Consider the following 114,363-nt stretch of genomic DNA (forward strand, 5'->3'; position numbering starts at 1 on the left):
CTTCTGAGTTTTTCCCCCCCACCATTTAAGAATGTACAAATGATAGTTAGTCCACGGGCAGTACAAAAACAGAGGGTAGCTCATAGTTTGCTGACACCTGACTTAGAAAACATCTGGTAGACAACTAAAACAAACTTGGGGGGGGGATCATCCTCATTTAAATGTAGAAAAATCACCAATTTTTCCTTTTTCCTTGAGCTGTATAATTTCTGCTGTCAAAGTATAGTTGCATTGTATACATCTTCAACTATATGTGCCTCACAGAAATATACATAAAAACGAGAGAGAAATGAAGTGTGCGAACAATTCTGCTCAGGCTTCTCCACCCCCCAAATGAGTCCAGGAGCACATGCCTAGAGGAAGCGTGGGCTGGGAGAGAGGAGTCTTCCATCCTCTTGGCTGGCCTGTTTCCACATGCTTCTCACAGCATACATATCTTGCTTGATGGAGTGTGAGTTTACAGTTTGAACATGTATTTTTTGTAAAATATTGACCCTGAACACAAGGCAATACCTTCACCTGATAATCAACTGATTAAAGAGCAATCTTCTAATGCTGAAAGATAAGCTGACTGCTGGATTTACTAAATGACATGTGTTGGTGTTCAGTGGGTCACATATTATGTACACAGTGTTCATATAATGTACATTATGAAAAATTTATGGGATTTTTCCAGTGGTAATTTTAATTATATAAAATTATCCTATCACAAATGAATTTTAGAACCTATGTATGTACACATAAAGGATGAACCTGTTAATTTTTATTCCTTCAAACAAAAAAACCCCAAGGATTACAATATAAACTCAATATTCAACACTCAGAAGAAACAAAGGCAGGACAGAGGAGAAATGCAAATTTGGCAAGTCATGTTGCAAGCAGCAGGTATCAAAGCAGCTTCTGGTCAGTCGTCCACACAAACAAATAAGCCGGGATGTTTCTAAGAGTCCAGATAGTAATAAAATATTGGCAATATTATGTTTCTAGAAAGGAGCACTAAATTTCCATTATTGTTTGAAATAGCAATATCCATCTAGGAAGATGGTAATAAATATTTTCATTTTATGAGTGAGGAAACTGAGGCCCACCGAGACATAAGGTAACTTAAAGGCTCAGGGTATACCGAGGTGAGCTGGTGGGGGTACACAGATTAAACTCAGTGCTTCGTGCATTTTCCATACTGTCTACAATACAAAAAACAGCAGTGACTAGAGTATCAAGGAATATTCTCTCCTGTGAGACAGCCACAAAGAATACTTAGGGCAGAAACAGCTAGAAGGCTTCAATAGCATGAACAATACAGCAAGTGAAAATAGGAAAAAATGAATCCCAGATACACTTACCCTCAAACATAGATACAGATCTTTAATTTAAAACTGAGTAAGTTTATTCATGGGGAAAACAGTTACAGAATACCCTCAGGACTTTTTTAGTCCAACAATTAAAACTGCATTTAAAAGCCAACGGGAAGAGTTCACAGACCTGAAAGACATCTGGAGAAACTGTCCCTCTTTCCTTGGGTTTATATATGTATTTACCTTTTAGGCAAGAGAGATAGCTGTGATTGTCTTTTCTAGGAGATGTGATTTCCAGTTCCACTGTCTTAAGTGTATAGGATTTTTCTGTGAAGGCTAGAGAACATCAAAGAATTTGGTGTTGATTGGAAGAATTAAGAAGGTAAGACTAATGGTTGGTTCATGGAACCACAAATCATTAGATGGGGTGGTGGAAGGTGAATTATGTTTCCCATCAATAAAACCTGAGGTATTTAAAGATTCCACAGACATGGAAACTCACGTCTACCTCGCTTAGAGATAACGGCGAGGCTGAGAGGCTGTGTTGGGAGCTCTTACCTCCTTGGACTTCGCACATACGTTAGTGCCAAAACCTAACTGGGACTGGATCATGTCAAGCACTTCTCTGACCAAAGTGATTAATCAGTTTTCTCTTCAGGATGGGTTCCAAGGCAACAGTGTGATCAATGACGAGTTTTTCCCTGTCTCTGCTTTTGGCCTGTCTTTGTGCTCAAGTCTGCGGCAATACAAAACAGCATGGTCATTTACTGTAAGACCTGCCTGAGTAAAAGAATGGGGCTCTCCAAGTCTCAGCAGTCAGGGTTTAACCTAGCTCGTTTTACTTGGCTATTCTCATCATCCAGATGGCAGGAACCCTCTGTGGTAACGTCTCTTTTATTCTCCTCCATGAGTTCCAAAGGGAAGTCCTGACCTATGGCCAGCACCTGCCGGACAGTCATGTTAACACGAGCAGTTTTCAAGTAGCTGGCGCACACCTGCCAGTCCTCCACAGAACAGGGCTCCACCACTGAGTCTCTGGGGAGGTCAGCTGGGAGAGGCGTCTCTAGGCAGCAAGGCAAGCTTTCCCCTTCCGGACTGGGAAGGACCCTCGGGACTGCATGGTTCAACAGGCGGCTGAAACCTGACATTACCATGATGTCACCACTGTGCATAAACATGGGGGTGGGCGCTTCATCTCTTTTGAGGCCACCCAGGAGAAAGATGGCAGACTGTCCGAAGCTATAAAAAAAAAAAAAAAGTAAAACAATACACATAGTAAGTTTCTGTTACTATCCATGATTGGGAAAGTTACCGCCCACTGCTTTTTTTTTTTTTTTTGGTTGCACTGTGCAGCTTGTGGGATCTTAGTTCCCTGGCCAGGGATTGAACCTGGGTCCACAGCAGTGAAAGCATTAAGTCCTAACCACTGGACCACCAGGAAGTCCCAATCCTCCTTTTTAAACCATGCTAAGATCCTTCTTTTCTGGCTTGTGTCTGTGAGTGACCAGCCCGTGATCTGCTACTTAAACTTATTATAGCCCACAGAACTGCTGCAAAATAAAACCTGAAGCAATTACATAAGCAAATTAAAATTTATTTGGGTCCTTTACTATATATTTATCATTCCTGTTCACTTTAAAGATAAGGCAATTAATAAAATTCATGCACTTTCCTCATAAGATACAGGTGCAGTACTTTGCAAAAATATAAACTTACATTTAGGGAGACAAGGAGAGTAAACTTTTCGGGCTTCTGTGCTTTCTCTCCTCTATTCCAAAAAGGTTGCTCACTTTGCCTTATGGCCTCTACCACTTATCTATTCCACAGACACTGACAATACCTCTCATTATAAAAGATAGACTCCATGCATCTTGAACAGAAATATTCATTGTAATTTGGTCATTACTCTAAAAGGACTTGGCTAATTTTACTTATGATACATGGCTAAGATGCCCAGAAGTGAAAGATTATAGAGTCCAACCATTTAAAAAATCTAATGTTTTATTTATTTATTTAAGCTTAAAATTGCTTTGGAAAAAGGAATGAACTGATAATAAGTAATTCAAAATCCCTAGACCCAACTTACCTGAACGAAAGCAGGGGTTTGGAGTGATCTAGTTCAGATTTGTCTACGTGGATTCCTAGTGTGGAGTCTAATCGGTAGTAATTCAGGATACCTGCTTCGGCTCGGAAACCCTGAAATCCACAGGCAGCAGCTACTTGCTCTGAGAGGAAAGCCAGGTCAGAAGGGAAAGGTGTATAATGATCTGCTGAGTATTTCTTTGATAAAAGTAGGGAGAATAAGAAAAATAAACAATGATCTCAGGAAAATAGGAAACTGTGGCATAAGATTAATTACCACTTTAAAATCATCTAATTTACATGTAATATACTGATTGATTGATTTACAATGTTGTGTCAGTTTCTGCTGTACAGCAAAGTGATTCAGTTATACCTATGTATACATTCTTTTTTTTTTCTTTTTGAGGTATGCGGGCCTCTCACTGTTGTGGCCTCTCCCGTTGCGGAGCACAGGCTCCGGACGCGCAAGCTCAGCGGCCATGGCTCACAGGCCCAGCCGCTCCGCGGCATGTGGGATCTTCCCGGACCGGGGCACGAACCCATGGTCCCCTGCATCGGCAGGCGGACTCTCAACCACTGTGCCACCAGGGAAGCCCTACATTCTTTTTAATATTCTTTTCCACTATGGTTTATCACAGGATACTGAATATACTTCCCGGTGCTATACAGTAGGACCTTGTTGTTTATCCATTCTCTATATAATAGTCTGCATCTGCTGACCCTAAACTTCTAATCCCTCCCTCCCCCATGGCAACCACAAGTCTGTTCTCTATTACATGTAATATTAATACAGCATGGTTTACTCATCCCTTAAAATTTCTTTTATTGAGGTATAGCTGATTTACGATATTACATTAGTTTCAGGTATATTACATCATGATTCAAAGTTTTTAGAGATTATACTCTATTTATAGTTATTATAAAGTACTGGCTATGTTCCCTGTGCTGTACAATATATCCTTGTAGCTTATTTATTTTATACACAGTAGTTTGTACTACTTAGTAGCCATCCATTTTTGAGGCAACCAGTAATCTAATAATGGGTCAATTCAAAATACTGAGCACCTATTATATGGTAGGCACTGTGCTATGCAGTGATACATCAGACACAGTCACGCTGTATAGAGTCAACGTATGAAGCAGTTACACCTCTCTCTGGTATACTCTACTCCCAAACAGGATAGTTCTCTTAGGGTAAAAGGCAACTCAAAACTATCACTACCAAGAGGTGCCTAAGGAAACACGCTGACTAAATGTTATGTAACCTGGATGGGATTCTGGAACAGAAAGTACATCAGTTAAAAATTAAGGAAATATAGATGAAGTATGGACTTCACTATTATGATAATGTATTACTGGGACTTCCCTGGTAGTCCAGCGGTTTAGACTCCACGCTCCCACTGCAGGGGGCCTGGGTTTGATCCCTGGTCAGGGAACTAGATGCCACATGCTGCAACTAACAGCCTGCATGTTACAACTAAAAGATGCTACATGCAGCAACGAAGATCCTACGCGCCGCAACTAAGACCCAGCACAGCCAAATAAATAAATAAATAAATATCAATATTAAAAAAAAAGTATTACTATTGGTTCACTAATTGAGAAAAAGGTACCATACTAATATGACGTTAATAAAAGGGAAAACTGGGTGTGGGGTATTTGGGAACTCTGTACTACCTTTTCAACCTTTCTGTAAACCTAAAACTATACTAAAATACAAAGTTTATTTAAAAAAAAAAAAGGCAACTCAGGGCTTCCCTGGTGGCGCAGTGGTTGAGAGTCCGCCTGCTGATGCAGGGGACATGGGTTCGTGCCCCGGTCCGGGAAGATCCCACATGCCGCAGAGCGGCTAGGCCCGTGAGCCATGGCCGCTGAGCCTGCGCGTCCGGAGCCTGTGCTCTCCGCAATGGGAGAGGCCACAACAGTGAGAGGCCCACGTACCGCAAAAAAAAAAAAAAAAAAAAAAGGGCAACTCAAATACTATAGCTAGTTTGATTTTGGACCCCTCAGCCTGCAACGTAGTTTCATGTGATTTCACTAGTCAATCTGATGGGATGACATGCTCAAAACATCTGAATATAAACTGACACTGTGGTCAAGGCACAACCTTAAAATGGAAGTAATTTTCAGCACTTTACCCCGGAACTGCCTCTATTTTTTGTACCTAAGGATCATAAATATCCTTTTTCTTTTAAAAAACAAAAAACAAAGGCCAGAACACACTCTCTACAAACATATACAATTTCTGAGAATGACAAGGCAGCAGCCTCCTACGCAGAGGAGGCTGAGGGCTAGTCTGGCTATGTAAGCCAGCAGCATCCTGATACTCTTCCTTGGGCTGATGCTCCTCTCTCATTCCTCCCATTACTCAATCAACCTCAAATCTGATTAGAAAATCCACTTTTGTCTCACATCCCCACTAGTGTTGACTAGCTGAAGCAATGGTCATAGCTCTGGAGAGAACTGAGCTTTTTTTTTTTTTTTTTTTTTTGTCTTCAGTAAGTGATTATTACTGGGACAAAAGACAATTGGTACACACCTGCTCCAAAGCACAGAGGATTCAATACAGCAGAAACAGGAATCCATTAACAGGAATGCGAACAGTAACAACAACTAGAAACCTATCACACACACACTAATCTTTCATCCACATTTAAAAAATGGGCTTCAGTATATTTTTGTTATTTCAGTATGTTAACAACATACTTATTTCCTGTTTCTCTTCCTCATTTTTTTTATTAGTCATCAATTTTATACATATTAGTGTATACATGTCAATCCCAATCTCCCAATTCATCACACCCCCACCCCCACCCCCACCGCTTTCCCCCCTTGGTGTCTATACGTTTGTTCTCTACGGCTGTGTGTCAATTTCTGCCCTGTAAACCAATTCATCTGTACCATTTTTCTAGGTTCCACATATATGCGTTAATATACGATATTGGTTTTTCTCTTTCTCACTTACTTCACTCTGTATGACAGTCTACAGATCCATCCACATCTCAACAAATGACCCAATTTCGTTCCTTTTTATGCCTGAGTAATATTCCATTGTATATATGTACCACAACTTCTTTATCCATTCGTCTGTCGATGGGCATTTAGGTTGCTTCGATGACCTGGCTATTGTAAATAATGCTGCAATGAACACTGGGGTGCACTGAATTATGGTTTTCTCTGGGTATATGCCCAGTAGTGGGATTGCTGGGACACATGGTAATTCTGTTTTTAGTTTTTGAAGGAACCTCCTACTGTTCTCTGTAGTGGCTGTATCAATTTACATTCCCACCAACAGTGCAAGAGAGCTCCCTTTTCTCCACACCCTCTCCAGCATTTGTTGTTTGTAGATTTTCTGATGATGCCCATTCTAAATGGTGTGAGGTGATACCTCATTGTAGTTTTGATTTGCATTTCTCTAAAAATTAGTGATGTTGAGCAGCTTTTCATGTGCTTCTTGGCCATCTGTCTTCTTTGGAGAATGTCTATTTAGGTCTTCTGCCCATTTTTGGATTGGGTTGTTTGTTTTTTTAATATTGAGCTGCATGAGCTGTTTATATATTTTGGAGATTAATCCTTTTTCTGTTGATTCGTTTGCAAATATTTTCTCCCATTCTGAGGGTTGTCTTTTCGTCTTGTTTATGGTTTCCTTTGCTGTGCAAAAGCTTTGAAATTTCATTAGGTCCCATTTGTTTATTTTTGTTTTTATTTCCATTACTCTAGGAGGTGGATCAAAAAAGACCTTGCTGTGATTTATGTCAAGGAGTGTTCTTCCTATGTTTTACTATAAGAGTTTTACAGTGTCCGGTCTTACATTTAGGTCTCTAATCCATTTTGAGTTTATTTTTCTGCATGGTGTTAGGGAGTGTTCTAATTTCATTCTTTTACATGTAGCTGTCCAGTTTCCCAGCACCATTTATTGAAGAGACTGTCTTTTCTTCATTGTATATCCTTGCTTCCTTTGTCATAGACTAGTTGAACATAGGTGCATGGGTTTATCTCTGCGCTTTCTATCTTGTTCCATTGATCTATGCTTCTGTTTCTGTGCCAGTACCATATTTTCTTGATTACTGAAGCTTTGTAGTATAGTCTGAAGTTGGGGAGTCTGATTCCTCCAGCTCTGTTTTTTCCCTCAACACTGCTTTGGCTATTCGGGGTCTTTTGTGTCACTATACAAATTTTAAGATTTTTTGTTCTAGTTCTGTAAAAATGCCATCGGTAATTTGATAGGGATTACATTGAATCTGGAGATTGCTTTGGGTAGTACAGTCATTTTCACAATATTGTTTCTTCCAATCCAAGAACATGGTATATCTCTCCATCTGTTGTTATCATCTTTAATTTCTTTCATCAGTGTCTTATAGTTTTCTGCATATAGGTCTTTTGTCTCACTAGTTAGGTTTATTCCTAGGTATTTAATTCTTTTTGTTGAAATGGTAAATGGGAGTGTTTCCTTAATTTCTCTTTCAGATTTTTCATCATTAGCATATAGGAATGCAAGAGATTTCTGTGCATTAATTCTGTATCCTGCAACTTTACCAAATTCATTGATTATCTGTAGTAGTTTTCTGGTGGCATCTTTAGGATTCTCCATGTATAGTACGATGTCGTCTGCAAACAGTGACAGTTTTACTTCTTCTTTTCCAATTTGTATTCCTTTAATTGCTTTTTCTTCTGATTGCCGTGGCTAGGACTTCCAAAACTAGGTTGAATGATAGTGGTGAGAGTGGACATCCTTGTCTTGTTCCTGATCTTAGAGGAAATGCTTTCAGTTTTTCACCACCAAGAATGATGTTTGCTGTGGGTTTGTCATATATGGCCTTTATTATGTTGAGGTAGGTTCCCTCTATGCCCACTTTCTGGAGAGTTTTTATCATAAATGGGTGAATTTTGTCAAAAGCTTTTTTTGCATCTCCTGAGATTATCATATGGTTTTTTTTCTTCAATTTGTTAATATGGTGTACCACACTGATTGATTTGCATATATTGAAGAATCCTTGCATTCCTGGGATAAATCCCACTTGATCATGGTGTATGATCCTTTTAACGTGTTGCTGGATTCCATTTGCTAGTACTTTGTTCAGGAGTTTCACATCTATATTCATCAGTGATATTGGTCTGTAATTTTCTTTTTTTGTAGTGTCTTTGTCTGGTTTTGGTATCAGGGTGACGGTGGCCCCATAGAATGAGTTTGGGAGTATTCCTTCCTCCACCATTTTTTGGAAGAGTTTGAGAAGGATGGGTGTTAGCTCTTCTCTGTATGTTTGACAGAATTCACCTGTGAAGCCATCTGGTCCTGGACCTTTGTTTGTTGAAAGATTTTTAATCACAGTTTCAATTTCATTACTTGTGACTGGTCTGTTCATATTTTCTATTCCTTTTTCCTGGTTCAGTCCTGGAAGATTATACCTTTTTAAAAATTTGTCCATTTCTTCCAGGTTGTCCATTTTATTGGCATAGAGTTGCTTGTAGTAGTCTCTTAGGATGCTTTGTACTTCTGTGATGTCTGTTGTAACTTCTCCTTTTTCATTTCTAATTTTATTGATTTGAGTCCTCTCCCTGTTTTTCGTGATGAGTCTGGCTAATGGTTTATCAATTTTGTTTATCTTCTCAAAGAACCAGCTTTTCGTTTTATTGATCTTTGCTATTGTTTTCTTTGTTTCTATTTCATTTATTTCTGCTCTGATCTTTATGATTTCGTTCCTTCTACTAACTTTGGGTTTTTTCTTCTTTCTCTAGTTCCTTTAGGTGTAAGGTTAGATTGTTTGAGATTCTTCTTGTTTCTTGAGGTAGGTTTGTATAGCTATAAACTTCCCTCTTAGAACTGCTTTTGCTGCATCCCATAGGTTTTGGATCGTCGTGTTTTCATTGTCATGTGTCTCTAGGTATTTTCTGATTTCCTCTTTGATTACTTCAGTGATCTCTTGGTTATTCAGTAACATATTGTTTAGCCTCCATGTGTTTGTGTTTTTTACGTTTTTTCCCTGTAATGGATTTCTAATCTCATAGCGTTGTGATCAGAAAAGATGCTTGATATGATTTCAATTTTCTTAAATTTACTGAGGCTGGATTTGTGACCCAAGATGTGATCTATACTGGAGAATGTTGTGTGTGCACTTGAGAAGAAAGTGTAATCTGTTGTTTTTGGATGGAATGTCCTATAAATATAAGTTAAATCTATCTGGTCTATTGTCTCATTTAAAGCTTCTGTTTCCTTATTTATTTTCATTTTGGATGATCTGTCCACTGGTGTGAGGTGTTAAAGTCCCCCACTATTACTGTGTTACTGTCAGTTTCCTCTTTTGTAGCTGTTAGCAGCTGCGTTATGTATTGAGGTGCTCCTATGTTGGGTGCATATACAATTATAATTGTTATATCTTCTTCTTGGATTGATCCCTTGATCATTATGCAGCTTCATTCCTTGTCTCTTTTAACATTCTTTATTTTAAAGTCTATTTTATCTGATATGAGTATTGCTACTCCAGCTTTCTTTTGATTTCCATTTGCATGGAGTATCTTTTTCCATCCCCTCACTTTCAGTCTGTATGTGTCCCTAGGTCTCTTGTAGACAGCATATAGATAGGTCTTGTTTTTGTATCCATTCAGTGAGCCTCTGTCTTTTGGTTGGAGCATTTAATTCATTCACGTTTAAGGTAATTATTGACATGTATGTTCCTATGACCATCTTCTTAATTGTTTTGGGTTTGTTTTTGTATGTCCTTTTCTTCTTTTGTGTTTCCCACTTAGAGAAGTTCCTTTAGCATTTGTTGTAGAGCTGGTTTGGTGGTGCTGAATTCTCTTAGCTTTTGCTTGTCTGTAAAGCTTTTGATTTCTCCATCGAATCTGAATGAGATCCTTGCTGGGTAGAGTAATCTTGGTTGTAGGTTCTTCCCTTTCATCACTTTAATTATATCATGCCATACCCCTCTGGCTTGTAGAGTTTCTGCTGAGAAATCAGCTGTTAACCTTATGGGAGTTCCCTTGTATGTTATTTGTCATTTTACCCTTGCTGCTTTCAATAATTTTTCTTTATCTTTAATTTTTGCCAATTTGATTATTATGTGTCTCGATGTGTTTCTCCTTGGGTTTCTCCTGTATGGGACACTTTATGCTTCCTGGACTTGGGTGGCTATTTCCTTTCCCATGTTAGGGAAGTTTTTGACTCTGATCTCTTTAAAAATTTTCTCAGGTCCTTCCTCTCTCTCTTTTCCTTTTGGGACCCCTATAATGCGAATGTTGTTGTGTTTAATGTTGTCCCAGAGGTCTCCTAGGCTGTCTTCATTTCTTTTCATTTTTTTTTTCTTTATTCTGTTCTGCAGCAGTGAATTCCACCATTCTGTCTTCCAGGTCACTTATCCGTTCTTCTGCCTCAGTTATTCTGCTATTGATTCCTTCTAGTGTAGTTTGCATTTCAGTTATTGTATTGTTCATCTCTGTTTGTTTGCTCTTCAATTCTTCCAGGTCTCCGTTAAACATTTCTTGCATCTTCTCGATCTTTGTCTCCATTCTTTTTCCGAGGTCCTGGATCATCTTCACTATCATTATTCTGAATTCTTTTTCTGGAAGGTTGCCTATCTCCACTTCATTTAGTTGTTTTTCTGGGCTTTTATCTTGTTCCTTCATCTGGTACATAGCCCTCTGCCTTTTCATCTTATCTATCTTTCTGTGAATGTGGTTTTTGTTCCACAGGCTACAGGACTGTAGTTCTTCTTGCTTCTGGTGTCTGCCCTCTGGTGGATGAGGCTATCTAAGAGGCTTGTGCAAGTTTCCTGATGGGAGGGACTGGTGGCGGGTAGAGCTGTTGCTCTGGTGGGCAGAGCTCATTAAAACTTTAATCCACTTGACTGCTGGTGGGTGGAGCTGGGTTCCCCGCCCCCCACCCCGTTGGTTGTCTGGCCTGAGACAACCGAACACTGGAGACTACCTGGGTTCTTTGTTGGGGCTAATGGCGGACTCTGGGAGGGCTCACACCAAGGAGTACTTCCCAGAACTTCTGCTGGCAGTGTGCTTGTCCCCACGGTGAGCCACAGCCACCGCCCGCCTCTGCAGGAGACCCTCCAACAGTAGCAGGTACGTCTGGTTCAGTCTCCCCTGGGGTCACTGATCCTTCCCCTGGGTCCCGATGCGCACACTACTTTGTGTATGCCCTGCAAAAGTGCAGTCTCTGTTTCCCGCAGTCCTGTCAAAGTCCTGCAATCAAATCCCACTAGCCTTCAAAGTCTGATTCTCTAGGAATTCCTCCTCCCGTTGCCGGACCCCCAGGTTGGGAAGCCTGACGGGGGGCTCAGAACCTTCACTCCAGTGGGTGGACTTCTGTGGTATAAGTGTTCTCCAGTCTGTGAGTCACCCACCCAGCAGTTATGGGATTTGATTTTACTGTGAGTACACCCCTCCTACCATCTCATTGTGGCTTCTCCTTTGTCTTTGGATGTGGGGTATCTTTTTTTGGTGAGTTCCAGTGTCTTCCTGTTGATGTTTGTCCAGCAGCTAGCTGTGATTCTGGTGTTCTCACAAGAGGGAGTGAGAGCACGTCCTGCTACTCCGCCATCTTGGTTCGGGGCTGAGAAGTGAGCTTTAATTTCACGTTAAGAAAGACTTTTCTGAAAAGTCTTTGATGGATGGCCAAGCCTCTTCAGTTGGAATCTGTTTTACTTTTTTCTTCTTTTCCTGAATTGCAAGTAAGAGCTCCTATTTAATTTCTCAAAACTAAGGGTGTAGTTAGAGAACTTTAAGGTTTCTTCTACCATGTTGTTTTAGTCCTTCAGAAGACCAGCCACTTAGAGCTCCTATTCTAGCACTAGACTGCCTCTGCTATAATGAAAGAATTACCTTTTTGGGCTTTCATCCCTATCCAAACTATCTATGTACTACTCTTTCTTTCTTAATTCTCTTTCTCTTTTTCTGATTACCCTTTCAGTGTTTTTGATAATTTTCACTCCATGTTTTTCTTAGTAAATGGGGCTAACTTATTCCTTGGAGAATAACAATATCTACAGTAAAATTAATATCATAAAAAACAATAAGTTAACATTTATGGTGTTAATACATTTAACTGCTTAGAATAGCCAGGCACTGTTGTTATTACTACAAAGGCATTAATCATTTAATCCTCACAACCACCTTATGAGGGAGGCACTATCCATACTGAAGGCAAGATTCAAATCCAGGCTGTCTAACCCAAAGAAAACCACACGGCCATTTCCGCAAATACAGATGTCTAGTTTTCCATTAAATCTATATCACTGAAAATAAGAATTTTATCATGAATAGTTCTGAGCAACATTTACCATTATTTTGAGTAGTTAACATATTTATTAATGAGCTGGGTTGACTGAAACTATGGAGCTCTTAAAACGTAACTGATTAGTAGGAAGATGGTCTATACCAATTTGCTTTATTCAGTTTACTCTCAGAATTAGTCTTTCCACTTGGTGGCAAACATCTCATTGTGAAAAGAGGCACTGAGATGCCAGCGATAAAGGCGCCATTTTCTGAATCATAGGGTCAGGAAAGAAGAAATTGTACCTCAAGAAAACATGGAACTTTGTTAACTGTAGGACATTCTTTCCCATCTCTCCTGCTCAGACCTTATATAGCAGTCAAAGGTGTCTAGATCTTGAAAGTTCTTTTGTGAGTTGATAGAAGAGAATACCAGAAGTACACGGAGCTTCTTTTACTCCAGGCACATATTATGTAGAAAATAAATGATCAACAAACACTAAATAATAACGGAAATAAAGATTGTAATTGAGAACTGCTCTTTAATACAGTAAAGAAAAATCTGTATCCCTGAAACCTCCCCAGAAGAAGCACCAATGACTTCTGATAAAATAATATAACCTGAGAGCATATGAAAAAGTAATTTTCTCTTGATAAATTATTCATTCCTCTTGAGATACCATATCAAGAGGATTTTAGGAGGGAATAAATGAAAGAAATCCTTCCACATATGTATAATCTGGTACTTTAAGCTTGGCCAGGAAAAAGTCAAACTATGCGGGCCCAAAAAGAATAAAAATGGAAAAACAATGGAATTAGCAAGAAAATTTTAATACCTTATTGTCCCAGTTATAATGGTAGCCTAGGGTCACCCAGCGCAGTTTCTCTAGTAAACTTCGGGGTCTCCGTTTATTCACTTCTTTATACCTGCAAAGATTGGAGACAAAAGATGATTTATTCACTTCAAATGGCAGCAATAACCTGCTGTATGGATCCTGGAGTCTAAATTTGGTATTCTATATAAGCTATTAGCCAAGACCTCCACAGGGGAAATTAGAACAGAAATGAGTTGACCAAGAATACAATACTACTGGGGCTTTCCTGGTGGCACAGTGGTTGAGAATCTGCCTGCCAATGCAGGGGACACGGGTTCGAGCCCTGGTCTGGGAGGATCCCACATGCCACGGAGCAACTGGGCCCGTGAGCCACAACTACTGAGCCTGTGCGTCTGGAGTCTGTGCTCCGCAACAAGAGAGGCCGCGACAGTGAGAGGCCCGCGCACTGCGATGAAGAGTGGTCCCTGCTCACCGCAACTAGAGAAAGGCCTCGCACAGAAACGAAGACCCAACAGAGCCAAAAATAAATAAATAAATAAATAAAAAAGAATACAATACTACTAAAACACGTTAGCATCTCTAATTTCTAATTGTTGGTTCTAAATCCTCTGCTGAATGGGATCAATCTTAAATGTCGAGTCTCCAGCATCTCAATAATAATTAAACAAAATGACAACAGAAATGCCTTTACCCATCCATGGGAAATGGGACAAAGAGCCCTACAGATAACTGAAAATTTGGTTAACAGAACATGTTCAATTTGGTTTGCTAAAAGCAGGACGCAATTAATTACAGCTATCAACTATGTCTAGAATAATGGCGGCTTCCCAGAATTTCAGTTTCGGGGAAAAAAACATTTGGCAAAATACAGTATACAATCAAAAATTACTGGTTTAACATGACTTCTTTAACCCCATATAACAACTTAAGATAACTGAGGCCCAGCTAACAATTAAGGGCCACTGTAATTGATTTGGTTTCTGACATTCCCTTATTCAAACCACAGGAGGTTTCTGTAAAATGGAGGTATCCTTTCTGTAATTATATCTTGTTTAATCAAATCTATGGGATTAACTACTCTTTTTCTTTTTTCTTTTTTGGCTGCGCTGCGTGGCTTGCGGGATCTTAGTTCCCCGACCGGGGACTGAACCCAGGGCATTTGTCAGTGAAAGCACAGAGTCCTAACCACTGGACCATCAGGGAATTCCCTAACTACTCTCCTTCTGAAGAGGAAGCTTGTTTGTTTGATTTACCTCTAAATATCTAAAAATACAAGAATGCTAGGTCTAATCATTTTATTTAGTTTGTTTTTTCTATGTAATTTACATCATTAATCAATCAAAAAAATTTTGGGGGGTCTAAGAACCACTGCTCTTTAAAACAGAAAAGATCAGGCTGCTTTAAGGAGTTTTTTATTTTGACAGGAGACGACAGATAAGTATAAGAAATGAGGGGAAAATTTAAGGCAGTATAAAATCTAGCACTAAACTGAGTAGCACAAGAGTTGGTGGGCCACTAGAGTTAAGAAAAAGGAGAGCTCAAAGTCAAGTGTCTAATCAGTTAAGGCTTCATGGCAGAGTTGGGGAGTTGAGTATGGCACTGAAGAATGGCCAGCATTTAAACAAGGAGTGATGCAACAGGCAATATAGGCACAAAGCATGAACAGAAGCAAAGGATTTATTATAGGCTCACACTGTAAGTGGCACTCATCTTGAGGTCTGACAAAGTTTACAGAATAGATGCTATCTGTCCTCAAAGAGTTTACATTCTAAGGAAATTGCCACACAGACATACATCAAGACCAGTAACTCAATAAAAAGAATGGATCAAACACTGATATATTTAGGACAGCTGTGAAGAAAAGAAGCATAGCAGGTCCGACTGCTATCCTTTGAAAGCACTGCATATTAGGTTGGCCCTTGGCAAGCATCTGGAACTTGGATTCTGGGGAGGTTCACACCATTGCCAGAACTTACTGTGCCTACATTGTCTGTATAAACAATACAGTTTATGCTGAACACCTGCCTTCCTTCTGGGAGTCTGAATTCTGGTACCTGTCAGGCAGAGACTGCCTATGTGCCATCCCCTAGTAAAAATCTGGGCACTGAGCTTCTTTAAATCATGCTGATGCTGCTGGTCCAGGAACCACACTTTGAGAAACACTATTCTAGCCAAAATTAAAAAACAAAACACCTTCTATCTCTTTCTAGCTCAATAAAAGATCGTATTATTCTTGATAAAGAACCCAAAATCAGATTGATCTGTACAAATAAAGATAACAAGGCAGCCCTGAAAACTTGATGGCATTTTAGACATTTGATATGGCACCAATAAGCTGCTTTTCATCAAAAGACTGGGTCTAATGTTCTTTAAGAACAGGGTATACATTATTATAATTAACACAGGTTTATGGTGTTAATAAAATTATCAAAATTATAGTAACAACCAAACATGAACATATAGCCTATAACATACCCTTTAAAATTTAGTTTCTTTTTTAGGAAACCAAAAGAACATGTCTTTTCTACCTTAACTGTATCACTATAAAAAACGCTTTGGGTTTTGCCTTCTATTATAGAGGGGGATAGGTCCAGGATGCAAAAGAAGTCAGAGAAGAGCCATACTTTCACAAGCATTAAGCCCAGTCCTCATAACAAAAAGGAAAAAAAAAAGCTTAAAGACGCTTAGTGAAAGAAGAGTTGTGATCACCAAGTGTGCCATTTTGAGGTGAAAGTGTGTGTGTGTTTGAGGTGAAAGTGTGTGTGTGTTTGAGGTGAAAGAGTGTGTGTGTGTGTGTGTGTGTGTGCGTGTGCGCGCACACTGTGTTAGACCCAGGTAGGTATGAGATTCTATCCCTTATTTCATATCCTCTTCTGAGAACTTGACTGCCATTCTTGCCTTTGTATACAATTTCTGGAAGGAAAAGTAGCAACAATTGTTGTAACACTTGCCTTCAAGATGTGAGAGAAGGACTGGCCAGTGCTAGACATTTCTTGTCCTAGTACCACTTAGGGACCTTTCTGGTCCCCACAGGCCTCGTGGGTAACAAAGATTCCAAAAAATTCACCTGAACATTGTGAATAGTGTAAGGCCCAAACCAAGTTTCACATGCTCCCAGATCTTTTTCAAACAGAAAATACTGAGGGATTAATGAAAGGATGGGTGGGCTGTTCTTTTTTTGTACCTGATTTGTCCAAAAAAAGAAGCCAAGAAGGCTCAGTGCCAGTGGAGCCACTTATCCACCCTAACGAATGCAGGGAATATGTTGGCACCTAACCTAACTTTAAATCTTTACCCAATTATCCAAAAGAATGTTTTCAAGCAGGTGTGACTATTGGTTCTCACTGCAAACAGAAACATGCTGCCCCTCCAGGCACTAGCTGGAGGATGATGGATGGGTGGGCTGGCACCTTCTCCCCCTGGTGAATGTGCCCACCCAGCACTTTGCTCATTTTCTGTCAGGGGTAAAATCTTAATGTAAGCGTTGGCATTTCTTTCAGCAATCTCATCCTATAGCACTGCTTTCAACTGAACTCTAACTGGGTGGAAACGAACTCCTGTCCTGCTTGTCCACTCTCTATGCAGTGGGTAAGCATTGGTATTTTCTTTTCTTTCTTGCCTCAAGGGACAGTAGTGAACCATTGTGAAAGCAAAACTACTCACTCAGGACAGAAGTCTGAAGGTTGTTTATGACAGAAAACCTTCAAAATCCTATTGCAGGTATTGCTTTTTCAATCATTTTTCAAGATTTAGGGATTGAGTCTTTCACAACTCTGAATATTTCCCTCCATGACTACAGCTTTCTGTCCTTCTTCCTTTCCTAGTCTCTCATTTCCATTAAACCTAAAGTTCCATCTCCTGTCCCTAGAACTCCATTTTTTCAGTCTTTGAGTGCTTCCAGTTTTGTTTCCCTTCTCAACCTGAATCTCTCGGTCAGTCAGCGCAAATGGACATCCAACTCTACCTTAACACTCTTTTGCTATCTTGCAAATGTTAGCCTTATCTAATCTTCTACCTTCTGTTCTAAACTTTCACCATTTACCCAAAGTCCTCAGTCCTGCTCTTACTCCCTTCCAGGACAAGGAGACTACAGAGGCCTGATCAAGTGATCCAGTTACTGATTTCAACTTTCCTCCCCTACACCTCTAAACTTTTTGAAATCCTTACTCTGTCCTTCCTTCCTGGTTTCAGCAGTGGTCTTACTTCTTTTCATTAAGGCCAATTCTCCACCTATACTATCTCCCATTTCCCTGATGTGGCCTCTGAGGCCCTTCTCCATTATCATCTTTCTTCTCATATTTTCAACTCTTCCTGTGTACTTGTTTCTTCCTCTTCATCTACAAAAATGTTCAACATTTCCACATACTTGAGAAAACATCTTTTCAACTTGACCTCTTACTCGGGTACCCTATATGTCCTGCCTCCCTCTGCTCCACATCACTTCTTCTCTTCACAATTAAACGTTCCTAAAAGGACTCAATATTTGCCGCCCCCCTCCCTCCTCTGAGATCTGACTTTTGCTTACACCGCTCCACCAAAACTAGTTTAGTTTCAATTATACCATTTAATTGTCAAATCCCAGGCCTACAGACATGGTTGGTCCTTCTCTTATTTTGGAAACACTTCCCTGCCTTGGCTTCTAATAGTACTTTTTTTCCCACCCAGAGCTGATGCTTCCTAGGGCCAATCGCCTTCTTTTCTCTGTATGTTTTCCATAAACAAACAAAAAAACACATTATTCCCACTGTTTGCTTCACTATGGCCTTCATGTGTAACTCCCACATCTATCTATCTATTTCTCTCCCTCTCTATCATTATGCTCCTAAGTTCAGTTCCATATTTCCAAAGGCATACTAGACATTTCCATGTGGATACTCCACAGGCATTTAAAAAACAATAAGCCCCAAACTACACTAAGGATCACCTCTGCTCATTCTCCTCTTCCTCCAAACCTTATTTCCATTAAATCTTAGTATATAATGTTCCACTGAGGAACACGGAGGTGTAGGTATGTTTTTGAGATAATGATTTTGTTTTCTTTGGATATAGACTAAGAAGTGGAATTGCTGGATCATATGGTTGTTCTATTTTTAATTTTCTGAGAAACTTCCATACTGTTTTGCATAAATAAATAATTACAGCATTATTTACAACAGCCAAGACATGGAAACAACCTAAGTATCCAACGACAGATGAAAAAAGGAAATGTGATACACACACAGTAGAATATTATTCAGCCATAAAAAAGGGAAATCCTGCCATTTGTGACAACTTGGATGAAACTTGATGGCATTATGCTAAATGGAATAAATCAGAGAAAGACAAATGATCACACTTTTATGTGAACTCTAAAAAATCTGAAATAGAACAGACTCGTGGTTGCCAGAGGCGGGGGTGGTGTGTTTGTGTGTGTGTGTGAGAGAGAAAGTGAGAGAGAGAGAGAAATGGGTAAAGGTGGTCAAAAGATAAAAACTTGTCATTGTAAGAGAAGTAAGTTTTGGGGGTGTAAAGTACAGCATGGTGACTATAGTTAACACTGTATACTAGAAAGTTGCTAAGAGAGTAGATCTTAAAAGTTCTTATCACAAGAAAAATAATTTGTAATGATGTGAGGTGACTGACGTGAATGAAATTTATTGTGATAACCATCTGGAATATATACACGTATGAAATCATGCCGTACACCCTGGACTAACACACTGTTATGTGTCAATTACCTCAATAAACCTGGGGGAACCCCCACAACTGAAGTGTAAACCTGCCTGTCACTTAGAAATCTGTGCATAATCCTTAACTACTTCTCTGTCACTTTTCATAATCTCTTGGTTCCCAAGCCCTATACACAATGTCTTTTCCAGGCCTTTTATCATCTTTTGCGTGGGTTATTAAGCTAAATTCTTTCTTTTTTTGGCCGCACGGCGCAGCATGCAGGATCTTAGCTCTCCGACCAGGGACTGAACCCGCACCCCCTGCAGTGGAAGCGCGGAGTCTTAACCACTGGACCGCCAGGGAAGTCCCTTAAGCTAAATTCTTTTTTTTTTTTTTTTTTTTGCGGTACGCGGGCCTCTCACTGCTGTGGCCTCTCCTGTTGCGGAGCACAGGCTCCAGACGCGCAGGCTCAGTGGCCATGGCTCACGGACCCAGCCGCTCCGTGGCATGTGGGATCTTCCCGGACCAGGGCACAAACCCGTGTCCCCCGCATTGGCAGGCGGACCCTCAACCACTGCGCCACCAGGGAAGCCCAAGCTAAATTCTTAATTGTGCTTTTTGCAATGACTAAATTTTCAATCCATTTTCCTCACTGCCACAAGAATTATCTCTCTAAAGTGAAAAATCTATTACTAATCTTGATGAATTCTTCCTGTTTATAAGGACAAAGTCCACATTTTCCTATTGTGAAATAAAATTTGTTTTATGGCAAGACGAGATAAATTCATTCATTCATTCATTCATTCACTGCACTGCGCTTTTTGTGAGATCTTAGTTCCTTGACCAGGGGCTGAACCCGGGCCCTTGGCAGTGACAGTATGGAGTCTTAACCATTGGCCTGCCAGGGAACTCCCAAGACAAGAAAAATTTAAACATAAAAAAATCTTCTCTGCCCTTTGGCTCCCTCTCTTCCCCTTACTGTGCATTGTGTATCTGCATTATGCATCGAGCAAACCTCCCCCCATTGGCAGAAATACCTGCTCATGTAAGAGCAACATTCTCTTAGCAACAAGACAACTACTTAAAAGATAATGTTCCTTCTTGATCTTGTAAAGGGATGCTTAGATCTGGATTGTGTAAACTGTCAATAATCCATCACTTAATATACAACTCTCTGTGTCAAAAAAATTATATAACTGTGCCTTGACTTCTAATGGCTGAACAGTTCTTGGAGCTTTCTGACATGCTGTTCCCAGGTAATAATCCTCAATTTGGCTCAAATAAAATTTTTCCATTTCTTTCTTAGATCGATTAATTAATTTTTTGTCCACACTATATGGCATGCAAACCCCCTTATAATCCGGCACGAACCTTTCTACTTTCATCTTCAAAGATTTCCTACAAGGTATCCTACCCTCCTTCTTTCATGGCTGTGTTTTCAACCATACAATTTTCTACTGAAATGCTCTCTCCTCTCCTACTCTACTCTCTGCATAGCAGATTTTTCTAACTTGCTTTTCCACACAGTTTAAACTTAAGGGAAATCTTTATCCTCGACTCAGTCTCTCCCTCTACTGTGCCCATACAGCACCTTGCAACTTCCTCTATTAAAGAATACAGCTTTAGTGCTGTAAATACCTTATGAAAGCACCTGAATTCCTCCTTTAATAGTCCCTTCCTCAAAGACATGTAATGAGTTTTATATCATGTTAGCACCAAATATTTCCTAAAGCACAAATGTACATTATTTAATTAATGAAAATAAGATGGAAAGGTATTGTACTGTACAGTTTTTAATTGATGATTCTCAAGTTCAGCATTATGCTTTTATTGGGCTAATAGAGAAGATATCAATTTAGTTAAAATTAGTATTTACTGAACACCTTCTAATATATACTAGGAATTGTGGTTGGCGCCAAGGCTACAAGAATTTCAAGGTCTGGGGGCACGGATGGGGCAGGGCAGGTAGTAGGAAGGAGAAGCGGGCAGATGACAGGATTCACTACAATAAATGCTATAACAGCATCATAAACAAAGTCTTAAAGAAACAGAAAGGGGAAGGAATTAATTCTGCTTCCACATTGAAAATATCAATGGAAAAAAGCATACATACAAAAATGGATACAAAGCACTTCATAAGCTAACTTATGGAATAAACAAAGCTAAGTTGCTTTATTTAAATGTATATTTTCCCTTGCCTTATTCTTTAAAGTTATTTTTGAATAGATAATACATTCACACAATTCAAAAGGAATAAAAAGTATCCATTAACTAAGTAATTCTACAAATATTTATTTAGTAACTACCATGCACTGAAGAATAAAAACACAGGGCGAAGGGATAAAGAGGACGGGAAACAGGGGCTATTTTTAAATGAATAAAGGAATCAGCTCATAAAATGACATCAGAACAGCTTGTACAAAGAATCTGAGCATGCCTGATGTGTTTAAGGAACAGAATGGAAGCCAGTACTGCAGGAGAATAAATGAAAAGGAACAGGAGATGAGGTGGGAGAGCCAGATCATCTAGGCCTCATGGCCTTGATAAAGACGTTTGATTTTATTCTAAGTGTGATGGGGCTGTAAACAAAGAATCTGACTGGCCTTTGTCCTTGGTTCTTCACAGCAAGGTTTTAAACCCTTGGAACTTCTGGGAGGGATAGGAGTATCTGTTATTCACTGTGGACCCTAAGACCACACCTGAGTTTATGCTAAAAAGATGACTCAGGATGTGGGTTTGTTAAGCTAGAAAGACCAATGTCAACTTACAGGGTTTAGGCTTTAAGTGATATTAGCATGACCTACTGGATAGGGGGAGGGCTAGAGACTGAGTTCAAGCATGCAGCCAATGAGTCAATCAGTCATGTTCAAGTAGTGAAATCCCGATAAAGCTGTGAACACTAGGCCTTGGGAGAGCTTCCTGGGAGGGCTACATGCCCTGATTCCATGGGAAGAGGACATGGAAGCTCTGTATTCAGGACCCTCCTAGACATCACCCTACAGATCTCTTCATTGGATGGCCCTGATCTGTATCCTTTATAGTGAAATTATAATCATAAGTATAATGCTTTCTTGAGTTTTATGAGTTGTTCTAGTGAGTTAATGAACCTGAGGAGGTCATGGGAATTCCCCTGAATTTGTAACCAGTTGTTAAGAAGTGTGTACAGCCTGGGGCCCTCCCAAACTTGTAGGTGGTGTCTGAAGTGAGGGTAATTTGGTTAAGGACCACGCCCCTAACTTGTGATGTCTGTGCTGACTCTGGATGGTTTGCATTAGAATTGAACTGCAGTATTGCACATTAGAAACTATAAAAGAAATGACACAATTTCTATACTCTGTATAAAACAGACTGAAGAGGCACAAGAGCAGACACAGGGGGACTCGTTAGGAGGCTACTGCAGTAAAAGATGGTGGCTTAGACTACAGTGGTTGTGATGGAGATGCTGAGGAATGATTTTGTTTATTACAACTGTAGACCCTACTGTATTTGCTGGAGGGTTGGAGTTAGGATTTTTTTAATGGCTGTATAGTGGCTGCATTCTACTGCTGGGGTCTGTCATGCTTGATTTATCTGATCTTCTTCTGACAGACACCTGTTTCTCATTTTCCCCCCATTACAAACAATGCTGCAATAAAGATGCTTACACCTAACTATAGTACGCTTGTGCGAGAATCTCTAGCTATACTATTCACTGACAATAGACTTTGAACAAAACATAGAATTGAGGTGCCCTAATATTGTGAACAAACTATTTTTGCTAATATGTTCCAAATATTCCTGCATTTCCTACTTAAAAGTTTCTTCCTCCCTGACCACAGAAACCTAGAAAGTTAAAATTGAAAGGATTCTTAGAGGTCCTCTAGTTCAGTGGTTCTCAATGTGGATGTCATGGTAGATAATCAGAATCTCTAGGGAAATCTTTTGAACCACAGACCCTCTCCCTTTCTGATATGCTCTGGGACAGTGGGAGAACGGGCATGTACTGTCTAGGTGACTCTGACCGTGATTCAGCCACCTTGAATGGCTTATGCAGCCCCATCCCTTTGTTTCCCAGATGAGGAAACTGAAACACACATTCTATACAGTGACAGAAGGAGAACTAGTCCTTCATCGATTTTCAGTGCTGCCAGCAATGTCTGAGCATATCAATTTCTTCCAACCCTTGACAACAGAAGGTATGACCAAAGCATTTTTCATTTTTGCTAATTTATTAGACCAAAAAAAAGGTATCTCACCATTGTTTACAGGATGATTTATTAAAGAGATTCATCTGAGCTATTATAGAAGATGACAACTGGGATTTCTACAGAGTCATTGTCAGAAACAAAAAAATCAATTACTTGAAAACACAGGCTGGCTTAGTAACAAACTCTAACCTCTCTGACTAATTTCACTCAGCCATGATCTTCCTTTACTTTGCTCTCAATTCTACAGAAGACATACTTGAGAACAGGATTTTCCTTACTGCTCTTGTCTATAACATAACCTACAGACCAAGAGGGTTTTAAAGAAAAACCAATGCATTTAATTTTCATTTTCCTTTCAACTTAAGAAAATCGTCTATTTCCCTGCTAGAATTAACATGACATAGTTTCTGAAAACTATACCATTAGAGCCACTTAAGTTCAAACAGACCACACAAAGCTGGTATAATGGTTTTAGCAGGATGTTCTAAGGATTTCTCACATATTATCTTGTTTAATCCTCACACTATTAAATGAGGAAAAGACTACTCTGAGGTACAGAAAGGTTAAGAAACTGCTTAAGTTAACAAAGCTAGTAAGTGGCAGAGCTGGGATTTGAACCCAGGCAATCTGACTCTAGAACTAGTACCTTACATCACTGAACTCTTTACAGTCTGGCCCTAACCTACCTTTCCGGTGTCATCTCTTGCCAATTCTATTCATGACTTCCAGGAAGCATCTCCCATCATCTATCTTCAATCTAGCCACTTAAGTGACCACACTCATAACCTTATAAACGCTATCCCTGTACCTGCCAAATTGTATTTAATTATGTTTACATGTCTCTGTTCTCGACTAACCTACAAACTGCTTGAAGGCAGGAAGTGTGTCTTTTTGGTCTTGAATCTCTAACACACAAGCACAGTTATCTGACACAGCAGAAACTCAACAGATGTTTGTTGACTGAACACATGAATGTACGTATTCTGTGCTCCTAACTCACAGAACAAGTTACTCTGTCTTGGGCTTCCCTGGTGGAGTAGTGGTTGAGTCCGCCTGCTGATGCAGGGGACACGGGTTCGTGCCCCGGTCCGGGAAGATCCCACATGCCATGGAGGGGCTAGGCCCGTGAGCCATGGCCGCTGAGCCTGCACATCTGGAGCCTGTGCTCCACAATGGGAGAGGCCACAACAGTGAGAGGCCCGCGTACCGCAAAAAAAAAAAAAAAAAAAAAAAAAAAGTTACTCTGTCTTTGCTCAGGCTGCTTTCTCTACCGACAACAGCCTTCTTGCTTTTCTGACTGGCAAACTCCTAATCATTTTTGAAGACTCATTTCAAATGGACAGAGAAAAAAAAGGATAATGGGCCCAATTAAAAAATCATTTTTCCTTGACACCTCCTTCTTGCCTGGAAGAATTATTTCTTCCTCTGGCCCCCACTGCATTTTCCTAAACACCTATCATAGCAGTTTCTGAGCTCTATTATTTTACTCCTTTTGATACTGAGTTCCTGCTGTAGACTATGCACTCCTGAGTGCATGGACAGTGCCCTGTTTATCTTTTTATCTCCAGTGCTTAGCATCACACCTGGTACATAACTGACCCTCAAAAAATATTTGTAGGGGCTTCCCTGGTGGCACGGTGGTTAAGAATCTGCCTGCCAATGCAAGGGACACAGGTTCGAGCCCTGGTCCGAGAAGATCCCACAGGCCACAGAGCAACTAAGCCTGTGCACCACAACTACTGAGCCTGTGCTCTAGAGCCTGCAAGCCACAACTACTGAGCCCATATGCCACAACTACTGAAGCCTGTGCGCCTGGAGCCCGTGCTCTGCAACAAGAGAAGTCACTGCAATGAGAAGCCCGCGCGCCGCAACGAAGAGAAGCCCCTGCTCGCGACAACTGGAGAAAGCCTGTGCGCAGCAATGAAGACCCAACGAAGACAAAAAATAACTAAATAAACACAAACAATAGTAAAATAAAAATAAATAAATAAAATATATCTGTAGAATGAATGCAATGCTGAAACAACATTAAGGTACAAGGACTAGTTTCCATGAACAACAGCTGACCTACCGTAAAACAGGGAGTAACACTGACTTCATCTAGGAGAGTAGTGCTTTCAGCGTTACTTTCTTCAGGATACCGTAAGTCTTCAAAAAAGACTTTTGAAGTCTTTTCTACTTTAGGTAGAAAAAAGGGCTGAAGCCCAATGAAAATGGATCATCTGGGCTTCCCTGGTGGCACAGTGGTTGAGAGTCCGCCTGCCAATGCAGGGGACACGGGTTCGTGCCCCGGTCTGGGAAGATCCCACATGCCGCGGAGCGGCTGGGCCCGTGAGCCATGGCCGCTGAGCCTGCGCGTCCGGAGCCTGTGCTCCGCAATGGGAGAGGCCACAGCAGTGAGAGACCCGCATACCGCAAAAAAAAAAAAAAAAAAAGAAAATGGATCATCCGATGATTAATGAGAATGAACTTGATATCTAAGATATGATAAGCAAATCTTTAAAGTGGACCTCAATTTAATGTAACTGTGAAGGTGTCTGTCCAAATGTTCCTGGGGGAAAGAATATAACTGTGCTGTATTTGAGTGGAAATGAGGAAAAATAAATATGTTAGTAACTTTCACTGAACTATTATAGAGTAGTTCCTTTAAAGATCTGTGATGACGTGAGCTGAATACGAATGCTTTATTGTGACTGCTAAGACTTACCTTAGAAACTCTTTGCTCTGTTCCCACAAATCTTGGGTCTCTTCTTTAGTCATATGTTTGTCCAGGTTACATACATTAGGTTTCTGAGAATATAACTTAAGGCACTGCTTCACCCAGTGCCACTGGTAACCTGGGAGGAAGGGGTTTGGGATAAAAATAAATCCTATACAAAAGATGGATGAGAAAAAAAGAAGAGGAGGAAATCCTCCATCAGTTAATCAGATCATGTATTTTTGTTGACATCCTTATACCCATTACATTATTATTTGTTCCGTGTCTCCTTTTGCTAATGCTTCCAGTGGCTTCCACACATAAGCGTATATTCTCATTCCTATTCTCTAATTTCAGAGGAAGAGGAGTTCCTTCAAGTTAATAAAAAGCTGTTTTGATGATGAATGTTAGACATCTACCACTATGCAATTATCTCTAGTTTTTTTGGTTATCCTCAAGAGAAACAAATATTACACAATTATCAACTGTGTTATTCCAAAGCAAACTTCAGAACTGAAACTGACAAGTCACCTCTCAAATTTCACCAGGTATCATTTAGAGGTGGAAACTGCTTCCTGCAGTTACTACTTTTGTGATATCTCAGTGTTGCCTTTTTTGTTTTCTAATATCTGGCTAATGATTTTTTTATATAAGATCATTTGTTAAAATAATTGGTGTGATTTCTGCTTCCTTTGAACTTTGACTACTATAACAGGGAAGAAAGGTGGTATAGACTTCTGCTCAGTATGCAAATACCTAACCATTTCTCCTCTGTAAAAGACAAATAACAATACTTAACTGGAATCCTATGCATGGTTAAGGATTCAGTCATCAAACATTCAACAAACAGGGCCTCCCTGGTGGCTCAGTGGTTGAGAGTCCGCCTGCCGATGCAGGGGACACGGGTTCGTGCCCCGGTCCAGGAAGACCCCACATGTCGCGGAGCGGCTGGGCCCGTGAGCCATGGCCACTGACCCTGTGCGTCCGGAGCGTGTGCTCCGCAACAGGAGAGACCACAACAGTGAGAGGCCCATGTACCACATAAAAAAAAAAAAAAAAAAAAAAATCAACAAACATACACTATATCTGCTTTCTTAAGAATTAGAGATAAAGAGATGAAAAACTTTGTCCTAAGTACCTGGAGATAGAACAGTAGAGATGGTTATACAGATAATGCCTTTAGAAGTCTGGCTGTGAAAGGAAACAAAGGCTGAGGAGTCGTCACAGAAGAATAAGGGGGGGAGTATCGTTTTTAGGGTTTGGAAAGACCTAAGCATGCTTACATGAGCAAAGAGCCAGCAGAAAGGAACTGGTTGAAAACAGAAGAGAAAAAAGGAACACAGCAAGGTCTTGAAAGCTGGAAGGGGTAAAAGAAGGTGGGATTAAAGGGTGAAGGGAGTGGTTTTGAACAGAAGCAATCCCTTTTCCTCTAAAATTGGAGGACAGGAATGGACATTCACTTATAAGTGTGGAGGCCACTTCTGCATGTCATGTATTAGTCAAATTCTCCAAGTCATTTTAGGAGTAACAGGACTGTCAATATTTTTAAAGAAAAAAAATATGAAAAAAATTTCCAATAACCTACTGTCTGCTATCACCACTTTTTCACAAAATAAGAGTATTGTAATACCCACAAAGATATCACATCAGAGGAAGAATACTTCTGATCTAATTCAAGTTTGAACAGTGGCAGGAAACTGAATACTTTTATAGGCAGTCCATTCCAGACAACTGTTGTCTTCCTTTTATGGAGTTAAAATTTGCCTCTTTTTAATTTTTCATGCATTGGTCTCAGGTCCTGACCCATACAGCAACCCCAAATCAGTTGTCAATTCTTCTTGATAAATGCCTCTAACTCTGTAGCTAACATTTACTGAGCATTTACTATGTGCAAGGCACTGACCTAAGTACTTTCCATGTACACTCACATTTAATCCTAACCTTATGAAGTGGGTACTATCTTTAGACACATTTTACATACGTGGAAACTGAGGCCAAGAGAGATTAAGAAACTTGCCCAAGATCATACAGTCGGAAGTGACAGAAGCAGGACATGAAGCCACGTAGTCTGGTGTCAGACCTTAATCACTAGTATGCACTGCTTCCCACCCCTTCTCGTGTACAACAAAGTTTCAAATGTTTGGTGCTGTCATATTCCCACTCAAGTCTGCTCTTCCCCAGGCTCAGCTTCTGGTCCTCAGACCCATCACCTTCCTGCTCACTCTTGTAAGGACAGCTTGTGGTATACTCAGGTTCCTTCAGAATAAGCAGGGTCCGGCAGTAAACAGAATCCTTCTGACCAGGTCAGAGTAAGAGGAGACTCCTTTCCCATGTTCTGGACATTGTACTTCAATTAAATGCAGCTTACAATGGCAGGACACATAACATAATGAGGTACCAACTCAAATGACGTGGCTTAAGTGTGAAGTCCTAGGAAACCTCAAATAGCAAGTACAATCATACCTCAGAGATACTGCGACTTCGGCTCTAGACCACGGCAATAAAGCAAATATTGCAAGTCACATGAATTTTCTGTTTCCCAGTGCATATAAAACTTATACTTATGCTCTACTGTACTCTATTAACTGTGCAATAGCATTATGTCCAAAAAAACAATGAACACACTTTAATTTAAAAATTTAACTTATTTATTTTAATTATATAAAATAATGCTGAAAATGCTAACCGTCAGCTGAGCCTTTACTGAGTTGTAACTTTTTTGCTGGTGGAGGGTTTGAAATATTACGAGAATTATCAAAATGTGACAGAGACACAAAGTGAGCAAATGCTATTGGAAAAATGGCACTGACAGACTTGCTTAATGCAGCGTTGCCAAAAACCTTCAGTTTGTAAAAAAGAAAAACAAACAAAAAACAGTATCTGTGAAGCACAATAAAATGAGGTATACTCCAATCTGGACAACAGAAAACTCAAGTGGGATTGATAACTTTGTAGTCTGAACAATCTGTTAAGGGAGGAAGGCACAGCAACAGAAACATGGCCATGAAAACAGGAGCAAGGCCTGAAAGGTAAAGGGCAGCATTCAAGAACAAAAAGTGCACAAAACACTACTGGTGATGTATGCTCCTCATTTACTCAAACTCGTGAAGAGCAATGCTTTCATATATAGAAGTCACCATTCAACTGTTTTCTTTGTGACTTCAGACACAAAACTGGTCTTCAGTTCTTTAATATAGAACTAAAGTGCACAAGGCCTTTTATAAAAGTTTTAAAGCTGTTACCCCTTCCAATGTTATCAACATATACTTCAGTGCTGATAATGTACTCATAACTGTAACACAGACCCGGCCCTTGGTACAACGAAAATTAATTTTTTTAAAGGAATTTTTCTTGGTTTTGACCCATATTTGAAATCACAAGTGCAGTGTTAACTTTATGTCTTCTAGAAACAGGATGCAAATATAAAATCGTTTGGCCAAATAAGGCATTTATAAATTTTCTAAATCATTCATGATAATCTATCAACACAATGGTCCCATGAGCCTAGAAAAAAGGTTAATAGCATCACCCACTCTTCATCATTAATTTCTCTATTTGTAAAATGAACTACCTGATATCACTAAAATTCAAAATTCTAGATTATTTAGTCTTTTAGGACTTTTGATCTCATTAACTTTAATTCTCTTTTCAAAAATTCAGCCTTGGGCTTCCCTGGTGGCGCAGTGGTTGAGAGTCCGCCTGCCGATGCAGGGGACACGGGTTCGTGCCCCGGTCTGGGAAGATCCCACATGCCGCAGAGCGGCTGGGCCCGTGAGCCATGGCCGCTGAGCCTGCGCATCCGGAGCCTGTGCTCTGCAAGGGGAGAGGCCACAACAGTGAGAGGCCCGCCTACCGCAAAAAAAAAAAAAAAAAAAAAAAAAAAAAAAAAAAAAATTCAGCCTTGATGATAGCAACAATTTTTAAGTTGTTATGCCATTCGTGAATGCAGGGATTTTGTGACTTGAATGAACATTATGAGTTACTCTATCAATTCAAAGTGCTTCTTTTGCCAGGGTAGATGTTCAGAGCTGCAGCAGGGAGCCCAGAGTCAGTGTCCTATTTTTGATTCGTACCTGGTTTGTCACTTTCTGCACTATAAGGCAGGCATTACTAACTCCTGTTCTATCCTTTGGGAATGCCAAATAAATGGAAATCTTAGGCATGGCAGAATTCAGGAGGAGTTTGGGAGTGGAACATTTGTGTGTTTAGTTTTCTTCTTTGTCTATTTACTCGATTATAACTCCTCCTCCAAAATTAGACAAATGATTGATTTTGCCTTCTGAGCTCAAGTGCACTCACCAGGATAGCCTTGGAGACCGTAGGCTCTCCACTTGCTTACAGGCTGAAGTCCAGCTCTGTGTGCATCATGGTCACTGACTGAGGACACATTTAGGTGAGATTTGACCACCTGGCAGGAAGGAAACAGAAGTCAGTGGGTTAAAGCTATTTTACACATTAACTGTGAGAATCTCAAACCTCTAAAGGCATTTCTGATATGGGGCAGTTAGGAGTCATAAGTTTGGGGTACTAAACTTAGCTCTCTCACTTACTTAATGCATGACTTAGATAAGTCACTTAACTTCTTAGAACCTCAGTTTCCTCAGCTATGTACTAATAAACACAACAGAGCTATACAAAACTGAAGTAGTGATGAGAAGCAGACTGACTTTGGCCTTTAAGACTATCTTTTCCTATGATACCACACCTTTGTGATTTCTTATAGGACTCTGAATTATGAAAGGTGTTTGGTATATGGAATACCCTAAGTCACAATGCTATTTACTTCGGTTAGGGCTAACAATAATGCTCCTGAGGAACTTGTACACAGATGGTGTTTAAACAGAGCTATGAGGAACACCAGGCTGGGGAGGCTGAGTGCTCAAACCACTCAGAAAAAATGGTTCAGCAAAACATGGGGAATCCTGTTTGCTAGAAGTACAATATTTGCTCTCTTAGATGGAACTTCAACATGAAACTTTTAACTTTTTGTCTTTGTTAGTTATTTAAAAATTAAGCTTTTAAGGGGCCTATGAAGGCTTCTTTGCATTTAAGAGTATCTTATGGATGGCTCATTAAATTAGTTGAGAAATCCAATATTCAGTCGCTAAAGTAACTAAGGATATTTAAAAAAACAAACAAACTATCCTTACATTAATAATAAACTTAGGGTCTGGCTTGCCTTAGAATACCTCCAATGTTCTCTCCCCCCAAAATATGATCTATTAACTTTGCCAAGAGTGTAGATTTCCAGACAAACTACCAACAAGTGGCTGCTGTATATCCAGTCGCTATAATGAAATGGCTATCTGAAACTCTGAGAGTCCTGACCACCTAACTCTTTCAAGTACCCAGAGAACAGAATGTTTTTATTTCAAACATTTCATAATGATTTCTTAAATAGATCATATTTAACACTGCACTGTAATTCAGCAACACCCTCAAAAAGTGGAAAGAAGTTTGTGGACCTAATCTATCATATTCTAAGCTGAATCAAACCTCTCAGCCTTTTAAAGTTTGTCTGCTTCCTCCCTTGTCAGACTGTTAGCCATCACTTTCTCCTCCGCTCTCATCTGATGTCTTATTAATAGCAACTTTCTTCTTCTCTAATTTGCTACTTACAATCTGTTTTGAGCTGGAGAATGAAATACTACCCATGTTTTTATGTACTCAATAGATAGTGCATTTACTGTGTACTTACTGTTTTAGGTACTGTGCCAGATACAATGTCCCCTTCTCAGGTGGCTTACATTTTAAAATTATGTAAGTATTACGGTAAAATATGGGCAAAAGGAGTTGAATGAAAGTCTGAGGGGTTCTCCCATGAGCCAATATTCCTGGACTTTCTGTATGTTATTTTGACAACTCTAAGACCATCTCTGCTAACAAATGAAGTTTCTAAGAAGCTGAGTTCTAGACAAATATGATGTTACTATAGCATTCCAATTTTATTGAGATTTATTACTAAGCTTGAAAAGAATGCCTCATCCAGCCATCTGTGGACAACACCAATGGCAAATTAGGGATCTTCAGTGTTAAAGCGATTGAAAAGAAACATACGTTATAGTTGTGATTCTCCCTGCGTCCCCTCCCCCTCCCCCCGTGTTTTCTTCAATTTCCACGAGGAATAATGCAGAAATAAGGTAGAAATAATGTATAGTGCTTGGATTCAGTTGCCCTTTACTTTCAACCTGGAGGGATTATCTCAGAATCTTTCAATGCCCTCTTTCTAAAAGTCCCAGAGAAGACAGGGCCTTTTATGGACAACGGCTTCTGGGAACACTAGGGTAACTGGTTTAAAGCTGTAGAACGCTACCGTAACGTCTGCGAACCCGGTTTACGGGTTTTCACACAAATGTAGGTGCAAATTCAAACGGACAGTTAATGGAAGGAATAAACACCAATTCCCAGGCATTTTTTTGACCGAGGCCGCAGCCAGGAATAGCTGCGTGGAGAAACGGTCAACAGAGCCCTTCATCGCCAAAGTGTGATACTTTCTGGGCAGTTCAACTGTGCGCCCATGGAAGGCGGGGGTCGCTCAATAACCATCAGTCTGGAAGCGAAAAGAAGTTAAGAGAACACTGAAACGTTTCCAAGAAGCGAGGCGTGGCGACGGGGAGGTGCGCGCCGCTCCTCTCTCCGTACCTTGTGGGCACCAGGCCCTGTGCCGCGGGCTGCGTGGGCTACCGAGAAATCGATGACCCCTCCCAGGTCTACGGTCCCGGGGCGGCTCTGCCGGTAGAAGCGGAAAAGCTTCCGAAAGGCGTCCTCCCCAGGCTCCGCCGCCAGCGTTGCCACAGACCCCGCGGCCGCCGCCATCTTCCCCATCTCCCCCATCTCGCTGCCCGGCCTCCTTTGACCCGGAAGCTGATTTCCGTGCTCCGGATCTGGCAGGCTCTTCCGGGGTCGTGACCCCAGGTCACTGGAGGTCTCTCATTCTGAAGATGGCGGCTTCGGCAGCGAGAACAGCAATGGCAGTGCGTACGAATATCCGCCGGCCGGTTGCGTTTGTCAGAAAAATTCCGTGGACCGCGGCCTCGAGTGAGTTGGAGATGTAGTAAGGGCGGAAGTTTTAGGTCCGAGCAATCCTGAAAAACCTTGCTTTCTGCGGAGCACTTAAATCAGCGTGGTTGTTGGATTAAGGCGGCTGTGTATGCTCCTGAGCAAGCCACTGAGTAGAAAGAAATTTTGTTTGCAATCAGCCGTTTAGGGATGCCCCTTGAGCTTTTGGGGCACGTATTCACAGTCTCTAGCCTTTCGGAGTTTAAAGGTTTAACTACTTGGAAATTTAAGACTAACGATTTAGAAGGGGTTATTTTGACTGCAGGGTGGATTCAAAGTGCCAAAAGTAGTTTCAGTGATTTAGTTCAAAAGTGAGGATTTCAGGGTAGTGATAGAAGGAAGAGTCAGATTCACGTATGTTAACCAAGCAAAATCGACAGATGGCTTGAATGGGGGAAGAGTACGGATGGGGGAAAGGGTGGAATGACTTCCAGGTTTTTAGCGTTGGTGAATTTCGTGATTAGAATGTAGGAGAAGCAGATCGAAAGAAGATAAGGAGTAAAGTTTAAATGTGTTTAGTTTGAAAAAACCTGTGAGGTCTCCGTTAGTTGGACAGAGGACGGTGTGTATCGATGGAGAAATGCACTCTGAAGCCGTACTCCTTGCGTTAGAATTCCAGCTTGGCCATTTGGTAGTTGTGTAACCTGACTAACGGAAGTAACTGGGGAAAAGGGCTCACTACCGTGCCTCAGTTTCATCATCTACAAAATGGAGTCAATAATAACTCCCTCCTAGGATTGTTGATTGGATTAAATGAATTTATATGTAGACTGCGTAGACTTGTGCTCAATACAGAGTAAGTACTCAATAAATGATAGTTGTTTTCATGATTACAAAAATTGAAGCTTATGGGAGAGGCCTAGGCTGGAGATAGAGGGCTGGGAGTCATCAGTACTGAAATCTCTCACCAACACTGATTTTTGTCAGCTGCAGTTTTGAGTTAAGGTTTTTACATATGCTTACAAAAATTTAAAAATCCATGGTCACTTTTGCAGATATTCATGTATCAGGTCAGCTCCCTTAAACAAGGAGTGGAATGAGTGTGGGTAGTAGAATGGGAAATAGATCAGTTTGTGCCCCACCTTCTCAGACCACACCCAGCAGAATGTCTTGCTTTAGGCCCTGTGAAACTGGAAAGGCCGAGGGGTTTCTGCAAGCATCTTGCAGATGCGTTTCCAGACCATAATGGACTTGCTCAAGATTCTTAAAGAGTGTATAAAATACGACTTTGACTACAGTCTCTCTCTCAGTTCATTCATTCAGCAGATGTTTAAGGAGTATCTGTTATGTGGTAGGCATTGTTCTTGGTGCTTGCAGCTGTTTTTCCATAAGAGTTGTAGGTAATTTGGGAAAAGGGTTACTTTCTAGAGCTAGTTTGTTTTGGAAGTGAATGTTTTCCAGAACTTTTAATACCTGGTTTAAAACTATTTTGTTTATCCTCCAGTAATATATTCTGTGTGAGAGCCTGATCTTGCCAACTGGTTTGATCAACTATTAGAGCACTTCAGAAATTTAGCCCCTGTGGCTGGTTGAAGGATTACTGGACATTTATTTATTCATTCAGCAAATATTGCCCTGTTGTGTATCAGTCACTGTGGACATAGTGGACTCAACACTTGGCAAGCTTATGGTATGGTGGTGGGGGTGAGGAGACTTACAAACAACAAATATAGGCAGTTTTTGAACCAGTGAGGTTTAGATGAACTAGGGTGGTGAAACAGGTAACATGAAATGTAAATCAGTGAAAGTACAAGCACTGTAGTACAGAAGAGAAAGCGATCATGTAGGTTTTTTTTTTTTTTTCAAATTTCATGTGTGATTTTTAATAGATTCTGTGTTGAAGGGGGAAATTTTAAAAACACATTTAGGAAACAATTTGGAAGTTTAAAATATATACTGGTGTTACCAAGTCCAAGCTTGTGCTGCTCAGTGCACGACAGCCCAGTAAATTGAGAGATGAGTTGTTGGGTGGGGCAAAGAATAGCAGCTTTGTTCGGAAAGCCAGCAGACCAAGAAGATGGTGGACTAGTGTTCCAAAGAAACACCTTCCCTGAGTTAAAATTCAGGCTCCTTTTATGCTGAAAGGGAAGCGGGTAAACCCCTGGTTCCAGCCAGACTCCGGAGGGGTGGGCCTGGTCCGGACATTTCCTATGAGCTAAACAAAGGTATTTTAGCCTAACACTCATTACCAGGGAGGCAGGGTTCCCAGAGATGGGCCATTATGTATATATATATATATTTTTAAAGAAGATGTTAGGGGTAGGAGTTTATTAATTAATTAATTAATTAATTATTATTATTATTTTTGCTGTGTTGGGTCTTTGTTTCTGTGCGAGGGCTATCTCTAGTTGTGGCAAGCGGGGGCCACTCTTCATAGCGGTGCGTGGGCCTCTCACGATCGCAGCCTCTCTTGTTGCGGAGCACAGGCTCCAGACGCACAGGCTCAGTAGTTGTGGCTCACGGGCCTAGTTGCTCCGCAGCTTGTGGGATCCTCCCAGACCAGGGCTCGAACCCGTGTCCACTGCATTAGCAGGCAGATTCTCAACCACTGGGCCACCAGGGAAGCCCCATTATGTATAATTTAAGCTTTATAGGCAGCATCCCTTTAGTGATTAACTTGTAATAGAATACAAAAGTTCTTCCCTATTACACTGGGAGTTAGATGAAATTAGGAAATGATCATTGACTTGTAAGTGTGATAATGATATTGTGGCTATAAATTATGTCTTTATTCCTAGGACAGGAGTGCTGAAGTATTGAGAGACGTAATGGCACTGATGTGTGTATCTTACTTAAAAATGTTTTTGAATAACTACATATATATGCATGCATATAGATATGTGTATATGACAAAATGTTAAGAATGACTGAATTTAGGTGGTGGGTGGATTTGTACATCTCTGCTTGCAGCCAATATGTGTAGATGTCACTACCTAATTCAGGAAGCAATTTTTTGAAGACTCCTCACTGTTTAACTGTTACACCTCAGGGAAGAGGATCTATGTGCATTTTGTGTGGTCTCTCCTCTGGCCATGCCCAATGATCACATCAATCTCCAGAGAACGGTTCAGCTTCCTATCTATGCTTCCCAGAGCTGTTAATCTGTTCTTGGTAGAGATGGACAAATTAATGTATTGTTTCTTCTTTTACTTCCTGTTCTTAGAGAATGAATTTAAATAAGTGACTTTTTGTCCTATATTGAGGTTAACATCCAGTTTCTCTATGGATCCACTGGTGTGTTGTAACATAGTATTGTGGGTCATCACCTTTACTACTCCCAACTTTAGCACAACTACTCACACTCTACACACTCACATCCCTGAAGGTCTGTGTGTGCCTCAGTTTGACTCCACTAGGTGAATGATGCTTATTTTGAACTCTTCTGCCTGCTAGCTAAAAGGTCTGCAGTATTTTCAGTGTTTCAGTATTTTAAGGTTAGGCTGCTGATGTGCGTCGACAACAGAGAACAGTAGTTAGGAGAAGCAGCAGCTGATGGGCTCAGCCAGAGTCGCAGGCCAGTAAAGGCTGTTTCACAGGGGCCAGGGAAGGGTCTCTTCACAGCACAGGTGGTCAGTCAGGCTGATGCAGTGAGGCTGCTCAGGAACTTACTGGGAAACCAGCGGTGGTGGGCACACACTTGAAGGCTGCAGGCACTTTGGGCAGAGTGAGGAGCAGCGTAAACGTTCAGCTTCAGGGCCCAAAGGAAACCGAGGATCCTGCCGCCATCTGTGCAGCCATCCAGTCAGGGACACTCAGTACCCACTTATCCAAGTCTGGGTGGGGAGCCACGTGGCGGGGAGGAGGCCAGCGGTGGCCAGGTGGGATCTGGTAAGGATTCAGCAGAAGCTCTGGGGAAGGAGGGCTCCAGAGGTGTGCAGCAAGCCCCGAAGCTGCCGGCGCCCTCCGTGTCCCCCTCAGCGAGATACACCTGGGCAAGGTGTATCCAGAGCGCTGGAGACATTGGGGAAGCTGTGAGGCCTCAGCTGCACGCATATGGCCAAGTTTGTTGGACACCTTCGAGTCCCCAGGCCTGGTGAACTACACACTGGGAGTGAACCACTGCTGCACGGTTAAATTTGAGCCTGGGCCCCTGCAAACCTGTGAGTTCTGGTTTGCAGCTGCAGGCTGTGCAGGAAAAAGTAGCACCCACACTTCCTCGTCCCAGTCTCGCGCTACACGCTCTTCCTGGGCACCGAGAGTATCATGACGTACGGATCCCACACCCACCTGGCCCTGCACAGCTTCTGCAGTAGGTGCGGGGTGCAGAGTTTCCACACGTTAGTCTCTCACCCCAGCGTTTACAGCGTCACCCCGCACTTCCTGGACACAGGCATGCCGATCGTGTAGTTTTTGATCTTTAAAATAATCTACTATTCATCTTTGAGGCCTCACGGGGCTAGTATGTTGTCTTGTTTTGCAGTAGGAGCCCAATAAAATCTGTGAATGTTTTTGGCCTGGGTCTTGGAGGATAGATACAATTTAGGCAAAAGGAGATTGGATTACTGACATGTTAAAGGGAAAGAACAGTAGGCAGAGACAGGAATCCACAGGACAGATACACAGAGTTTCATTTGTTGTACTAGAAAGTAACTATGGGCATGCAGTGGGAAGTAAGGCAGGAAGGATAGGTAGGGTCGACTCAACAAACTATTAAGAGTAACAACGATTTAACCTAATGTAAGCTGTAAATCATGAAAGGCAAGTACGTTGAGATTTTATTTGGAAATCTCTAATATAGCTAACAACATGCTGTACTGTAATTGTTTTTCTGTCTTCTGTGTAATCTTCTCAGGGATTATAATCCACGCATTTAGCACAGTACCTGGTATGGTGAAGACACTCAGTATTTGCTGGGGATGAAGATTACAGTCAACTCAGCAATTTATTTGTCCATGTTCCCACCTCATCACCTTCCCAAATCTAGTACATTACAATTTTATAATCAATACCATAGCTATTTCCTAGATCTTAAGGCTTCAAGGGAATACAAAGTAACTCCTGTTCACAAGAAGTTTGGGAGCTTTAGGAGCCCTTTTGGTTTCTGTATCAATCTAGGATGGAGGATACAAAATTAACAACTCTTAATAGTTTTCTCTTCTTATACAGGTGAACTGAGAGAACACTTTTCACAATTTGGCCATGTACGAAAGTGTACTGTTCCTTTTGTGAGTATTATCTTTAAAAAAAAAGTAATAATGTTATCCTCTAATTCTTGATTTTTTTGTGTGAAAGCATTATCAATTTATAGAATTTGTAATGAAGTGAAGCTGTTCAGTCTTTGTTGATTAAATTATGGGTGATACTGCTTTAAAAAAATAAACCGTATCCTAGGTATTTGAGGTATTTGTGTCTTTTATTGTTGCATAAAATGATCACAAACTTAATGGCTCAAAACAACACACATACATTATCTCACAGTTTGTACAGATCAGCAGTCCAGGCATAGCTTTGCTGGGTCCTCTATTCAGAGTTTCACGTAGCTGCAATCCAGGTGTCAGCTGGAGCTGCAGTCTCATCAGAGGCTCAACTGGGAAAGATTGATTTCCAAGCTCCCTTAGGTTGTTGGTAGAATTAGTCTTTCAGCTCTAGGACTGGGGTGTCTGCTGTCTTGCTGGCTTTCAGCTGGAGGCTGCTCTCAGCTCCTAGGAACTGCCTGCAGTTCCTTGTTACCCGGCTTCTCTCCCATGTGGCAGCTTGCTTCAAAGTCAGCAAGGGAGTTTCTCCGGTCTGGTAAAACAGTTTTATAATGTAGTCTTTGGAGTGACACCCCATCATCCTTGCTGTATAACCTGATCAAGGGAGCAATATCCCATCACTTTTGCTATATTCTTATGGTTAGAAGCGTGTCTCAGGCCTTGCCCGCATTCAAGGGGAGAGATTATACAGGGTCAACATGGTGGGACACATGGAGATCTTGGGGCTGTTTTGGAATTTTGTCTATTACAGTGTTGTAATAAGGACTTCAGAGAGTAGAGGATAATTTTATCATAAAACTAACTGGTGGAGAATATTTTAACCTTTATCCTCATTGAGTTGAGTGCTTTTTGTGTGTGTTTATATTTGTTACATTTTCTTTGCCTCCTCATGAGGGTTTAGAAATCAATCTATAGGGAATTCCCTGGCGGTCCAGTGGTAAGAACTCTGCTCTCACTGTGGAGGGCGTGGGTTCAATCCCTGGTGGGGGTACTAAGATCCAACAAGCCTCGGGGTATGGCATAAATAAGTAAATAAGTTTAAAAAAGTGTAATGGAGTCCTTTAATTCCAAAAAAAAGTCTTAAAAAATCAATCTACAGATTTGTTCTACTTTATCCTGGGCTATATTTTTCTGTGGACTCTCTAGATTACTGTTTTTTGGGGTGTGTGACGTGAGTACACAGAGTTTACACATGCTTCACTAAAACTTTTTTCCTCATGGCACTGAAAGGCTGTGGTAAAGTATCAACTTAAAGCAACTTAAATTCTTAACGCTTGGTTAAACAGTTACTTGCCTTACAAAGATCTAACAGATTATGCATATCCAGTGCTAGTAAAGGTATAGGGAAACTGCTACTGTAATTGTTGAGAAGTTAACTGATACCTTCACTGAAGGGTAATTTGGCAAAATCTATTAACAGTAAGAATTTGCCTTTGCTTTGATCTAGCAGTTCCATTTCTAGGAATTTATTCTACAGAAATGTGAGATCAAGAATGTTCAAAACAGCATTAATATCATAATTGGAAAGAACCTAAGTGTTCATCAGTGGGGTTGGTTAAATAGATACTAATTCATTGATACAATGGGATTTATAGTTGCTTAAAAAAATGAGGCATGTGTATTACAGACATGAAAATCTATAAGCATAAAAAATAGTTTTAAAAATGTATGAAATTGGGCTTCCATGGTGGCGCAGTGGTTGAGAGTCCGCTTGCCGATGCAAGGGACACGGGTTCGTGCCCCGGTCCGGGAAGATCGCACATGCCGCAGAGCGGCTAGGCCCGTGAGCCATGGCCGCTGAGCCTGCGCGTCCGGAGCCTGTGCTCCGCAACGGGAGAGGCCACAACCGTGAGAGGCCCGCGTACCGCAAAAAAAAAAAAAAGTGTATGAAATTTGTATTTTTTGAAGAGCACTTAAAAAAATGTTTCTCGGGAATTCCCTGGCCATCCAGTGGTTAGGACTCCGTGTTTCTACTGCAGGGGGCAAGGGTTCCATCCCTAGTTGGGGAACCAAGATCCCGCATGCCACGCAGCCAATAAATAAATAAATAAAAATATTAAAAAATAAAAAAAGTTTCTCCAAAAGGTAACATTTTTCTTGGTTGCCATTTCCCTCTTAAAAGAATTTAGGACCCAGAGTTAACAGATTTTAGATTTAAACATGAGGTTTTGATTCTTGGGAAAATTAAGTAATGTGTAACAGGAAGAAAATTAGTTTCTTGTAACAAGTTCATTGTACTCAAGTTAGAAATGCAGGTTCCAATTTTAGATACATAGTATCTAAATTTTAGCACAAAAATGTTAATGCCTTTACAAATGGAAATGGCCACCTGGAGTAGAGTGCCTTAGAAATCGACCTATCTATCTGAGGTAAGGAGTGAATCACTGGGACATTAACAGGAACTTTTCCTGTGTTCTAGGTTAATACTTATAAACTTACCTTCCCGGTATATGGGGGCAATTCCCAAGAATGTGTTTTTGGGGGCAGAGCACAACATTACTTTGTAACAAGACTGATGATGTACATTGAGTGAATAGACATCTTGGCATTTTTTACATAGAAGGGCTGGAGGGCTGGGCAGGGTACGTCGAAGCACACTAGAATCTCTCTGATGTATAAGACATATACATCAGAATCTGATGTATAGGTTGAATGATAAGCACTCTGTCTTTTGCACAAAGTAGCAGAACTGCTTAAATTAACCAGAAGTCTAGAACTAGGTAAATAAGGGTAACTTTTTTTTCCTTTTTCATTAGGAGCATGTGATGATAATGGTGGTAGTTGTGATGAGGGTGGTTAGTCTCAGAAATTACTAGAAACGCACCTAGGTTTTAAGGGTTAATTTTCTAGTTTCTAGAAGTTTAGAAGTTAGAAACAGGAAGAGTACTTCTTTATGTGATCAAAATTTTGCTTGACTATTGCTGTTAATGGTTTATTTTTTTTATTTTTTTTTTTATTTTTTGCGTTATGCGGGCCTCTCACTGTTGTGGCCTCTCCCCTTGCGGAGCGCAGGCTCCGGACGCACAGGCTCAGCGGCCATGGCTCACGGGCCTAGCCGCTCCGCGGCATGTGGGATCTTCCCGGACCGGGGCACGAACCCGTGTCCCCTGCATCGGCAGGCGGACTCCCAACCACTGCGCCACCAGGGAAGCCCCTGTTAATGGTTTATATCTAGAATGACACAGAAAGCTCTTTACTCATATTTTATTTCTCCAGTGGAAGTAGAAAAGCAGAGAGAGTGTTATGATTAACAGAGATTAAGCTTCGGGTGAATAGGAGAGTATTTGTATTAAAGCAGGGTTTTTGATATTTATTAAAATGCCTTTTACTCCATTTTGGCAGATGAAAATGTTGGTAGTTTGATTTGGAACTCCTGGAAACTTTCTCAAGTTCATGATTATTCATCTCTTCCTAAATTTTGAATTTTTAGGACAGAGAGACTGGCTTTCACAGAGGTATGGGTTGGATTCAATTTTCTTCAGAAGAAGAACTTCACAATGCACTACAACAGGAAAATCATGTTATTGATGGAGTAAAGGTAAATATTTTTCTATATCATGTCATGAGCTTTCTGTATATCAGTTAAATAGGTCAGAAGTGTGAAATGACAGGGACTTTGGAAGATGCGTAACTTAATGTTTGTTAAAGAATGGTGGTGGTGGGAGAGTGCCCAGTTCTAAAAGGTCTGGAAAGGGAAGTACAAGAAGACACTTTAATGGTTAGCAAGGTATAGCAACACAGAACAGTAGAAATAGCAGGGAGACCCTGGCTGAAATCCTGGCTTTTCCACTTACTTTGTGACCTTGGGCCAGACTGATGATTTACAATTTTTAACTGAAGTTCAGAGAGTCTTAAGTACAAGGAACAAATAACATCCTTTGACTTCCTGCTGCTGACTCCCTAGTAAAACAACAGTTTTCAGTTTTAATGTTTTTGCAGACATTGCCTTTCCTTACAGTGCTTATGTGATTTCTTTTTTTTCCCAGCTCCATGTTCAAGCTCAAAAACCCAAAGCTTTGCAAGGGGACCAAACATCTGATGAAGACAAAGATTTTTGAGAACATCACTGCCTATTAAATAAACAAAACTGGAAATTTTGTCTAAATGTTTTTATTGGAAACAGATAGTTGCACCAAGCAAGAGTTTACTTTCCCCACTCCAAATTAAAACAGCACAACAGGGGCAAACATCATTTGGCAGGACAGTTCCAATACGTGAACATCCTTCTTTCTACGCACTGTGGTTGGGGTAACTTTATTTGTAAGCAGTCATTCTTAGACAAAATATTAACCCCAAAGTACTAATGTCACTCGTGTGGGGCAGTATGTTCTGTAAATGCCAAAAGGTGGGAGAAGCACAAACACAACCCACTCTTTAAAAAAACTAAATAATTCAAAGTAGAATTTTTCCATCCCCCCCTTTCTCCTATAATAAAAAGTAGTGCTGGGCTCTGACACCCAGATGTAATTTTTATCCTGGCCATTTACAAAGTGTTCCCCCATATGACTTGCATCATTAGGGTTATGAATAATAGTTCATTCACTCTGAAGAAAGTATCTACTCCTTTCTCCTCTTCTTGCCTTCATGCTCATGTTCCTTGGGGCGGCTGCTATCTGAGGGTCTTTTAGAGCCACCGTGCTGTTTGGCTTCTTCCAAAAATTTGTCCAAACCAAAAGGATCCTCCTCAAACTGAACTGGTCCTTCTCGGCCTCTTTGTCTACGGTCTGAACCAGAAAACTCCTTATCGGGAACAAATCTAGGGAAAAAGAAATGACCATGAACTACTTTGTTTTCACTGGTGCAGACACAAACTAAACTGTCTGCCTTGGTACCTGTTAGTCTTTATTCTGGCTTCTAGGTCATCACCATACATGTCCTTGTCCAGATTTTTACTGGGCCTGTAAATATTCTGGGCCATATCTTTACCACCTCTCCAGGCTTGATCATAAACATTGTAAATTTCATCTTCTCCACCTGCGAAACCACTGTCCATACCCTGTGGAAAAATAGAGGATGTTAAAAATGTACATATTATTTATTAAAAGTTGAATCTGATTACATTCTTGTGAAGAGTAAAAACCCTTGCTCATTTATAGCTCACATTTTCAATAATCTGAACTGCAAATACAAAGGTCATTAAAGAACAGTCACAAAGTCCATTAACTTTTGTTCATACCACCTTTGGGTTCTTAGATTAAATATGGTACTCATTAACAGCTGACTGCTTTAGCATAGTGGTCTTTAAAATTGGAGGATACTAGTATGTTAATTTCCCTGAGGATTGGTATTCATATCAACACTTAATATATGCTATTTCTAGACTCTTTGTACCTTGGATTGGTTGAAGAGCCTTTGGTCATACTGAACTTCATTGGAAGCCCGAGGATTGGGCACACCCAGAGCAATGACTTCACTGATATCTCGATTTTCATTTCTCTGCAGTTTCGACCTGTTTTGAAACACCATGTCACAAACTGAAAATTCTTCACAAACAAGTTGAATTTCCACTTAAATACAACCGATATCAGAAGCAGAGTAAATATGTACATTCACATCTTGTGAATATATATATTCCTTGATAATGCATAATCAGGATGGCAGCTCTTAAAGCATTTCAGATACATGATTATAAGAGATAGGGTTTTACAGTTAAGCCTTCCTGATAGCAGAAAAGAACTGCTAAGAGACTCTTTTCTTTCCTTGAGATAAAATTGGTATATAACATTATATAAATTTCTGGACTACAACATAATTCGGCATCTGTGTACCCCACACAAAGTGATCACCGAAAGTCTAGTTACTGTCCATCACCATACAACTGACCTTCAGCCATTTCACCAATCCCTCAACCCCCTTCCCCTCTGGTAACCACCAATCTGTTTTCTGTATCTATGAGTTTGTTTTTGTTTTGTTTGTTCATTTTGTTCTGTTTTTGTAGACTTCACATGAGTGAAATCACACAGTATTTTCTTTCTCTGACTTGTTTCACTTGGCATAATACCCTCAAGGTTCATCCATGTCATGAATGGCAGGATTTCATTTTTATGCCTGAGTTGTATTCTAGTGTACACCACATGCCCCAGATCATCTTTATCCATTCATCTGTTGATGGGCACTTAGGTTGCTTCCATATCTTGGCTATTGTAAATAATGCTGCAGTGAACACAGGGATGCATATACTTTTTTGAATTCGTGTTTTTGTATTCTTCAGAAAAATGCCCAGAAGTGGAATAGCTGGATCATATGGTAGTTCTATTCTTAATTTTTTAAGGAATCTCCATAGTGTTTTCCATACTGACTGCACCAATTTATATTCCCACAAACAGTGCATGAGGGTTCTCTTTTCTCCACATCCTCTCCAATGCTTGCTATTTCTTGTCTTTCTGATAAGAGCCATTCTAACAGGTGTGTGGTTTTAATTTGCATTTCCCTAATAATTAGTGATGTTGATTATCTTTTCATGTGCCTGTTGACCATCTGCATGTCTTCTTTGCAAAAATGTCTATCCAGATCCTCTGCCCATTTAATTGGGTTTTTTTGTTGTTGAGTTGTATGAGTTCTTTATATATTTTGGATATTAATCCCTTGTTGGATATATGATTTGCAAGTATCTTCTCCCATTCAGTAGGTTGCCTTTTCGTTTTGATGATGGTTTCCTTCACCGTGCAGAAGTTTTTAGTTTAATATAGTCCCATTTATTTATTTTTCCTTTTGTTTCCTTTGCCTTTGGGGTCAGATTCACAAAAAACATTGTTAAGACCGATGTCAAAGCTTATTACTACTTGTGTTTTCTTCTAGGAATTTTATGGTTTAAGGTCTTACATTCAAATCCTTAATTCATTTTGAGTTAATTTTTGTGCATGGTATAAGAGAGTGGTCTAGTTTCATTCTTTTGCCTGTAGCTGTCCAGTTTTTCCAATATCATTTATTGAAGAGACTGTCCTTTCTCAAAAGAATCATTCTTGATATGGAAGTCTTTAATACAAGCAATCACCTTGTAATGCATGCTGAGATATGAAACTGCTATGGTCTATATCTGCTATTATAAAGGGTTAGGGGGAGTAGATGCAAATTAGATGGATCACACGAATCCTTTTCAATAAGCTAGAATCGGTTCTTTTACCGAACCACACTTAGTAAGTTTATTCTAGTAGAATTCTGAGGTAAACATGTCAATGACTGGATTACTCAGTAAAATTTTTGACATTCATATTAACTTAATTCCCCTGCTGTTTCAGTATATATGCAATCTACATTGCGGTGATACCATGGTACCATCATCATTTATTTTACTAGAGGCTCAGGTCTTAAAATGATTTCTATAGACAATCTAATTTTCATACAATCACAAGTTTAAAGCTTTTCTATGTTATCAATTCTCATAGTCATGTTACTGGTTTTAAGGGCTCAATTTATCCACAGAGCCATTTTGATTTTTGCAGCTTAGGAATTTCAGACTAAGAGTGTCATTAACTGTGCACTTGCATACTTCGTTCCTCTCTCCTACACTGTACATTTAAACACAACTCTAAATTCAGATTTTCTGCTTCTCCATGACTTCACTCATTCAGGGAGATGAAATATGCCATTAAACAACAAAGACCACCACCAGCAGGAATCTGTTTAAGATATGACTTGAAAAAATAGATTGTATCAGCTCAGAGGAGGATGAGAGCATGGAAAACTGCTTATTTGGAAAGAAAATGTTTTACATTTGCATTTAACCCTTACTCGGAATTCCACCTCTGTATTACAGCATGTCTTCAACTTTTCAGCAATTTCAGACCTCGGCCTTTGGTGAACCACAAACTTCACTAATCCCTACTTTATTCCCAGTCTCCATACATGTATTTCCTTTGTTTTGTACAAGTCTGTACTTACCAAGAGCGCTCTGTCAATTTTCCTAAGTAATTTCAAATGACATCTCTGTCTTTCTGAATTTTAAGTGAAACTGCTCATGAAAAGAGGCTGACGTTCACTTCTTACAAAACCTGCTCTGCTTCCCCACTGTACTTGGTACAGTGCTCTGCACGTAAAAGGATCTCAATAAAGGTACAGAAGCTTATTTCCTGTCTAGAGGAATAGGCACATGATAAATTTGTCTCACCATTTGAAACAGGAAAAGAACAGACCAGACCAGGCATATCCACGACTTTCTATTCACAAACATGATCTCAATTCCCTTTTCTATATCCCCATCATTCTCAATTCTAGCTGACTCTACAAGGTAATGGAAGAAAAGATAACTTCCATGGATAGTTAGTTCTTCTGCTAAGACAGAGTAAGCAGTTAAGTGCAAGAAAATAAGTGATTTATTAAGTTATCAACCTGAAGAGGAAAGAGAGAGAAGCAAACTGGTCTTAGTACACTAAACCTCCTCTCGAAAAGGTTCACAGAGGCCACTCTTCATAATTCGTATTTATCTCAAATAGTACCTACCTCTTATCTGGAGCTGCCCTAGAAAGATTCCGGTCATGCTGTCTCTCTTTTCGCCTGTCATGCCGGATTTCATCCCTCTCACGTGCCTCCCCATCCTCTGTGGACACAGTTGAAAATTACTTTATCACTATATTACCCATTAATATTTTGAACAAGAGAATATTCTTTAACCTTAGACTGAAAAATCCAAGAATTTCTTTGTGCTCACATTCAGCCCTTTTAAACTTACCTGCAAGTAATTTAAATCCAACAGTATTGGTTTAATTTTTGAATGTGAATTCCAGAATCATGCATGCAGCTAAAGTGTTTAGGCATAAAGTGTACTGATATCTTTATGAAACACATCAAAGTAGTATGGTGAATTGACAGACGGAGAGAGAGCTGGGTAGGTATGTGATAAAGCAAATTTAGCAATGCTAACTGTTTTTAAATAAATGATAACTGTAGAATCTAGGTGGTGGAGATATGGGTGTTCATTGTACAATTCTTTCAACTTTTCTGTTTTAAAATTTTCATAATAAAATGTCAGGAAAAAATAATTATGCAGAGTTTATCCTTATATTTTCAAAGACTGACTTTGAATAAAGAACTGTTTGCTCATGGTACATTGGGGCTGGCTGCACCTTGATCTGTATCTATTGTGTTTATGTCTATCTTCATTTCTCTGCTCTCTCCAGGCTGAAGGGATATAATGTAGATATAGAAGGAATACAGTGTAGAGCATGAGCTTTGGAGCCAGACTGTCTGGATTCAAATCCTGTTTCTACAACAGATTAGCAAATGCGAAATTGTGCCGATGACTTAACCCCTGTGAGCCTTCGTCTCCTCTGTAAAACAGTGATAATAACAGAACCACTGCATAGGGTTGCTGTAGGGATTATATAAGGTAATATATGTAAAGTGCTCAGAGTGGTGCCTGCCATAATAAATACTCAATAAGCATTAGCTTTTATTAATATTTGGCAAGATATTTTTTAAAGTTGTAACTAATTTCTCAAGAACCATTCTGTTTTTTTTTTTTTTTTTAAATCAGTTTAGAGAACTTGGATTCAGGGAAGTTTTACTGTGAATTACCTTCAGAGGCTAGGTTACAACAGGTAGCTTTTTATATCTTGCCTCATTAAGACATTTATATATGATTCAAAGAAGTGGATTACTACTTATAACCTTAGTTCCCTATAGTTGAACTCGAGACTCCTATAACCAATTGCCTGCTTGACCCCTCCATTTTAAACTTAACATGTCCACAACTAAACTCTCTCTCTTTTTTTTTTTTTTTTTTTTGCGGTACCCGGGCCTCTCACTGTTGTGGCCTCTCCCGCTGCGGACCACAGGCTCCGGACTCGCAGGCTCAGCGGCCATGACTCACGGGCCTAGCCGCTCCGTGGCATGTGGAATCTTCCCGGACCAGGGCATGAACCCGTGATCCCTGCATCGGCAGGCGGACTCTCAACCACTGCGCCACCAGGGAAGTCCCACGACTAAACTCTTAATATTTCCCTCGCAGTCTTCTCAATATTAGTAAATGGCAACTCAATCCTTCTCAAATATTTAGATCAAAAGTTCTAGAGTCATCCTTGACTCCCTGTCATTCCTCTACAAAATCCATAAGCAAATTTTGTCAGCTCTACTTCCAAAATATTTCCAGTAACTGACCATGTTTTCACTACCTCTCATTATTATCTCTCATCTGGATTATTGCAATAGCTTTCCAAATGGTTTCCCTGCTTCTCCAAATGACCATTCCATAGCCTTCTAACATATGCAAAATCATGTCACTCTGCTCAAAACTCTTCAAATTGCTTCCCTTGTTACTTGAAGTAAAAGCTATGTTCTTACAACGACTAAAAGGTATACATGACCTGGCCACTTTGCCCTAACTACTCGGACACCTCATCTCCTACTGCTTAGCTTTCTCAGTCTAATCCACCCATTACTGGCCTCCTGCTTTTCCTTGAACACACCAGTTATACTCCCAACTCAGGGCCTTTGCACTTGCTGTTCCTTCTATCTGGGATGCTCTTCCCTCAGATATCTACATGCCTCACTTCCTTACTTCCTTCAAGTGTTTGTGCTAATGTTACTATCTCAGAAGTGAGGCCTATTCCAACCACTCTCTCCTTCTGGCACTTTTATACTCCTTCTCTGTTTTATTTTTCTCCATAGCTACTATCACCTTCTAATATACTATATGACTAACTTTTTTTGGTCTGCCTACATTCACTAAAATGCTCACTGCTATACCCCCTACCTGTCTAGTAGAAAACTCTGTGTCTAGAAGAGAGCCTTGCACACAGTAGGTGCTCAATATGAACTGAATGAATAATTACACTAGTCTAGGATTTATTAATGAAAGAAAAACCACCCTCATAATTTTCTTGAATTACAATTAGTCTTCTCACTCTACCTGACTTAATATACCAACGTAGACCACTAGATAAAGCCAGAGAGAAAATACTGGCAGATTTAATGATCAAAGGCCTACAAGATAGAAAAACTCTGGATTAATTTACCATGTGGGGGACATGAATTATTCAGTTGGAGATCAGATTTCTCTAAGTTTCAAGAAAATTAAAATAAGAGAAAATTAAGCCTAGCATGTGAGTAATATGTGATTTTTAAAAGTATACTGCTCAGAACTTTAAAAACTTCTAGTGTTCTTGCATATTAGAGGCCCACATTTAAATACACATTCTTTATTTTCTACTGCTTCAGCTTAATAAGGCAGAAATTACTGTTTCACTTCTAAATTATTTCTGAAATATCTATATTTTCTTTATATGTATGTACTGCTTCTGTATGCAATAAAAAACAATAGAGATTTTCTAAAATGAGATAGATATTATTAACAATGCAAATTCAGTTTAGTAATGAGTATGTCATACCTTTTTCCACATGGGTTTTGATCCCAGCTCTTCTCTCCCTGGCTTTCTGGGCCATTTCTCTAAGTTTCTCTTCATGTTTCTCCTTTTCTTTTTGAGCCATCTTTCTCTCTACTTGAGCACGCATTTCCACAGCTTCACGAGCCTGTTAGTAAAGTCAGATGTTAATAAATAAGACACTATCGGGGATAAAGAATTACAGCTGTAATGTAACTCCCTGACTAAACTCTGGCTTGAAAGAACAGTTATAAAGAATTCAAATTTGTTATTGCTGATTAAAACAAAGATTCTTGTCTACAAAAAGATAACTTGCCTAGACGACATTACAAATTTAGCTTTTTCACTCAGAGAAATGTTTTAGTGGTTGAAACTATAGTGACCCCAATCAATCTTGTAAGTCAGTGTTTCACTAATGTTTTCTCAGAAACAATCTAAAAAATAAAATTAAAGAAGATTCCAGTAAAGGAATTTTCAATACCAATACAGGAACTGGTTATATTCTCAAAATCAATCAGACCAACTCAAGATAAAGCCTTAGAGGGCAGAGAGCAGAAGCAAGAAGAATTACAATCCTGCAGCCTGTGGAACAAAAACCACATTCACAGAAAGATAGACAAGATGAAAATGCAGGGGGCTATGTACCAGATGAGGAACAAGATAAAACCCCAGAAAAACAACTACATGAAGTGGAGATAGGCAACCTTCCACAAAAAGAATTCAGAATAATGACAGTGAAGATGATCCAGGACCTCGGAAAAAAAATGGAGGCAAAGATCGAGAAGATGCAAGAAACGTTTAACAAAGACCTACAAGAATTAAAAAACAAACAAACAGAGATGAACAATACAATAACCAAAATGAAAACTACACTAGAAGGAATCAATAGCAGAATAACAGGAAAAAGAACGGATAAGTGACCTGGAAGACAGAATGGTGGAATTCACTGCTGCGGAACAGCATAAAGAAAAAAGAATGAAAAGAAATGAAGACAGCCTAAGAGACCTCTGGGACAACGTTAAATGCAACAACATTTGCATTATAGGGGTCCCAGAAGGAGAAGAGAGAGAGAAAGGACCCAAGAAAATATCTGAAGAGATTAGAGTCAAAAACTTCCCTAACGTGGGAAAGGAAATAGCCACCCAAGTCCAGGAAGTGCAAAGAGTCCCATACAGGATAAACACAAGGAGAAACATGCCGAGACACATAATAATCAAATTGGCAAAAATTAAAGACAAAGAAAAATTATTGAAAGCAGCAAGGGAAAAATGACAAATAACATATAAGGGAACTCCCATAAGGTTAACAGCTGATTTCTCAGCAGAAACTCTACAAGCCAGAAGGGAGGGGCATGATCATACTTAAAGTGATGAAAGGGAAGAACCTACAACCAAGATTACTCTACCCAGTAAGGATCTCATTCAGATTCGATGGAGAAATCAAAAGCTTTACAGACAAGCAAAAGCTAAGAGAATTAAGCACCACCAAACCAGCTCTACAACAAATGCTAAAGGAACTTCTCTAAGTGGGAAACATAAGAGAAGAAAAGGACCTACAAAAACAAACCCAAAACAATTAAGAAAATGGTCATAGGAACATACATATCGATAATTACCTTAAACGTGAATGGATTAAATGCTCCAACCAAAAGACACAGGCTTGCTGAATGGATACAAAAACAAGACCCATCTATATGCTGTCTACAAGAGACCCACTTCAGACTTAGGGACACATACAGACTGAAAGTGAGGGGATGGAAAAAGATATTCTATGCAAATGGAAATCAAAAGAAAGCTGGAGTAGCAATACTCATATCAGATAAAATAGACTTGAAAATAAAGACTGTTATAAGAGACAAGGAAGGACACTACGTAATGATCAAGGGATCAATCCAAGAAGAAGATATAACAATTATGAATATATATGCACCCAACATAGGAGCACCTCAATACATAAGGCAACTGCTAACAGCTATAAAAGAGGAAACCGACAGTAACACAAAAATAGTGGGGAACTTTAACACCTCACTTACACCAATGGACAGATCATCGAAACAGAAAACTAATAAGGAAACACAAGCTTTAAATGACACAGTAGACCAGATACATTTAATTGACATTTATAGGACATTGCATCCAAAAGCAGCAGATTGCACTTTCTTCTCAAGTGTACACAGAACATTCTCCAGGACAGACCACATCCTGGGTCACAAATAAAGCCTCAGTAAATTTAAGAAATCTGAAATCAGATCAAGCATCTTTTCTGACCACAATGCTGTGAGATTAGAAATCAATTACAGGGAAAAAAATGTAAAAAACAGAAACACATGGAGGCTAAACAATACATTACTAAATAACCAAGAGATCAGTGAAGGAAGCAGAGGAAATTAAAAAATAACTAGAGACAAATGACAAATGACAAATGACATTGTGTGAAAACACAATGATCCAAAACCTATGGGATGCAGCAAAAGCAGTTCTAAGAGGGAAATTTATAGCTATACAAGCCTACCTCGGGAAACAAGAAAAATCTTAAATAAACAATCTAACCTTACACCTAAAGGAACTAGAGAAAGAGGAACAAACAAAACCCAGAGTTAGCAGAAGGAAAGAAATCATAAAAATCAGAGCAGAAATAAATGAAATAGAAACAAAGAAAACAATAGCAAAGATCAATAAAACGAAAAGCTGGTTCTTTGAGAAGATAAACAAAATTGATAAACCATTAGCCAGACTCATCAAGAAAAAGAGGGAGAGGACTCAAATCAATAAAATTAGAAATGAAAAAGGAGAAGTTACAACAGACACCGCAGAAATACAAAGCATCCTAAGAGACTACTACAAGCAAATCTATGACAATAAAATGGACAACCTGGAAGAAATGGACAAATTCTTAGAAAGGTATAAGCTTCCAAGACAGAACCAGGAAGAAACAGAAAATATGAACAGACCAATCACAAGTAATGAAATTGAAACTGTGATTAGAAATCTTCCAACAAAGTCCAGGACCAGATGGCTTCACAGGTGAATTCTATCAAACATTTAGAGAAGAGCTAACACCCATCCTTCTCAAACTCTTCCAAAAAACTGCAGAGGAAGGAACATTCCCAAACTCATTCTATGAGGCCACCATCACCGTGATACCAAAACCAGAAACAGATACTACAAAAAAAGAAAATTACAGACCAATATCACTGATGAATATAGATGCAAAACTCCTCAACAAAATACTAGCAAACAGAATCCAACGACACATTAAAAGGATCATACACCATGATCAAGTGGGATTTATCCCAGAGATGCAAGGATACTTCAACATACACAAATCAATCAATGTGATACACTATATTAACAAATTGAAGAATAAAAACCTTTCGATCATCTCAATAGATGCAGAAAAAGCTTTTGACAAAATTCAGCACCCATTTATGAAAAAACTCTCCAGAAAGTGGGCATAGAGGGAACCTACGTCAACATAATAAAGGCCACATAGACAAACCCACAGCAAACGTCATTCTCAATGGTGAAAAACTAAAAGCATTTCCTCTAAGATCAGGAACAAGACAAGGATGTCCACTCTCACCACTATTATTCAACATGGTCTTGGAAGTCCTTGCCACGGCAATCAGAGAAGAAAAAGAAATAAAAGGAATACAAATTGGAAAAGAAGAGTAAAACTGTCACTGTTTGCAGATGACATGATACTATACATAGAGAATCTTAAAGATGCTACTAGAAAACTACTAGAGCTAATCAATGAATTTGGTAAAGTTGCAGGATACAAAATTAATGCACAGAAATCTCTTGCATTCCTATACACTAACGATGAAAAATCTGAAAGAGAAATTAAGGAAACACTCCCATTTACCACTGCAACAAAAAGAATAAAATACCTAGGAATAAACCTACCTAGGGAGACAAAAGACCTGCATGTAGAAAACTATAAGACACTGATGAAAGAAATTAAAGATGATACAAATAGATGGAGAGATATACCATGTTCTTGGATTGGAAGAATCAATATTGTGAAAATGACTGTACTACCCAAAGCAATCTACAGATTGAATGGAATCCCTATCAAATTACCAATGGCATTTTTTTACAGAACTAGAACAAAAAATCGTAAACTTTGTATGGAGACAAAAAAGACCCCGAATACCCAAAGCAGTCTTGAGGGAAAAAAACGGAGCTGGAGGAATCAGACTCCCTGACTTCAAACTATACTACAAAGCTACAGTAATCGAGACAATATGGTACTGGCACAAAAACAGAAACATAGATCAATGGTACAAGACAGAAAGCCCAGACATAAACCCACGCACCTATGGTCAACTAATCTATGACAAAGGAGGCAAGGATATACAATGGAGAAAAGACAGTGTCTTCAATAAGTGGTGCTGGGAAAACTGGACAGCTACATGTAAAAGAATGAAATTAGAACACTTCCTAATGCCATACACAAAAATAAACTCAAAATGGATTAGAGACCTAAATGTAAGACCGGACACTATAAAATCCTTAGAGGAGGGCTTCCCTGGTGGCGCAGTGGTTGAGAGTCCGCCTGCCGATGCAGGGGACACGGGTTTGTGCCCCGGTCCGGGAGGATCCCACATGCCACAGAGCGGCTGGGCCCGTGAGCCATGGCCGCTGAGCCTGCACGTCCAGAGCCTGTGCTCCGCAACGGGAGAGGCCACAACAGTGAGAGGCCCGCATACCGCAGGAAAAAAAAACCCTTAGAGGAAAACATAGGAAGAACACTCTTTGACATAAATCACAGTAAGATCTTTTTTGATCCACCTCCTAGAGTTATGGAAATAAAAACAAAAATAAACAAACGGGACCTAATGACACTTCAGAGCTTTTGCACAGCAAAGGAAACCATAAACAAGATGAAAAGACAACCCTCAGAATGGGAGAAAATATTTGCAAACGAATCAACGGACAAAGGATTAATCTCCAAAATATATAAACAGCTCATGCAGCTCAATATTAAAAAAAACAAACAACCCAGTCCAAAAATGGGCAGAAGACCTAAATAGATATTTCTCCAAAGAAGACATACAGATGGCCAAGAAGCACATGAAAAGCTACTCAACATCACTAACTATTAGAGAAATGCAAATCAAAACTACAATGAGGTATCACCTCACAGCAGTTAGAATAGGCATCATCAGAAAATCTACAAACAACAAATGCTGGACAGGGTGTGGAGAAAAGGGAACCCTCTTGCACTGTTGGTGGGAATGTAAATTGATACAGCCACTATGGAGAACAGTATGGACGTTCATTAAAAAACTAAAAATAGAACTACCACGTGATCCAGCAATCCCACTACTGGGCATATACCCAGAGAAAACCATAATTCAAAAATACACGTGCACCTCAATGTTCACTGCAGCACTGTTTACAATAGCCGGGTCATAGAAGCAACCTAAATGCCCATCGACAGAGGAATAGATAAAGAAGATGTGGTAAATATATACAACGAAATATTACTCAGCCATAAAAAGGAATGAAATTGGGTCATTTGTAGAGATGTGGATGGATCTAGAGACTGTCATACAGAGTGAAGTAAGTCAGAAAGAGAAAAAGAAATATTGTATATTAATGCATATATGTGGAACCTAGAAAAATGGTACAGATGATCTGGTTTGCAGGGCAGAAGTTGATACACATGCAGAGAAGAAATGTATGGACACCAAGGGGGGAAAGTGGCGGGGGGGCGGTGTGTGAATTGGGAGATTGCGATTGACATGTATACACTGATGTGGATAAAATGGATGACTAATAAGAACCTGCTGTATAAAAAGATAAATAAAATAAAATTCAAAAAAAAAAGAGATAAAGCCTTAGTGTAGATGTGCAAGAGATAATTTCCATAAGGGTGCTCACTATGATACAGAAGGTGTACTCTTCTATGTTCTATACACACACCATGATGTATGTAAAGTTCAAAGACACATATTAATACCATGATATTAATAGACAGCCAATATTATGAATGTCATTTTCTATAGCATTCAACACATCAGAATGTTTATTTGCCCTTCCCTGATACCTTTTGCGAGACATTTAAAAGAGAAAAAAATGATGAAACCTAAAAAGAGCAGCTGGCAATCTTCCCCAAATGAGATCAGCCTAGTGAACCATTATTCTGGAATGTTGTGAGGAAGCCGAATCACCAGTGGTGAGGAAGGTGTACAAGTCTATGAATGCTGAGACCAGGTACAGAGCTGCAACCAGCACCTGTCACATCTGGAACACATCCACAGGTGACAGCCTCTTCAGGTACTCAGCAATGTAGCTAAAATAACAGTATCTTAGGTAACTGAGAACGTATTTACAAATTATCAAGAGCATTAAACAACTTAATTATAACAGACCAACCTTCCGGTCAGCAATGTAGAGGGCTTCGGCCAGTTTTGCAAAATTTTCATTGATGTGAACTGTCTGCAGTCCTCTTCCATCAGCTGCCAGACGTTTATCTAATGGAATTGTATAACCCTAGCGTGAAGGCAGATAGAAAACACTGGTCACAAAGGAGCTACTGCAGAGTCTTTAAAACTAGATTTATATATGTCCGTTTTGACAACCATTTAAAGTTTTTTCCTTACATCTTTCTTCACAATTAAGCAACAACAGCAGCAGCTACCAATGAGTGCTTTGTGTGGAGGATTGTTTAAGCACTTTATATCCAGGGCCTCATTTAACCTTCACAACAATTCCGTAAGACTGGTAACATTATTATTTCCATTTCACAAATAAGGATACTGAGGTAACGTCCCCAAGGTCATACAGTTAATAAACAGACAAACTAGGATTTAAACTTGGGCAGTATGATTTCAGCAAGCTCTGGGAAAACAGATTCTCCTGTTAAGATTGTGGGTTATAATAAAAGGAAATCACTATCAAATAGTTAATAGTTGTTCATCAAGTAAATGTAACAGCCATACAAAGGTAGAACAAATCACTAAAATCACAGTGTCTATAGGTTGCTTAATCTGCTGTACTGTTCTTATGACTTGTCAGATTCCGGGAACCCTGCAAGTTTTAGTAAATGGAAAAAAGATAAAATTTGTTAGACAACTAAGATTCTGTGTTTTGAAATTTTGCATCCTATTTCAACAACTCAAGGAATACGTTTGAACATTCATGTAACTTTCAGGCTTAGCTTTATTCTTCCAGATTTCTGACTAGACTCCCAAATACTGACCTCTAGTCCATGGTCTTTATTCCTAATATAAGGAAGTGTTACAGAGTCAGCTCAAGATACCTCATAGTTACATACATATTAATCAATCCAAACCAGACCACCCAACAATCTTTTTGTTTCAGGATGAGTATATAACTTCTTCTTTTTTTTTTTTGGACACGCTGCACAGCTTGTGGGATCTTACTTCCCCGACCAGGGATTGAACCCGGGCCCTTGGCAGTGAAAGCGTGGAGTCTTATCCACTGGACCACCAGGGAATTCCCTAACTTCCTTTAAGGAATAATTTATATTTAAACCACGGGTTAAAGTGGCCTTCCTCACTCATCAACATCAGAATCATGAAATATTATTTGAGAGAAAAGAGGAAACAGTGATTAGGAAATTTATTCTGCATTATTTTACAGATTCTTCATGACTCCTGGTAGCTTTGGTGATTAGTACATATAGTTTATAGTTGCATTGTTATAAACAGAAACAAGTAATTTAAAAATTAAAGCACTGAATATATCCAAACATTTACTCTGTCTTGTCATATGATTATTTAAATTGGTTTAAATCCTTTCAGGAAGAATTTTAGATATAAATTTGAGTTTTCTAAAGAATACCATCTTTCATTGATATGTTACTTTATTCTACACTTTCCTTCTCTATATGCTTCCGGTAACTACAATTTACTAGGAGAGTCCACATGGTATTCATGTGCCTGGCATACTAACATTTCTATTACATTAAAATAAAAAGAGAAAAGTCACATAAGTTGAGTGTTCCTTCTCGAAAATCTTCAGCTAAATGAGATGCTGAGGTTTCAACTAAAGGTACCCTGGCTGAAGGTCCTTCTTGGGTGTTTTCCAGGAGGTTCTAAAACTGAGACAAGTTAATTACCTTTGCATTTTTCCAGTTTGAAATACAGGGAGGAATCTTCCACTCTTGTTGTTCCTTCACAGTCATCTGAATTGAGAAAAGAGAGGAGGAAGAGACATTTTTAGATTTATAGTCTAGCTAAAAACCTATGTGCAATCTTTCTCTTCAAAGACAGCTCAGTATACACTACGTATGGATGGATTTAGTCAAAGGTCCTAATTCCATTTGTTTGGTGGCACTATATACTATGTTCCCATATCATGGGTTCTAGTAATAACTTTAATATAAAAAATGGAAAATAATCTATAAATTATTTTTGACAGTTATAAATGCTGGTATTTTTACGTATTTAAACTGATGTGACTTCTTTCAGATGAGAACTTGTTTTTTTAGTCGGGTAACAAAATATATCTAAAAAAAGCCACTTGGACTATCAAGCACAGACCTAATGATCCCAGGTACTTACTTCCTATAACTATGATAACATTCTTCTTGTCAAATACCAGACCCTTTTCATTCCATTAAATGCAGGGGTTAGGTTAATAATAATAAAACTAATAGCTAACATTTTACATACATTCTCACATAGGCACTCTGGAACTGCATGTTATAGTCTTGAGTGGGTCCCTATTTGATCTTGGAAAACAAATTAAAGAAACAATAAGTGTGGTGAAATGTAACTACATAGGCATCTAGACTTTATTCGATGTGAGGTTATTTATAAAATTAGTAATTGTGAGTACAAAAAGAAATTTTAAACTAGAGCAAAGATTACCTTTCGGCTAGGAGAATGCATGACAGGTGCAGGAGGAGAAGGTGGTCCCCGGGGAATTTTCTTATTAATCCTGAAGGATAAACCAAAGCACAACCACAGAGTGATACAGATTTTTCCTTTCTAGTTAATATGTCATCTCCCCTCCTCATTTTTTATTATGTAAAGCGTCAAACAGATACAAAAACAGAGAGTGTATAAGTAACGTCCACCTATTATAGAGCAACGCGTTGAGAAGCTAGAGCTGGTGTATTCAATTAAGAATGTGCAGATTATGACCTGCTGAATGAGGGGCACAAGACACCCACCCAGGGTCCGCAGATAGCTCTCTCAGCATCCAAGCTCCCACTTTGGGGAAGTGAAACCCACTGGGTTGTTTCAATTAAAGGTGCAGTTTTAATACACCCACCTGAAGAAGTAGAGTCACAAGGTTTATTATTACTTTCAGATCCCAGAAGTGAGGAGTGAGGAGCGGGGAAAGAACTGGAGGAAGGATAATCTTCTGTCCTAGGCCACAAGGGAGCAGGAGATAGAGAGCAGCGTAGCAATACCTATTACTTATAAGGTAGTTGGGACAGAGAATACTAACTCTTCCTGGAGCTTAACTCTAAGTGGTTATAGTCACCCTTTGGTATCTGAGGAGGATTGGTTCCTGGACGCCTGAGGATACCAAAAGCCATGAATGCTCAAGTCCTTTATTAAAGTGGCGTAGTATCTGCATATAACCTATACACATCCTCCCATATACTTTACATCATTTCTAGATTACGTATAATAACTAATACAATGTAAATGTTATATAAATAGTTCTGGTAGGTGTGGCAAATTAAGTTTTGCTTTTGAGAACTTTCTGGACTTTTTTTTCCTGAATTTTTTTTTTTAAAACTATTCTTTTGGCCATGCCACGCGGCATGTGGGATCTTAGCTCCCCGATCAGGGACTGAACCCGTGCCCCCTGCAGTGGAAGCACAGAGTACTAACCACTTGACCACCAGGGAAAACCCTCCCAAATATTTTTCATCTGTGGTTGGTTGGAACCACGGGTGCAGAACCTGCAGATACAAAGGGCCAACTATATTTTAAAAGGTTCCCTGGGAAAGGCAAAGTGGGAACTTATGACTGGCATCCTAAACACAAGTTCTAATCTAAATGTCCAGTCTCTAGGTGTGAGCAGGGTTATCATACTGTAAAATGCCTAGGCAGCAACTCAGGAAAAAAAAAGTTGTTTTCCTCAAAAGTTGTTTTTCTCATCACAACCACTCAGCTTCAACAATTATTAAAACACAGCCAACTCTGTCATCATCATTACCCACTTCACCTCCACACTATTAACATCATTTCATCGAGCAATATATTTTTGCCTTCTTAAGAAACAGCTTTATTGAGGTACAACTGATGTACAATTAACTATACATGAAGTGTACAGTCTGATTAACTTCTGACACAAGTAAATACCTGTGAAACCATCATCACAATCAAAATAGTGAAGATACCCATCACCTCCAAAAGTTTCCACATGCCCCTTTGCCTATCCCTCTTTTTCCTCTCATCGCCTATCCATACTCCCTCCTTCCCAGCAGGCAACCACTGAGCTACTTCCTGTCATTGTAGACTAGTTTGCATTTTCTAGAGTTTTATATAAAAAGAATCATACAGTATGTACTTGTTTGTGTCTCACTTCTTTTACTCAGCATAATTATTTTGAGATTCACCCATTTCACTTTACTGCACGTATTAAAGTTTATTCCTTTTTATTGCTCAACAGTATTCCACATATAAATGTCTCACAATCTGTTTATCCATTTACATGTTGATATACATTTTCCTCCTTTGATATCTCTTTTTAAGAATAGTGGTTCCTTCTCATGAAGCCACCTACTTACTTGAACCTTGGAGGTTCCATCGGATCTTTCTGCATTTCCACCATTCGAATAACTCTCTGTTTAGCTCCAGAGTTGAAAGCCACTCCTTGTTGAGATGGTGTGTATCTAAAGAATGTAGATGAAACTAAAGGTATAACCAGTTCAAGTTTTCAATAGGCATTTTTCTTCTATTACAATCCTAAACTGGACTACATTGTCAATTTCTCTCACAAAGTATTAATTGAAAATTGCAACAATATTTAGGCAGAGCAGATAGCAATGGAAATAAGAGAACTAACAGCAATTCTGAATTATAAGCACAATGTAAACTATAGCTGTATTAATTTGCAAATAATCCATCACCGTCCATTTTGAACCATGGAAGCCACAGTGTTCAATTTCACAGATAAGAGGTCTAGAAAATAGCATCTATTTTGTAAGTCTGCACCTATTTGAGGAAAAAAATGCCTCATAATATCCTCAGCAAGCAACTTATGGTTGGTAGTTTTTGACTAAGCATAGGCTGTAAAACAGAAATAATGGCGGCAGTCCTACCAGCTCTAAATTTTCCATCAATATCTATATATGAATCATCTTTCCACATAAAGATTTAGTTGAGTGAAATCCCTCAAAATTTGGAAGTATTATAAGGATGCCTATTCTTATATAAATGATATTAATATATTATTCATATTTATAGTATACTATTATATTAAATAATTATAATAGTATTATACTATATAATATTTCCAATATACTAATGTTATATATTATATAAAAATGGAAAACTATAATCATTGTGGTTTGCATCATATACTCTATGTAATTGTTAATTTCTAAAAACAAAAAATATGTTTTTAAAATAGCATAATAGCTAATATCTTAAAAGTGGATAGCTTAAAAAATTCTGCTTTCAACTGAATGCACAAAGAGTCAATAGGCTTCAAGTCATTATTCAAAAAACTGCATTTACAATTGTGACTAAAGATGGTGGAAGAATACCAGGACCCCCAACTCCAATCATCACTTCCAACATGAAACTAAAACCTCCAGGCATGATTCATACCGGATATACTGAGCAGGAGCCAGTTTATCAGCTGCTCGGACTGGCATGGCTGCAGCAACCTTCTGCGATACGGATTTTTCTAAGGCTACCCTTGTCTTTTCTGTTATCTGAAATAAGAAACAACACATTGAGTGGTTTGAAAGTTAATAAAGATGTAAAAAGTCATCTAAAATAATTATATATATCAATTCCCAGATACCTCTTTAATGGCTTCTTCATCAGGTCTTTGCAGGTCTGGGTCATCTGCATTCATGACTTCTTTGGGAACCAGGTCAGTGTACTTGCTATAAATGACCTAAAATGTTCAAACACAAGCAGGCTTAAGAAAAGCAAAGAATGAAGAGAAGCAACCTCATTAAGTCATTTCAGAAGTCAAAATGTCCTCTCAGCACACTTATAAATTTAGGAAACAGATTTTGTCTTTTAGATTTTAAAACCAAGGAAGTTTAAAATATATATACACAAATTGCTGCCCTGGCTATAAAAGTTAATAATTTTCCTCTGACCTCATGCATTTAAATTATTTGAGATCTTCTAATCAAGTCAGTGTCCAAATAAATTGTGCCAACAATATCTTATGCATCAGTGATCCCTATTTTTGAGGCTCACTAGGACTTGAAATTAATGATGATATAAACTGCCTATAGCACCATTATCTTGGATTACAAGCTCACTGGAATTTAAGTCAGGTTACTGAATAATTTCCAAATTCAGGAGGCCAAAAAAATTTCATTGACCTCGCCCTACTTATAATGTTTGTCTTTTATGGCATCAACTCTATTCACAGACTAAGAAAATGAACATATGCCATGGTCAAAAAAACCCAGAACACTTTCTTCCATGAAAAAAAAATTCTATAGACATACCTTATTTTACACTCATTATCCAAGTTTAGGACTGTTATCTGATTGGGAGGCCTCTGCCGAATAGAATATTACTGACTTTCATGTCCATCTACCCTTTCGAATACTTCCATAATAACTTACATGGCAGATTTTATAGAAAAACAGTAGTACTGGAAATTTAACAAATAAGCAGCATTCTAGATTTTGCTGCTTGAGTTAGGAATTCTTTGACACATACAGATAAAGGACAACTTATAAATATGAAAGAAAACCAAATTCCTGGGCATTTGAGATCTTCAGAAATTTTCTGCAGAAGAAAATGTTTACTACTATAAGTCAAAGTCTTATATCAATAATTGCATTCTACCATGACATTCCTTAAAATAGCTTAAAGGAAATGCATGCTATTGCTAATTTCTCACTCCAAACAACAGAGCAAAAAAACTTAATGGCCTATACGAGCTGACCTGGCTTTGCCTACAGCTTCAATCTTCCCCTGTACCTCTCGCTCCCTCATTCATTATGCTTCAGTCACATGGACTCTTCTGTTTTTCTAACACAACCTGCTTTTCCCCAATTCTGGGCCTTTACAGAGTATTGCTCCCGGTTCTTCAATTGGGTTCTCAACCTGAGTCTTGGTTCAAAGGTCAGGTATGCAAGGGTGAGGCCTCCTATGACTACCCTCACTAAAGGAGCAACCCCTCCCTACCCAATCATTCAGTGTCACAGAACTCTGTTTACTCTCTTCAAAGCACTGCTTACAGTATGAAATTATTACCTATTTTAAATCTTTACCTGTCTTCCCCATTAAAGTAATAACGATTATAATAGGTAACATTTATTAAGCACTTATTTTATGCCACTGTTCTTTTGCTTGATATACATAAACTAACCTAACTTTCGCATCAACCCTATGAGGTGTGCACAATGATTATACCTATACTGTTGATGAGGAATCTCTTATTCATTAAAGTATCTCCAGTGCTTATAACAATGCCTGGTCCACAGGAGGCATTCAGTCAATAGTTTTTGTACAAATGATTGAATGTATGACTTTCAGAGATGCTCTATTCTATGCTAAAGGTACATATATTTTGGGCCTGCAGAATGTTCTATATAAGCTGTTGATTTCCTGGAAAAACTGTAACATGACTATAGACTGAAATCTCTAGCTTGTTTTTCTCAGGAATAAGAAAAGGGATCAGGTAAGAAATGTAGATAATTTACCACAAAACATGTCTATTGACATGGAAGCTACTAGTGTCACCATCCTCTCAGAGTGTTCATTTTGGAAGGGACCCTAAAGCTCACTCCAGTGAGAAAAGCAAGGCTCAGTGCGTTAAGATCACACAGCTTGTAGCTGACCTCAAAAGTCTTACTTCTTGGGCTTCCCTGGTGGCGCAGTGGTTTAGAATCCACCTGCCAATGCAGGGAACACAGGTTCGTGCTCTGGTCAGGGAAGATCCCACATGCCGCAGGGCAACTAAGCCCGTGCGCCACAACTACTGAGCCTGCGCTCTAGAGCATGCGAGCCACAACTACTGAGCCCGCGTGCTGCAACAACTGAAGCCCGCGTGCCTAGAGCCCGTGCTCCGCAACAAGAGGAGCCACTGCAGTGAGAAGCCCACACACTGCAATGAAGAGCAGCCCTGGCTCGCCGCAACTAGAGAAAGCCTGCATGCAGCAATAAAGACCCAACGCAGCCAACAAAAAAAAAGAAAGAAAAGAAAAAAAAAGTCTTTCTTCTTTTCAGTATGGAAAAAATCTATATCATAAGAATTAAAAGTTATATAACAGTCTCTAGAAAATAATACCAAGACTATGAAGAGTTAATTACTTTTACACAGTAATTGCTACAGGAAGGGATTCTACTCCCTGGTAGTCGTATATGCTCAACATAAAGTCTCAATACTAATTTAGCATACAAGAGACATTTGCTGCTTCTTATTTGGGTATTCCAAAGTTAATAACCCTTTAAATGAGCATCAATAAGATTCTAGCATTTCACAAAGCTGATGAAGGACATCTGAAGAGCAAGATTCCTCCATGGTATTAACTATAAAACCCCAAATTTTTATTGCCTGAGAACCAAATGTGCTGAAGAAACTCAGTATATCTCAGGGGGCAAAGGGACTGGGGAGGATTATCTGAAAAATTACAATATACTTTCCAAGGTATCAGGAGCACAAATGAGTTTTGTGAACAAGATAAAGTAATAACTCATCTATGAAACAGAAGTTTTTTATTTCTGAAAACTGGCAAAGGATTGGATTGAGTAAAAGGATAAGCTTGTCAGCATAGCTACCATTTCAGAGGTAGAAAGAAAACACTGTCTTTATAGACATAGTTTGTGAAATCCTATGAACAAGGTAATAACATACAATTTATCTTGGGGTTAAGGTTGTTTGGAGTTTTTTTTTGGGGGGGCTAAGGGGTTGAAGGCATTCTTTTAGGCAATATCATGTATGTAACATTTCCTATTTAACGATTTCAGAAGGAAAAATGTAAACACCAGGCTTTTTATTTCAAGATTTATGACTGAAGTCACAACTGGAAAAAAAAAAAAAAAAAAGGATTTAGTTCTATTGAGATTTACTTAAAATTTTTTTTCTCCTTCCCAATTTTGTATTACTATTAAGTCTTGTACACAGTATTTACTTTACATTTAGAGAGATCAATCGCCTTAGACTTGCCCTAGAATATTATCCCTTGGAAACTTGCCTTGTTCACCTCTTATACCTACAGCTAGCATTTTCCATTCTTGCTCTTTCACTATTAATATTTCAGTGAGAAGTTCCTGGTTTCTGAAGAATGCCAGATCCCTCTGATACAAATCAGAAACCACTGCAGTATAGCGCAAATTCAATAATCCAAAAAGCAATTTTCATCCTATGTCAAGGACCCTGCATATCAGCATTCTGAATGACAATGAATTTTTTAAAAATCTCATTTTGTGCATTTAGTAGCCAATTCCTACTTCTAAAACAGGAAAACCAGTGGTTTTAACACAGGGCAATGCTAACGCCTCCAACTCCCCTCCCAGGGGCTATGAAAATACGTGAGATGTTTCTGTTTAAGACAATGGTGGGGGTGCAGGAGGGGGCACTACTGGCATTTAATAGGTAGTGCCAGTTATGTTAAACATAATACAATGCTCAAGACAGTCCCAAATAATCAAGAGTGTCCCTCTCCTCCAAATGCCAATGCATAGTTAATGTTGAATCATTACATGCAGTCTAGAACTTCATGCATTAATACATCCACTTTTAAAAATAACATATTAATTAAATTTGTATAAAGAATTCAAATGTATATTCCAGGGTATAAAGTCCAGCAAGGAAATACATCCATCATAAACAATGTTAGAATACTCCAGGTAGTCACTCTCTTCAGTATCTTTCTTCTCAACTCATTGAGTGCCCTATTCTTTTTTTTTTAATCTTCATTGTGGTTATTTATTATGATTTTTTTTAAGCAGTCTTAGGAACAGTTTTCAGAGCAGTTTTCGGTTCACAGCAAAACTAACAGGATGTAGAGAGATTTCCTATATACCCCACACATGTACAGCCTCCCCATTACAGTCAGGGCTAGTATGAACCTGACAGTGGTACCCCTATAAACTACTAGTCTAGGGATCATTTCCAGTGGCTGATTTCTACACAAACATGTAAGGCTTTTACTGTGTAACAAACAATACTTTGGAGACCTTATTTGGCCAGAATACTGAAATCTAAAATTAAAACAGTTCAGTTTTAACATTTCTACTCTACTTTCAATACAAAAGAATCACCAATATACATGTAAAATGGGTTAAAACTGTATTTCATTCAAAATTACACATCCTGTCAATGTCAAATTATTGTCCTAAAATGCTGCTTTTTCCTAATAAATAAGAGGAGAGGGGCACCAAAACAAAGGTGAATGAAGGCCTTCATGGCCCAGGGTAAATTTCCAGTATATGCCCTGCATGTATAGGGACCTATTTTTCCTATTGCAGGAGTGGACCATGCTTCCTTAGTGGCTTCAGGAAAAGTGGCTTTCTGTTATTCAATAAATATTGCTATAATACCTCCAACAAACACTTCTGAATGCCTGTGTGTCAAGCCGTCAGGCACTAAGTTAGATGCCAAAGAGGAAAATGAAAAGATATCATCTCTGTACTCAAGGAGCTTTTAGTCAAATGACATAGAACATTATTAGTGAATGGATAACTACAACAAAAGGATAATTGCAACAAAATGGATAGTTACAACTGCTACTTTATAGTAAACACAGGGAATAGGGAGGAAGGACACCCAATCTAGCTAGGGAGGATCAGGGACAGTATCCTGGAATAGTGAAGAGCGAGTTGCGACTTGAAAGCAATAGAATTTAGCCAGAAAAAAGAATAGGGAGACGGCTTTCCCCAGCATCGGAGGGCACCCAGGGGAAGCTCCCAAGGTAAGAAAGAATGTGCCATAATAGGGGAGCTGCAAGAAGTTCCTCATAGCAGACATCCATAGCGAATGCCTGAAAGTTTCTTCTTCTTTAACAACTACCTGTTATGGTGATTATTTTGTATTGAAAATAAATAGAATGGCTAAAACTGGACTCTTTATTTTTGGATTTCAGTATTCTGGTCATGAAAGTTGATGCTAGGCTAGAAAGGTAAGCAAGGGGTCAAGTGTGCCATAAGGTGCTTGGCTGGTTCTTATCCTGAAGGCTATGGAAAGATTTTAAGTGTGCATGCTTGTATGTGTTTATGTGGGGGAGAGAGGGAGAGAAACAGAAAAACGTGAATGACTGTTTCTTCAGGCAGGCAAGACAAATGCCAAGGAGATGGGTTCAGACTCTGCTGCAGTAAATTAAGCAAGAAAAAATAAGGGTCTGAACTAAGTAGCAGAGAAGGGACAATACTAGAGAAATGTTAAGGAAATAAGATAAATCATGGTGACTAACAGATGGAGGGTCTGAGGGAAACACAAAAGAATGGAATGATTGTTAAGCAAAGGCTTTTTAGAGAACATACTGGCATTATGTGTCACATTTGAAATGGGAATATCCTTTGACCCAATGCATAAGACTACTAAGAATTTATTTTACACAAATACTCATGTGCAAAAAGATGTTTATATATGGATCTTGAATACAGCACTGTGTGCAAAACTAAAAAATTGGAAACCACTAATGCTTAGAATATCTATATAGATTTTTCTTAATGAAAATCTTCAAAACATCTAAGTAAAAAAAAAACAAACGTCTATGGGAGTCATGAGAATTAAAATCTCATTCATGTAAAAAAAGGATGTGTGGGCTTCCCTGGTGGCGCAGTGGTTGAGAGTCCACCTGTCGATGCAGGGGACATGGGTTCGTGCCCCGGTCTGGGAAGATCCCACATGCCGCAGAGCGGCTGGGCCCGTGAGCCATGGCCGCTGAGCCTGCGCGTCGGAGCCTGTGCTCCGCAACGGGAGAGGCCACAACAGTGAGAGGCCCGCCTACCGCAAAAAAAAAAAAAAAAAAAAAAAAAAAAGGATGTGTATGTTTGAGTGTGTATGTGTGTGTGTATATATGTAAAGTGGGAATACATGTAAAGTGAGGTTACAAGGGGAAGGGACGAGATCCAGGATACACTAGAATACACTTGGCAAGATTAGGTTTAGATAGAAGAGATTTGTTATAGAGACAAAAGGAATAGTCAAGACAAAAAGACACGTGCAGGATAAAGAAAGCCGACAATTTTCTTCCAATAGTCTTATCTGCAAACAGATGGGGAGTCGCCTGTTAAACTGAGAGGGGATGGAGAGGAGTAGGAGCTAAACTTGGAGGAACATCAAGACAGCTCTGCTGAAACCTGAGATACAAATTTGCATGACTGCGTAATTGTTTTCCTCCAAAACTAGCAGCCATGATGGAGGAGCAAAGGATGGTCTATCATTAGTGCTGTCTTACAGGGTAAAATGAAAATGTCTGGGAGAGAGAGAAGCAAAGGACAGGTAGTGAAGGTTCTCAAGTACTTTCCCCAATATCTTCAATTCTAAAGAGCCCTTTTACCTCTACTTGGAGTATTTATTTATTAAAAAAAAAACAAACTAGGTCTTAAAAACAGTTCCTTGGCTCTGAGTGTGGCTGCTCTGTGATGAGATTATTTAAAGTAAACTTCATTTTTGGTCTTTGGATTACTTTGTAAGCAGGGCCATCCTAATAGTAGCAAGTGTCAGTTTTGTACTTAATCAAGGGAGAAAGAAGTTTATGTGATTAATTCTATTCAAATAAACCATTAAAATAATTAAGTATCTATGTACTCTTTTTTTTTTTTTTTTTGCAGTACGCGGGCCTCTCACGGTTGTGGCCTCTCCCATTGTGGAGCACAGGCTCCGGACGCACAGGCTCAGCGGCCATGGCTCACGGGCCCAGCCGCTCTGTGGCATGTGGGATCCCCCCGGACCAGGGCACGAACCCGTGTCCCCTGCATCAGCAGGCGGACTCTCAACCACTGCGCCACCAGGGAAGCCCAGTATCTATGTACTCTTTAAGTACATGGAAGAGAAATAGAAGACTATAGACAAAACTAAATTTAATTTTTTTAGGGTGCTAGGATTGTAGATTTTAAAAAATTTGCTAGCCTTTAAAAAAGTTAGTACTATAAAAGAATTGTTTTTAATATACAGTGCTGTACGTCAACTATATCTCAATAAAACTAGAAGGGAAAAAAAAGAACTGTTTTTAAAATGTAAAACAAATACATAAAAACCCTTAAGTATACATAACCTATCATCAATTTGGGGAATTTCAAAGGAAAAAGTCATTGCTGTTATGAAGTCATGTTATATTGTTCATATTGTTATGAAGTCATCTTCAGTTAGCCTAAGTATACGTCACTGTTACTTTTAACATAAACTAAATGGCCAGATTTATCATTTTTCATACAATTAAAAAAACTCCTCACAAAATATTTATCAATGGGGAAAAAAATCAATGAGAAGGTTACCTTGTCTTTTGACTGTCCCTGTCGAGCAATTGCATCATACTTAATTTTTCCTTCAGCATCCACCTGAATGGCCAGTGCATTTGACATTTTTTTCTTTCGTCCCATATCCAGGGGATACTGGGCCACGTGGATCTCTGGAAAAGCACCTCCATCTCCAAAATCCTATATATTAAAAAGAAATAAAAAGAATATTTAATAGTAGTTTGAGATTTAGGATATATTCACTTATTCAACAAATAACCATTGAACCCTTATTATGCTAGATGCTACAGAAATGGCAGTAAACAAAACAGAGGTCTCTGACCTTGTGGAGTGTATACTTTAGTGGGCAAAGATATAAGAAGCATAATTTTTGGCTTGTGATAAATGCCTTGAAAGCAATAAAGGGACTGGGAAGAGGGGCTATTTTCTTTATTATTTTTAAAATTAATTAATTTATTAACTTATTTTAAGCTGCATTGGGTCTTTGTTGCTGCGTGCGGGCTTTCTCTAGTTGCAGTGAACAGGGGCTACTCTTCCTTGCGGTGCGCGGGCTTCTCATTGTGGTGGCTTCTCTTGCTGCTGAGCACAGGCTCTAGGTGCGCGGGCTTCAGTAGCTGTGGCTTGTGGGCTCTAGAGTGCAGGCTCAGTAGTTGTGGCACACAGGCTTAGTTGCTCTGTGGCATGTGGGATCTTCCCAGATCAGGGCTCGAACCCGTGTGCCCTACATTGGCAGGCGGATTCTTAACCATTGCGCCACCAGGGAAGTCCCAAGAGGGGCTATTTTTGATAGTGTGGTTGGGATAACCTTTGGGAAGAGGTAACATGAGCCAAAGCCTGAATGATGAGAAATCAGTCATGGGAAGATCTGAAGGAAGCATTTTCTAGGCAGATTATACAGCAAGTGTGAAGGCCCTGCTGCAAAAATGAGCTTGGCATGTTCTAGGAAATGAGTGTCCATTGGGGCTGTAGCTTATTGAGGGCAGAGGAGCAGACATATAGGTGATAAGTCTGCATGGGTGGACAAACACCAGATCACGAAAGGGCTTCTAGACCATGGCAACGATGTGGATTTTATGTACATGACAGGAAGAAATTAAACAAAATGTTTAGCATAAGGAAAAGATTTTTCATTTTAGCATACATAATTTTCTTAGTGAAGGACAGGTCATGCTATAGGTAGAGCAAAAATGTAAAGTATTAGGGAGTTCTCTGGTGGCCTAGTGGTTAGGATTCCGGGCTTTCACCACTGTGGCCCAGGTTCAATCCCTGGTCGGGGAACTGAAATCCCACAAGCTGAGCAGTACAGCCAAAAAAAAAAAAAAGGACAGAATTATATTTCTTCTTCAGATTTTAACAACATCCTATTTATTCAGTGTTCCATGAGAAGCAAATACATAGGAAGGACTCAGAAATGAGTTTACCACATTTCTAACGATGATTATACAATTACTTAGAAGAGAATTAAGACTTCTAAAGTAGAACAAGCTAAGTCTGTCAATGAAGTTTAATATTACAAAAACGTATATCATCAAATTAACATATGAATATTAAATATAATTTAAATAGTTTTGTTAAATTTAATAATACTTGCCCACACATATATATATTCTCATTTAATTCTTATAGTTCTTCAACACCTCATATTTTCATATGGAAAAAATTCAAGTTTAGAAAAGTTAAAAGTGATTTTTCCAAGGTCTCATGGATAGCTACGAGGACCTGAACCCAGATCTTTTGACCCCAAAAGTCTTTAAATTTTTTACTAAACTGAAATACCCTGGCTCCAAAAAAGGCAAATCATTTCACTAAGAAATGAGAGAAAAAATATATTAATATTAATCATTCAGAGGGGGTTTGATGGAAAAAAATTATGAAAATAGCCACTTTTATATGATCTCCTCCTTCAAGAAATATTCCATTAGATCCTGGATATATGATTTTCTAGGTACAACATGCTTACTTGCTAAAGAAAGGTTTGACATTTTTTAAAACAAACAATAAAGCTAAAGGAGATGTTTTCTTGTAAATTAGGCAGAAAATAGTTAAGGTATTCCCAAGAAAGGTCCTACCCGTAGCCAGGCCATCAATCTGACATGGGCTCAGATTTACTAGAGTTCTTCAACTGTAATAAGCACTTCAAGACTGTAGATGTGGCATTACATGGTCATAAAGCTTGCCAGAAAAATCATAGCTTTTACTTTACAAACTAGAACAAAATGCTTTCTTCCACAGAACTTTCACTCTCCTCAAGAAGCACTCACAGTATTTCTATTAGCTGGCCATTTTGGTTTGATTTTCAAATAAACTGTTCTGCTCCACCAGGAAATATGACACTTTTGACAGTCAAGTAAGATTTTAAAAGCTAATAGTACCTGAATGTCCTGATGCTGAAATGCAAGTAAGGATGAGATTTCTACTGTAGGTAAAATGATGCCTGCCACCCAACTCTAATCTATCAAGAGGCCAAAAGTAGAGCATCTGTAATCCCTAAAAAGAAACACTCAAGCCTTCTGTTAGATAATGACAAGTTCTTTCTTTTTTGCCACAGATAAGTCAGCATCACAGCTTCCTTGATATCTTTTACTTTGCTCTGCTTCTCACAAATTACATTATCGGTGAAAACAAAAGCAACAACAACAAAAATCCCATCATAAGTGTGGTAAGACTGGCTTTCACACACTAGAATTAATAAGGACCACAGGACAGCTGAACAAAAATCAACCAGAGAAACAAAAAAATCACCAGGGAATATGTTAGGAGAAGACATGATCTCTTTAATTGAGTGTTCCTCTTCTAGGCTGTACAAAGAGTTTGGTAGGGCAGGGGTAATGACAAACATGAGAGAGGCCGAGGACACAGTTGCCTTTTTATAGGTGCTAAGCAACGTATTTCAATCCACTGAATACTTAGTTCACTATGATCACCACTTGCAGGCATATGAAAAAAAGCTAAGGACACTGGGCCCTTCCCCTTTGTAAAGTAAAATTATAACCATATAAAGACAGAACATGACAAAGTGATAAAATGAAAATAACTGGGTACAAACATGAATAGGCACAGAGGTTTTCAATAGGGCAGGTATATCCCTTGCGAATTGGATGAGGAAAATTTGCAGGAGTCAGAATGAATATAGGGAGATGGAGAACAGGAAGCGGCTTGGAGGAGGAAAGTCTCAAATGTCTGCGTTTCTCCCTAGATTAAAAAAAAGGTGATCAAGCATGGGCAGTATGCCCTGGAATTAGGGAAAGGAATACGCATTGAAGTGATGCACAAGATCCTGAGTAATTAGGAGAATAGGTGCTGCCAAAAAAGTTTGTTCTTTGGGAACGAGCTAGAGATATAAAAAGATCATTTCAGATTCCTCCTTCTCCCTCACTGCCTCTGAATCAACCAACAAATTCTGTCTCTTATACCTTCCCCCAACTTTATCTAATCTGTATGTTAGGATATATTAACATTCTCAAGTTGAAGATAGGAAAACAGATGAAGAGAGCTTAGGATCTGTCCAGGGTCACACAAAGAGTAAGGAACAGGGCTTCCCTGGTGGCGCAGTGGTTGAGAGTCCGCCTGCCGACGCACGGGACACGGGTTCGTGACCCGGTCTGGGAAGATCCCACATGCCGCGGAGCGGCTGGGCCCGTGAGCCATGGCCGCTGAGCCTGTGTGTCCGGAGCCTGTGCTCCGCAACGGGAGAGGCCACAACAGTGAGAGGCCCGCGTACCGCAAAAAAAAAAAAAAAAAAAAAAAAAAAAAAAAAGAGAGAGAGAGAGTAAGGAACCCAGCTATAATGCAAAACAATTAATTAAAAAAAACTCGTCAGTGTTCTAGCCACTATACCAACAGGAAAAAAATCAGAAAAGGAAATGCTGCTGGAGTTTTCCCTGGAGAAAAGTTGTTTCTTCAGGGTGATGCGGCATTGTGCATGAAGGGGAGAGGGAGGGAAAGGCACCTGAACATGAAGCCATTCTTTCATCTTCTTCCTCTTACTTTCCCATTATTTTCCATATACTATAATCCCCCCCCAAACATAAAGGTTTTGTTAGTTTCTTCTGTACATGAGTAACAGTCTGACATAAGAATAGACATAAATTGTACACTTCTTCAGTGATCATAAAGCAGTGAGAATAAGCAAGAAGAAAAAGCTCAATCTTCTGAGGGAAGTACATGTCTTGAGAGCTCACAACCAGAATTTCTATCATACTGACTTTCATATGCAGAAGTTCTAGGGTTTACATTTATTTTACAAAGGTGCTATAATAATTTTCAGCACAATTATTTACCTCTAATAACCGAGGTATCCAGCCTTTCCGGTACCCGTACGGGGGAGGTTCTCTTCGGGAGGAGACCAGTGAGGTCTGCCGTGATCTCTGCGATCTTGCTTTTTCTTCAGCCTCAAGCTGGTCCTGAGATAGCTGAGTAGGTGCAGGTAAAAAGCTATAAGCAAAGATAATAAAAGTCAGAATTTTAAAAACTCTTATATTTGATTATTGCAATTTGGCCATGGCCGCTGAGCCTGCGCATTTGGAGCCTGTGCTCCGCAACGGGAGAGGCCACAACAGTGAGAGGCCCGTGTACCACAAAAAAAAAAAAAAAAGAATATGTGAATAAGCAGTAGAGCTTATTTATTCAAAAATATTTAGTGGTTGCTGGGGTGCAGGCACTGTGTTAGGTAGGCAATGAGATGATGAACAGAAAATGACAGCTGAGTCTTGCAGGGGAGAGAGACAATCAAAATCACACAAATCCACAGTAATCCACTTACTAAGTCATAAGAAAAAGTACAGAGTGTTATGACAGTGTATGTCAGAGGGCTCTAATTCAGTCTGGCGGGTCAGGTAATGTGATGGCTAAGAACTCAGAGTTCAAATCCTACCTATGCCACTCACTAACCTGGATTAGTTGTTTACCTCTCTGAACCTCAGTTTTCTCATCTGTAATGACAGACCATAAGATTACCTATCTCACAGAGCTGTAGTATTAAATGACAGTACCCATGAACCACTAGGCACGGTGTCTAAATACCATTCAATATGTGTTCCATAAATATTTGATTATTTGGAGCTGTTCGCCAATTCCCCCAGTTTGGGTTAGTTGCCCAAACTAATCACCCATGCTCTCACAAGACCCTCTATGTATCATTATTACAACATCTACCTTATTTATTGCTATCATCTATTTATTGACCTTTCTTTCTCTCATTAGACTGTAGGCAACTTGAGGGCAGGAATCACGCCTTCTGTTTCTTTTATTCCTAACTCTCCACGCATTGTCTAGCTAGCTCACAGCAGGGCCTACTTCAATGTTGGCAAAAGAAATATATTCACTCTTCCATTTGCACTCATTTTTATGTTACTTGTTCCTTTAAACAAGCCATCTCAGGATCTTTACATTTGCTTTCCCACTGCCATAAAGTATTCTATTTACTTATTAAGAATACTCTTCACCAGATTTTTTAGTGCTTGCTTCTTAGTATTCATGTCCCTGCTCAATTATACCTCCCAACAGCTGTTACATGATCACCTTGTCCAGAACAGCATTCCACCCCACACTTTGAGTTACTCTCCATCCCTTTATTTGTATTTTATTCTTAGTACTTACTACCTGAACTTGCATTACTGATTTCTTTACTCCTGCAGTCTGTCTTCCCTAGAATGTAAGTTCTGTGAGGATAAGAGGTTTGCCTGACTGATTCAATACTGTAAAACCAACCCTAGCCTGATACATGGTAGACTTTCAACACATGTGATTTACTAACTGGATGAATGGAGTCAAACATTTTGGGCTTATACCACAGTTGTTTTCAGTAAACCATGTATACCCAATACATAGGAGGGATACAAAGACAGTAACAAAGAAGCCAAAATATTTACTTATGTTTCATTTCTCTTGTCTTTACCTTCTGTTGGAAGAACCAATCAGTAAAATGATCAAAAGGCAGAGTTTGGACAAACCAGTAAACAGGAAATCTGGTCTGGATTATGATTAGAACACACCCTAGCCTTCCAGGGGGTCTTAATTTTGTTGTTCCCTGTAAAGGATGATATTCCCATGAGGTACACTCCTATGGTCGGGTGGGCTGCATAAGCCAGCAGAAAGTCTACCTCAGTGTTTCTCAACTGGGAGCAAAATATCTACAATGTAGACATTTGACAATGTCTGGAGACATCTTGATTGTTAGAACTTGGGAGGCAGGGGGTAGAAAGGGGTTTGGAGGTTCCACTGGTATCTAGTGGGTAGAGGCCAAAGATGCTGCTAAACATCTTAAAATGCGCAGGACAGTCCCATACAAGAATGAATTATCCAGTCCAAAACGTCAACAGTGCCACTGTGGAGACATCTTAGTCTATCCTTTCCCCTTTACTAAAGAAAGCATATTAAATGCAAGTGATATTATTAGATACATAACCTTAAATACACGAGTTTAGAAAGTTAAATCAGTATGACTTTAAATCTTTAGTTAGTAACACCAGAACTGTAACACATCAGCATGTCCAGTCCCTGCTGTTAAGAATCCCTGGTAGATTTCAGAGAAAACAGTTCACCTGGAAACTTGAGACCATAACTAGAAACCAAATCAGCTAAAACTCAACAAAATCAGAAAGCTATGTAAGTCAAGCTATTTAAAGATTGCACTCTGCCCCTGCAATTTTAAGGAAAAAAAAATAATTTTTTGGCCACGCCACGCAGTTCCCCCAACCAGGGATTGAACCGGCGTCCCCTGCATTGGAAGTGCTGAGTGTTAACCACTGGACCACCAGGGAAGTCCCTGCCACTGCACTTCTAAGCACACAATACCCACAATATCTCTGATATTTTTCCTTTGTGTCCTTTTCAAATTCCATCTTTTCCACAAAGCCTCTCCTCATAACTCGACTAGTCTTTGTCACACTTCTCCCAGCTGGAGAACACTCAATCAAATGTTTGCTGCCTGCAACATTTACTAAAGAACACGCTCCATTTCATTCAGCTCATTCCATCTAATTCTTTTTGCACTTAAGGTCAGTACTACACAATAAGCATTCTGTGTTGTTCTTTGTTTCATATCTGTATGCCTTGTACCCCATCTTCCCTGCAGCCAAAGACTGTCAGATTTCCTTCTGTATACACACAAGCCCTAGGATAGAGCAAGGCACCCAAAAGTAATTCCCAAAAGAATTTTCTGATTCTAATAGGTTTAGGATTCATAACTGTCATCAGCCAGGAAAAACGTATGTGAGGAGAATGGTGTTTAGGGAACTCAAGAGTACGTACTAACGTGATTACTTTCTTTACCCTCTGTGACACTCAACTTTTCCTGTTGCGTTCGTTCGCATGGAAAGTTTTTCTATTTAGATGGGGCAGCAAGGTCGACAACTAATAGGAGTTACGTAACTCCTTGGAATCGCCCCCTTAAGCATCTTTCTCTTAAAGGCGGGGACCACTTTACTTGCGGTTGCCAAGGCAACCGGGACAGCAAAAATCCGAAGTGGTTCCATCTACGGGAAGAAATTCTAAGGCCCATAGTTAAAGTGCGGAGCAGCGGCGCGAATTAGTAGACAGCGGCCAGTACTGTGGCTGATTTTAAATCTCCGTTCAGTGCTGCGCCCGCCCCCCCTTTTTTTCCCAGGAATCCTTGTTTCGGGACAGAGACAGGAGAGAGACTTCGGCAGGCGAACAGCAGTAAGCCAGGCGGTCGCCTCCCACCCGCTTCACTCTGCCAAGACAAATAAGCCACTGCCCTCCACACTCCCATCGCGCCCACCCGAGCCGCGGACCCAAGGGAGCTCTCTCCACACCCCCAAGATGCTTAAGCGAAAACACATGCGACTCCTCGGCATCTTAAGCCAGAGAACTATTCGCCACGCCGCGGCTTTCGGTCCTAGTGAGGGGGCGAACTCAACCCCAGAAGCCGCTCAGGAAAGACCCCAGCTTCGGCGAGGCCTAGTCGCCCCGGCGGCCGGCGAGAGGGCCTAGCCGTGGCCTCGGCCTATGTCGCTCTGTGGCTCGGGCCGGGTTACTGCCCGGAGAGTGTGGGCAGAGAAATGAAAATGGTGGGTACTCCCAGACCCTTCCGTATAGAGGACCGAAATCAACAACTCACCTGGTGAGCGCCATGTTCTTCCGCTTCTTCCAGCGCGAGCGACAGCACCGCGGGGCGGGTCTTTCCCGGCAGAGAGTTGGGGAAAGGAAGGAGCGCGCGGTGCGCAGGCGCCCTAGCCGAATGGCCTTCTGGGATTTGTAGTTCTTTGAACAAGACTACAATTCGGTTCTCTTCTAACCGGAGTTATCACGGGATAAGCGCTTCCGTTAAGAAAAAGCAAATGCATCTCTTCCACTGTGACACGATAGAGCGTTCTCTAGGCAAAATACTAACGAAGTTGAGATGCCTTTTAAGGCTCTTTATTTTATTCTACACTTAATCTCATTTTCCTTGTTGGGGTCCCAAATACGAAAGCCTTCCGGGGGCGGCAACGTTAAATAAAAGAGTGGGAAATCGTGAGACTGGCGAATGGAGAATTATTGGACGCTGTGAAAACATTCACACTCAAAAATTTTTACACGCTGTCTTCTTTCTCCACACTCTACCTCCAAAACACTCTCCGGGGGGGAGGTATTGTGTGATCCTTAGTAAGTTACCTTTAGAACACTCCTTATGTGTATTACGTATGTATGTTTTTATATACGTAGGTGTTTTAGATAGATTGTCTTTTACATAGATTATGGATTAAACACAGTCTTTGATGAAGTGATAGGATAAATGAAATCTGCTTCAAAATATTGGGGAGAGGGAGGTGGGTGGAATATACTGTAGATGAAACAAGAATAGCTATGAGTTTTGATCACTGTTGAGGCTAGATAATGGGGAAACGGATATTTATTATATTATTCTCTCTACTCTTGTATACGTTTGAAATCTTCCATTATGTAGAAACGAACTTTTTTTTTTTTTTTCGGGCCTCTCACTGTTGTGGCCTCTCCCGTTGCGGAGCACAGGCTCTGGACGCGCAGGCTCAGCGGCCATGGCTTACGGGCCCAGCCGCTCCGTGGCATGTGGGATCTTCCCGGACCGGGGCACGAACCCGTGTCCCCTGCATCGGCAGGCGGACTCTCAACCACTGCGCCACCAGGGAAGCCCGAAACGAACTTTTAATAGCAGTATAGCACACATACAGAAAGGTGCATGCACTCAGTGTACAGTTCTTTGAATTTTTCCAAACCACACACACTAGTTTGAGCAGCAGCAGAAGCACCCCGCATCCAAGATCACTTGATTTCTGATGTGACAAGATGTTCAAGGCTAATTTAGTACTTTTTCTGCCCCACACCTTGAATCAGTCCTTTTTCCAAGAACGTTTTCTTTAAGTGGAAAATGATATTTAAAGAAAACAATCTGGATGCTACAAATGCTCATCATTACTGGGCAATTATTGTTTGTAAGCCTTTTCAGTGGACAGAGCTAAAAAATTCACATATACACATAGTTTTTGAGAAAATGCATCATGCATTTATACTAATATTCCAATCCAAGTTTAGGATTATACAGATTTTACTTTGATTTTATATGTGTATCTCTTCTGAAAATCTCAGTACCTAATGGTGTTAACATAATTACTCATTTGCCTTATCCTACTCTATATATAATGGTTTCAGAATAACATTTCTAATATGATTACTGAACATATGCCTAATGATAATAGTTTCTGAATTTTTTTTTCAAGTCTTTTTTGTCCTCAGGGTATATCTCTCTAGGCACGTACAGTCAAGTTGCATTGCTTTAAAGTAACTTGGAATAATTCCTCCGTGTGTCATTATGCCACTAACTTGATACCCAGTTAGGTCTGAATATTTCATTTTGCTTTGGATTTTTGGGAGCTGCTTTTTTTAAAAAAAATAGTTTTGTGAAACAGTTATATGGTTTCAAATCCAAAATTTACCAAGCAGGTAGTACATTTAGAGAAGTCTAGATTATTTCCCTGTCTCTTCCTTCTTTTTCCTTTCCTCACCCTGTAGATAAAGTTTAAAAATATTTTTTATAGTTTATCCTTCCACTTAAAAGTATACACAAATAAGTATATATATATTTTAAATTTATTTATTTATTTATTTAATTTATTTTTTGGCTGCGTTAGGTCGTCGTTGCTGCGTGCGGGTCTCTCTAGTTGCGGCAAAAGGTGGCCACTCTTAGTTGTGGTGAGCGTGCTTCTCACTGCGGTGGCTTCTCTTGTTGCAGGGCACTGGCTCTAGGTGCACAGTCTTCAGTAGTTGTGACACGCGGGCTTCATAGTTGTGGCTTGCGGGCTGTAGAGTGCAGGCTCAGTAGTTGGGTATGGGCTTAGTTGCTCCACGCATATGGGATCTTCCCAGACCCGGGCTTGAACCCATGTCCCCTGAATTGGCAGGCGGATTCTTAACCATTGCACCACTAGGGAAGTCCCCCTATATATTTTTTATAGTTCTTTTTCTTTCTTAGACAAGTAGCAGATACCATACACACTTTTCTTCACTTTGCTTTTTTCCACTTGTCAATATATCTTGGAGATCACTCCTTTGCAGTATATAGAGATTACATCGGAGATCCTGAACAGAGAAAAAACTTGATCTGATGTATGTTTTTAAGATGACCATTATGACTACTATGTTAAAAATGGATTCCAAGAAGCAAGGAAGGAAATGGGGAGACCAATGCGTAGCTTTTGAGATAATCTGGGGAGAGATGCTGATGGCTTAGGCAGGGATTTAGTAGTGGATATGGTAAGAGGTTGGAATCTGGATCTATTTTGAAAGTATAAGCAACAAATTTTGATGATGGAATTGATGTGAGGTATTAAAGAGAGTAATCAAGGATGACTCCAACCAGGATAGAGTTGCCATTTACTGAGATGGGAAAACTGCAAGAGGGTCATGTTTGGGGTGGGGGGAGGAAGATCAGGAATTTGGTTTTGAACACGTTACATTTGAAATGCCTTGTTAGACAGCAAAGTAAATGTGTCAAGTAGGCAGTTTCTATACAGGTTTGAAGTATGGGGGAAATGATCTAGGTTGGAGACAGATAGTACTTACATTCATGATACCAGATGAGATTACCAATGGAGGGAGTGTGGGTACAGAAGAGAAATAGTCCAAGGACAGACTTCTGGAGTTTAGAAGTTGGGGAGATGGGAGGAACCAGTAAGGAGACTGAGAGAGAATTGCTAGAGGTTTGATCAATGGAATTAGGAGAGAAAGCATATGCCTTTCTTTTGGATCAGAAGCTATAAGGTTGTATGTGTGATTTACCAATATCTGTCTTTCCTGGCATAAATCAAGAGCCCGTGACAGGGAAGAATGAAGCCACCATGCAAAAAGGAGAGACCAGAGAGTAAAGGGAAGGAGAGTAAGAGATTGACAGAGGTTGAGACCTCTGAACAACATCATGGGAGTTCCTGGATCCAGCAGTGCCTAAAGACCACACCACCTTGAATTTTTTTAACCAAGTGAGCCAATAAATTATTTTGTTGCTTTAAACTAGTTTGAGTTTATTATCATTTACAACAAAAAGGTTATTTTCTTTGCTCCCATAATACTTGTTCTTCCCCCAGTCTTTTTTTTTTAACATCTTTATTGGAGTATAATTGCTTTATAATAGTGTGTTAGTTTCTGCTTTATAACAAAGTGAATCAGCTATATATATACATATATCCCCATATCTCCTCCCTCTTGCATCTCCCTCCCACCCTCCCTATCCCACCCCTCTAGGTGGTCACAAAGAACCGAGCTGATCTCCCTGTGGAGCTGATCTCCCTGTGCTATGCGGCTGCTTCCCACTAGCTATCTATTTTACATTTGGTAGTATTTATAAGTCCATGCCACTCTCTAACTTCGCCCCAGCTTACCCTTCCCCCTCTCCGTGTCCTCAAGTCCATTCTCTACATCTGTGTCTTTATTCCTGTCCTGCCCCTAGGTTATTCAGAACCATTTTTTTAAGATTCTATATATATGTGTTAGCATACAATATTTGTTTTTCTCTTTCTGACTTACTTCACTCTGTATGACAGACTCTAGGTCCATCCGCCTCACTACAAATAACTCAATTTCATTTCTTTTTATGGCTGAGTAATATTCCATTGTATATATGTCCCACATCTTCTTTATCCACTCATCTGTTGATGGACACTTAGGTTGCTTCCATGTCTTAGCTATTGTAAATAGAGTTGCAATGGATATTGTGGTACATGACTCGTTTAGAATTATGGTTCTCTCAGTGTATATGCCCAGTAGTGGGATTGCTGTGTCGTATGGTAGTTCTATTTTTAGTTTTTTAAGGAACTCCATGTTGTTTTCCATAGTGGCTGTATCAATTTACATACCCATGAACAGTGCAAGAGGGTTCTCTTTTCTCCACGCCCTCTCTAGCATTTATTGTTTGTAGATTTTTTGATGATGGTCATTCTGACTGGTATGAGGTGATACCTCATTGTAGTTTTGATTTGCATTTCTCTAACGATTAGTGATGTTGAGCATTCTTTCATGTGTCTGTTGGCAATCTGTATATCTTCTTTGGAGAAATGTCTATTTAGGTCTTCTGACCATTTTTGGATTGGGTTGTTTGTTTTTTTGATATGGAGCTGCATGAGATGCTTGTATATTTAGGAGATTAATCCTTTGTCAGTTGCTTCATTTGCAAATATTTTCTCCCATTCTGAGGGTTGTCTTTTCGTCTTGTTTATGGTTTTCTTTGCTGTACAAAAGCTTTGAAGTTTCATTAGGTTCCATTTGTTTATCTTTGTTTTTATTTCCATTTCTCTAGGAGGTGGGTCAAAAGAATCTTGCTGTGATTTATGTCATAGAGTGTTCTGCCTATGTTTTCCTCTAAGTGTTTGATAGTTTCTGGCCTTACATTTAGGTCTTTAATCCATTTTGAGTTTATTTTTGTGTATGGTGTTAGGGAGTGTTCTAATTTCATTCTTGTACATGTAGCAGTCCAGTTTTCCCAGCACCACTTATTGAAGAGGCTGTCTTTTCTCCATTGTATATTCTTGCCTTGTTTATCAAAAATAAGGTGACCATATGTGTGTGGGTTTATCTCTGGGCTTTCTATCCTGTTCCATTGATCTATATTTCTGTTTTTATCTTGATTATTATAGCTTTGTAGTATAGTCTGAAGTCTGGGAGCCTGATTCCTCCAGCTATGTTTTTCCTTCTCAAGATTGCTTTGGGGCTTCCCTGGTGGCGCAGTGGTTGAGGGTCCGCCTGCCGATGCAGGGGACACGGGTTCGTGCCCCGGTCTGGGAAGATCCCACATGCCGCGGAGCATTCAGGCCCGTGAGCCATGGCCACTGAGCCTGTGCATCCGGAGCCTGTGCTCTGCAATGGGAGAGGCCACAACAGTGAGAGGCCCGCGTACCGCAAAAAAAAAAAAGATTGCTTTGGCTATTCAGGGTCTTTTGTGTTTCCAATATTCCACAAATTGTGAAATATTTTGTTGTAGTTCTGTGAAAAATGCCATTGGTAGTTTGATAGGGATTGCACTGAATCTGTAGATTGCTTTGGATAGTATAGTCATTTTCACAATGTTGATTATTCCAATCCAAGAACATGATATACCTCTCCATCTGTTCGTATCATCTTTAATTTCTTTCATCAGTGTCTTATAGTTTTCTGCATATATGTCTTTTGTCTCCTCAGGTAGGTTTATTCCTAGGTATTTTATTCTTTTTGTTGCATTGGTAAATGGGAGTGTTTCCTTAATTTCTCTTTCAGATTTTTTGTCATTAGTGTATAGGAATGCAAGAGATTTCTGTGCATTAATTTTGTATCCTGCTACTTTACCAAATTCGTTGATTAGCTCTAGTAGTTTCCTGGTAGCATCTTTAGGATTCTCTATGTATAATATCATGTCATCTGCAAACAGTGACAGCTTTACTTCTTCTTTTCTGATTTGGATTCCTTTAATTTCTTTTTCTTCTCTGATTGCTGTGGCTAAAACTTCCAAAACTATGTTGAATAATAGTGGTGAGAGTAGACAACCTTGTCTTGTTCTGATCTTAATGGAAATGGTTTCAGTTTTTCACCATTTAGAACGATGTTGGCTGTGGGTTTGTCATATATGGCTTTTATTATGTTGAGGTAATTTCCCTCTATGCCTACTTTCTGGAGGGTTTTTATCATAAATGGGTGTTGAATTTTGTCGAAAGCTTTTTCTGCATCTATTGAGATGATCATACGGTTTTTCTCCTTCAATTTGTTAATATGGTGTATCACCTTGATTGATTTGCATATATTATTGAAGAATCCTTGCATTTCTGGGATAAACCCCACTTGATCATGGTGTATGATCCTTTTAATGTGCTGTGGGATTCTGTTTGCTAGTATTTTGTTTGAGGACTTTTGCATCTATGTTCATCAATGTTTTGGCCTGTAGTTTTCTTTTCTTGTGACATCTTTGTCTGGTTTTGGTATCACAGTGATGGTGGCCTCGTAGAATGAGTTTGGGAGTGTTCCTCCCCCTGCTATATTTTGGAGGTGTTTGAGAAGGATAGGTGTTAGCTCTTCTCTAAATGTTTGATAGAATTCGCCTGTGAAGCCATCTGGTCCCGGGCTTTTGTTTATTGGAAGATTTTTACTCACAGTCTCAATTTCAGTGCTTGCAATTGGTCTGCTTATATTTTCTATTTCTTCCTAGTTCAGTCTCAGAAGGTTGTGCTTTTCTAAGAAGTTGTCCATTTCTTGCAGGTTGTCCATTTTACTGGCATAGAATTGCTTGTGATAATCTCTCATGATCCTTTGCATTTCTGCAGTGTCAGTTATTACTTCTCCTTTTTCATTTCTAATTCTATTGATTTGAGTCTTCTCCCTTTTTTTCTTGATGAGGCTGGCTAGTGGTTTATCAATTTTGTTTATCTTCTCAGAGAACCAGCTTTTAGTTTCATTGATCTTTGCTATTGTTTTTTGTGGGTTTTTTTTTTTTTTTTTTTTTTTTTGGTACGCAGCCCTCTCACTGTTGTGGCCTCTCCTGTTGTGGAGCACAGGTTCCAGACGTGCAGGCTCCAGATGTGCAGGCTCAGCGGCCATGGCTCACGGGCCCAGCCACTCCACGGCCTGTGGGATCTTCCCGGACCAGGGCACAAACCCGTGTCCCCTGCATTGGCAGGCAGACTCTCAACCACTGCACCACCATGGAAGCCTGATCTTTGCTATTGTTTCCCTCATTTCTATTTCATTTATTTCTTATCTGATCTTTATGATTTCTTTCCTTCTACTAACTTTGGGTTTTTTTTGTTCTTTTTTCTCTAATTGCTTTAGGTGTAAGGTTAGGTTGTTTATTTGAGATGTTTCTTGTTTCTTGAGGTAGGATTGTATTTCTATAAACTTCCCTCTTAGAACTGCTTTTGCTGCATCCCATAGGTTTTGGGTCGTCATGTTTTCATTGTCATTTGTTTCTAGGTATTTTTTGATTTCCTCTTTTATTTCTTCAGTGATCTCTTGGTTATTAAGTAGTGTACTGTTTAGCCTCTATGTGTTTGTATTTTTTAAAGATTTTTTCCTGTAACTGATACCTAGTGTCATAGTGTTGTGGTCGGAAAAGATACTTGATATGATTTCAATTTTCTTAAATTTACCAAGGCTTGATTTGTGACCCAAGATATGATCTATCCTGGAGAATGTTCCATGAGCACTTGAGAAGAAAGTGTATTCTGTTGTTTTTGGATGGAATGTCCTATAAATATCAATTAAGTCCATCTTGTTTAGTGTATCATTTAAAGCTTGTGTTTCCTTATTTATTTTCATTTTGGATCATCTGTCCATTGGTGAAAGTTAGGTGTTAAAGTCCCCAACTATAATTGTGTTACTGTCAATTTTCCCTTTTATGGCTGTTAGTATTTGCCTTATGTATTGAGGTGCTCCTATGTTGGGTGCATAAATATTTACAATTGTTATATCTTCTTCTTGGATGGATCCCTTGATCATTATGTAGTGTCCTTCTTTGTCTCTTATAATAGTCTTTATTTTAAAGTCTATTTTGTCTGATATGAGTATTGCTACTCCAGCTTTCTTCTGATTTCCATTTGCATGGAATATCTTTTTCCATCCCCTCACTTTCAGTCTGTATGTGTCCCTAGGTCTGAAGTGGGTCTCTTGTAGACAGCATATATATGGGTCTTGTCTTTGTATCCATTCTGCCAGTCTATGTCTTTTAGTTGGAGCATTGAATCCATTTACATTTAAGGTAGTTATCGATATGTATGTTCCTATTACCATTTTCTTATTTGTTTTGGGTTTGTTATTGTAGTGCTTTTCCTTCTCTTGTGTTTCCTGCCTAGAGAAGTTCCTTTAGCATTTGTTGTAAAGCTGGTTTGGTGGTGCTGAATTCTCTTAGCTTTTGCTTGCCTGTAAAAGTTTTAATTTCTCTGTTGAACTTCCCCCAGTCTTAACATTTACCACACTTTATAGATTTTGATGGGTTATGTGACTGCAAGGGAGATTGAATCTCTCTCACCATTCACTTGTGGCCATACAATTTTGGGAAGTCCTCAACCCTCACTGGATTTCAGATTCCTCATCTGTAAAAGGACAGCATAGGCTCAGGTAATATCAAACATCCCTTCTAGTGTCAACATCCTTTGATTGTTGGTACTTTTCTCTAGTTTTTAAACTTCTACATAAAGAGGTTTAAAAATATGCCATTTTAGGGACTATTGATACATACAACAACTTAAATGAATCTCAAAGGCATCATGATGAGTGAAATAAGCCAGTCTCAAAAGATTACATGTTATGTGATTTTATTTATGACATTCTTGAAAAGATAAAACTATAGTGACAGGGAACAGATCAGTGGTTGCCAGGGATGAGGGGTAGGGGAAAGATGTGACCCTCTACAAGGCAATTTTGGGGGGTGATGGAATTGTTCTGTATCCTGACTGTGATGGTGGTTACATGCAACTATACATGTGCTAAAATTCATAGAAGTGTACACCCAAAAAGTCAGTTTTACTGTATGACACTTAAAAAAAGTAAAAATTTAAAAATGTCTGGTCCAATTCTTATTACCATACTGTTAGAAGGGCCTACTTAGCCTCATTCTGCATCAGCAACGTTTACTCTACACTTGCTGTGATTCAGAGCACACACTGGGTTCCTAGGCCCATAGAAGTGGTTTCAGAAAACGTGTTTTTGTTTTTTTTAAGAAGAGTAAGGGAATATTAGATGTATTTGTTTACTATTGCTGTAAAACAAATTATCACAAACTTAGTGGCTTGAAACAACACCCATTTATGAACTCACATTTCTGTAGGTCAGAAGACTGGCACAGCATGAATGGACACTCTGCTGAGGGTATCATAAAGCTGAAATCAAACGTTGACTGGACTGAATTCTCATCAGGCTGAGGCTCTGGTGAAAAATCCATTTCCAGGCTCGTTCTAGTTGTTGCAGTTGTAAGACTGAGCTCCCTGTTTTGTTGTGTGCTATTGGTGAGGATCACTCTCACCTCCTACACGCCACTCTCAGGTCCTTCCCACATGACCCCTGTGGTTAGTTAACATCATGGCTGTTTGCTTTCTTCCAGTCCAGATGGAGCACATCACTCTGACTTTCTCCTCTGCTATCAGCCAGAGAAAAGTCTTTGCTTTTACACGACTCATAGATTAGGTCAGGCTCACCCAGATAATCTCCTTTTTTTAAAATCAACTTTGCCATATAAACATAACACAATCAGGGGACTGATATCTCATCATATTCATAGTCCCAGGGCATGTACACAGAGCTGGGTGTGGGGAGAGGATCATGGGAGAGATCTTAGAATTCTGCCTGCCACAGGATATAAGCCAAAAGACAAAAAATATTTTGGTAAATGCAGGATTATTGATTGTATTGTATGATGTACCAAGCATGACCTGGGAGTCTGAAGATATAAATTCAAGCTATAGCTTCACTGCTAAGCTGTGTTATCATGGTCAAGACACTTAATTTCTTTTGCCCCCAATTTTATCAAACTTAAAATGCTGATCTTGTTACCTGCTTTATGTATATATCACAAAGTGATTGTGGGACTTAACTGAGGTAATGGTGAATATGTTTTACTCAAATCTAAAGTACTGTGTAAATATATTAGTTATTTCTGTTAATATTTTGGCTGACAGTGATCTGCTTTAACCTCTGCTCCAGGAATGTATTATTTCTAAAAAGAGAATAAAAGAGGGGAAAATTAGAGAAGGTCTCAAAGCCAAGATCAAGAAGCTTAGATTTAATTCAGCAGGTGACTTGGAGCTGAAGGAGGACATAAACAGAGGGCCTGGGTCAAAGAAACTGACAAGGAAGACAAGTCTTAAGGCAGAATGGGTTTCTATGGCGATGAGAGACAAAGGAGCCCGCTGAGGAAAAGGTTAAAATAATTAACATGGGAGATCAGTAAGATATAGACCAAGATCTGGGATGTAGGATTGAAAGAAAGCGGTGGAGAAGAGCTTTTACAATCCAGTCTCATTCTTCATAGAGGCATATCCATGTGAAGCATTTCTACCATTTGAGGTCCCTTGCTGTCCATGGGGTGTATAGAGAATAGCAACTGACTTTAATAGCAATGTTAGCAGAACATAATTAAGAAGGCAAATCTACTGAAAAAAATAACACGATATTGTATCCCAAGGCCAAGTACTTTATTCAGTTTTGTGGGGAGGGGGCTTGTGTTCAGCTGTGCTGGATTATCCTTGTAGCATTCTTCCCTTATTATCACAGGTAAGAAGCAGCTGCCTGCTCATAATAGACTGCCCAGTGTAGGCTAGAATTGGTGATGCTCCAGATTACGAGGAACAATCAACAGACTCCACTCTTGGTGTTGCAGATAGAGGGAGGAATTCATCCTCAGAGAACCTAATTGGATTCCTAACTAGCTGTGGCCCCATAGCCACAGTGACATAACTTGTGAGGTATAAGCGTGGAGCTCTTAAACACACAGATTCTGGAGTCAGCTTTCCTGGGTTCCCATCCCAGCTCCCTAATTTACTAGGGAATTAGGGCAAGTCACTTAACTTCTGTCTAAATTTCTTGCTGGCCAAAAAAATGGGGAAAGTAATTATAATCTGTTCTCATAAAGCTGTTGGGATAATTAAATGAACTCATTAATTAATTTAATCACGTAAAGTGCTGGAATAATGTCCAGGATAGAGTAAGTACTCAAAAAATTATTATTATTTTCTGGACTTAATTTAATTGGCATTAACAACATTTATTAAGCTTCTTGAGCTTCAGATTTTGCATTTGTAAAGTGAGGAAGTTAAACTCAATTTTATTTCTAGGGTACCTTTGAACTAACATTCTGTTCTCCTGTATGATGCATGTTTTTATTTATTGCAATGCCAGTATTTTATGCTCTGATGCCATTATGCTTTACTTATTGCTGCTTTATTTATTTATATTCATTCCCTGGTGAAAAGTAGCACTGTCCTACCTTTTTAGAAGCCTTTCATATGCCTTCACAATCTTAAAAAAATTTTTTTAAATCAAAGTACTTATTTGTACTGAAGCACAGTTTAAAAGTCTAGACTCACAGATTACTTATTAACTGCAAAAGAAAAAAAACGTACCTTTATAGTGGAGAAATCTGGATCAAGGGACAATTTGATATTAGGTGCTTCTGACAGGGTGTTCCTAAATTACCTGATCAAGCTAGACCTAACTTTGACCTCACAAGAAATTCAGGAGATAGAGGAATTGGTTAAATAGCATGAGGAAACGATCAGAAAAATCCAGAATATGAGACATTTTACAGGACAACTGGCCTGGAATCCATAAAATGTCATTGTCATATAGTGGCACACATTTCATTCCCAAACCCTTCAGCATGCATCTCCTAAAAATAAGGGCATTCTCTTTGTAACCTCATTGTCATTAATACTCCTAAGAAAATTAGTAAAAATTCTGTAATGTAGTCTACTATCAGCCGATAAACCTGAACAACAAAAGAAAATAATAGACAAATTGGACTTCATGAAAATTAAAAACTTTTATGCTTCAAAGGACACCATCATGGGGCTTCCCTGGTGGCGCAGTGGTTGGGAGTCCGCCTGCCGATGCAGGGGACACGGGTTCGTGCCCCGGTCTGGGAGGATCCCACATGCCGCGGAGCGGCTGGGCCTGTGAGCCATGGCTGCTGGGCCTGCGCGTCCGGAGCCTGTGCTCTGCAACGGGAGAAGCCACAGCAGTGAGAGGCCCGTGTACTGCAAAAAAAAAAAAAAAAAAAAGGACACCATCATGAAAGTAAAAAGACAACCTACAGAATGGGAGAAAATATTTGCAAATCATATATCTGATAAGGAACTTGTAGTCAGAGGAACTCTTACAAGTCAACAACAAAAAGACAAATAACCCAATTAAAAGAATGGGCAAAGGATTTAAGGAGACATTTCTTCAAAGTAAATATGTGAATGGCCAATAATCAAATGAAAATTTGCTCAATATCATTAGGAATCAGGGAAATGCCAATCAAAACTACAAAGAGATACCAATTCATTCTCATTAGGATGAGTAAAATGAAAAAGACAGACAATAACAGTTGTTGATGTGGATATGGAGAAATTGGAACCTTCATACATCGCTGTTGGTATTAGAAAATGGTGCAGCCACCTTGGAAAACAGTTTGGCAGTTCCTCAAAAAATTAAACATGGAGTTACCATATGACCCAGCAATTCTACTTCTAGGTATATACCTAAGAGAATTGAAAACATACATCCATACAAAAACTTGTGCACAAATGTTCATAGCAGCATTATTCATAAAAACCAAAAAGTACAAACAATACAAATGTCCATCAACTGATGAAAGGATAAACAAAATGTGAAATATCCATATAATGGAATATTATTTGGCAATAAAAAGTAGTGTAATACTGATACATGCTAAAATATGAACAAACCTTGAATGAGTTTAGCCAACTTGCAAAGTTAGAGGGAGCAGTCAGTAAGAGATTACCTTCACTTCTAACACCAAGAGCAAAGTTGGGGATTCCTAAAGCCACTCTCAGTTTTGATAATTCATTAGAAGGACACATAGAATTTACTGAAAGGTGTTATATTCATTTTATGGTTTATTACAGGAAAAGGATCTAGATGAAAAGTAGCTAAGGGAAGGTGTATAGGGCAGAGTCCAGGAGGATTCCAAGCATGGAGAATCCAGTTGTCTTCTCCCTGTGTAACCCAACAGCATTTCTCTCCTGGCATCAATGTGTGACAATAAACAGGGAAGCATACCTGAGCCTTGGTGTCCAGAGTTTTTATTGAGCCTCCATCATGTAGAGGTGATTGACTGCCTGTGTGGCTGATCTCAGTCTCCAGCCCCTCCAGACATTTACTGATACTGTGTGACCTAAAGCCCCCATGCTAAATCACATTGTTGGTCTCTCTGGCCAGCCCCTACTGTAAGACTATTTGATGTGACCAGCTTCCCCCCTAAATTGTATTATTAGACTATCTGGTGACTCAAGGCTACCAGGAAAATAAAGTCACTCATATTAGGCATGACATTTCAAGAGCTTAGAGATTGCCTCCCCAAAGCTGAGGACAAAGGCCAGATCTCTGTTTGGGCAAGGTTAAATCCTTTAGTACAGAAGCCTTGAAAACACTGTGCTAAGTGAAAGAAAGGAGTCACAAAAGGCCAGATATTGTATAATTCTATTTACATAAAATTTCCAGAATAGACAAATGCATAGAGACAAAAGTAGATTAATAGTTACCTGGGGCTGACTTGTGTGGAAATGGGGGATGGGAAAGGTGAGTGATAGCTAATGGGTACAGGGTTTTTTTTTTTGAATATTGAAAAATTATAGGGAAATCCCTGATGGTCTAGTGGTTAGGACTCTGTGTTTTCAATGCCAAGGGCCCAGGCCAAAAAGAAAGAAAGAAAAACAAAAAAAAAATTATAGAGTGCTGATGTTGACAGAACTCTATGAATATACTAAAAACCACTGATCTGTACACTTTGAAAAGGTGAATTTTTTGAAATGTGAAATATATCTCAATAAAGCTGTAAAAACAAAGTCAAAATGCAAAATTAATTAAATGAATAAATAAGTGAATAAAAGTATGCTATCCCTCCATTCATTTTTTTTTCCAAATGAAATTTAGAATTATTTTGTTGAGTTCTTTTTAAAAAGTCTGTAGGAATATTGATTGTCATTGAGTTGACCATAAATTAACTTTGAGAGCTGATATCTTTACAATTTTATATCTCAGGAACACTGTTTAGACTTTGATGTATTAAAATCATCTTTCATCTCTTCCAATAACATATTGAAGTTTTCTTTACATAGATTGTACACATCTCTCAGGATATCGATTCTTAGGTACCTATTTCATTTCTTTGTTGTCATGAATACAATCTCTGTTTTTATATGATTACTAAATGTAACTGTAGTTTTTTTATTAAGTAAGTCAAAAGTGTTCTGAGATGCATCAGTTTATGAATAGAATCAATTTTTTGACTGTAGATGACAAAGTTAAGGTCAACTTGTATGTGGTGAGATGGGCTCCTATGTCTTCTTCCTGGGAATGAGCAGTTCTTTGGGTTGATATGGAGGAAAGCAGCTTTGCTGGCAGCTACTTCCCTCCTCCAGCTCTGAGACTTCCTGATTGAAAGCACTGCGAGACTTGCTGACCCTATCTCTTTCCAGATTTAATTATTCTTTTTGAAAGTTGGCTCTAACCTCAAGGGGATTTGAAACACAAGGCTCCAGTGGGGATGAAGCTTTAGACCCAAGATAACTATTCCTTTTGCTATTGAACAGCCTGGCAGGGGAACAATTTGCCCCTTGCCCTGAGCACTGTCATTTATTTTGATCGTTTTCATTCCTATCAAGTGTGTTGCTGGCTCAGAAGGCAGCCATTTGATACCTGAAGTGACTCCTTATATTAACTTCCTTGTTTTTTCTCTTGTCTTGTAACAAGATATCCCACTAAAATATGCCTGTTTGTGTACTAAGGAGCTGACGTGGGCGTGGATGGCTATGATTTAGTAACCCTAAGGGGGAAAATACGGGGGCAATAAGAATAGTTATTGTGTGTTGATGAGCTCCTCTGTATCTATTTATTTCATTTAACTCTTACAACAGCCCTATGAGTAGTTAACTCTTATTTATCCCCATTTTACAGATTGGGAAATGGAGGCTTAGAGATGTTACGTAAGTTGCCCAAGACGACAAATGGAAAGTGACAAATCTGCAAAGTGACTTAAATCCCCCAAATATGGTCTTAACCACTGTTCCATACTGGCTCCCAAGTGGAAGAGTGTACCTTTCTAAAAATTTGGAGTCAGACAGACCTGAGTTTGAGTCCTGCCTCCCTTGCTTCCTAGTTCTATAAACTTTAGCAAGTCTACCTACCTCATAAAGCATTGAGGATGCTATGAGATAATAAAGTGCGTAAGTGCTTGGTCCAGTGAGTCCTAAATGAATATCAGGTGTTTTCCTTCAAAAATGTATCAAGTGCTTTCTCTGTACCAGACCCTGTGCTAATCTGGGGGGACTTGGAGTTAAATACTGCACAGTCTGAGTCCTAAAGACCAGGGGATTAGTAGATCTGGGGCTTGTGGGCTGAATCTGGCCTTCAGAAGTGTTCTGTTGGTCCACACATGCTTCAAAACTTTTGAATTAGTTGCAGACATTTAAAAATTGGGAAATTTTAATAAAAATCTGTATTTCCAGCTTTGGAAAGCTAGTAGAGATGGCAATACTGGGCCAATATTCTCACATGGCAGCAATCATCTAGGAGGCAGTTTGCCAATGTGGGAATGTGGGCCATAGTCCCCACCACTCCCTATTGTGTCTGAGGGGGTCAGTGGCCATTCACGGTTACAGTTGTGCACTGTTCTCTTTTCTTTTCTTTTTTTTTTTGGCCGCACCATGTGCATTCAGGATCTTAGTTCCCTGACCAGGGATTGAACCTATTCCCCCTGCAGTTGGAGCACGGAGTCTTAACCACTGGATCACCAGGGAAGTCCCTGCACTGTTTTCTTTAGTAAAGGAAGCGACATGCTTCATGTACCTATGATGCTCTTGACAGAAAATAAAAGGTAGATCAAGGGAACGGTGTGATTTAAGAAAAATAGATGAAATTTTTGTTTTCATTTAAAAGCTAGGATTATTATCATGTCTGACCTGCTTCACTTATTTTTCTTATCTTTCTGGCCTCTGTAGGCATTTGAGTTTGCAACCCCTGGTATAAAGAGGTAACCTTGTCACAGTGTGGTCTGGAGGTAAGCCCCAGATGCTTTGGAAGTACAAAGGAGAGGCACTTAGCAGAGCCTGGGGCTTCAGAGGATGCTTCCAAGATCATGTGCCATTAGTAGGTGAGACCCAGAAGGACATTGTCAGAGGTTTGGGTGGGGAGTGGAGTCGGGGAGCTGTTTGAGCAGACGGAACAGCATGGGAAAGGGCTCAGAGGTAGCAGCAACAGCCTGTCTGCTCTTTGATCTATTCACCTGCCTTTAACTTTCTACCCAGACCCCGTCCCAGGGGCAAGTGGGGTCTCTGGCTCTCTCATCACTGGGAGAGAAAAGATGACAGAACCCAGCTGATGGCTGAGACTTCCTGGCTCCATATACTAGCTGCACGCATATCCCAAGGTTCTCCTTGACTCACCGGACACACATATACCCTTGGGGACCACCTGTCAAAATCCCATCAACAGAAGCTCCTAATAGAAGAAGTCTTTATACCCATCACCCAATTATACACCAGCAATAATATAGGGCTATTTCTTCAGATGAGGGGCTGAGAATATTTTAGTGTTTAAATAATAGAAGTCAGAGTGTGTGTGGCAGGTAGAATTTATATCCCCTTACAAAATAACCACCCTAAATGCTGTTCCTGACAAAAGCAAGTTAAATTCCTCCCAGGGCAGTAAAGAGAAGCCTCCAGAGGTGAGGTGAGAGTATTCCTGGGAGAATCCAGAAAAATGGAGAGAGGAGGAATCTAGCTCCTTTCAACATGAGAATGGAAACCTGTCTGAATGGTCAGGGTCAGGGTCAGGCTCAGCCCATATGAAAAATAATGTTCTTCATAGTGGGTAGACTGAGAATTTTTTTTTTTTTTGAGGGCATCGGGAGCCCAAGTCTGAGAGACTTGGCAAAGGCTGGGTGAAAGCTGAGGATGGAAGAGAATATTCAAGGTGAAGTTCAACCTATAGTCAAGAAATTTACTCCAGGGAGTTCCCTAGTGTACTAGTGGTTAGGATTCAAGGCTTTCACCACCGTGGCCTGGGTTGAGTCCCTGGTCAGGAAACTGAGAACCGAGACCCTGTAAGCCGTGCAGTGTGGTCAAAAAAGAAAGATAAATTTGCTCCAAACCACAATAAGATACCACTCCACACCCACGAGGATGGCTATAATCAAAAAAGGCAGACAGCAAGTACCAGAAAGGATGTAGAGAAATTGAAACTCTCATACATTGTTGGTGGGAATGTAAAATGATGCAGTCGCTTTGGAATACAGTCTGGCAGTTCCTCAAAATGCTAAACATAGAGTTACCATATGACCCAGAAATTCCACTCCTAGGTGTATACCCAAGAGAAGTGAAAATATATGTTCACATCGAAACTTGTACACAGTGTTCATAGCAGCATTATTCATAATAGCCAAAATGTGGAAACAACCCAAAAGTCCATCAACTGATGAGTGGGTAAACAAAATGTGTTACGTATATTCATACAATAGAATATTCTTCAGCAATAAGAAGGAATGAAGTACCCATAGGTGATACATCATACATGAATCTTGAAAACATTATGCTAAATGAAAGAAGCCAGCCACAAAAAGCTGGATATTATACGATTCTACGTATATGAAATGTCCAGAATAGGTCTATCCGTATAGAATGTAGATTAGTGGTTGCCGGGGGCTTAGAGCCAGGGTGGTAGGACAGGAAGGGGAGACTGGGAAGGAGAAGTGACTGCTACTGGTACAGGTTTCTTTTTGGAGTCTTAAAAAAGTCCTAACATTAGATGGTGGTGATGGTTGTACAACTCTGTTAATATAATAAAGCCCACTGAATTGTACACTTCTTTTTAAATAGCTATATTAGTCTTACTTTATTTTGCTAGCAGATTTTTTATATTTTTATTTTTTGGCTGCGTCAGGTCTTAGTTGTGGCATGTGGGATGTATTTTTATTGTTGTGGCACGTGGGTTCTTTGTTGTGGCGAGGGCTTCTCTGTAGTTGTGGCACGTGGGGTCCAGAGCGCCTGGGCTCTGTAGTTTGTGGCACACGGGCTCAGTTGCCCCACGCCACATGGGATCTTAGTTGCCTGACCAGGGATCGAACCTGCGTCCCCTGCATTGGAAGGCAGATTCTTTACCACTGGACCACCAGGGAAGTCCCTGAATTGTACACTTTGAGAAGGTGAATTTTATGGTATGTGGAATTATATCTCAGTAAAGCTGATACTAAAACAAATCTCTGCTCCTAGTTTCCTCACACTCCCTCTGAGATAAATAGAAGCCACAAGGGACTTTTGTCTCTCTCCCCTTATCTTTTAAAAAGATTCCTTAGCCTCTCTTTACGCATTAACTCCTTATCCGCTGGTTTTTCTTAAGGTTCTGCTTTAGACCCTTTTCTTTTCTTTTTTTTTTTTTTTTTTTGTGGTACGCGGGCCTCTCACTGTTGTGGCCTCTCCCGTTGCGGAGCACAGGCTCCGGACGCGCAGGCTCAGCGGCCATGGCTCACGGGCCCAGCCGCTCCGCGGCATGTGGGATCCTCCCAGACCGGGGCACGAACCCGTGTCCTCCGCATCGGCAGGCGGACTCTCAACCACTGCGCCACCAGGGAAGCCCTTTAGATACTATATTGTTCACACAGTGTATTCGTGAGATTACTGAAGGGGAAGCTGGGGAAGAGATCTGGTCATCTGTTAATTACTTATTCTTTTTTTTTTTTTTAATTTTATTTTTTTTATTGGTTTCTGCTTTATAACAAAGTGAATCAGTCATACATATACATCTGTTCCCACATCCCTTCCCTCATGTATCTCCCTCCCTCCCACCCTCCCCATCCCACCCCTCCAGGCGGTCACAAAGCACCGAGCTGATCTCCCTGTGCTCTGCGGCTGCTTCCCACTATCTATCTACCTTACGTTTGGTAGTGTATATATGTCCATGCCTCTCTTTCGCTTTGTCACAGCTTACCATTCCCCCTCCCCATATCCACAAGTCCATTCTCAAGTAGGTCTGTGTCTTTATTCCCGTTTTACCCCTAGGTTCTTCATGACATTTTTTTTTTAAATTCCGTATATATGTGTTAGCATACGGAATTTGTCTTTCTCTTTCTGACTTACTTCACTCTGTATGACAGACTCTAGGTCTATCCACCTCATTACAAATAGCTCAGTTTCGTTTCTTTTTATGGCTGAGTAATATTCCATTGTATATATGTGCCACATCTTCTTTATCCATTCATCCGATGATGGACACTTAGGTTGTTTCCAGCTTCGGGCTATTGTGAATAGAGCTGCAATGAACATTTTGGTACATGTCTCTTTTTGAATTATGGTTTTCTCAGGGTATATGCCTAGTAGTGGGATTGCTGGGTCATATGGTAGTTCTATTTGTAGTTTTTTAAGGAACCTCCATACTGTTCTCCATAGTGGCTGTACCAATTCACATTCCCACCAGCAGTGCAAGAGTGTTCCCTTTTCTCCACACCCTCTCCAGCATTTCTTGTTTCTAGATTTTTTGATGATGGCCATTCCGACTGGTGTGAGATGATATCTCATAGTACTTTTGATTTGCATTTCTCTAATGATTAATGATGAGCATTCTTTCATGTGTTTGTTGGCAGTCTGTATATCTTCTTTGGAGAAATGCCTATTTAAGTCTTCTGCCCATTTTTGGATTGGGTTGTTTGTTTTTTTGCTATTGAGCTGCATGAGCTGTTTATAAATTTTGGAGATTAATCCTTTGTCAGTTGCTTCATTTGCAAATATTTTCTCCCATTCTGAGGGTTGTCTTTTGGTCTTGTTTATGGTTTCATTTGCTGTGCAAAAGCTTTGAAGTTTCATTAGGTCCCATTTGTTTATCTTTGTTTTTATTTCCATTTCTCTAGGAGGTGGGTCCAAAAGGATCTTGCTGTGATTTATGTCATAGAGTGTTCTACCTATGTTTTCCTCTAAGAGTTTGATAGTTTCTGGCCTTACATTTAAGTCTTTAATCCATTTTGAGCTTATTTTTGTGTATGGTGTTAGGGAATGATCTAATCTCAAACTTTTACATGTCCCTGTCCAGTTTTCCCAGCACCACTTATTGAAGAGGCTGTCCTTTCTCCACTGTACATTCCTGCCTCCTTTATCAAAGATAAGTTGGCCATATGTGCGTGGGTTTATCTCTGGGCTTTCTATCCTGATCCACTGATCTATCTTTCTGTTTTTATGCCAGTACCACACTGTCTTGATTACTGTAGCTTTGTAGTATAGTCTGAAGTCAGGGAGCCTGATTCCTCCAGCTCCGTTTTTCGTTCTCAAGATTGCTTTGGCTATTCGGGGTCTTTTGTGTTTCCAAACAAATTTTGAAATTTTTTGTTCTAGTTCTGTGAAAAATGCCAGTGGTAGTTTGATAGGGATTGCATTGAATCTGTAGATTGCTTTGGGTAGTAGAGTCATTTTCACAATATTGATTCTTCCAATCCAGGAGCATGGTATATCTCTCCATCTATTTGTATCACCTTTAATTTCTTTCATCAGTGTCTTATAGTTTTCTGCATACAGGTCTTTTGTCTCCTTAGGTAGGTTTATTCCTAGATATTTTATTCTTTTTGTTGCAATGGTAAATGGGAGTGTTTTCTTGATTTCATTTTCAGATTTTTCATCATTAGTGTACAGGAATGCCAGAGATTTCTGTACATTAATTTTGTATCCTGCTACTTTACCAAATTCATTGATTAGCTCTAGTAGTTTTTCGGTAGCATCTTTAGGATTCTCTATGTATAGTATCATGTCATCTGCAAACAGTGACAGCTTTACTTCTTCTTTTCCAATTTGGATTCCTTTTATTTCCTTTTCTTCTCTGATTGCTATGGCTAAAACTTCCAAAACTATGTTGAATAAGAGTGGTGAGAGTGGGCAGCCTTGTCTTGTGCCTGATCTTAGTGGAAATGGTTTCAGTTTTTCACCATTGAGGACAATGTTGGCTGTGGGTTTGTCATATATGGCCTTTATGATGTTGAGGAAAGTTCCCTCTATGCCTACTTTCTGCAGGGTTTTTTATCATAAATGGGTGTTGAATTTTGTCGAAAGCTTTCTCTGCATCTATTGAGATGATCATATGGTTTTTCTCCTTCAACTTGTTAATATGGTGTATCACATTGATTGATTTGCATATATTGAAGAATCCTTGCATTCCTGGAATAAACCCTACTTGATCATGGTGTATGATCCTTTTAATGTGCTGTTGGATTCTGTTTGCTAGTATTTTGTTGAGGATTTTTGCATCTATGTTCATCAGTGATATTGGCCTGTAGTTTTCTTTCTTTGTGACATCCTTGCCTGGTTTTGGTATCAAGGTGATGGTGGCCTCGTAGAATGAGTTTGGGAGTGTTCCTTCCTCTGATATTGTTTGGAAGAGTTTGAGAAGGATGGGTGTTAGCTCTTCTCTAAATGTTTGATAGAATTCGCCTGTGAAGCCATCTGGTCCTGGGCTTTTGTTTGATGGAAGATTTTTAATCACAGTTTCAATTTCAGTGCTTGTGATTGGTCTATTCATATTTTCTATTTCTTCCGGAGTCAGTCTTGGCAGGTTGTGCATTTCTAAGAATTTGTCCATCTCTTCCAGATTGTCCATTTTATGGGCATAGAGTTGCTTATAGTAATCTCTCATGATCTTTTGTATTTCTGCAGTGTCAGTTGTTACTTCTCCTTTTTCATTTCTAATTCTATTGATTTGAGTCTTCTCCCTTCTTTTCTTGATGAGTCTGGCTAATGGTTTATCAATTTTGTTTATCTTCTCAAAGAACCAGCTTTTAGTTTTATTGATCTTTGCTATCGTTTCCTTCATTTCTTTTTCATTTATTTCTGATCTGATTTTTATGATTTCTTTCCTGCTGCTAACTTTGGGATGTTTTTGTTCTTCTTTCTCTAATTGCTTTAGGTGCAAGGTTAGGTTGTTTATTCGAGATGTTTCCTGTTTCTTAAGGTGGGATTGTATTGCTATAAACTTCCCTCTTAGAACTGCTTTTGCTGCATCCCATAGGTTTTGGGTCGTCGTGTCTCCATTGTCATTTGTTTCTAGGTATTTTTTAATTTCCTCTTTGATTTCTTCAGTTATCACTTCGTTATTAAGTAGTGTATTGTTTAGCCTCCATGTGTTTGTATTTTTTAGAGCTCTTTTCCTGTAATTGATATCTAGTCTCATAGCATTGTGGTCAGAAAAGATACTTGATACAATTTCAATTTTCTTAAATTTACCAAGGCTTGATTTGTGACCCAAGATATGATCTATCCTGGAGAATGTTCCATGAGCACTTGAGAAAAATGTGTATTCTGTTGTTTTTGGATGGAATGTCCTATAAACATCAATTAAGTCCATCTTGTTTAATGTATCATTTAAAGCTTGTGTTTCCTTATTTATTTTCATTTTGGATGATCTGTCCATTGGTGAAAGTGGGGTGTTAAAGTCCCCTACTATGATTGTGTTGCTGTCGATTTCTCCTTTTATGGCTGTTAGTATTTGCCTTATGTATTGAGGTGCTCCTATGTTGGGTGCATAAATATTTACAATTGTTATATCTTCTTCTTGGATCGATCCCTTGATCATTATGTAGTGTCCTTCTTTGTCTCTTCTAGTAGTCTTTATTTTAAAGTCTATTTTGTCTGATATGAGAATTGCTACTCCAGCTTTCTTTTGGTTTCCATTTGCATGGAATATCTTTTTCCATCCCCTTACTTTCAGTCTGTATGTGTCTCTAGGTCTGAAGTGGGTCTCTTGTAGACAGCATATATATGGGTCTTGTTTTTGTATCCATTCAGCCAATCTGTGTCTTTTGGTGGGAGCATTTAGTCCATTTACATTTAAGGTAATTATCGATATGTATGTTCCTATTCCCATTTTCTTAATTGTTTTGGGTTCGTTATTGTAGGTCTTTTCCTTCTGTTGTGTTTCTTGCCTAGAGAAGTTCCTTTAGCATTTGTTGTAAAGCTGGTTTGGTGGTGCTGAACTCTCTCAGCTTTTGCTTGTCTGTAAACGTTTTAATTTCTCCATCAAATCTGAATGAGATCCTTGCTGGGTAGAGTAATCTTGGTTGCAGGTTTTTCTCTTTCATCACTTTAATTATGTCCTGCCACTCCCTTCTGGCTTGTAGAGTTTCTGCTGAGAGATCAGCTGTTATCCTGATGGGGATTCCCTTGTGTGTTATTTGTTGTTTTTGCCTTGCTGCTTTTAATAGGATTTCTTTGTGTTTAATTTTTGACAGTTTGATTAATATGTGTCTTGGCGTATTTCTCCTTGGATTTATTCTGTATGGGACTCTCTGTGCCTCCTGGACTTGATTAACTATTTCCTTTCCCATATTAGGGAAGTTTTCAACTATAATCTCTTCAAATATTTTCTCAGTCCCTTTCTTTTTCTCTTCTTCTTCTGGAACCCCTATAATTCGAATGTTGGTGCATTTAATGTTGTCCCAGAGGTCTCTGAGACTGTCCTCTTCTTTTCATTCTTTTTTCTTTATTTTGCTCTGCAGCAGTTATTTCCACTATTTTATCTTCCACCTCACTTATCCGTTCTTCTGCCTCAGTTATTCTGCTATTGATCCCATCTAGAGTATTTTTTATTTCATGTATTGTGTTTTTAATCGATGCTTGATTCATCTTTAGTTCTTCTAGGTCCTTGTTAACTGTTTCTTGAATTTTGTCTATTCTATTTCCAAGATTTTGGATCTGGGAAATAGAATCTTGGATCATCTTTACCATCATTATTCTGAATTCTTTTTCAGGTAGACTGCCTATTACCTCTTCATTTGTTAGATCTGGTGGGTTTTTATCTTGCTCCTTCTCCTGCTGTGTGTTTTTCTGTCTTCTCATTTTGCTTATGTTACTGTGTTTGGGGTCTCCTTTTTGAAGGCTGCAGGTTCGTAGTTCCTGTTGTTTTTGGTGTCCGTCCCCAGTGGCTAATGTTGGTTTAGTGTGTTGTGTAGGCTTCCTGGTGGAGGGGACTCGTGCCTGTGTTCTGGTGGATGAGGCTGGATCTTGTCTTTCTGGTGGGCAGGTCCACGTCTGGTGGTGTGTTTTGGGGTGTCTGCGGACTTTTTATGATTTTAGGCCACCTCTCTGCTAATGGGTGGCGTTGTGTTCCTGTCTTGCTAGTTGTTTGGCATAGGGTGTCCAGCACTGTAGCTTGCTGGTCGTTGAGTGAAGCTGGGTGCTGGTGTTGAGATGGAGATCTCTGGAAGATTTTCGCCGTTTGATATTATGTGGAGCTGGGAGGTCTCTTGTGGACCAGTGTCCTGAAGTTGGCTCTCCCACCTCAGAGGCACAGCACTGACTCTTGCCTCCTCAATTTGGGATGATTTGTTGTCTATTCATGTATTCCACAGATGCAGGGTACATCAAGTTGATTGTGGAGCTTTCATACGCTGCTTCTGAGGCTGCTGGGAGAGGTTTCCCTTTCTCTTCTTTGTTCTCACAGCTCCTGGGTCTCAGCTTTGGATTTGGCCCCGCCTCTGCGTGTAGGTCGCCGGAGGGCGTCTGTTCTTCGCTCAGACAGGACAGGGTTAAAGGAGCAGCCTCTTTGAGGACTCTGGCTCACTCAGGCCGGGCGGGAGGGAGGGGCACGGAGTGCGGGGCGAGCCTGCAGCGGTAGAGTTCGGCGTGACGTTGCACCAGCCCGAGGCACGCCGTGCGTTCTCACAGGGAAGCCGCCCCTGGATCCCGGGACCCCGGCAGTGGCGGGCTGCACAGGCTCCCCGAAGGGCGGTGTGGACAGTGACCTGCGCTCGCACACAGGCTTCTTGGCGGCGGCAGCAGCAGCCCCAGCGTCCCACGCCCGTCACTGGGCTCCGCGCTTTCAGTCGTGACTCGCGCCCGTCTGTGGAGCTCCTTTAAGCAGCGCTCTTAATCCCCTCTCCTCGCGCACCAGGAAACCAAGAGGGAAGAAAAAGTCTCTTGCCTCTTCGGCAGCTCCAGAGTTTTCCTGGCTCCCTGCCGGCTAGCTGTGGCACATTAGCCCCCTTCAGGCTGAGTTCTCGCCGCCAGCCCCAGTCCTCTCCCTGCGCTCTGACAGAAGCCCGAGCCTCAGCTTCCAGCGCCGCCCGCCCTGGTGGGCGAGCAGACAAGCCTCTCGGGCTGGTGAGTGCCGCTCGGCACCGATCCTCTGTGCGGGAATCTCTCCGCTTTGCCCTACCCAGGTATGTGGGGAGTTTCTTGCCTTTTGGGAGGTCTGGGGTCTTCTGCCAGCGTTCAGTAGGTGTTCTGTAGGAGTTGTTCCACGTGTAGCTGTATTTCTGGTGTATCCGTGGGGAGGAAGGTGATCTCCGCGTCTTACTCTTCCGCCATCTTGAAGCCCAAATAATTACTTATTCTTCATTTCTACTTCCTTGATCTACGGAAAGAACCGACAAGTTAGGCAAGGTATTGCGTGATTGAAAGGTGTGCTAGCGCCAGAGATGAGTAGAGCATGGGGGTGCCTGACTTAAGGTTAGTGACAAGACAAAAGGGTGCCTCCTGCAGAGAGCTCTTTCTTGCAAAGAGCTTTTTCCTGCCAAAAGCTGCTTACAGGGACTCCTTCATAGGCTAAGTGTGAAGAAAAAATAACGAAATATATGAAACCTATTTAGAACAGTACCTGGCACAGAGTAAATTCTGTATTAGTATTTTTAATGATTATTTATATATTAAAACCCTAGAACAGTATTTAGCACATGGTAAGTGCCCAATAAGATTAGCTATTATTCAACCATACCTCATAAAAAGATTAGCTATTATTAATTAATTAATTTTTATTAGTGAGGGTAATGGCAAGCTTGTCCAAGACTTTGCTCTCTTGTTGATGAACATTTGAGCTGTTTCCAATTTGGTGTAATTAATGAATAGTGCAACTTTGGGTATTTGCCCATCAGTTTCTTTGGGTACACACTTAGGAGTAGATTGCTGAGTCACAGGGTATGTGGATCTTCCTATTTCCAGATAACGCCAAACTCTTTCCCAAAGTTGGTGATTCAGTTTACATTCCCACCTCCAACACTTGATATACTCATCATGTAAAATTTCACATCTGGTATGTAACGATGGCATTGATTTTAATTTGCATTTCCATGCTTACTGATGAGGGAGTGTCTTTGATTTACTCTTTTATGAAGATCCTGCTCAAGTTTCTTGTCCATTTCTTACTGGTTGATAAGTTTTTTTCTCGTCGATTTGTGAGAATTCTTCACGTGGTTTGGAAACTAGTGCTTTGTCTATTGCAAGTATTTTTTAAAAATTTATTTTATTGAAGTATAGTTGATTTACAATGTTGTGTTAATTTTTGCTGTACAGCAAAGTGATTCAGTTATACATATATTTACATTCTTTTTCATATTCTTTTCCATTATGGTTTATAACAGGATACTGAATCTAGTTCCCTGTGCTATACAGTAGGACCTTGCTGTTTGTCCATTCTCTATATAATAGTTTGCATCTGCTGACCCCAAACTCTCAATCCCCTCACCCCTGCCACCTCCTTGGCAACAATAAGTCTGTGCTCTATGTTTGTGAGTCTCTTTTGTAGTATTGCAAGTATTTTCTATTACTCTGCTTGTATTTTTGCTCTAACAATTGTATCTTTTGATGAATAGAAAATTTTAATTCTTAAGCAAGCAAATTTATGAATCTTTTCTATAATGGTAGTGCTTTTCATGTCTTGTTTAAGAAATTCTTCCCTGTCTCAAGGTCTTCAATATGCTTTCCTGTACTATCTTCTAAAAGCTTTATAGTTTTCCCTTTTACACTTAGGTCAATTCCACCTGGAATTAACTATTGTGTATGAGGTGAGATACAAGTGCAATTTCAATATTTTTCTACATGGATACTCAATTTTATCAGCACCATTTATTTAAAAATCTGTTCTTTTCTCACTGCTCTGCAGGCCGCCTCTGTCAGGTAGCAAGTAACCAAATGTGTAGGTCTGCTTAGGGGCTCCTTATTCTGTTCCTGTTTCAGCAAGTCCTCTCAGCTTGTTCTCCTTATTCAATAGTGCGTTACATCTTGGCCCTTTACCTTGAGAATCTGCTTATCAAGTTACACACACACACACACACACACACACACACACACACACAAACTGAAAACTAAATAAAACAAAAACAGTTTTCTCAATCAGTATACATCTCAAGATCTAACTGGAGGGTAGGGGGCAGGGGTTTTTTCTTTTTCCAGCCGGCAGGGAACAAAGAAGCATGTAGATATAGTTGTGTCTCTTTTATTTGACAGCTGCCTTGTTCTAGTGACATCAGTATGGGGTTGAAAACAACAGTCAGAGATGGGCAGAACCAAGGGAATCATTGAGGACAGTCAGACCACGTCTCCTGAATCCTTCGTACCTCTGGGTGCTGCAGCTCTATTGGCTTAACTTGGGCTTGTTTTTGGATGCAACCAAAGGCATCCTAACTTATCCGTAAGCTATCTTAAATACAGACTTGAATGCAGGAACAAGTAAAAAGGCCTCTTCATGAAAAGGAAAACAGCTGTTACAAAAATATGAATTTTATTCTATAGGAAGGTAGTATGTAATAACAATAATAATGATAATGATGATAGTTATAGCTAACATCTGCCAAGCCAGGCATGGTGGCTAGGAATTTACAGATAATATACCATTACATTTATGACCTTATTTAATGGTTATGACCTCCCAGTGCTGTTCTTTTCCCAGGACCACAGATGTTAAGTAACTCTCCCAATGTCACACAGTTAAGAGGATTCAAAGGTCTGGCTCCAATACACTTATCAATTGCTCTTTTGACTTAGAATTTTTTATTAAATAGGGAAAATTAAATTCTTCCAGAAGAGTAAGATCTGGGGCAAAGGGGAATTCTACCTCACTATTGGTAGGACATTAAGTGGATAACCTTCCTAGAGAGTAGTTTGGTAGTATGTATTAAATACCTGAAAATGTTTATTGTCTCTTAAACACTAATTCTACTTTTTAAAAATTAGCGGTGCCCCCAAAGAAAGATTTTCAAGGATGTTTATAGCAGAATAATTTTTAGCAGTAAAAATAGAGCTTTCATTAAATAAATGTTAGGAACTAAAACACTATTGCAGCTATTAAGAATAAGGTTTTAGAATTTTTAATGGCAAGAAAAAATGCTATCTTAAGTGAAAGAAGCAGATCACAAAACAATATTCACAGCAGGATTTCTATTTTATATATTATTTGAAAGTCAAGAAGAATATACTGTAAAATGATAGTAGTGATTATCTCTGCAGGGGGAGATTATGGATAATATGTTTTCTTCTTTTACTTTTCTGAAAGTTTCAAGTTTCAGCTGTGAACTTCCAGAATATATTATTGAGGAAAATTTCAAAGATATTAAAAAATAGCACAGAAAAATGAAACTGATGAATACACCACCGTCTTTAACAATTTTCAACACAGGGCCAATCTTGCCTATCATACCCTTTCCTATTCCCTCTCCCGGATTATTTTGATGCAAATCTCAAACATTATATTTCATTTGTAAAACTTTCATTATGTTTCTCTAAAAGATAGACTCCTGTTTAAAAACCACAACCACAGTACCATGGTCAGGCCTAAACTAAAAAAAATAATTCCTTGATATCATCAAATATCCAGTGTTTGAATTTCCCGGATTGTCTTAAAATTAGGCTTTACATGTTTTTTTAATGTGTTCTTGGTTTTGCTTTACACACACACACACACACACACACAGTTTTGCTTACCTGAATTGAGATCCAAGTAAGTTTTATCCCTTGTGATTGGTTGATATATCTCATGGAATTGAGCAGAATGCTGCAGGGCCCCTCCAAGTACAAAGGCCCCTCCATGTCCCCTGCCTCTTGTTTGTAGAAAAACTGAAGTCTCCCAGGCCTCCCTGTGTCACAAAAGAGGAGGCTCAAGCAGTTAATGATCAGGACAATAGAGTCACTAAATCTTTCAGCATCTGAGTTGTTTTACAGCTACTATAACTGCCACCAGGGGGATGACCAGACTGAAGCCATGACATAAACTGCTCCATCTTAAGCAGTACTGAATCTATGACTAGCACAATTCCAAAAACTGGCCTTAAGAGAATGGGATTAACACTGTTGCTCATAATAATCTATATCTTTGTGGGCATCAAAATAATTATAGCTTGTTCTGCCCATATATGTAAGCAGGCAACTAATATTGTCAGCCAAGAGAGGCTACAGACCCATGTCATCATCTTCCACTCTGAGAATATGGCGCCCTATGTTAGCATGAAGAAGTAAAAGAAGACAGACCATCACCCATAATCCCATAGAAATGGAATGATGTTCTGACAAGTGGGGATTTACAAGCACCTTTTGGCAGGAAAGAGCTCTTTGCAGGAAAGAGCTCTCTGCAGGAGGCCCCTTTTGTTTTGTCACTTTAGCAAAGCTATATTGTAACTAACCTTAAACCAGGCACCATCAGGCTCTACTCATCTCCAGCCCAAGCACACCTTTCCAATTTTTGACCACAAAATACCTTCCCTAACCTGTTAGTTCTTTCCATAGATCAAAGAAGTAGAAATGAAGCATAAGTAATTAACAGATGACCAGATCTCTTCCCCAGCTTCCCCCCCGTCAGTAATCTCACGAATAAACTGTGTGAACGAGGTAGCATCTAAAGAAAGGTCGCAAGGAGTTGACAAGCCTGCACACAGTGGGAGATGGCTATGTCTGATCCCCTAACTCAATGATTAACTGAGATTACTTCCCCTTTTCCCTTTAAAAACTTTCATGGGCAGGCAGAATCTTCAGAGTTAGTTTTGGGACACGAGTCTGCCTTCTCCCCAGATTGCCAGCTTTCTGACTAAAAGCAACGTTTTCCATTTCTACCAGCACTCTCCAGTACTGATTTTCTAGTGGTGAGCAGCTGAACCTGAGTTCAGTAACATCATATCTCTTTTACTTATAGGTTCCCCCTCCATCCCTTTTACTTATTTATTTTTTATGCAATATTTTGTTGAAGAAACTAGGTCATTTGCCTTGTAGAGTTTCCTATAACCTCTACTTTCTATCTTTGTGATGTTGTTCCTCCTCTGTTTCCTGTAAATTTTTAATTAGATATAAAGGCCTGGTTGGATTCAGGCTTTTGTTTTGCTTTATTTTTGCGGTGCAGTGGCGGGGGGTGGGTAAAGCAACTTCACAGATAGTAGTGTTTACTTCTATTAGGAAGAATCCAAAGTCTGCTTGTCTTTCCTGTGATGTTAGCAGCCATTTATGATCATTGCTACACCATAAATCATTAGTAATTGCAAATTGTTCAATCATTCCTTTTCCATTTATTAGTTGAAATATTCTGTAAAAGAGAATTTTCCCTTCATCAACTATTTGACTACCCTTTGGAACAGATCACAAAGGGAAGAGAGAATGGATGCTCAGTTCTTTCTCTTTATTGACCAGCTTTTAAAATAATTAAGTGGTTTCCTAGTGTTCTTCAGAGGTGACTTTTTGGTGGGGGGGGTATCGTTGTAAACTTTATGGAGTTAAACATATTTGATGTGCTTCAATCCATTGATGATTTTAGCCAACTGATGATCAAATTGTGCCACCTTTAGCAAGTGGGAGGCTCTTCATGTTGACTTCTGAATCCTTTTGACCCAACCCCAGTAGTCTGATAACTTCCATGCTTTCTGGTATGACAAGATATTCCAGGATCATCTTACACATTTCCATACCCTGATCTGGAATGAGTCATAAAAACTACCCTTTGAGGAATACTTCCAGATAGATAGACAGGCAGATAAAGTATGGGGAGGAGGGTATATACCTCAAAAGATTGCACCTTGGAGCTTATTTCTGAGAACCACATTAAAAATTTTTAGTGTTTCTCTTTTTTTCTGATTTCAAAAGGATTTTATTCTCTGTGGAAAATTTTAAAAGTAGAAAAGCAAATAGAAGAAAATAAAAACCACCTGCAATTCTATAATCCAATTTCCATGACGTTGGTGTATATCCTTCTGGGCTTCTAAAGGACATTTTAATTGCTCTTTTTTTGCCGGCAGATACCATCAGTGACTTGCCTGGGGTCTCTCAGCAAGTAAGTGAGGGAATCCACCCTGGAACTCAGCTGCTGAATCCTGAACTTCACTGTGCTCCACTGTAGCAGGAACAGAGGAGCTCGCCCCTCCCCCAGTATTACTTTACACATTTGTCTATATAGCACTTTTGAAACTGGTTGTAAAATTTAAAAAAAAATCTGTGTCTACTACTGAACTATGGACTTCTCAGTGAGGCAGGGACATCATCTTATTTACATCAGTATTCTCAAAATAAGGTGTGGTGCTTAATAGTGGCTCGGTACCTGGGTCATTGTAGACCCCCCAATAACTGTTCCTTCCAGGCAGAGAGTGGGAGACAACTAGGTCTCCATGGCCTCTCACAGACTGGAATTGCAGGTGTCCTAGATTTTCCTAGACTGACCTGGTTTTCTGCCAAAGAAACGGTTTGTCACACCCCATCATTCAAGACACAAGATATCTTCTTGAAAACATGATGTAGGAATGTGTGAGGATGTAACCTTCCAGACATTTCATGGTGAGGCAGCTCCCTTCAGCCCATCAATTTTCTGGAGATGGAGGCAGCTGTGAGCTGTTAGCAGCCAACATTCACAGCAGCTGAGTGATGGGCATACTGGCCTGCTCAAGGGGACCTGGGCAGAACACTGTGTGTACCACATCACCTAAAATTATCTACCACCAGGGGCACTTGCACCATAGTTTAGAAGGTCTGGGTATACTGAATGGCACTGTGAATGCAGTGCCTTAGGTGGTGTTTCATGGAACGTCTTTGAGGGGGAGGAGTCTGGAGGAAGGGGTGCTGGATGGAAGTGTGTGGAAGTCTAGTCATGGGATGTGTGGGGAGCTTGACAACGCTTGTGGTGATAGGAATGGGGAGGAAGAGAAAGATGGGAAGGGTTATAGAAGGAAGTGTCAAGAGGCTGAGTTCGTGATGAGGGGTTGAGAAGAATGAAGGAAAAAGGATGACTCGGGTTAGAACCTGGGGGCTTGGGAGAATAGCAGTGCCTGGGAAGGCATAGAGATTCTGGCTGAGGAAGCCAGCTTGGTCCTTCTGTCAAGACCAAGAGATCAATTCTCTAGCACGAATGTTTGTGGAAATATCCTCTCCTTTGCTTTTGTCTGGAATATCCATTGTTCAAAAAGTAAGGATTTGGACTTCCCTGGTAGCGCGGTGGTTAAGAATCCACCTGCCAATATTGGGGACACGAGTTTGAGCCCTGGTCTGGAAAGATCCCACATGCTGCAGAGCAACTAAGCCTGTGCACCACAACTATTGAGACTGTGTGCCACAGCTACTGAAGCCCATGTGCCTAAAGCCCGTGCTCTGCAGCAAGAGAAGCCACCACAATGAGAAGCCCCCGCACCACAACGAAGAGTAGCCCCTGCTCGCTGCAACTAGAGAAAGCCCGTGCGAAGCAACGAAGACCCGACGTAACCAAAAATAAATAAAATAAATAAATAAAAAGAACTGTACACCCCGGGACTTCCCTGGTAGTCCAGTGGTTAAGACTCCAAGTTCCCAATGCAGGGGGCCCAGGTTCGATCCCTGGTCAGGGAAATAGATCCTGCATGCCACAACTAAGACCCGGCACAGCCAAATAAATAAATAAATAAATATTTTTAAAAAATAGTAAGTATTTGCTGCCCCCCTCCACCAGGTTTTAGCAAAAGGAGCAGGCTAGGTGGATGTCAAAACCCATCTGTCTCCTCTTCCTACAGAAATTCCAACCCACCCACCTGCCCCACGAGCAGGGTAGGGCCAGGGTGTCAGGAACTCCCAGGCAAAGCTGTAAGATCGTCTCCTCTTTCAGGATTGAATTAGTCCTAGACATGAGTCATATTCCCAATTGCCTTCCTTTCTGATGACAGGGTCCTCGTTGGCTCTTCTGTCCTCCTTTCTTGGCCACAGAAAGGTGGTGTGAGATTAAGTTTCTCAAGAAAACTAAAAAAACCCACAAAGATCCCCAGTCTCCATATCATGTGAGCCAAGATATTCTTTGGGTGAAGAGGGTCAGTGCAGACAAAGGCACTCTGATCACTTGCGATGCTTTCTCTCTCTAATTATAGAAAGTATTTAGCTATTGTTCCCTAATTGCTTGCTGCAGTTGGTTTTTTTTTTGACAAAAGCCTGGTTTCCGATGAGTTGTTCTTTTTTTTTTTTTTTTTCCTTCCCCTGCCTTGGTCCTTTGCCATATCAGCCCCTGGCTGTCCCATTGGAGAACTGAAGGAGTTGGTATGGTATTTCTCGAGAAGCCACTTTAACCCATCTAATTGTTTTCATGGCTTCGCCTCTCTTCCTCCTAGTTGCCTAATAGAGAAAGGGAATTAACATTTACTGAGCATCTATTTAGAATGTGCCAGGCATTGTACAAAACTTTTGCATAGATTATCATATTCAATCCTTGCAGCAAGGCTGAGAGGCAAATGTTATTTTCCTCAATTTACGGATGAGGATTCTAAGGCACAGGAAGGTCTCACAGCCTGAGCCAGGGTTCAAACCCAGTGAGCCTGAGCCCGGATTCCAACGCAGGTCTGTCTGACTCCATGTCACCTCTCTCAAAAGAGCCCAAGAGTTTTTTATAGACTTTGGCTAATAGAACATTGGTACTGATGCTCCCACCACCATAGGAGAATTGGGGAATCCTGCCCCCTCACCCTGAAAGTGCCTATTTCTAGGCCCTCTGACTTGGTGAGGATGCCTGTAGGACTCTGAAAGGAGGTCTGGGATTCCTATGTTGATTTATGACCCATGGAGAGATGGTGGCAATGACAAGGAAGAAAGCCACCCCACTCCCAGGGCTGGCAGCAGTCAGGGTATTATGGGAAACAGATGGCACATTCAAGGGTTTAAATCCAGAGCACTGAACGGATGGACTGCTTAGAGGAGGTGTGGGACGTTAAGGGGAAGCAGCTGGGCACCAGCAGAGCAGGAAGTCATTGTCACCCCTAAGTCTAAAGGAGTGGTGCTCCTATAGCCCAGTGGGAGCTGGGGCTAGGGCACAGGTGCTCCAATAGGAGCTGTGGCAGCCACTGCCAGAACACAGACAGGAAGGCTGGGAGCACATGCGGAAGGAGGCTCTGTGTGTGTGCAGACGTCGGGGTCTCTCCCTTCTTTGGCCTCCCTGTCTCCTACTCACGCTTACCACTGGCCAAGCTCAACTAGAAGACAGAGGGCAGGGGAGCCTCAGGGATGCAGCCTGTACTGGTCAGCCTCCTGAGCATGGAGCAGGGCAGAGAAGGGTGGAGAGATGACCTCGGGGAGGATACAGAGGATATTCAGCACAGGGGCTTGCTCAAGCCTGCCCTCCGTGTCAGTCTCTAGGGGTAGGACAGTGCTTACAGACCCAAAGGATCGTGGAATGTGAATGATGGAAGAGTCCTTAGAGTTCTGCCCATAGAATTCCTTTACTTTACAAAAGAGGATCCTGAATCCCAGGGATGTAAAAGGACAGGTCCAAGGTCAGCTGCTAATTAGTAGCCTAGGCAGGACTGGAACCCAGCTCCCTAGCTCCCAGTCCATCATGCCTCTTAATTTGAGAACTGTGGTCAATTAATCATTGGTAATAAAGGATTACTGCTGAGCCAGCTTGCCTATTTCCTGTTAAAACTGCTCAAAGACCTCAGGGTGTATTTTACTTTGGCTCCAGACATTTGCCTCAAATGATTCCCTCTCTAAATACATCTGTGATCATAGTGGGCTGCCCATTCCAGAGTGTGGGCTCTGGAGTTAGACTCATGGGTTGGAAGCCCAGCTCTGCCGTTCGGCATGACCTTGGACAAGTTGCTTAACTCTCTGTTCCTCAGTTTGTTCAACTATAAAATGGGGATAATAGTGATATGTATCTCACATATCATGAGGATTATATGAGAAAACGTACATACTTAAAGCACTTAGACTAGCATCTGGCAATGAGTGCTTGATAAATGATAGCATATATATGTATATATAATATTGATTCAAATATATAAATATATATGGGAAATATATATGTATATATTTCAATAAATAGATTTGCAATTATGGTTAAGAATTTATATGTTTTTTTTTACCCTTACTGAGATATATCAGCTATTTTTCACAAGGAATTTTTCTTTTCCCTTATGACAGATAAGAAAATTGAAGGGTATGTCAATTAGATTTCAATAAATTTGGAAAACAAAAAAAGCCTGAAGGGCCTGGGTGATGTGCCTTTTGTGGGATTTCTCAGTCAGTCAGAGGCAGATAAGAAATCCCTGTTTTCCATTTTACTCCAGCCCCCAGGTTGGAAATTAATTCCAGATTACTCATCTTGATTTACTTCCTCCCAGATACTAAAAAAAAAATCCCTTTGGGCTTCCATCAAGTCCAGGCCCGCCTGACCACCTCATGGGGCAGGCCAAGCAGGTTTCTGCCCTTGCACTCTACTACACAGATGTACATGGATTGGCATATGGCTTGGGCTGCCAATCCTCTGGCAAATGCTAAAATGCCCTCTGGGGTAGCTGGATCCTGACCTTCTGGCCCTGGGTCTGAGTTGACTTCCTTTGTCCTACTGGAACATTCTGTCCTGGGCAGGTGCTAACACCAGCTTCGGGCCTCTAGCCCATGCTTCCTTCTGCTGCTGCTTCTGTGGATGGACTTCTGTGGGGCATTGCTCCCCTTTGGGATGCTGCTGGGAGCCAATGCAGCTTTCCTGCTTCCTTTACCACAGACCCTAAGCCTTCTCCCCCTGCCTAGAACACAGTTCCCTTACTACTTCCTCTGCCTGCTTTTTTCTTGTTGCCTTAAGGAAGAACTTTGTACTTTGGTTTCTCTTGCTTTTCCTCTGGTTGGCTGTGTGATGCTTTCTCCCAGATTGTCCACCTCTGGGATAAGCCACACAGCACCCTGAATGAAAACCTTTCTTGGACAGCATTCTAAATACTCGATGTACCAAACCCAGGCCTTGCTTGCTGTCCCAGAAATGTAACTGGGACTCTGGCAGGTTCTGGAATGAGTTAGTTGCTTTCCTTAATGGCTTTGGTTGCTCAGTGCATTTTCTCTTTAGCTTCGCTGGTCATGTCCCCTCTCAATTTAAAACCCTTCAATGGCTTTCTAGTGCACTTGGACTAAAATCCAAACTGATGAGCCCTCCAAAGGCCCCTGCCTGCTTCTCCTACTTCCTCCCACACCATTCTCTCTGCTCAGTCACACTGGGTTCCTTCCTGTTCCTCAAACCTACCAAGCTCTTTTCTACCCCTGGGCTTGCTGCTCCCCCTGCTTGGAACATGCTTCCTCATCTTCCCCATGGCTGATGTCCTCATCCGTTCGGGTGCAGCTTCCTCAAAGAGGCCTTGTGTGACTGGTCTCTCCAAAGACGCAATCAATGGCCTCTGTCCAGTTACTCTTTACCATACTCCCCTGCTTCCTTCCTTCACAGAGTTTATTACATCATGCAACTATCCTGTTATTTCTTTGCATGTCTATTGTCTGCCTCCTCTTTCTCCACCTCAGGCAAATGACACTCTGTGAGGGCAAGGACCTTGCCCGTTTTATTCACCATTAAATCCCTAGCACCTACTGTGTGGCAGGCACTGTTCTAGGCACCATGGATCTAAATCCATGCTCTCGTGGAGCTTATGCTCTAGTGGGCAAGACAGATAAAAGCCATCTTAAACAAATGAATGATATAATTTTCAGTATTGATGAGTACTTTAATAAATAAAGCAGTGTAAGGGGATAGAATGTGTCTCAGGGAATGTGGAGGGGTGGTGGTGGTTAGATAAGGGTGATCAAGGATGGCCTCTCTCGGGGGGTGATGATGAAAGAGAGAACAGATTGATGTGACAGAGCAGACCTTTGAAATTATGGGGGAACAGCAAGTGTAAGGGCCTCAAGGGAGCAGGCAGATGGGCAGGTTGAGGAACAAAAAGGAAGCTGGTGTGACTAGAGTGGTGTGAGCTGGGTGGGAACAAAGGCTGGAGACAGAGGGAGTGGTAACAGCCATGGGCAGAAGGGAGGGTTGGGTAAAGAGTTTGTATTTTCTTCTAAGTGTGATGGGACACATCTGTACAGCACTATTCAGTTTCCAAAGCACAAACACCGTCTCACTTGATCCTCACAAGAACCT

General features: G+C 40.0%; 3 protein-coding genes across 5 annotated transcripts; 1 reads left to right on the top strand and 2 right to left on the bottom strand.

The window, feature by feature from the left end:
• Positions 1-711: 711 nt before the first annotated feature.
• On the bottom strand, positions 712-32,819 carry ALKBH1 (alkB homolog 1, histone H2A dioxygenase). Of its 2 annotated transcripts, none has more exons than XM_081227840.1 (6): positions 32,606-32,819; positions 30,263-30,371; positions 25,973-26,102; positions 13,430-13,520; positions 3,382-3,575; positions 712-2,534 (listed from the first exon to the last, which is right to left on the bottom strand). In XM_081227840.1, exons 1-6 carry the CDS (start codon positions 32,795-32,797, stop codon positions 2,105-2,107), a joined length of 1,146 nt encoding a protein of 381 aa, XP_081083966.1. In that variant the 5' UTR covers positions 32,798-32,819; the 3' UTR covers positions 712-2,104. The 2 variants fall into 2 exon arrangements, with proteins under 2 accessions (XP_081083966.1, XP_081083965.1); XM_081227839.1 differs by having other exon boundaries at positions 25,973-26,135.
• Positions 32,820-32,875: 56 nt separating this feature from the next.
• On the top strand, positions 32,876-42,314 carry SLIRP (SRA stem-loop interacting RNA binding protein). Of its 2 annotated transcripts, none has more exons than XM_081227841.1 (4): positions 32,876-33,001; positions 38,111-38,187; positions 41,648-41,755; positions 42,204-42,314. In XM_081227841.1, the coding sequence occupies exons 1-4, from the start codon at positions 32,905-32,907 to the stop codon at positions 42,273-42,275; spliced, it is 354 nt and encodes a 117-aa protein (XP_081083967.1). In that variant the 5' UTR covers positions 32,876-32,904; the 3' UTR covers positions 42,276-42,314. The 2 variants fall into 2 exon arrangements, with proteins under 2 accessions (XP_081083967.1, XP_081083968.1); XM_081227842.1 differs by having other exon boundaries at positions 32,880-33,001; positions 38,129-38,187.
• Positions 42,312-77,279, bottom strand: SNW1 (SNW domain containing 1). Its single transcript, XM_081227837.1, has 14 exons — positions 77,183-77,279; positions 73,383-73,536; positions 69,121-69,282; positions 61,508-61,603; positions 61,309-61,415; positions 60,264-60,368; positions 58,384-58,453; positions 57,630-57,695; positions 55,922-56,038; positions 49,542-49,683; positions 46,657-46,753; positions 43,549-43,666; positions 43,050-43,213; positions 42,312-42,973 (listed from the first exon to the last, which is right to left on the bottom strand). Exons 1-14 carry the CDS (start codon positions 77,194-77,196, stop codon positions 42,775-42,777), a joined length of 1,611 nt encoding a protein of 536 aa, XP_081083963.1. The 5' UTR covers positions 77,197-77,279; the 3' UTR covers positions 42,312-42,774.
• Between the last annotated feature and the right edge of the window lie 37,084 nt (positions 77,280-114,363).

Source organism: Mesoplodon bidens (genome assembly GCF_964165515.1).
Source record: "Mesoplodon bidens genome assembly, chromosome: 3".
In the NCBI taxonomy this organism is placed as follows: domain Eukaryota; kingdom Metazoa; phylum Chordata; class Mammalia; order Artiodactyla; family Ziphiidae; genus Mesoplodon; species Mesoplodon bidens.

What these genes read in the sequence shown, in the direction of transcription:
- ALKBH1 (XM_081227839.1), bottom strand. Translation starts at nt 32,797, where the DNA reads ATGGGGGAGATGGGGAAGATGGCGGCGGCCGCGGGGTCTGTGGCAACG. An exon ending in ATTATAACTGGGACAATAAG is followed by an intron (nt 3,576 to 13,429) that starts GTATTAAAATTT and finishes CTTTTATCAAAG; the next exon opens with AAATACTCAGCAGATCATTA. An exon ending in AAACCCCTGCTTTCGTTCAG is followed by an intron (nt 2,535 to 3,381) that starts GTAAGTTGGGTC and finishes TTTTTTTTATAG; the next exon opens with CTTCGGACAGTCTGCCATCT.
- SLIRP (XM_081227841.1), top strand. Translation starts at nt 32,905, where the DNA reads ATGGCGGCTTCGGCAGCGAGAACAGCAATGGCAGTGCGTACGAATATC. An exon ending in GAAAGTGTACTGTTCCTTTT is followed by an intron (nt 38,188 to 41,647) that starts GTGAGTATTATC and finishes TTGAATTTTTAG; the next exon opens with GACAGAGAGACTGGCTTTCA. An exon ending in ATGTTATTGATGGAGTAAAG is followed by an intron (nt 41,756 to 42,203) that starts GTAAATATTTTT and finishes TTTTTTTCCCAG; the next exon opens with CTCCATGTTCAAGCTCAAAA.
- SNW1 (XM_081227837.1), bottom strand. An exon ending in GGCTCTTCAACCAATCCAAG is followed by an intron (nt 43,214 to 43,548) that starts GTACAAAGAGTC and finishes ATTTTTCCACAG; the next exon opens with GGTATGGACAGTGGTTTCGC. An exon ending in GCCAGAATAAAGACTAACAG is followed by an intron (nt 42,974 to 43,049) that starts GTACCAAGGCAG and finishes CTTTTTCCCTAG; the next exon opens with ATTTGTTCCCGATAAGGAGT.